Source organism: Peromyscus maniculatus, chromosome 3, assembly GCF_049852395.1.
Source record: "Peromyscus maniculatus bairdii isolate BWxNUB_F1_BW_parent chromosome 3, HU_Pman_BW_mat_3.1, whole genome shotgun sequence".
Lineage (NCBI taxonomy): Eukaryota > Metazoa > Chordata > Mammalia > Rodentia > Cricetidae > Peromyscus > Peromyscus maniculatus.
This window is the reverse complement of record NC_134854.1, coordinates 50,509,458-50,617,901: the sequence shown is the minus strand read 5'-3', so window position 1 is coordinate 50,617,901 and position 108,444 is coordinate 50,509,458. Positions and strand designations below refer to the sequence as shown.

At 42.6% G+C, this 108,444-nt stretch overlaps 5 protein-coding genes across 7 annotated transcripts; 4 read left to right on the top strand and 1 right to left on the bottom strand.

Moving 5' to 3' along the window:
- Positions 1-633: 633 nt before the first annotated feature.
- Positions 634-35,051, bottom strand: Dennd11 (DENN domain containing 11). The gene is made up of 9 exons (XM_006997091.4): positions 34,771-35,051; positions 22,468-22,567; positions 21,417-21,575; positions 15,256-15,409; positions 10,081-10,219; positions 8,776-8,907; positions 8,476-8,626; positions 7,654-7,722; positions 634-6,251 (listed from the first exon to the last, which is right to left on the bottom strand). The coding sequence occupies exons 1-9, from the start codon at positions 35,036-35,038 to the stop codon at positions 6,056-6,058; spliced, it is 1,368 nt and encodes a 455-aa protein (XP_006997153.3). The 5' UTR covers positions 35,039-35,051; the 3' UTR covers positions 634-6,055.
- Positions 35,052-42,392: 7,341 nt separating this feature from the next.
- Wee2 (WEE2 oocyte meiosis inhibiting kinase) lies at positions 42,393-74,702 on the top strand. Of its 3 annotated transcripts, none has more exons than XM_076566446.1 (13): positions 42,393-42,834; positions 44,643-45,003; positions 51,098-51,294; positions 53,552-53,603; positions 56,571-56,743; positions 58,386-58,504; positions 62,687-62,833; positions 63,670-63,777; positions 63,894-63,979; positions 64,822-64,992; positions 66,840-66,982; positions 68,904-69,009; positions 74,649-74,702. In XM_076566446.1, the coding sequence occupies exons 2-13, from the start codon at positions 44,680-44,682 to the stop codon at positions 74,664-74,666; spliced, it is 1,644 nt and encodes a 547-aa protein (XP_076422561.1). In that variant the 5' UTR covers positions 42,393-42,834; positions 44,643-44,679; the 3' UTR covers positions 74,667-74,702. The 3 variants fall into 3 exon arrangements, with proteins under 3 accessions (XP_076422561.1, XP_076422559.1, XP_076422560.1); XM_076566444.1 differs by lacking the exon at positions 74,649-74,702 and adding an exon at positions 69,258-69,603; XM_076566445.1 differs by lacking the exons at positions 42,393-42,834; positions 74,649-74,702 and adding exons at positions 42,921-43,037; positions 69,258-69,446.
- Positions 73,915-83,457, top strand: Ssbp1 (single stranded DNA binding protein 1). The gene is made up of 7 exons (XM_006997084.4): positions 73,915-73,982; positions 74,649-74,711; positions 77,516-77,576; positions 78,483-78,623; positions 78,839-78,926; positions 80,066-80,154; positions 83,314-83,457. The coding sequence occupies exons 2-7, from the start codon at positions 74,688-74,690 to the stop codon at positions 83,355-83,357; spliced, it is 447 nt and encodes a 148-aa protein (XP_006997146.1). The 5' UTR covers positions 73,915-73,982; positions 74,649-74,687; the 3' UTR covers positions 83,358-83,457.
- Positions 83,458-90,531: 7,074 nt separating this feature from the next.
- On the top strand, positions 90,532-95,745 carry Tas2r3 (taste 2 receptor member 3). The gene has a single exon (XM_006997085.4). It carries the CDS (start codon positions 94,069-94,071, stop codon positions 95,017-95,019), a length of 951 nt encoding a protein of 316 aa, XP_006997147.1. The 5' UTR covers positions 90,532-94,068; the 3' UTR covers positions 95,020-95,745.
- Positions 95,746-95,981: 236 nt separating this feature from the next.
- Positions 95,982-98,645, top strand: Tas2r4 (taste 2 receptor member 4). Its single transcript, XM_006997092.4, has one exon. The coding sequence runs from the start codon at positions 96,849-96,851 to the stop codon at positions 97,764-97,766; it is 918 nt and encodes a 305-aa protein (XP_006997154.1). The 5' UTR covers positions 95,982-96,848; the 3' UTR covers positions 97,767-98,645.
- Positions 98,646-108,444: the final 9,799 nt, after the last annotated feature.

Genomic DNA, 108,444 nt, shown 5'->3' with positions numbered 1-108,444 from the left:
ACTTGGGTTTCATTGTCTACTGCTTTGTTCTTTGGACATCCATAAAAGGCCCACATTTAACAACAGGTATGCAGATGCTCAGCTCTGCAGAGGGGATCATGGTGGGGGGCCGGGGGGGGGGGGTTCACCTCCAGGCCTTTATACAAGCAACTGTCACTTTAGAACTTTAAGGACAATTATAAAAACATTAGTTCTTATAAAGGGCACTATTAGATATGGCCACCCCACTTAGAAAATAGGACCCAAGCTTTGTAACCAGTGTTACAGTTCATTCTCCCAAAGAAAAAACTGAAATAAAAATTTTAGAGTATAAATAAACATGTGCATATGTATCACTATATAATGCCACATAAAATTCTGGTAAGAGATTTCTGAAACAAAATCACTTCTCTAGAGTCTAGAAGTTTCCTGTGGGTTTCAAGGGCACACAGTCCTGGTTCTTTGACTTCAGTTTCCACTACCTGGAGAGCGCTTATCCAACCGCGGTCTCTCAAAGACCTGGCCGCAGCTCCCCAGTGCCTGTCCTCGGCCTGTAGTAAGAGCCGCACTCAGCCCTTGGGCTCTGCTCACAGGCTGAGCCACCATCGACCCTCCTATCAGAAGCTACTTGGTAAAGGAGCACAGCACACAGGCTCATGTTAAAATGTGAACTTTAATTGTAAAAATTGGGGCTTCTTTGTAAATATAGTTATTATCAACCTCTGCACATAACTTGGTTCAGATATATACAGATATGATACACACAGGTGTCACTTGTACCACAGAAAGAATCAATTCAAGAAACATTTCCACTTAGCCTCAGGGTTAGGTCCAGCTTTCTTCAGGTCTGTAAATACCCAACTGGAGACAGAGAGAGGATACATCGCTCTGCAGTAGTACCCAGAGCAAAACTTACCAGTTATCCTTCGGACTTTGTCATATGAGGTAAAGACTTGAAACAAAAATAGATTAGGGTCTCTTATTGCTATAACTCTTAGGCTGGGGTTATTACTCAAAATAGGTTTTTACATTTAAGGCAACAGGGACACTTATGTTTTAAAAAGAAAAGAAAAAAAAAACAACTAGGAAAACAGATTTCCTTGGTTACAACTATTTCATTTTCAGGAAAGGATTATATTCCAGACTTACACAAAAATTTAGCCAGCAAGTTTTGGACAAATCAAGGAAGTTGTTTTTGTTTACCTCCATCCCAAGTCCCAGAAGCCACTCACGCTGGCAGTTCAGGGGCCCAGAATCCCCCATTTCTGATGGCTGATGTGGGCACAACAAACACAAAGTTCGTTTTCCTAACTTTTATATATCTTTGCTTAATTTACCCAGATACAATGTCAATTAAATATATTTTCTCTGTATGGGCTTTTCACTTTGAAATTCCATCTGTGTGGGCACAGTTTATAAAATTCTATCCCCATAAGTCCCAGCATTATTAGGAAGCAAAGTAAACTCACTGTTAGACTGGGCAGGCACCTGCTGCAAATGTAAAGAAACCTCTGCTGTAAACCTTTCAGAAACCAAGTCAACATGGTTCTAAGAGCCGGGGCCATGTTGAAATTCTAGACTAAGTTCTAAAAAGACGAAAGCAGAGTTTTTTTTCTCCCATCTTCATTTTTCTATAGCACCAGAAAATTCCTACTCCTTTTCTAAATTTACAACATCTCCCAACTTCCAGCCGCGACAATGAATTAAAGTGCCAGGCAGAAAGCCACTTCCCATTCCCACCCTCTCCCTTGACCAGGAGGGAGCAGTCACTGAAAGACGGCCTTTACTACCTCTGTCCTGAAGCGTCCCCCAAGGTTGGTGCCCATCTCATCCTTCCCAGGCCAACCAGTGCTGCTGAAAAAATACATCCGAGTCTGTGCTCGGGCTTCAATACACTGTCATGGACAGGGACACCTCTAAGGGCCTCAGCTGCTATCCGATTATAAAGCTGCCCATTCTTTCTTAGATTATAACTTTGCAATTCCTTTCCATTTCAACACTTTAGTACTCAATTCACCACTCAGTAACATTATAAAAATAAACTTCCGTTCCTCATAGGAAAAACATTACCTCAATTCACAGTATTTTCCCTACAACACTCAGTACTCCAGTAGCTCCTGGGAACAGAGGTATATTAGCAATCAAGTAGACTAGTCAAACCCATGACTTGGGTATAAAGGAGTCCTTAGCTCCTTCCCTGCCCCTACCCGAATCAGAAAAGGATTTTCATGAGAAGGGATGAGACTGGGCCTGCTGAGGTAAGCCCATGGGCCTTAAGGGTCCTCACCAATGGGTGGAACTATTAGCTGTGGGGGAGAGAGGAGAAGGCTGGACAGCTCTCAGAATCACAGCCTACTAGCCTGGAGGTCTAACGGGAAGGTAGCAGCCCCTGGAGAGCCTGGTGATCTTCCTACAGATGTTCTTGTTCGTTTTCAAACTCTTCTCACGGTAAGGCGAGTTCACCGTGAAACTCAGCATCACCCTATAGTTCTACTCATTCACACCCTGAATCCCTTCCTTACCACTGCAAGGACCATCACACTGGACCTGGAGAGGGCCCCTCAGTCCACTCCCTCTGTGCAGTTTAAGAGAAAGACAGTTCCTGAGTTCCTGCATCTCTAAGAGGATAGTGTTTGTCACCAGAAGGCTAATCGGCTACCACCCTTTAAAAGTCTCCTGAAAGTCCCTGTGGAAGGCCGAGTTCATTTTTACCTTCTCACTACACCGGTAGGCTTTCAGCACCTCTAGATAGAGCAAGTTCATCCCCCTTACTCCCAGAAGGAAGACAGCAATTAGCTATGACTTAATTTACCTTTATCTTCTAGCTAAAATATGTTCGATAATTACGTAAGTGAACTTTCCCATGAAGCATTGGCATTACTGTATCTGAGTGTCACTCTTACCTTTCCTGTGGTTTTCCTGTGCTTCCCAGCAAGGTAAGGTACAGTTTTAAGTTCCTATCCTAACTTCTGTCACAGCAATGAAAACAGCTTCTCTCCCATAGCCTGGGTGGGTGGGAGGTGTGGGAGGCAAATGCCTCCTGTCACATTGTACTCCTAACTGGCGGGACCATATGGGTCCCAGGTAGGACACTGACATTGGCCTGGATGCGTGCCCAGCACAGGGAAGGCTTCATGTTTAAAGCCAAAGCTAATACCAAGCAATGACTTGCCCTTCCTTTGAAGACCGGTAGGAGATAAGCTCTGCTATTTTTTTTTTTTTTTATTCCTTCTGGAGAAAGAGTCCTAAGTATTATCTACCATCTGCTAACAAAATTGAAAACATCCACTTTAAGAGGCCTTTGTTATGCTTAGTATCTTATATATATATATAAATGTCCACAAATCCAAAACCCCAGTTTCGGGCCCCCTGAGGATTGTTGTCATTTGGAGTGTCTTCTAACTTAAAAATGACTGAGTAGCCAGCAATGTAAGTCAGCAAGTGCTTCCGGGTTGGCACATGGTTCACAGCATGGTACAGATAGGGTTTAGTGCTCCCCAGAAGGGCTCTGCCAGCTTAGGCAGGGATCCGATGAGGGCCACCAGCAGAGTGGCAGGACCCACATCTGAGTTTTAACCCTGTTCCCTAGAGGCCAGTGGTAATAAAATATGCCTGACTCTGCTGACGGTCAGACCTAGGAAGTTGTTAAGGATGTGAACTAACTTCTTCCAAATGAAACCAGATGGTTTTTCAGAAAGTATTTCAAAAGAGTGAGAAAAAGCCAATCCTAGCTCCTAGCTTCTGCCGTCACTGTAGAGGGCTTCCTCTAGAGTCTACACACTCCTTCCCTTTAGAGGGGACTTGCAGCGCAGGAGGCAGGCTTGAATCTGCTCACTGCCACTGGGGGAGCAGTCTGGTATGAAGTCAGACTTCACAGGGACACAGGCAGGGCTTCCTTTCTAAAACATACCCCGAAGCTGATCAGTGGAGGCCAAGGCTGCAGAGGTGCTAACATACGTGCTGTTCGGCCACACGGAGGCCTGCGCCAGGCTCGGGCCCCAGGAGGATACTGGCAAAGTAGGAAAGGACTGAAGGAGAAGTTGAACCAGAAGTTCTGCTCTGGGGTCAGCTAACCCCACACCTAAGACATGACATCGTCTCTGGGTTGTATTCCCTCTGGGGCCACCCATACACTGGCCCTCTACATGGGTGGGCGGGGCACAAAGAGACCAGGAAAACAGCAGCTTAGTTAAAAAGGGCCCACAAGGCCCAACTTAACAAAAGCCAACCTTTCTCATCCTTGCTATCTTTACATCGGCACAGGAAACAGTGCTGGCAAGTGGAAGGCCCTGGGGAGGTTCTCAGAATGGGCTCTTCCTGTCTCTGGCTATCTATCTACCCCCAACTTGGAGCTCTTAGAGATCATTAGAAGAAGTGTTGTTTCATCAGCATCAGATAGACCCTGTTCAGTCAGCCCGGGGCAAGAGGAGAAGACAGCCATAAGGAAAAAGCAGGGAAAACTCCAGCCACTGAGCACAGCTGTGTTTTGTAAACATGTTACTGAAATGATGGCTAAACCCACATTGCAGAGGAAAAAAATCTATTAGCTAAACAGTTTATGTCAATGCCTAAACTTACTTATATATTTACAGAAAAGATGTTACCCTGACTCATCAGTGTGTATTTGCATCTGCACTCGCAAATCCCTTCACTCTTGAATTTTTTATCAGGGAACTACAGTGAAAATACTTGAGTTAAGCAGTGAGCCTCTAGAACCTAGAATTGAGATAAGAGACACAGCCCTTCCATCCGAAGTTCTCTCTGCTGTGGACGTCAGCCTGGCTGCTCTTGGGCTACAGACATGGATGTTTGATGGCTAGCTAGCTGTTCACATATAACGAGCATAGGAGGAGAAATCATTACTGAAAATACAAAATCTTTAAGGGACTAGCGTTGGAACTGGCTTTCTGAGTATAGTTAACAACTGCCCTCTCATCTAATGTCTCATCTAGTAACCTAGCAGTCACAAGTGACCCAGCCCCAAAGAACAAGGTGACTGACTGCAGGCTCCGTCCTAGACCAAAGGAAGTGGGCATGGTTGGTAGTCTGCGATTTCTTGGCAGGGGAGGCACTGTTATATTTTCCCTGTCAAATCTCTTAAGTCTATGGATTCAATTGCTCAGCCTAAGGAATGCTGTCTCTGCTAAAGCTAAGTTTGTGGGAGTTTCAAACTGGTTAAAGACCTATTCACACCACATCCCGACCTCTGAGCCAACCAGGTCGGACCCTGGCTACATTTCAGAATTCACTAGAAGTATCTGCTTCAGGACTGCAAACAGTCCCTCCAGAGAGCTCTCAGAGAAACATGAGATTTCTTCCCTTGCCTGTTTAAAGCTGTTATTCCAAGAAGATAGTCAGCCCACAAAAGAGACTCAAATGTGAAACGAACTTGCTTGTAAGCTCCAGGGCTAGCACCAACCTTCAGAATCCACCAACCCATCCATCCCAAGGGGTCTGAAATGCAGGGGGTGGCAGGGTTGATATATTGCTCAGACGTCATTCCCTTACTTTAGGAAGGATCTCAAGGATTCATTCTAGCTTTCTACTTACCCTGCCATTCTGTCAGAGACGCTGTTTTCCTTCTCTGTGGCCCCTACTCCAGTCAACCTAGAAGGTGCAGACTTGCCCTATGACACATAGGTCATCCTAACCTGACCCCTAGAACCTGGTGACCCTGAAAGGTCTTCTGATTAGTTTCTGGTTTTAGGCTAAGGCCACACTAGGGCACGTGCTTGTCTTACTCTTGTATGCAGCAAAGGACGAAGACGTACTGATTTTGTCAACTGTTCATCCCAGAGTTTGACTCACTCTGACTGGCAGAACTCCTAAGACGAAATCCAAAGCAGTAGTGGAAGACAGTAGACTCCCGTGTCCAACCAGAAGCTACAAAACCCAGGTGGCCTCCCCTCAGCCCAGGGCTGAGGGGGAGAAAGGAAATGGCAAACACTACATGTGTTGGAAAGTATCAATGGTCCTTTGTATCAACTTAAGCCTGAAGCTGCTGAGGGCCTGGGGTGCACTCCAGGCTCTTGTCACCCCACATGAGCGTCTCACCACCAGTCCTGTGGTACTCTGCTTAGGGACAACAGGGGTTGTCAATGACCAACATGACATCGATGCCATAGGCCTCCAGCAGGTCCATGAGAAAGCTCCTGTCTCCCTGGGGGTCCAGTCCCATGCCTCGGGCATGCTCGGCTGTGAGAGTTTTGTCTTGACTGGCGGACACCTCCAATAGAGTCTGAAAAATCCGGTTATTTTGCTCTAGGAAAAACCTGCATTTCCAAGACAGGAAAGGGAGAGAAGACAAGGCAAAAAGGTCAACCAGATAACCCAAACATGCAGAGCCCAAACTTTGTAAGCCTTCTGAACTAAGTGCACCAATTTTTAAAGGGGGTGAAAGTTAACCGGTTATTAGAGTGTGAATGATGTCAGCAAGGAAACCATAGGTGAGAATCGCCACTGGATGATAGAGAAATCTGTATGGATGATGGCTTGACTACTATTTTCCTGTTTTAAGCACAGCCTCCCAGAGAGGCTCCATAGACACCTTCTCTCCCTCTGCGTCATCATCAGGGGAAGAGTGAAGACACAGAACCTGAAGATGCAGTTCTGGACCAAGACTTCAAGCGAGAGACTGAAATGCACATTCTTCAAAGCCCTGACTGGACCTGCTGCCGTTGGTAGCCAGCAAGCCTGGCTGGAGAGCCCGGGGCTCTGCGCTGGCCTTGCAGCCCTAAGTCACGGATGCTGTACACAGAAAGGGAGAGCTCAGAGGAGCTGGCGCAGGAACAGGGCAGTTCTGAAGCCCGTGCTGTGGAAAGGGGAGAAAAGTGCCCTCACTGAGAATGACCCAGCTCCCAGCACTCGGGGGGCGGGGGGGGGGGGGGGTCCCCTCTCCTTGGAGCAAGAGGATATATTAAAACAGTATTTCAAAGTCACAGCTTTACAGCCATGCTGAATGAGTAAATGAGCTGTTTAGAAAGGCATTAATTTGGCCACACTATTCTGGGGTTCTGGGCCTTCCACAGACAACAAAATGACTTCTTTGTCACACCTTGACAAGACTGTGTCTGCCCATACACACAGTGTGTGTCCATTAGAAAGTGGACTCCAAAACAAGATAAACCTGTGTGAGGATGCCTCCATCAAAGCTAGGGCTTTCAGGAAGATCTGTTTCTACTTCAATTACAATTCTGCTCTAATTCTGAAACAGGACTTCCTGTGGTTGCTTGAATGCAATGGGTGTTGATAGGAGCCAGCCCTTTCCATGGCTACCGGATCTAGAGAAAAGAGATTACTCTCGATTCAAGGGTTGAATGTCCACACGATCTCATAATACTCGGCACAAGGAACTGGTCCTTTCAAGGAGTGAGAGGGTGGAGAAATGGACAGCTATGTGGTGACATTCTGGATGCAAATGTTCAACAAGATGCATGTTCAGGGTCCTCATTTTCTCTAGGACCTGCCCCCATCTCTTCAGCCACTCTGGGTTTACCCTTCTGGGTTTGCAGAACTAGGGCTACCTCTCAGCCTAGAGCACGGAGAGCCCCGAGAATAATAAAGGGCATCCTCAGTGGCAGTGGGTTGCATGGGAGGGAAGCAAGGTGTCTGTCCATGGAAGTCAGCACTGAAAGGATTCCCAGAGCCCCACGGCTGCTGCCCAGGCCAACTCACAGCACAAAGAGGTCTTCTTCACAAGGGTTGTAGTCTCCCTCAACTTCCTGGGAGTACAAGAGCATCTGCCTGTGAGAAGGGAGAACATGATCAGACTCTAGTGGCTCCTGCATCCAACTACATGACTGGCAGCAACCGAGCATCAACAACGCCCATCTCTCTCAGGAAGCCCCACCAGGCAGTCGGTGCCAGGCCAGAGACTGGGAAGAGAATGAGCAAAGCTTGGGCTCAAACCCAGGCAGGATCTGTGCAATAGTACCCCGCCTTAGTCAAGTGGCTGTCTTGCCTGACTGTGCGCTGAATGGGGATGATAGGCTAACTCTTTCTCTCCTAGGATAAACAAAGAATTCAGAGTTCCACCAGACAGTGTGCATACACCAGTTTCCTAATGGGTCCTGACTGCGTAGATGCTCAATAAATGGCTATTCCAAACATATATGGGCTGATCCAAACAAGGTCTTTTGGGGTGTTTCTGAAAGCTAGCGTTGTAACTGTTGCTTCACAGAGTTTCAGATTCTCGAGCCAATCAGAAACCACCCCTGTGTGTGCTACCCTGCAGTGAGGGCAGTATACGGGAATGTCGGACTCCTAATGCACAGAGCTCCCCTTGACTTCCAGCCCCTGCTCCCCACCCCCTGCTTTTAGGAACGCTCAAGGAAAGGGGTGGCAGAGTAGGCTTTTCCTAGATTTCACAGAGCCATCCTGCATAGGACGGTGCTGCTGACTGCCCTCCGAGTCTCTGGTCCTTAGAGCACAGCACTGGCCGGGGCTGCACTCACTGGCACACGCGGCGTGGATACGGAGGACCAGCCGCCTTCTCACCTCTGTTCATTGAGCCGGCGGTACTTCTCCCGGTCTGCGCTGTTGATCTTCAGCAGGGGCTGCAGGTGGTCATGGTGTGTCTTTACATTCTGGTTATCCACGTAGACATCGTACAGCTCCCGCTTCTCCTCAAATATCTTCTCCGTGGTGCCTGTGGAGCCCAGGATTAATGAGGTAACCCCAAGGGGCCACACAGACAGCCACCCCAACGCTACTACAGGACCAAGAGTCCAAGAGCCTATTTCTGAGAGGAGAGGGTTTGGACACAGGGAGAGGAGGAGGGGAGGGCCCCGTACTCACAGGCTACATAGGACACCTCGACTTCCAGGCTCTCAATGTCAGCCACGTTCACATAGAAGAAAGGCTTCGACTCGGGGATGGTGCCCCCAATGCCAGGCAGTGAGACGTTGGCCAGACAACAGCAACAGTACACTGCAGGGGGGGACAACAGAAGTGAGGAATTTTCCCTCCTGTTCCCTCTCCTCCATCCACCCAAGACCGAGCAGGTCAGTACCTCCCAACAGTGAGGCTGCTACATTTTGTTGTTCTTGCCAAACCCCACATTGAGGCCTGGTCCCCAGTGTAGCAGTCCTGAGAGATGCAGGATCTTTAAGATGGCATTCCATCTTACATAGTCTGGAGACACCGAGTCAGGTATCTCTAAAGCATGCTAAAATGTGAGTCTGCTCACTCCCCTATGCGCCTCTTTCATATGTGATCTCTGCCACCATGGGACCTTCAGAGGATGACCAGATGCCAGCATCCCCAAACATCTTATGAATTCCCAGCCTCAAGTGTTTTGCTAGGGCAATGGGCAGTTGTCTCAGGAGCTGGGGGAGGGCTTTGTTGACACTATCTATCCTGTAACCAGGTGGTCTTGGAAAATCTTTGAGGGACCCACTGCAGAACTTGATATCCTGAAGGTCTCACCAGCAATTTATCATCGAATAGATGTTTTCTGAATTTCTCTCACTGGCCTGAATTTGCATTAAGACTTTGGTTCTGCTGACCTTCCCCTTCCTCAATGCCGTGGCCTGCTGGAACCTCCCATCCTCTGGTCCTCCTCTCTCCATCATCTCCTTCACTCTCCTGCCCTTACACCACTATTTGCCAACCTCTTAGACCCGACACCTTCGTTCCCCACTCTCCAGGAGATGCCATCCATCCCAAGGTTACTAGATGGGCTTAACGTCACTCTCAAACCTTCTTCCCAAGCCCAACTATTCCCCACAGGTCCTGACCCAATCACACAAGTGCCTGCTGTACACCTCCCTGGAAATGTCTCAAGCAGTACACACCCAAGTTAACTCCCCACCACTCCTTGGCCCCCCATTTTGGTAGCCTCATCCTAAACTCTTTCTCAACTCTACTCCTGCATACTTCAGTCAAGCTGATGCAGTTTACCTCATCTCACCCCAAGATACAAAGGTGACACTCCATCCGTCTTCACTGCCTCCAGACTCCACATTCTAAAATACAAATCTAACCAGAAGCCTTGATCCCACCGATATGGCCCAAACCCCTCCTATCATGCTTAATGACCGAAGGACTAGAGCATACGAGCTGGGCATTTAGGCAGAGCCGCTCACTTGGGCTCCTAGTTACCTCGGTAGCAGACGACGCCCACAGGAGGGGGAGAAAATATCAGAATGCGCTTTCGGAGTAAGGCAAACTTCCAGAGAATGAGGATTTGTTCTCCAAAGAACTTAATAAACTGAGACATGCAGCCAGCCGGGTGTGTGATCTGGAAACACACAAGGGCAGGTGGATAGCTTGTTAGAGATTGTCACTGTGAAACAGCCTTCCGTGAAAACGCCAATGTACCATCAAGCATTACGAGATAGCTGCCTCCACACAAAACGGTACCTGGTGGCTGGTTTCTCTGATGCGTCAGCTCCCCTGACCGAATGAAGTTTGAATTTAAGAGCAGTGCAGAGGAAACGCTGGATTTTATTATTTAGAACTCAGCAGTCTGAAAGCTGGAGAGATGGCTCAGTGGCTCAGCACGCTCAATGTACAATCACGACAACAGGAGTTCAGATCACGCACTACGTAACGGGCATCCTACAAACACCCGCAACTCCAGAACCAAGGGATCCAAGCTCTCTTCTGGTCCCTCGCATGTGTGTGCCGGTACAGGGGTTTCAAAGGCCGGAGTTTTTAAAAAGTATTTACTTTTAGAAACTTCCCTTGAAGATACAGTATGCCTCAATGAGAACATTCAACACAAAAACATTGAGCACCGTACATAATAAAAGGATGAGCAAACACGGAAATTGCAGGGACCTGGGGGCTACTGTGCACAGCAAGGTATCTGCAGTAGTCACAGGCAGGGAGGGTCCAAGGGTCTCATGGCTACCTCTGGTATACGCCAACTGTAACCAACTTCCTTGGAATGCTAACTGCAGGGAGCCGCCCTCCTGCAGGGCTACCTTCTGGAAGGACTGTGCTAGGGGCCCAGAGCATAAGCTTGAGAAATTACACTCCTGCCTTTGCCATTTCCTAACACAGAAGCCTGGGAAAGTGAGCCTATGTTTCCAGTCTGCTTTCCTAGTCCCTAAAACAGGGAGACCAGACCATGGGTTACCTCACCTGGCTTAAGAACCACCCGAGACAAAACACGAATGACTAACTAGAGCTAGGAACACCATGGCATTGAGGACACCAGTGTCACTGGCAGAACAGGCTTCAAACCAAAGCCACTTAGATGCTTAGTTGTTGGCATAAGAGGGCTCATCTGCCATAAGGCAGGCAGGCTAGAGCAGTTCTGAAGATAGGCAGCTACCCAAAGAACACAGTGAGTTTAGCAAGCTGAGAGCTGTGGGGGTGACCTAAGTCCCTGCACTCTGTCTCCACTGGCTGTCCTCAATCTTCAGAGCCTTGACGGACTGCTTAGACCAGGGATCTTCCTTTCCAAAGCAGCCTACAACCTCTACCCTGACACCATTCACCGGCCCCCTGCTGCATGCGAGGCCATCCTCCACGGAGCATGACCGCTGTGACTCTTGGCCTGTTTCCTGTGCACTTCATTCGATCACCAGGGAGAGAGGGCCTAGTTGATCAAGGCTGGTCAGATCTCTGCCAAGTCAAATGGCAGCCAGGCAAGGGAGCCAGAGCACAGCCCCTCCTTCCGTCCCTTCCTTCTGCCACCTTTAGGTCCTTGCCATGCATGTGCCTGCACCGCACAGAGACCTGACCTGACGGGGTTGTGCAAGTGTGTCCTAGAGTAAGTTATTCTAAATTCTTATCTTGTTTGTTCATTTGTGGATGCACACGGCCATTAACTCAAGAACTATCCCCTGAGTAGTTACTTTGTGCCAAACTACTAAGTATTCTAGTTTCAATAATGAATAAAGACACCCAGGCCCCAACTGGGACAGTTAACTGGTGGCCAAGCAGGTCAGAAAGCAGCTAGAATACAGCCTGAGGTGACAGCCTGGTGGGGAAGGGCAGCAGCTGTTGGGGTCAGACGGGAAGGTGCTCGATTGCATTCTGGGAGATAGAGACGGCTTCCTGAAGGAAGTGACATCTAAGCTTCAATACAGCAAATGAATCAGGACACTGTTCTGGCAGAACAATGAGTGTATATAAAGGCTTGGAGATGAGGATCTGGAGAGATGGCTCAGTGGTAAAGAGCACTGACTGCTCTTCCAGAGGACCCGGGTTCAATTCCCAGCACCTACATGGCAGTTTACAACTGTCTGTAATTCCAGAATCCAACACCCTCACATAGACATACATGCAAGGCAAAAGACCAATGCACATAAAATAAAAATAAATGAAGTTATTTGCCGAGCAGTGGTGGTGCACACCTTTAATCCCAGCACTCAGGAGGCAGAGGCAGGCAGATCTCTTGTGAGTTCGAGGCCAGCCTGGTCTATAGAGCGAGTTCCAGGACAGGTACCCAAACTACACAGAGAAACCCTGTCTCATAAAACCAAAAAAAAAGGGCCTAGAGATGAGGGAATGCTGGTGCCTCAGGTCCCATACACACACAATTCTGTTGTATTCATATCTAAAGGGGAAATCCCAGCAGTGGGGCTGCTTAAACAAAAGGAACACTTACTTATTTTAATTGTTGACATGCTGTTTTCTGGAAAAGGAGACCCCCCCACCCACTTGTATCTTTAGCCTATATAAGTACCTTTCTTTCTATCACATCTGGGAGGGTCTGACAGGTCTGCTAATGAGTTGCCTTTAATGGGGCAAAAGCCTGTGGCGATTATCTTTTCTCTTCTTTTGTCCCTCTTTGCCCCTGGGGAGAGGAAGCCAGGAACATTCGGGTCAGATGTTGGCCACCTTCCCCTGGGTTTGGTGATAGCTGAGTAACATTCATGGGGCTTGACAGGGTTCAGTTCAATACACTCCCCCAATCCTTCTGATCAGCCTGTGCTTCTTACCAACTGTCTCTCAGCCACATAACAGGATCAGGAAATTCTCACGCTATGTCTCTGGGACTCCCGGGCCACCTAGTCTCTTGTTATGTTCTTCTAACGGGAAGCCACACCTTCAGGAGGAAGGGAGGGCTTCCTTCAATGCCTAGCTGCTGCTGCTAACACTTCTCCAGCAGCAGTGAGCACCTCTCTCACCAGCTTCCAGCCTCTCAGCTCTCAGCACAGCTGGGCTGTCCACTGAAGAAGTCCTGGCCTCAGAGGCACAGTGCTTCCCTCAAAGGTCCAAGCACAGGCTGCGACCCTCCTTCCTGCGCCCAGGGCTCTGATCCTGATGTCACTTTTCCTTGTGCCCCGGCCCTAAATATGGCAAGCAACATCGAAGGTGGCCCTGGTATCTACAGCCTTGTGCAACCCCCTCTTCCTTTTGGGGAACTTGCTTCCAACTAAGAGACTACAGCTACGTTGCAGGCCTTTCACTTCTGGGATTTGGTTACAAAGAATTCTGACTTAATTTTGCTAAGAGTCTCTTTTTGCTGATCTAGTTGAAGCAGACTGCCAAGCTGGAATGTCCCACATGGTGGAGAACTGAGGGAAAACTGAGGCCTTCAGTGTGGCATCCCTGAAGAAACCTGATCCTGTCAGCTCCCATATGAACTTAGGAAAATGGGTATTTGCCCAGTTGGGTCTTGTGCTGAGACTCCAACCCTGGCTGAAACCTTAACTGACGTCTCTCATAGCAGATCCTAAATCTGGGATTCAGCTAAGCCATGACTGGAGTCCTTATTCACAGAAACTGTGGGATCATATCCACGCACTACTTCAAGCTTTAAATCTTGGATGATTTGTTAGGCAGCAATAGCTGGCCAACACAGGGTAGAAACTATTGTCTGAGATTACTAATCTAAGGGGTCACTGTGTTCTCTGCTTGCTCCTTCAGCCTTCTGACTCCTACACTACTGAGTTCCCATCTTGAATTACTTTTAAATACCTAACATACTCTCTTGGTTTGCTCATAAAATCTTTATTACTACTTTTTTTTCCTTATGGCCAAATGACATAAAAACTCAATCTCATTTAAGTAACTGGCTCTTGGCCCATCAGCATGTCTGTGTTCTCTTGTCTACATCTCTGCAAAAGCAGTAAAGGAGGGTAGGGAGTGGACCCTGGCTTTGGCACAGTCCTGTGTTTAGATTTTCCTGGTCTCCTAGCTGTAAGGCCTAAAGCAACTCACTGAACCATTCATCGATAAGCCTCAATTGCTTTCAATAGAAAACAAGACAACAAAATAAAACAAAAAACCAAACAACCTTACTTTAAAAGAGTCTTGCAACAGGTATTGATAAATTAATAAATTAGCAGAATACCTAACTCATAGGATATGCTGAGAAACTAGAATCATGCTCCCCCTATCCCCAATCAACTGGTCTGGAATTAGCACCCCTTCTTTTCCACATGGCCTAATGCTTTAGTGACCAACACCGGTCCTGTAATTGTTTGAATGGAAATGGCCCCCCATAGGCTCATTGGAAGTGACACTATTAGGTGTGGCCTTGCAGGAATAGGTGGCCTTGTTGGATTAGTGTTAGAGGTGGCCTTTGAGGTTTAAGAAGCCCAAGTGTCTCTTTAAGGCAAGTGTCTGTCTCTTTAGGGCCAGTGTCTCCCTTCCTGCCACCATGCTTCCCACCATGACAATGGTCTAAACCTCTGAACTTAAGCCAGCCCCAATGGAATGCTTTCCTTTATAAGAATTACATGATCATAGTGTCTCTTCATACATTAGAAATCCTAACTAAGCCTTCTCCCATAAACCCAGGCATTATTTCTTTACAAGAGGAGTCCTAAGTTTCACTGAAGTATCTTGTGCCCAGTCACAGGAGGAGATGGAGAAGGAAGAGGAAGCAGAGATTCATATTCTTAGACCCTTTTATATCTTCTGAACACCTACTGCACGGCCAGATTTCTTGTTAATGTTAAACAAACATGCTAGTACCAGTGCAAAGGATGCTACAAAATTTCCAAATAAAATAATGTCAAAATAACATAGCTAAGAAATACTTTGTCTGTTCATCAGAGTCTTCATCATTAGTTTGGATGTTTGGCTTTATAGTAGCAGAAGCAACCAACACAATCAAGGGCATCCTCCATCCTAGGAGTCCACCACAAGTGAGTGGTCCAGCATATATGGCTTTCTATGATTATAGAAGGCTCTAGACGGCATATCATTTAAGGTAATTTGCCTTATGCTTAAATGAACCCAAATGCTTATATTTAACCCAATTCTATCAAAAGCAGAATTCTGCACAAGGCTGAGGCATAACTTCCTTACCATTTAAAAACTAATCTACAACAACTGTTCCCAGATATGTGAGAGAATGGCCAGCCTCACCTTCATCTCAGGGTACATGTAGCGGTGGATGGAAGGCAGCCAGTAGACGGGCGGTAAGCTGCCACCCCTTCCGGGGCCAGCATGGAGAACCCCTTTCTTGTCTTCATAGAATGCAGCCAGATGAGAGTAATGTCCCGGCATTTCCAGCTGGTGTCTGTGTAACACACGTGTACAGTGAGCAGCTCTGCCCAGCACAACTGCGCATCTCTTACCCAAAGAGCTAAAGTACTCAAGAGGTCTGCACCTGAAGGTTACCTTCAAGTCCCCATTAGTATGAGAGAAGATCTTTATGCAAAATTCAAACATGAGGCCTGAAACTCCTCGTCGGCATGAAATACATTCAAAAGAACAGGCTGTGCTGAGTGTCTATTTCGTGAGCAAGCTATACTGCTCTGGCCACATGTGCTTCTCATGCACTGTTTATTGTGGGAAGAGATAACCTGGACGACCACACACTCCCTGCCTACAGCTGCTCTGCTTTGTGTAGAATATGAGCATGCTTCTGTTTGGTACTGTTATTAGTATTCCAAAGAAAGGAAAAGTAATGACTGAAGGCCACTAGGGGCTCACACTTTCACATCAAGTAATAATCCAAATGAATCAGAAACACACACACACACAGAGACAGACACACACACACAGATGACAGACAGACAGACAGACAGACACACACACACACACACACACACACACTCCCTGCAGTCTCCTCGGTTACACCCTGTGCTCAGGCCAAAAGTCTTGTCAACCGTTCCCTGGATCAAGAAAATGAATGCCATTGAGGTCCTAGAGCATTTGGACAATGCAGAATCCTGCCTCCAAGTGAAGGCATCATGTTTAATGGAAATGTCAGAAGTTGACTTTTGTTCCCTCCCCAGAGCTATGCTGGAATCTCGGCCTTTACCTTGGTACCATTCCCTCAGGACCAGTATCGGCTCTATTTGGATGATCTTCACCAAGGCAATAGGTTAAAGCCAGGTATTTTGAGGGAACCCTGATTCGGTGTGACTTAAAAAGGGGAAATTCGCATACACTCGCAGGCTTGGGGTAGACATGTGAAGATGAAGGCAGACATTGAGGGGATGCAGATGCCAAGGAACCCAGAGACGGGCAGCAAAGCATGGAGCCAGGAGAGATGTGGGAAGAAACCCTGCTGACACGGACAACTTGGTTTCTGAGCCTTAGTCTCTGAACTATTCGACAGGAAGTTTCTTTCTTCTAAGGCACCCCATGACAGATCCTGTTAGACTGTCCCAGCAAATGAATAGAAGGATGAATAAAGAGCCCTCTCAACCCTGGTTTCTTTTCCAATGACCACAAAACAATTAAAGAGAAGCTTTGGGGAGAAAAAGGGACATCAATTATAGGTGAAACAATGCTGACTACAAACAGGCAAACCCTGCTCCTCCCATCCAGCGACCCCGCCAGGAGACTACTCCACGCTGTAACTCAAACTGCTCAGAATGACTAAGAGCACTCAGGGACAAAGTGAGGGCAAGGGACTTTGTGCACAAGTCTGTATGTATTAAAAGCAGTAACATCGCATCATCATAATACTTAAAAAAGATTACTGCTGGGCGTGGTGGTGCACACCTTTGATCCCAGCACTTGGGAGGCAGATCTCTGTGAGTTAAAGGCCAGTTTGGTCTACGGAGAGAGTTCCCAGATAGCTAGGGCTGTTAAACAGAGAAACCATGTCTCAAAAAAACCAAAAAGTGTATGTGTGTGTTTGTGTGTACATGCATGTATTACTAGCTGTGTGTGACAGTGTATACCTACACTCCAAGAACAGGCTAAGGCAGGAGAATCATAAATTCAAGGTCAGCCTGGATTACACAGTGGAGCCTTGCTTCCTCCCAAAGAAAAGTTTAGAAAATAATTACTGAAAGTAAGTACCTCTCTCTAATTTTAGGGGTCTGGGAAGCTTGGATTCAGGAGGCAGCCATATGTTAGCTGTGATCACCAAGCATAAGAGTGCTTACAGCAACTGCTGTCGATCTCAGAAATGCTCCTGGGCCGGACAGGAAATCCTTGGTGGCTAAGGTCTGGCGAGCTGTTCTGAGCAGGCAAAAGGGTCGTGGGTACTCTTCAGGGAAATGTGTCCAGTTTGATGAGTAGGTAAAGTTCAAATGTGTTTGAGTTAAGATCTGTTTTCCCTTAAAAGCCCATGGAGAATCTATATATTCTGTCTTAAAGAGGTAATTTATCCAAGGTAATTTAAACAATGCACCTTCATTTTCTTTTTGCTGATTTGCTACTCATTTGCTGGTCTTTCCACTCTGACTACAGTCAACGCTGCATTTGGACCAAGATTCTACAGAAAAAGTCGGTAGGTACTATGAGTCTTTTAGCCAGGAAGCTAGAGACAAGGCCATGGAAATGGCTCGGCAGGTAAAGTGTTTTTCTACTAAGCCTGATCCCATTCCCCGACACAGAGCGAAATGTGTAGATGTAAAAAGAAAACAGCTAATGTCAGGACTCTGTCCTTAACAGCCTAAGGTATCCCTGCCTACCAGGACAGAACAAGGCGGTAACAGACAATGTAGAACAGGAGACAGAAGCTCGGGCCTAAACAGAAATTCAGAGATGAACGCTATCCAACTGTCCTGTGGAAGCCTCAGAGTTTAAACACACTGGAGACTTTGTAATAGATCATCAAGCCACACCACCAAGAGAATGTAAAGGGTACTAGAGCAACAGAGTGCCAGAAGACAAGGTGGTTTTCAAAGATGGAGACGACAATGATGATGATGAGGTTCAGTAAGGGCAGGAAAATTAAAAACTACTGCATGGAACTGCGTCTCATGCCACCCGTGGAAACTGTGCAGGCAGGAGTCCTGCTCTCAACAGCGGGGCTAAGTGACTCAGTGTGTGCTGCTGCTGTGAAGCGCCTCCTGTGGGAACCAGATCAAGGATCCCCCTGTAGGAGCAGCCATGCTGGGTGGGATGCTCTTTAGGCCCACAGCCCCTGCACTGATCAGCCACATGAGGTTATGCAGATGCCCAGGACAGAGACGGTTGCTGTTCCCTACCATACTCTGCAGTAGTTCGTCCACTGTAAGGATCAGAGATGCTCTGTCAGCTATCACACTCTGCCACTCTGGTGGAGTTCTTACTGGTCTGAACCGGTCTGTCACTGGGCTTAGTCAATACAAAAAAAATCAGGCATTCTCATCTACGGCGGGTTCATGAGGAAAGTACCATCACCATTCTGAAGGTGTAGCAGACATGTCAAACTGTACACGGCAGTTGGTCCCAATGATTCCATTTCTAGGAAATTGCCCTAAAGAACTGTTCGTGAATGTGAATTTACCCAAAAGATGCTCTTGTCTATAGGTGCAAAAAATAAGAAACAGCCGGGCGGTGGTGGCGCACGCCTTTAATCCCAGCACTCATCGCGGGCAGAGCCAGGCGGATCTCTGTGAGTCCGAGGACAGTCTGGGCTACCAAGTGAGTTCCAGGAAAAGCGCAAAGCTATACAGAGAAATCCTGTCTCGAAAAACCAAAAAAAGATTTAAAAAAAAAAGGAAACGATCTTAAAGCCCAATGATAATGGAATGGTTAAATAAATCATGAGTTACCTATTATGACATGCTGTGAGGTTACCACGACAGTGTGTTCGATAATATAGGTAGAGGTCAGAGGTCAACCTTAGGAATGGTTTCTGAGGATTCTTGTTTTTTTTTTTTTTTTTTTTTGAGCCAAGGTCTCTCACTGGCCCAGGATTTTGCCCAGTAGGCTCGGATAGCTGGCTAGTGAGCCCTAGGGATCTTCCTCCCCACCTCCCCAGTGCTGGGATTATAAGCATGCACCATCACACCTGGCTTTTCTCTTCCGTGGGTTGTGGTGACTGAACTCAGATCTACAGCTGGAGAGATAGTGAAGGTAACAATTGTAGATAAAATACTAATACGTCAGCATGGGACATCAGAAGTCAGAATGAATTTAAATGCAGATTAGGAAGTAAAGAAATCAAGTCTAGTTAACTTACACAACAGTCACTGTCCCACCCAGACCTGACTCTTTTCTTTCCTCATGCCCTGTTATCAAAGTCTCATCTCTGTTCCAGCCTTTTTAATCAGCAAGGGAAAACGATACAGCTCTCGGTGTACCCATGTGAGAGCTCCTCTACTGTTACATGAAAGGGCAGAACGGGAATAGATAACTTGCTTTCTCTTGTATAAAGGAGAACAATACGGATATGTATTTGTATACATACATACATAAGTATCAATTTTAGAAGATACATGAGAAATTAATAGTGATTAATAGAGTTCTTGGATGGACAGGACAGTTGGGGAAAGTCTGAGTTCACGACACTGGTAGAGACTGCTTTCTTCTTCCTTTAGTACATAGAACCTCCAAAGTTTCGATGACATCACCCTTCTGGAACTACATGTCCCCAGACTTCCTACGGTTGGGTATGGCCAGTGGCCAACAACTAGCCCACGGAATGTGCAGAAGTGATGCTGTGTTCAAGTTGTGATCTTTGCATCAGTCTCTCTCCTTCCTGGTTGAAATGTCACAGATAACAGTGAGTCACTTTCCACTGTCACACTAGGAGATGGGTAAGACGGAAGGCCCTGCTCCAGTCGCCACCCACACAGGAGCCTTTCTTCCCATGTGGTCTGGGACAGCCAGGCTGCAAAGCTGGGGTTCTGACTCGTTTGAGCCGCTGTACGTTGGGGTCTCCTCTTTGTTAGAGGAACTTAGCTTCTATCTTAACTAAAGCCGAAGTTAGTACCCAAGAAAATGAGTTGCTACGGAATCAAGAACCATTGGCTTAGAAGCTGAAGAAGAAAGTGATTGAAAAATCACTGTTCAGGAAGAGAAATCTGGTCATCTATGTTAAAATTCACTACGTTAAAATCACGAGATTTAGATCTCGTGAGGCTGGGAAAGCCAACTCCTCTGTACCCAAAAGCAGTTAAGACTCTTGCTCACTCCAGAATATTCTTGGGCAGATGGGGGGAGCCAGACACTAAGGATAAAATGTAAGATACAGGGAGTACCATGAAAATGAAGGAAAGAAGGATGGACAAAGAACACGGACTAGCTTAAAGCCAATCAACTTAAACTATGACCCAGGGGAGCTGTAGAGGTGGCTCCGTGGTTCAGAGTAATGGCTGCACAATCATGAGGATCGCAGTTCACATCCCATTACCTGTATAAAAAGTCTGGCATCCTATACAACTGCAAATCAAAAGGCCAGCCTGGGCTACAAAGCACGATTCTAACTCAAAATGAATAAATGAATGAATGAATAAATAATGCATAGAATAAAATAGTTTATATATATGCCAAGTACACATACACTATGTGTGTGTATATGTGTGTACATATATATGTGTGTGTGTATAGTGTGTGTGTATATATATACACATACACACACTATACACACACTTATATATGTTTTAATTGTGACACATAAGGTCTTGCTATGTTGCTACTAATGTAAACTGAAAGCCTTTATTTCCTGGGCTAATGCACCACTGTGCCCACCTGTCAAGCATATTTTATCAAAGCACACAAATATACACAGCAGACAAGAGGCTAAAATTTTAATGGTGCTTCTAGGACTAGATATAAAATTCACCAGCATTGTTTGAAGTTCAACTAGGTTACCTGAATTATGATATATATATATATACATATATATATATATACACACATATATATATACACATATACATATATACATGTATATATATAGAGAGACTAATAATAATTAGTAACTAATAATTTTCTGCTTCTGTTACATATTCTCTTATTACCCCAAATAATAAGTGATTTGACCCAAAACAATTTTGAAATTCCACCTGCCTACCTGGGAAAAAAGGTAAGTTTAGCAGCTAAGTGTAAACAAAGATCACGTTCATGTCTGATTAAAATAAATTTGATTAAAGTTGATGAGAGTATTAATAAAAGCTGAAAGCAAATATCTTCCTCAGCTTTCATTATAGGATAAAGAATTATTTTGTAATACATTTGCTGAAAGAAAGGAGCCTTGGCTGAGGCTTGACCCAGAGCTGCAGATGCCACAGGAAGGACACCTGTACTCCTGGCCCACAGCCTCCAGGTCCAGGGACTCAGTGCAGAGGCACCAGCTCACAGATCCCGCCACTTCCCCCAACATACAAAAGCCATGTCTGGAAGCCACTTACCGAACCTGGTTCTCCAGAAAGTGCATATAGCGGTAGAGCAGGGTGTAGGATGGAGAGAGGATACCCACAGACTTCATCCGTGCGCCACGCTCCAGCTCGCTCTCCACAGGCATATTGGCAAAGCAGGCCAGGCCAAAGAAGGGCCCCTTCCGAAAATAGCTAAAACAGACCAAATATGCACTGTGGCTCCAGTTTAGGAAGAGGACATATCTTTGCTTTTTTTTCCTTTGCAATGCAATCTCGGCCCAAATAGCTCCAATAGTTCAGAGCTCCAACTAACCAAGTTCGGCTGTAAAAGAAGTCATCCAATCTCCCAGGGATTGCCCAGGCTCCAAGACTCCAGAACTGGCCATCCCAGAGTCAAGGGCGAGAGTTAGCATGTGGTCTCTACAGGCATGTCACTCAAATGCTCACAGCCACAGACCCTGGTATGCTCTCTGGCACAACTAACAGCTTCCATGGGAGAGCCAGAACCAAGGCGATGTCCAGGCTCCTTTGAAACTCAGTCTGTTTTCTCAGCAAAAATCCCGATTCTCTCAGTTCCTTGGCCTCTGACAGCATCAATGAGGTTGATTGACACTTTACTTCCTTCCCCTTCACACACTTGGATTAGCCCTGGTTTCATCCCAATGCAGAGATTAAAGCTACAAATTATCCTTAAAGCAATTTATCCATTGGCTTCTCACAAAATTTGCAATGTACCATTTATACAACACTAAAAACTAGCCTGCTTAAAGCTAGTATTCCCAGTTTATCATATAGATGTCTTAGGTTAACCCACACTAAACTGAAACTCGTCTCTTACACTAAAACCAAACCTCCATGAGGGTCACACAATTGCTCAGTGATAGCAGAACCTCGACTGTAGGAACTGTCAGCTTGCGAGGGTCAAGACCCATTGCAAACTGCAGAGCTGGAACCCTTTTTGCTATGAAATTGGATAAACACAGAATACGTACATACACTACCTGAAGACACCTCTTGATAACATGCTCTGGAGGACGTGGGAGAGGAGGGATCAAGTAGAGAAAATGGATTCAGAAGTACTCACATGAAATCAGACTGAACTTTATGGGACCCACTGGCCATAGACTTGAACTCAACACCTTCAAGGTCAATGTCTTGTGGTAAGCACCATTCTACCATGTTTCCTGTAGGAACAGAGGGGTCGGGTTAAAACAAACAAAAATCATTCCGAGAGAAGAGCACAGCACAACACACACTGCTCCTCAGGAAAAAAAAAAAAAAAAAAAAAAAATGTGCTGTTTGATCAGACTGATCCAGAACCAGTGAGGAGATAGATGCTCATGGGCTCATCTCATCCATCTCTTGATGAACTACACCAGAAGACCAGGACGGGGCAGTGGAGGGACCCTATCCCCTGCTTCAAATTCAGTGACCTTTGGGTGACTCCCTGTGGCGGTGCCATTTGGGTCACTCCCAAATCTTCTTCTCAAGGCTTCACTTCTCTAAGTACAGGGAGATTTATTTATTTATTTAACCTTATGCTCCCATTTCTTCATCCTATATTCTTCCCTTGATCTCTTGAGATTGTTTTTGATCTTACAATCTATAGCCACCAAAACAAAACAAAAACAGACAACAGCAACAAAACAAAAAACCTCATTCTCACTGACAACCTTGCGATGTTTGCTAATTCCTCAAAACTCCTCTCTTTCTCCTGATTTCTCTCACAGGATGCAATTCTGGATCTTTTCCTACTTCTCTGAGCAGTGTAGCATACCACCCCCCTTTTCATCTCTCCCCAGATGTGGTCTTCTTCAAGGATCAACGATCAGTTCTTCACTTCAGGAATTTTGGGACTCAGTCACTCATAACTAATTTCTGGGTTTCTACTAAGCTAGGGGTTGGAAACACGAAGAAGAATAAGACATCATCCCTGACCACAACAGGATGAGAGTCTACCGGTAACAAGGTGACAGAGAGTAAGACCAGCAGGTACAGCTCAATTGGATGACCACTGTGACAGAAGGTAGGTGACGTTTTAGAATCCAGCAACAGGCGTCCTCCAGATAGGGAATGAGAGCACTGAACGATTAGCCACATAAGCTACGGGCAGAGAGAACATCTTGGAATAATCTGTCCTGATTTGTGCATATTCAAATTTTTCCAAAGCCAAAGAATAAATAACTTGCAAGAGTTCATTTTTGAGCAAACTGCTTAGCACTCCATTCCTACTTTTCTAGGCTTTCAAAACTCCATCAACTACCTTAGCCACCACCCCTTTCAGATCATCGTTTGGGTCATCAGAGAACACCGAGGCTAGCTGCAAGTCACTGCAGACGGCACAGAGGCTCATCCCACACTCAAGAGCCCAAGGCACGTTCAAAGAATCTATTTTGGAGGAAAGAATTACAAATCTATCCAACTAATGAATTCACTGAAAACAAAAAAGCATGAACAGGGAATAAAAATTCTATAAAACAGAAAAGGCTAAATTGACATTCTGACAATTGGATTAAAGATAAGAAAACATGTTCACAGGGAGTTAAGTTTGAGAGTCAAGGTAAGTTTCCTAAGCATCAAGTCTCCCCACATTCCTGTTTTCTTCCCCTTATTATGCATGAACATCCATCTAAACTCCAGGGATCTAACGGAAGGTCTCGTGCAGCACATTAGCCTGCATCCCTAGGCTCCACCCCACTCTTTATGGGGTTCATCTAATTCTAAAAAAGTTTCTTTTTCTCAATCCGAAACTACTTATAACTTGAGGAAATTTAACTTACCTAAACTCTGTACTGAAGCCTAGCATTAAGTATAAATTATACAACACACCAAGTTTTCCCAAAGAGAGCATTCCTGCATAGGAAGCAAAGGAAGGTGAAGAGGCATTAAGAACATTACATGCACATCAGAGTACCTCCTGAGAGCCCTCCAAGTCCATCCTCTTATCCATCCTAACCATGGCCCTGAATCAGCTGGACCTTTTTCAATTTTTATAAAAGCAAACAGCTATGTCTTTTGCTCATTATTTGTTCGCCTACGGCGATAAGAATGTGTCCAATATATCACTTCAATCATTTGGGTGTAGCACTTTATCTACTGAACTACTGATGCCCATTTAGGTGAGTGCTCATTAAAAGCTATGACAATTAGCACTGCTCAAACAATTCTATGCTTGCCATCTGGTAAGTGCCTGGGCTGGCTTTGGAAGGCACTCACCTGAGTAGGCTGAACTGCACGGCTCAGGCTCAGACTTCCTTTCAATGCATATTTCAGGTGAAAGGTGAAGGTGAATATGAAGGAAGGGGTCACATCTGGAAGGCTGGTGTTGGGGCATCTGGCAGATTACCTGTACTGTTTGTTATCCTCACCTTCTGAGGTGGAAACAGCAGCCAGGCCTGCTGATGCTACAGACACTTTCCCCTGGACTGCCTTGAACTTCCTAAGTTAAGTGTGTTTTTTCATCCACAAAGAACATCAACTTCTCTCTCTTTAAAAAAAAAAAATTATTTATTTATTTTATGTATATGAGTGCTCTATCTGCATGTGCAACTTTACGCCAGAAGAGGGCACCAGATCTCATTATAGATGGTTGTGAGCCACCATGTGGTTGCTGGGAATAGAACTCAGGACCTCTGGAAGAGCAGCTGGTGCTCCTGACCGCTGTGCCATCTTTCCAAACCCGGATATCAACTTCTCTTACAGGACACCCAAATCACCAACACTGGGGGCAACTGGCCAAGCGTGGTGGCCCATGCCTTTAATCTTAGCACTTGGGAGGCAGAGGCAGGCAGAACTCTGAGTGTAAGGTTAAGTTCCAGGCCAGCAGGGCGACATCGTGAGACCCTGTCTCACAACAAAACTAGGAGCAGGGACAGGCTGACCTACGTCCCCATCCACTCCCAAGAGCCCCATCTGCCTCCTCCTTCCCAAGATCACCGTCCTCCCCCACATCCACCTACCCTCTGACACTGAGCTCCACGCAGACAGCAGTCTTACACAGACTGGCTAATTAGTCCCCATATTACATAAGATCTAACCCCTGCGGCAATCCTTTTATACATGATGCAGTCACTGATTCTGTCTGAATCTTGACTGACACGAGTCCCACATGTTCCTGTGGTTTCACTAAGGAACCTTCTGGAATCCCACAGCTATTGTGAACAGGGCTTCTCAAAGAAAAATAAAGTACAGTGTGAAACACTTTTATGGCCAGATCTTCTTAGGTTGAACGAAGACCACTGTGCATATGTTTTTAATTGTAGAACTTCACCGAGTCTTTAGTATGTCACTTTGCAATATGAAACTCAAAAAGATCGATAGTGTTTAATGTTTCCCCACATCACTGACAATACATCTGGGTTTGCTGTTGTCTGTTTGGGGGGATTTGGATACAGGGTCTCACACTCCAGCTAAACTGACCAGGAACCCACTGTGTAGCCCAATCCTCCTACCTCAGTCCAAGGACTAGAATTATAGGCATGAATCAATATATGCCTTGCAATAATTGCATTTTTATGGAGCATTTTTCAGAGACTAATTTTATTGAAAGTCCCTTTGATGTTTTTAGAGACGCCGGTATAACAGCAAACTGCCCCTCAATATCCATTCTTAAAACCTGCTATTTTTAGCTTAGTACAAGGACGCCCAGTGAAGACTTTCTCAGCCCTTCCTGCATGTAGGTGTGGGATACAGACAGAAGTGAGACACATCGCTTCCACAATGTGCCTGAGAGGGAAGGAACATGCTGCCCCTTTCTCTATCATGCTGCCTAGCATGCGATGTGGATGATGTCATGATATAAGGATCAACAAAGCTTAAACCAACATGAACCCGGGTCCCTGGGTGGCCCCTTAAATCCAAGCCGATATTTCAATCTTTGGCAAGCTATTACACACATGAAAAAGGAATGGATCCTATCTCGATTAGACCATAGCTATTAGATGCCTGGTATTCATGAGCAAGTCTGTGTTCAACTTAATACAGCTGACCTAGAGGATAATGTCCCCATTCCTCAGGGGTTCTCCAGGTCCTCTTCACTACAGCTCTGCGCCCGGCCAAACCTCACTGTACAGACGCTGGAAGAATCCAAGGAGGGAGGACATCCTGTCTGCTGTGCCCGATACTTTTAGAGGGAGGCAGGCCCTTCTGGATTAGGACATCAGAAGCAGGTGGGCAGATCACGGACAGGGCAGAGGCCTCAGAACACCACACAGGGCTGGGTTCATTTCTGCTGACACGCTCCTTGAAGGAAAGGGAACCAGGCACAGCTCCTGTTACTCTTATTCCAGCCTAGCACACCTTAGATGCCTGTCTCTCTGCCACTCTATGAGACTCTGAAAGGCTGGAGAGGAGAACTGTTGATTGATTTTTTTTTTCTACATCCCAACATAGCTCAGTGCCTAGGACAAGAGAGGAAGGGTAATGAAACCAAAACAAATGGAACAACACAGCTTTATTAGGAACAAGCATGTCTTTTAAACAGCTAATTGATGAATCTGTGCTAATTATCCTAGGAGTGGTAAAAACACTGGCTATACAGGAAAAGTGCCTCACTCTGAGGAAGTTCATTCTTAATTATTTAGGAGTGAGATTTAAACATCATGGCAATTTATTTTCACATAGTTCAGGGAGTATATTTAAACCCATATGAAATCAATGCCATTTACAATGCCTGCTCAACTTGGGCCAGTGCAGCTCTTAGGGAACAATTTGAACACAAAGTATTTCTTTGTATTACAGAGTCAATGCAATTCAATTAAAAAAAAAAAAAGAGATCCAGCTAGTCATTTAATAAATAATGACAAAATAATCCTAAAGTTGGGCAGGTGAGATGGCCCAGTGGGTAAAAGTGCTTGACCAGAACCTCTGAAACTATGAACGAAAGCCAACCTCAGTTCAGCTCTTTGTGTCAAATATTTTACTCCAGTGGTGAGAAGTAACTAATAACTCAGGGACTGGATGAAAGAGCTTTTCAAATTCTTCTTCACATGATTTCAACCATAAGACACACCAGAGAGTGCAGAAGACTCAAGCCGTGAAGAGATGATCAGCCTGTGTCTGGTGCGTGCTGGGAGTCACCCCTACCCACCAGTATTACAGCTTTCCGTCTGCGCTCAGGTAGCCCTTGTCCTAGTTCGCCACAATTCACCCGCTCAACCCTCCAACACCTGCCTCCTTAGGCAAACGAGGGGACTCCATCCTCATACTGGATTCACGGACTTCTTATCCACCTCGTATGCTGGAGAGACTGGAGACTCTCCTGCTCTTCCTACGAGGCTCTTGCTCCCCAACTCCCCTCTTTGTCTTTCACTGTGACTCTGATGTTTTTGAGGGTTGTGCCCACCTCTCACATGGATTTGCACTGCATGATATTTCCTAGCCGAAGTTTCTGGAACACATTATTTCATGTTATAGTGGAATTGACTATGTAAGGCTGAAGCCAATATGACAAAATGTCAACAGATGGAGACGCTATGTCAAGGATAAATAAGTTCTTTCCATTTTTTTTTCCCTGAGGTTTAACCGATCTGACTACAAATCAGGGCAACAAATGAAATGGTAGAAATTCACACACACACACACACACACACACACACACACACACACACACACACGTCTGTCTGTCCATCCGTCCATCCGTCCGTCCATCCATCCATCCATCCATCCATCCATCCATCCATCCATCCATCCATCTTTGACTTTGCAAAACCACAATTAAGAGAAGGGACCATACCTAATGTGGAACAGGGAACTATTATGATTTGAGGTCATCTTTCTATAAAAGCATTCTGAATTGGGGAACCAACTTCTATCTGGAATTTGTAGAAGTGTCAAGAAAAGTGATTTTGCCAAAATGGAAATCCTTAAGGGAAAATATTTAAGGCCAGAAAAACTTTACACGGAGTACTCCCTACCTATCCCAGGCTCAGAATTCACTGTGCTCTCAATTTCGCCAAACATCCTCACTCTATCGACAAAAACGTAGTTTGGCAGCATGGACGATCAACAAGACGTGACCTTATAAAAGAACGTCATCACAGGCCTTTCCCTTCTAACTCACTTTCCTTCCAGCTCTGCCTCCTCCCAGCTTTTGAACCACACCATGGGCTTATCACAGGGACCTACAGGTCCCGCCTAGCCTTTCCTATAAAGACAGCTTAGGGGGAGGATTTCACACGGTCACCGAAGGAACCAATGTGGTGGTCTGAACTGTGTACACTCAGCCAGTCTGGTCGTTCAGTAAATATTGGTGGAGCCTAACTTGGCAGCACAGTGCCCAGCGCTGAGCTCATGCAAAGGCAAACATGCTCCTTCCTATTCAAGGGAACCCGGACTAACAAATAATGGCTTAGCCACTTGTGTACCTCGGGGAAGCTAATGGGACTGTGGATGTACACATCGGTCTGAACTCTGCCATCCCATTGCTGCTAAGGTCAGCCTAGGGGCTCGAGGTGAGGGCCTCCCAAGCTGGTGTTTTAGAAACTCTTGAGGTAGACAAGACATAGGCAGTCCCAGATTAGGGATATGCAGCAACGGCAGAGCACTTACTTAGCTTCTGTGAAACCCTGGGTTCAATTCCAGGTTCCGTAGAAATAAACAAAGCTCATAAGATAGGTTGTCCCATCTATATAGGGCTGCCTCTATCTCTCAACGCTTCTGCTTAAATGTGAAATAACCTTACTCCCTGTGTCCTGGATGGCACAGTCCACATCCTCCTGAAACAGACTTGCAAGCTGAAAACCTCATCTCAAAATATTTAAAGTACAGAAAAATAACTATCTTGAACCCAATATCTTGTAAGTTAGAACTTAGGCTCTTCCCTCTATTGTGAAGTCAAGTACTTCCTCTTGAGGTTTCCTGTACTGGACAGTGAGTAAGTAGCATCTTCTTACAACTCCTTCAGGCCGAAGGGTGGGTAGAACTGTCTAGCATCCCCTGAGACTTGCACATTGGTTTTGATCTCACCCCTCAGCTCCTCCCCATCAGTACGTACTTCTGTGCTCTAGCTTCAGCCAGGAGGTAAAAGGGAATTCTATCTCAGAGATTCAGGAAAGAGCCAGATAGAGTGGCTCATATCTGTAATCCCAGCACTCAAGAGGCCAAGGGAGGAGTCTGAGGCCAACCTGGGCTATATGGTGAGTTCCAGGTCATCCTGCGTTAAGAGTGAGAGATCCTGCCTCAAAATAGCAAAAAGGAAAAAACAGTAATAAAGGCAAGAAGCAGGAACACTGTTGGTCCCAACAACACATTACTTGTATATAATCACTTTTTAACATGCCACTAAATCCTAGAGATAGAAGAAACCGCAAAGAGTGTTTGTTCGGCCCAGTTTCTGTGCAGCCCATATCAATTGTCTTTGGGTCTTACGTATTTTGATGTAATCTTACATTGCCCTAGATGAGAACACAACCAAAACAAGAGCCAGTGACAGAATGGAGAGTTCCGAATCGGGGAGAAGATAATCCTGGCAGTTTCGAGGCAGCCATATGTCAGCCTACGGCTGAATTCCAATGCACTAATTTTACACAGGAGAAAAAAACCTTCTAGTCACAGGCCACTCACACTCACTCTGGTGTACGTCACAGCTCTAAATGTCTATTTTTCTCTTGTGTGGACGGTTGGGGAGGATCAGAGGCATGCTCCTGGAACCCCACAGTAGAGGTCCTAAGACCCAGAAGGCACACAGTGAGTGGTAGACATTGTAGCCACCACCCTTACATTTTTCTCTGTAGATCTTCAAGACAAGAAACTAAATTCACAACAGATGGCCACAAACTTTCAGCCTGAAAACCACAAAGCAGGTGAATCACCAACAGCTCAGGAACGTGTCTGCCAATGTGGCATTAATCAATAACCACAACTATATTCTAATCAACCACTGACAGGTGATGGAAAACACAGAGAAAGGGCAGTGGCAGAGTTAACTCTCCTCTGACTTTCCGATCGACTCTGAGAATTGACTTCCCCTTTCCGACCCCGTGAGTGGGTCATTCTTAGGACTTACTGTCCATTTCCAGAACTTGCTTTCCACTGTCAAGCCCCTCCCATTTCTGCAAGGAGTCAGATGAGCTGGGCAGCACTCCAAGTTACGACTTACTTGGGCACCAGACCTATCCCTAATCTCACAATACCTTTCCACCTGCTCTGCTTGTATTTCCATGACTGGACAGGGAATCTGCAGTTTAAAATGAGAACTAGAGTGCGTGGGTTATTTTTTTTTTTAAATAGGTTGTTATATAGCCCAGAGTAGCCTTGAACTCTAAATTTTGGTCATGCAACACCATACCTGACTGTAGGTGTGACTGATTGCAAATATTCCCATTTGACAGATAGTTGGCGGCATTCAGACAGACCAAGAGGTGTTTGCATAATGTGGGCAGTAGCTGGAGGCTGAGAGAGAACAGGTGACTCATGTGTTATCAGGAAGGAACACCTTAAAAAGCTCACCAGGTGATACGCCCTGCAACCATCTCTCTTCCCTTCTGAACCACCCCAAGGCAAACACACACACAGCCCTGGAAAAGCCCCCAAAATAACAGCAGTGGAAAGTGAATCTCAGACAGAAACGGTCTAAAGTAGGCAGATTCACATGATACCAGCCAGGAACTGAGGGGTTAAGACTCCATCAGCCTCTACTACTCTGGGGCAGTGGTTCCTGCCACCAGCAGAGACATCCTGAGTATGAGATTACCTTTTTCCTTAACCAAGAAAAAAAAAAAAAAGGAAATGTTACTAGAAACCCAAAGAACAAATTTAAAATCAGGCCCTAAATCATAGACTTGAACATAACGAGAAAAGCAATATTCTGGCAGCCAACCTCTTCTACCCAGCATGCCAAGTTATCTGGGACTGGTTTCAATAGCAGCTTTGTAGCCCAGATGGCCAGCACTACCACCCTACGGCTAGTTCTCAGCTCCAGATAAAGACTCTGTGTATATATGAGCAAGCCTTACCTTGAACCTGAGCCCTTGCTCTCCGTGTCCTCTGTAGGCCAAACAACCGTAAGTTCCAAGCAATGAGCCAGGAACCCAGAAGAAATAACCACGTCTCTACTTTCCCCTCTGATTTTTTTTTTTTTCTGACAGAGGCCCAAAGAAGCATTCCAAAGCTTACGTTTAAAAGTGCGAACGAATTCCATTCATCAGAGGATGGCTGATCCCCATCCTAATAAAGCACTCAAGTTCTACCAGGGATCCACCCCTCCCTCATATGCCTTCTGCCTTGTGATGGTCAGTCCTTAACTGTCCACTTCCCTGGATTTCCGATCACCTTAGAAACACACCCCTGGGTGCGTCTGCCAGGGTGTTTCTGCGAAGGTCTGACTGAGGAGGGAAGACCCACTCTGAATGGGGGCAGCATCATTCCATGAGCAGGAGTCCTGGGCTGAAGGAAAAGGAAAAGGATGAGGAAGCAAGCTGGGTGCCAGCGTTCATCCTCCTTCGCTTCCTGTTCATGTGATATCATCCACCACCTCACACTAGCAGAACCATGTCTTTCCTGTCCTCATGGACTGGATCTCCTTAAAGCGCAAGCCAAACCCCTCCTTCCTTAAGAGGCTCTTGTCTGGAATTTTGCCACAGAAGCTACGAAAGTAACTAATTTACCCTCTTCCATCCACTGCCAGACAGACAAACCACTGCTAGGGACTCTCTCCTCCTGATCCTGTTCTCCACATACATCCACAAGGTATGCTCTTACACACTGACTTGTACATATGCCATAAGTAACCCATATTGGGTGAGAGGACACGTGAAATGTCCACTGCCTGTGCAGTGGTTGGAGTGGATTAGCTCCTAAAAATGCAAACTGAGGAGAGAGGCAGGAAAGACATGGACAAGTGATCAGACTGCGGACCAGAGTGAGATTTGGGTACAGCAGAAGTATCTACTTGACTACTTCTGGTAATGCAGGCTGAGGAACTTGCCTGGGTGGCCCAATATTAATTAGGAACATATGGCAGCTGGGACTCAGGAGAGTTGACAAGATCCTAGTTAAAACAAAGAGACACAATTCTAGGCACCGTGAATCCTGCAGCTTGCGGGACGAAGTGGGTTTCACTCACCTCTCCAAACTGTCCTTCCTCAACCTCCATACACATGGGCACAATGGTGCTCTTTCCTCTGCCCTGGTGCTGAGGTTTGTGACCCAGCCTATCTCAGCGGCCTTCATTCACTCCTCTGCTACTTCTAAGAGATATGCTATATGACTTTAGTTTACACAAGAACTACCAACCTATTTCATAGGATGAGAGGAGCCGTTTATAGGGCTGGACTAGATGAAAGGAAAAGAGATGGACAGGAAACAGTTGATTTCTTGCCACAACTAAACCAAGTTCTTAATGCTCACCCAGGTGCACACATCTTCCTCTCCCCAGATCCCTAGGGAAGTGATGAGGCAAAGTGAGGGACAAAGATTCAGGCAGCAGAGCATGCTAGAAAGATATCTGGTTAGGAGTCAAGTAGATCCTGGCAGTTAATTAAAAAAAAAATGTAACCATCCTTGGATCCTTGGTGCCTTTCCCCATGAACAAAGTTAAATAATCAGCAAATTACAGAGTAGTTAGAATTAAATCAAACAGGATTACAGTAAAATGCCTGCACGAATGTCACAGTATTAGTGACAGCTCTGTCCTTAGTCTTAAAACCATCTTCTCTCTCTCTCTCTGTCACACAGAGAGAGAGAGAGACAGACAGACAGATAGACAGACACCAGCTGTGAATGGAAACCCATGCAAGGTCTTTGGGGGCTTTTATGAATTGATCAATACTAATGACCAACTGATGGATACCAATAACTGATCAATGAATGACCAACAATCTATATTTTCAGCTCTACCTGTGATTATTGTGGGGTTTTCTTTTCCCCTCCTTTCCCTAGACTGTATCACCAGACAGCTAGCATTATGCAGTGAGGCCACCAATGTCTCCTTTCCAATTCTTACACTTAAGTGACTTTTAAACTTGCCTCTATTTACCTTTGCAGGAAGAGGTACACCACAGGAAATACGGTTAGCTAGAAAGAATTTTTTTTGTCTAACATTAAGGGTTTTGCTTTAAAAAAAAAGTATTTTTCCAACTATGTATGTATAGGAGTCCTAATTATGAGTCAAGCAATATGTGCGATGGACATTAAGAAAAAGGTACAGAGGGGGTTCGATACTATTTCAGGAAACTCTGGCTTCAACTCTGGCTTCCTTTGGTTCGAACGTGCTGGTTGTGATGTAAATATAATTCCACATGGCAGGTCAGAGTCAAAAAAGTTTGGAAGTCAATAGAATACGGCAACGGCAACGAAGCAGCAGACTGGAGTCAGAGTTCTCCTTCCAAGTCCTGCTATTAAGAACGGGGCTTTCGCCTTAAGGGACCATACGCCTGTTTGGGGCTCAGAATCCTTGACCACAGTTAAGCCATTCTGCCCAGAAGCCACCAGCTTCCATCACATCTGGATCCCTTTCACATAATCCTAATCTTCCTCCCATCCATACCTTCAGGGTAGGAAGACTAGTTTCTGGAAGTAGGAACTTCCAGAAAGAAAACCCTTCTTTCCCTCACAAACACGAACTCCTCACTCTAGCAACAACTCCAAGGAGAAAGCTAGGAGGACGCATCTGGGCGTTCCTCTTCTTCAAAGACGAAGCAGAGCAGCAGCTCCGGGATGTCGATGCCCCTGGCAGAGCCCACAGACGTGTGGTTCACTTGCACCCTCCACCCACCCCCCGGAACCGCCCACTGTTGCAACGCACACACCCCCGCAGTGGGTGGTTAGGGTAAAGACGGGGTGACATAACCAGTTAGTCCTCCTAGAAAGACAGCTTGCCAGAGAAGGCTTCTCCAACCCCATCCCCGAATGCTCCCACGTTAATTCCTCAAAATTAAGCCTTCGGAGAAAGTGAACTTGGCGGCTGGGAAAGTTACCTCGCTGGGAGCAACCACAAGCAAGGGCGGGCATAGAGCATAGGTTCTTTTTGGACCCGCGTGGGAGGCGACGTACGCGCGGGGTGGGGAGTGGGGGTGGGTTCCCTCCTTTCGGCATCTAAAAGAACCTTCCAGCCGAGCAGGAAAACAGAGAAAACAAAAGCCAACGTGCCCGCGGCCACACACCAATCCTCCCGCACTGAAGCGGAGCAAGCGAGAGAGCGGCGAAGAGGCACCGGAGCGGAGCTGAGAGCCGCGGCGGGACGGAGAGGGGGGCGGAACAAAGCCCCGGGGATCCCTCGGTTCTCGTCTGGGGACACAGTGCCCCCGTTGCCCCGGGACCCCCGAGCGGGGAGGGATGCAGGTGTGTGGGTGCGAGTGCGCACGCAACGGGTCCCTCCCCCGCGCCCTCCGAAACCTAGCGGGCGATGTGCCCGCCCCCAACCATCTCTCCATCCCTAAGCGTCTCTCACCCGAGCGGGGATCGAAGGTGACTACGAACACAGCCACCACCTGGTCCTCCTCCACGTCGCCCAGCTCCAGACGCCCGGGCTGCAGCAGCACTTCGCGGGGTGCTGGCTCGTCGGGTTCCCGCCTTCGGGGCGCATCCGCGGCCGCTCGGCCGCTCCCACCGCCGCCCCGGGCCCATCCTCCCGTCTGCAGCGCGGGGTCCTGCGGCACAGAGACCGCGGGGCCCTCGGCCCAGCGCAGCAGCGGCGCCGCGTCTCCCTGCTCCACCATGGCGAGGCGAGGCGGAGCCGAGGCGCGAGGGGCGGGGCGGGCTGCGGGCACTCCCCTCCGGGCCTGCCCGCCCCGCCGCTCTGCGCCGTGCCGCCACTCTCTTGGTGCCCGCCGAGCTTGGCCACACCTGCCCCTGCCCCTGCCCCTGTCCCGGCCGAGGCTCGGCGCCCGGAAGCTCGGGAAAGTGGCCGGCTCCTTCGGGGTCGGCGCCCCAGGGCCTGGTCTGGGCTTCAGCTCTGCATCTCTGTAGGCGGGTGCTCTTGACCCAGAGTGTGGGATGCAGGGCGCACATCCCTTAGTCTGTCCACCTGCGCGTGGGTTGAAGCGCCTTCCCACCTAGGATTCCACTGTGAATTTTTGTACGTCACCATTATTTTTAAGGACCAGGGCACATAAATTATATAATCCTGAGAGCTTGGTAAAAGCTGCCTCCAGGTCAGGAAGTGAAGCAGAGGAAGGGCTGACTTCCCAGGTGTTTCAAATATACACATGAATCAGGATTGAAAGGACTGGAGGGTGGCTGATTGGGTAGGTAATCGGAATTTATTTCCCTTTTTATATGCAATTTGAAGATATTAAGCTGGTGGATTATGGGGGTTGTTCTACATTTAAAAAGAGGAGGAAAAAGAAGTCAGAGGAGTGGGGGAAGTCAGCCCTTAAGCCTGTGGCTTTGGAAAGTAAGGATTGCCTAGGAACTCCCTTTGTATATTTACAAATAAATTTTTGAATGTCTCAACTCTTGGGGGCGGGTGGGGGGGAGTGTCAGGCTGGTGACTAGCTCAGAAGTATGCATAAGAAGCCATTAAACTCATGAGAAAAATAAGATGGCAAGAGACAATTATGTAGATACACAGTTCACCCCCAGGATTCAAGAAGGCCCAGTTTCTGACAAGGACTTGGTGAATTTCTGTGTTACCTGTTACCCCAGGGGCCTTGTGAGACTCATGGCCTCTCTGCTAGGGATGCAATGATAATATGCCTTAATCCTGTTCTCAAGAGAATCATCAATGACTGCCTCCAGCTGCTGCTAGTTCCAAATATGTGACTCTGCGATTTAACAATAAAACGTTTTACCAAAAAGAGGAGGGATTGCTGTCATCTTCATTCCTTAGTTCAACCTGACCTCCATCCCCTGAAGACATGTTAAGTGACTCTCTCACTCAATTAATGGAGTAATTACTGAAATGGGAGTCTGGAGATGTACAAACCAAGCCAGGGTTTTAATTCAAGGGAACTCCAGGCTGGGTTAGTCACAAACTCTCAAGGCCAGACACCAAAGCCCGGTACTTGAGAAGACTGAGCCACAGCCAAAGCTTCTGAGGTTGAGACAAGATTTTATTTTTAACTCAAACTGGAGGCTGGTAGATAATCCTTAACCTTTCCAAAGTCACCAGTTTTAGGGCAAATGGATTTTTTTCTTTCTTACTTGAAAAAGATCCTCTCCTGGTCTTTTATGGCAATGTGTGCCTTTCTGAGCACCCCTAATTTAATGCCCTAGGACTACATATATACCCATAAACAAACTTGTAATTTCTGTAGCATTCAGCTCTCTGTATATGCAGAAAAGTTTCCCAACTGACAGCCACGTTATGTCTTCAGCATATTCTAGTTTGCTAACCATGGAGCCCAGCAGTATATTCCTAGTGCTTTGCATACTGTTGCTCAACAGAATCTGTGAACTCAGGAAGTGAAAGCAGAGGCTGACACTCCCATGCCGCCGACCCTCTCGCCAGGCTTTTTCTAGTATCTTGCAAGTGGTAGGTGCTCAAAGATGTTAGTGATAGTGATGATGCTCTGTTTTCACATACACATTCACAATCTGAAAGATGCTTTTATACCTGACCACCAGGTTAGCCTCTGTATCTACTGAATTGTCGCACGACGATACTGAGTTTAGCTGTTAGAACAGTTTTGCTTGGGAACAAGTACTTGAGAAACGTTGGGAGAAAGGTCACTCATTTTCAGAGATACTTGGCTGAGGTAATGATATTTCAAAACATGTTCACCTAGAACACCATGTCTAAATGTTAAAATAAATCTTTTACTTTCTCAAATACTAAATATATCTACATTACATAAAGTACAGAATATTTTTAATCTACAGCCTCAATATAGATGGTAATCGTAAAGACTTAAATTGTCCCATCTCATCAATTCTAGAATCAGAACGCATTTGTGTTTAACCATGCTGTGGTGTCTGACAATTGTCACTGAGGTCTGGTTGTCACAGAAGAGATTTCTGGGTGCTTTGTCAGCCATGGGAAGGAACCACCAACCCGAGACTAAGCTGAGTGAAAGGCCCTGCTTGAAGTTCCTTGGGTAGTGCTGCTAGTGTGTCTTCAAACTGAAAGCTAGTTTAAACACCGGCTTGTAATCCAAATCCTTAGTTGAGATTTTTCTTCCCTCCCGCTAGTGACAAAGTTGAAACAGGAAGTTTTCTTATCTAGCCCTCTTTGCAGGCGGCTGCTTTTATTATTTTTGCAGCACGGAAGTGTAATGTAATGGCTTGTCTTAAATAGATATTTATTAGATGTTTTCTTTCTGTGTTTGCTTGTTGACAGTGTGCTCTGTGTTCCGTTTGTTTTCTTTCCCCCTTTCCGTCAGATCATGAACATTTTGGTATCCTATAAAGGAAAGCTCCATACATTATTTTTGTGGCTAGTGTTCTGTGAGAGTCGGATAATTTATATCACCATCTGTCATTGTTGGAGAGTACAGCTCTTCCCCTTCTGTTGTGTCTGAAGTTTTGACCGAATTTCACACTTGCTGTAAAGCTCTGCAACCTTCAGCCCTGCGCACAAACTGGGAGAGAAGCGAGAAAGAGAACTGTCTCTCAAACTCATACCCCAGCAGGAAAAGCAGCTCTCAGGCAATAAATAAGATGTGGGATGAGGGCAGACAGTCAGCCATCAGGCTGCCGGCGAGCCGACTGCTAGAGGTGGCTGACTGAGTTCAAGTGCATTCTTTTCTTTTAAAGGTCTTGATTGTTATTTGTTTGTGTTTTGTGATTGAATCTATTTTTTTTTCTTTCGAAATACATGCTAGAAATTTATGTTTCCTCTTTGGAACATGTCTGTCCATTTGATGTCTCAATCTTACCCAGTCTTGTTATGATCTGAGACTTAACATTTTCCCATTGAATAGCTAATATTTGTGTATACTTATGGAATTATTCCTTTAATCCCCATGAGTTGTAATTACCTGATAGTACAATGCTAAATTACTATATTTGCTGATTATACATTTCTAGCCATTGTCTATTTTACACTCCAACCACACCCATGGGAGGCCCTGGAAGGTCTCGGCATAAGAATATCATGATTCGATTTACTCTTTAGAGGGAGTCCATTAGCTGCTAGACACAGAGTAGAGAAGGTGAAGCAAGGGTAAATTCACTGGATCCGTATTATGAGGCTGAAGTCTTCAGGGATGGGAGGTGGCGGAGGAGGGGCAGACATGGGATTTCAGAGACACCGAGTAGTAGTTCTCACACAGTTCTTTCCTGAGATGTGAAAACAATGCAGAAGGAGGGTTTGAGACAGAGGCTTGGGACACATCAAGAGGAGCCTATTCAGTAGGCAGAGCAAGCTGTGATAAGATCAGTGAAAATGGAACCTCAAGAAAGAAGATTGTGAGGTCGTTATAAATCCCAGGGCTAGTTGGCTGTAGACAGCATCTCCAGCAAAGGCACTCCATGGAAGTGAATGCAGACCAGTTTTATGGGACGGAGCTCACTGAACTCCATATTTACAGTTCATATGGAGAGAACTCATTCCAGCACTTTATAGATCAGATTTTAAGATATGCGTATAATTATTTATTTGGTTACAGGTAATTGTAATATTATTTCAAACATTTTAATAAGTAGATAGTCACAGTAAAAGATCAATTTGTCTGGGAGACAGCTTAGCCAGTAAAGCGAATGCTTTCTAAGCATGGGAACCTGAGTTTGATTCCTAGGATGCACATTTAAAAACCCAGGCACAGTGTCACACTGCTGTAATCCTGGCATTGGATTGAAAACCTGCCTCTGCCCCCAGGACCAGTGAGAGACCCTGTCTCCAAAGCAAAAAAAGGAAAAAAGAAGAAGAAGAAGAAGAAGAAGAAGAAGAAGAAGAAGAAGAAGAAGAAGAAGAAGAAGAAGAAGAAGAAGGAAAAGAAAGTCAAATGATGCTTGGTAAATGACACTCTTATTTCACTCTGTAATCTACAGATACCCCCCCCACACACATACGTGTACCTGCACACACAAGAACAAACATACACATGAGCAAAACAATCACACTGCCTGAGAGATGTAGTGAGCAGCGGTTGCTGTCTCTAGCTCCTCACTTCCATCCTCTCCTTAGAGAAAACCACTTTGCACAGTTTCTGAGTTTTCAGAGCTTCTGGGGGCTGACCCTGTGAAGAGGTGTTAATTCTTCTTTATTGCCATCTTCAAACACTCGTAAAATGCTTTCTAATGCAGGTGTGGTGGTGCATGCCTGCAATCTCAGCATTCAAGAAAGGGGGCAAGAGAATCAAGAGTTCAAGGCCAGCCTCAGGTACCTAGAGGATGAAGGTCAGGCTGGCTGGTCTATATGAGATAATTTCTTGAAAAACAAAACCAGGGACTGGAGAGCTGGCTCAGAGGCTAAGAGCACTGGCTGCTCTTCCAGAGGACCTGGGTTCAATTGCCAACTACATGGGTGCTCACACTTATCTATAATGAGATCTGGTGCCCTCTTTTGGCCTGCAGGCATACACGCAAGCAGAACATTGTATACATAAGAGAGAGAGAGAGAGAGAGAGAGAGAGAGAGAGAGAGAGAGAGAGAGAGAGCGAGAGAGATAATCCAAACCAAAAGTGGAAGTGGGGAGGTGGGGAGGTGGGGAGGTTACAAAAATAAAACATCATTGTAGTGACTTTGCAACAGCACCAGACTGGGAAGCACAGAGAAGTGGCCTTGAGTATTTGATCAAGACTTCTACCACCTGTCCTTGGGTCATAAATGAGATATAAGTCGAACAACCACAAAACTTTTCCATACCTACTGACTTATTCCAAGTTAAAAAAAAAAAAAAAGCCTATCTGGATGCCTGTGTGCTAGTGCGTACAGGTATATGCAAAGATGTATATATCCATACAGAAAGTGAGCCAGGAAGTGTAGAGCTCTCATGGCTACGGTGCTAGCTGAGGTGTAGGTAACATTACTTGCTGTAATTTTAGGGGAATTGGAAATTCTCGCAGCTAACAGAAATGACCAGGTGAGTGATGACAAGGAATAATTTTTAAATATCTGCTCCTTAGAGTATGGGCAGGATATCAAGGCTATCTAAATTATTGTGCACCACTTTATAAATCTGTTCCTGTTCTAGGAACACTCACTCTGCCTCTACCTCAATTTTAATAATAGTGATTTTAATGAATAGCCTCTCATTCTAGCCAAGGGGGAAACTGGCAAGAGAAGAAATGCATTAGCATCTGCTTGATGCATTCACTAGTTACATTTCTATAGATTGCAAAATGATGGATTAGCCTAGAGATTTTTATTATTGGTGCCAAAGTATTCATGAAATCATTGAAACATGAAATCATTGATTTGCTTTTAAGTACCCTAGCACCCGCCCTCAAAAGATGTGAAGATACAAAAGTAACTAAGTTATAAAGCTGTTATAAAGTTTGGAGCTGGGTTGTAATATAGTTGCACTATACTGTCTTCCCTGATGTGGAGATGTCTGATCATTTTCATAAGAAAAATTCAGATGGGGTAGCGAGTTTGTGAGAGCATTTGTTGCTCTTCCAGAGGACCCAGGTTTGTTTCCCAGCTCCCATATGGTGGCTGACACCCATCTGTAACGCCAGTTCTAGGCATCTGATACCCTCTTCTGGGCACCAAACAGTTGAATGTGGTACATATACATACATGCAGGCAGAACACTCATACACACTAAATAAATCTAAAAGAAAGACATTTAAACGAAAGTATCAGTAGGAAGCCAGACATTCCAGTGCTTGCCAGTGGGCAGTCCCATCAAATACAGGATAATCTAACATCACAATTTGGGTTATCTTAGTAACAGGCTTAATTTAGTTTGAAATAATGTGCAGAATCTCACTTTGACCTGTTGAGATTTGTTTTTACCATTCTCTCTCCAGACCCAGGGACCATCAGCCTTTATGACCTTCCTTGGAGTGACAAGAGTCTCATCTTCTAATGCAGTGGTTCTCAACCTGCAGGTTGAGACCTCTTTGGGGGTTAAAGACCTTTTCACAGGGGTCACCTAAGACCACCCTGAATAGCAGATATTTACATTACGATTCATAACAGTAGCAAAATTACAGATATGAAGTGGCAACAAGGATAATGTCCTGGTTGGGGGTCACCACAACATGAGGAATTGTATTCAGGTTGAGGACACTGCTCTCATGTACCTCACCTTCCAGGCTATAATATTATACTCTCACTAAAGAAGAGTCTGTCCTAAAGAGGAATACAGGTTTCATGCCTTGCAACATCACTTCCAGCAAGCTGATCTTCCAGCTTCTGCTTTCCCTAAGGCCCTGGAACCAGAGTGGATCCTCCTTATCGCTTGGTAGTGTGTTTACAAGAGACAAACTCCCCCCAGGCAAGAGGCTTGGGGATTTGAATGCAACAGGACATACAAGGTTAGATTCGTTCCTACACATCCCACTTTGTGATCTTTGGTTTTCTCTGGGCAGCAATTTCTATTACAGTTTTTTAAAAAGGTGACTATTTTAGCCGGGCGGTGGTGGCGCACGCCTTTAATCCCAGCACTCGGGAGGCAGAGCCAGGCGGATCTCTGTGAGTTCGAGGCCAGCCTGGGCTACCAAGTGAGCTCCAGGAAAGGCGCAAAGCTACACAGAGAAACCCTGTCTCGAAAAACCAAAAAAAAAAAAAAAAAAAAAAAAAAAAAAAGGTGACTATTTTAAACAAAACTAACATATATTATTTCCCCAAATCCATCCAAAAACAATTGATTGAACATCTATTGTGAGTCAGGCATTAAGGGAAAGACTTCCTTTTGCTCCTACTGACACAGATAATGTGGGGCCCCTGTTAACAAATCATCCTGGTTATTATGGGATGTCTGGGATGGCTGCACTGAAGCAGAGCTGGAATTTTCCATAGTGTAGAGACTAAGAACGGAGAACAGAGTATAACATGACAATGGAAGTGATGAGGCCCCAGGCCAGAGGCAAGACTGGGTCATCAGAATCTGCAGCTGCTCGGTTCTCATTGGCTTTTCCACCCCAGAATATTATCTAATGGACAATTGGTGGGAAAGAGTGTGGCGCTAGATTCTGATAGAATCGCCATTGGCAACCCAAGATCTAAACACAGTTCCACCCCGGGCAAACAATATAGTTATAAATGGTTTATTATATTTGTAGTTGAGAAGTCTAACGGGGGGGGGGGGGGGGGGGAGGGAAGGCAGGGCACAGTGGTCACCAATGATCATCTGATCTACCTGGGAAACTCCCACCCAACCAGCTGCTATGCCCCGCCTCCAGGTCCAAGATACCCTTGGCGGGTTATGTCAGGCTCCGTTCTTTTGGGAGCAAAGCCAACAACTAGCTGCCCTGGAGAAGAAGCGGCAAGTGATGTGATGTGAAGATACACGGAGACTGTGGGAGAAGAACTGTATCACCTGACTCACTGGCTTGTAACCAAGAGCCTTCCCCCTGGGCTCAGAATTTCTGTTGATGGTAAATTCTTTCCTGGTAACCTGTGCCTTCCTTTCCCTTGGATGGCTTTTTATTGCCACTTACGGAAGGCTGAGCCTCTGACAAAGGTGGGCACTGAGTTTCCACGTGCTGAGAGGACTATTTCGCTGCCTGTTCAAGTACCTGGAATAGTGTGGGCGGGTGGGAGGGGGTGGGGAAGACCAAAGAAACATCATTAGTGGGCCACCTGCCAAATCACGGGCTCGTGGGGAAGCCTTCAGCTGAGGACTTGCTTTTGCATTGCCCGGCTTTCAGTTAGGTTGCCCTCTTGGTGAGTTGTTGGAGCTGGGGAAGGAGTGAGTGGGACAGGAGCAAGCTGGGAAGGGGCCAGTGAGAGAGACAGTGGAAGAGGAATGGGAAGCAGTTGTACAACCAAGCCTCCGGCCCCGGGAAGTACAATTTGCTTCAAACTCTTTAAGCTGCCTTGGTCCTCAGTCTCTTTGTCCGCTCTTGCTCTCTTCATGTCAGGCCCCTCCAGAGCCGCTTTAAAGGTACCAAGGGGCTCCTGGGCATCATTTTCCTTTTTACCTGACTGCCTTTCACACAGATGGCCCCTATAGTATCAGGGAGGCTTCGCTTTTTCTCTATCTCTTTCATTTCATAATATATGTGTACACCCAGTGTAGTGATTATAATAAACAAATTAACATGTGTCTCACCACTCTAACTGGAATTAGATTCCCAGAACTTGTTTACCTTATAACTAAATGCTGGCCTCCTTTGACCAACTTGTCCCTGATCCCTGGAGACCATTGCTCTACTCTCTGCTTCCAGGAGTTCACTTTATCAGTGAGATCACACAGCATTTGTTTTGCACTAATTCAATAGCACGGTGTTGTCTTCCAGGCTCACCCATGCTGTCAGAACGGCAGGATTGCTTTTGTTTGTAGCCAAACGGCATTCCTTTCGATCTGGGTGCCAGTTCAGAAACTCCATCCATCCACTGATGGCATGTGCCGTTTCCACACCCTAGCTGTTGTAGTGAACATGGATGTGAAAACCTCTTTGAGATGCTGGTTTCATTTCCTTTGGGGGTAATTGCACTGAAAAAAGACTATGGGATAATTTGATTATTTTTCCCCCAAAGAACAGGCTTCTGAGAAGGAAATTAAATAATTGAAAATATCTAAAAAAGGCATTCTATGAAATATGGCAAATTTCAGCTCAAATAATTGTATTTTAAAAATGATTACAATCCCCTTCCAGGCATTGCTGTTCTTTCTAAACCTTGTCAGCTCAAAAATCTACTCACTCTCCTGATAGCTTTAATTGCTCCCAGTTGGTGGGGAGGGATGATATTTGAATTAAGAAAGGTGTGTCTGGCAAAGGTACAAGGGGTGACCCCACTGAGGATATGAATATCAGGCAAGACATGCTAAAGCTTGTGCAAGGATCATCAGGATGTGTAAGCAATGCCTAATCTTAATGGCCTGCTGCTGTTAGTCGTGAGATGGGTGAGGTGTGAAGGCAGTAGAGACTGGTCCTTATGATGGCAGATGTGAAAGAGAAGGAAATAATTCCCTTCTGATAATGAACTTGCTCCCCAATTGGCTAATGGACATCTTTCCATAAATTAAAGGAAGCCAACCATCTTACTAGTATTTCACAGCAACTGCCCACTGGGAGACTCTGTGGGATATCAGGAGAGTTCTTACAGGGATTAGATGTAATTGCTTGGAGAGTTGCTGGAGATCTCTTTAATCAGAATGGAAATGAGGATATGCTGAGCGAGGCCTTACAAGCGTGGTACTTAAGGGAGAACCTTCGCAGTGTGTCTCTCAGCTGTTGGCAGGTAGAGGGAAGGGCAGGCTAAGGCTGTGGATTCTCGGTGTTTTCCCTCCTTCCTATCTGTAGACTCACAGTGTTCCCTTCTCAGAGACCTCCTTGCCTGCACTGTAAGGTCCTTCCCTGAGATGGCTGACAGAAGGGTGGACGAAGAAAGGCTGAATAAGAAATTAAACTTCTCCTTTGGTGAAGAAGATACTGAGAATGGAGGGCAAATGACAGCACACAGCACCGGCGAGGCCCAGAGCCAGAGGCCTGAGACCGATGAGGATGGGGACTTGCAGGATCCCAAGTCTCCTCCCAGAGAGGAACTTTATCCTCAGAACAGAAACATGGAAAGCCCAGGTCCTCTTCTTTGGAGTCCAGCTTCATTCCTCCCTAAATGTCCAGAGACGCCAGTACCATACAGCAGGAGCAGGGGGCCAGTGGCCGACAACCCCTCCACTCCCAAAGTGAGTAAAGCATGGAGAGAGGAGGGACCAGGTCTCTGAGATCTGTTCGTCTGTGGGGCTACTGATCAGAGAGGAGGGTTTGGTCATTTACATCCGTGCAATGAGCTTGCCTCGCAGACCAGATACATCTTCAGTTACCTGTTTCTTAGGGGAAATGGAGGTGAGTGTAAAGTTACCAGGAAACAGAATGAAATGTCTACCTGCTTTGTTTCTCTCAACCAGTAACTGTTTGGTATTGGCTACACAAACATCTTAGTTGAAAAGATCTTAGTTAAGGGATATTGGAACTGGAAGAGATGTAGAGGTCCACAGCCATCCTGTGTACTTTGCACATAAGAAAATCAGTTTCTAAGAGATGAACTGTCTTACCTCAACCTCTGTCAGAGACAAGACTGGATACTTCATTTTTGATTTAGTCTATTTTCCTTCCCATTATGCCAGTTGACTGTGTTTCTGGGTGATTGTTTATCAATATTTTTGAATACAGGAATGTTCATGTTCACCATTGGCACAGACTCATATCTGCTGCTGTTGCCCTTTCCAGCACAGAGTCCCCTCTGCTTTGGGCTTAGAGCAGGATTGGAACCTCTGTTATACTTGGGGATAGCAGAACATGTTTAAGAATTGAAAGTGGCAGCAATTAAGCAATGGTTGCTTCGAGTTCACATATTCTTTTATTTACACTCCGTCACACTGCTCGTTTATTAAAGCTGGGGCTTGGAGATGGTTACATCTAGTAGATTCTGATGACATGGTATGTGATTCCCTAGGCTGAATATTAGCTCGGCTCCCTGGCAGCTCAGCTTGAGGCACTTAAGATCATTATAACATGTGTGATCCTGCTTGCAGCACAGTCACTGTCAGCGGGTCTCTGTGGTGCCTGCTGAGGGCCAGAGTGTGTCTAACAGGAAACACTAGGCTCCCTGTTGAACTACAGACAATCAAATAGGTTCTGGTGTCCATCACAAGATGGTTCGGTGTTCCAGTACTGACCAGCTGATTATCTGTTTTCTTCTTCTTGAGGACCCACAATCTCTGTTTTCAAACAATTCACCAGGATGTGGGACGAGTGATATTTTGAGAGTTCTCTGTGAAGAATCACTCTCAGTGGGTAGATTAGGAGAGAAGGAAAAATGAAGGAAGCGAGTGAAGAGCAATGCTAGTTGATGTTGTCTCAACAGATGATGGAGGGTGGGCTTTGTGTAGGAATATGCAGACAAGACAGTGTGATGAGCATACATGTCTTTCATTCATTACATTATCCACAATGTGCTGCTCTGTGTTAGCAGACCCTCTGCCAGAAGATACCATTTACTTTCTGTAACAAGTGCCCCCCAATTAACAATCAACTGAAGCAGTAATAAACGTTCAGATAATGTGAAGAATGGCAGAGTATGAGGAGCAGAAATTGGGGATTTAAGTTCAAAACAGTAGGGGCAGTTTTCTAAAGGAAGTACTGTCTGAGAAAGACTTAGATAATGAACTGGAGTTAGCCAAGTAAAGAGGGGCAAAGAGACCCCCAAGCGAAGGACAAGACATCCACTGAGTAACAGAGGGGGAAGGAAAACTATTTGTTATTAGGTGGGACAGGAGTCTCTGTGTAAGAGAGACCCAGAGAATGAGGAGAGATGGGTAGGTGGAAGAGAGATGAACATTCTGTCCTAAAAGTGTTGAATAATTATCTTTGAGTAGGGGTATTTTTTAAAAGTCATGCTACATGTACAAAGTGGACTAGACCAGAGAAAAGTCTTGACACAGGGGATTATTCACAAGGATTCTGCTGAGAGCAGAAAAAGGCCAGAATTATGACAGGGGTGAACAGGACTTAAGCTGAGAGATGTTCAGGAACTAGCAATAAATTGATGGGGGTGTTGCATGGAAAAGAGAGATCTAAGATGATGGCGAGGCTTCTTGCTTGACTGAATAGGTAGAGCCTGGAATCAAGGTGGGAGACACTGAGAATATATGAGTTTAGGGGAATAAAACAAATATGTGGAATGCATAATTGCCTAAGTGGGGCATGGGAAAACAAGTGAAACCAGAGACCCCTGTTTGGCTATATATGGCATTTAGGAAACCAGTGAAGCCGTGAGTGGGGATCAGGTCACATGGTTTGAGTGCTGCTATGAGAAGAGAAGTATTACCGATCTTGGATCATGCCAAGATGAAGAACAGGTATAGAACAGAGCGTGAAAAGGTAGGTGGAAATACAACAGGGAAAATAACTACTTCCACTACAAGACATTTGAATCAGGATGAGAACAGATTAGGGTACCAACTAGTGATGTTTTGCTGAAGACACTTCTGCTGAAGCACAGGAAAGCAGGGTAGGCATGTTCTGCTTTTCCTACGAGGTGCAAGCAGAAATCATGGGATACTAGCTTCCTTCTCCATGAGGGATTTTTAGCAGAACCACTGGAGAATAGGAAAGCATCTTTAGACAGTAGCAAGATTGCTACAGCTAATTACATTAAACACTAGATGATGGTGATTCCACTGCAACATCGTAGATTCAAGACTCAGGCTTAGCTTGCCTCTGAATTAGCAACTTCCAAATACAGGAGGTTGCCTTCTCCCCTTCTTCAGAAGTCAAGTAGCTATCCTGCACATCTCCCTTAATCAACCATACAAAGCTGTCCCTAGACATTCATCTATACTCTGGAGTACACACACCCTTTCTATCTACTTTTCAATCTGCTCTACTTCCAGGCAAAGCTTTCTTTCATAATGGATATTAATATCTTTCCCTATATCACAAGAGATCACAAATCCTATTGGCCTTCATATTTCCAGACTAGAAATTCTAGTGTCATCTGCCATGGTATGAATTTTTCCATATTTTTAATCTGAAAATTTCATAGGCTCTTTTTATTTTCCTTAAAATATGGCAAAAGAATTATGTGCAGCTTTGCAGATTTGGACACTCTCCATTTCATATGTGAAAGATGCATTTTACTTGGCATTATAAAACAAACATTCCTCAGGAAAATGGTCCAGTATAATTCTGAGTTATTTCCAATATCACACTGGTAATGGAGACATAGCATTATGTACTATAGTATTCCTTATTTTGAAATTATAGTCCCTTTTCATGATAAACTCACCAGAAAACAAGGACATTTTTCAGTGTGGGTTTTGAATACAGTCGTAGGATAATTCACTCTGTGAACTCTAAGATACATGCAAGACCCTTATAAAAAAATCCTTGACCATGCCAATGGCCTATTTTCTTCACCTACAAAAATTATGCTAATATGTATGTTCCATAACATCTTTCATTTCTGCTTATGTCAATCATTTATTTATTTATTTATTTATTTATTTATTTATTTATTTATTTATTTATTTAGGTTTTTTCAAGACAGGGTTTCTCTGTATAGTTTTGGTGCCTGTCCTGGATCTTGCTCTGTAGACCAGGATGGCCTCAAACTCAGAGATCCACCTGGCTCTGCCTCCTGAGTGCTGGGGTTAAAGTCATGCGCCACCACCGCCCAGCCAATCATTTATTGAATATTTATTAAGTCTAACAGTCTTTGAAAGCTCACATAGCTAACAAATCAGATGATAGCTTGGCTTCTGACTTTACACTGAAAAGTCACAGAATCAAAGTGACAGAATTCTTTGTTAGCAGTCCCCAAGTGCAACAAGCATACTGTAGAGTTCCGTCTTGACCACATGTATACTATTGTGTGCTTGAAGAAATACAGCATGGATGGTTCTCTAGATCCCTACACATAGTTCTAATGACATCTGTTCTTTCAGTATCCTTTGTGTTTGAACTTGGCAAACTGGTTAAATTCTGGTTAGGTCTAGGTGCAGTTGGATTGGCAAGTCTTCCTCCTTCCATTTATTGGTAACTGGTTATAGCCACATCAAAGCCCTGAAATCTTTTTAGTGGTTTTTACTGTTATTATTTTTACATCCTGACTAGTTTCCCCTCCCTTCTCTCCTCCCAGTTCCTTCCCTGACTCTGCCCCTTCTCCCCACTCCACGCCTCCTCTGTTTCTATTCAGAAAAGGGCAGGCTTCCCATGGATATCAATAAAACATGGCATATCAAGTAGCAATAAGACTAGGCACTTCCCTTCATATTAAGGCTGGGCAAGGCAACCCAGTATGAGGAGTAGGGTCCCAAAAGCCAGCAAAAGAGTCAGAGACAGCCCCTGCTCCCACTGTTAGGAGTCCCACAAGAGGACTAAGCTACACAACTGTCACATATATGCAGAGTACCTAGGCCAGTCCCATGTATGTTCCCTGGTTGTCAGTTCAGTCTCTGTGAGCCACTATGAGCCTGGGTTAGTTGATTCTGTGGGGTTTTACCCCTCTGGCTCCTACAGTCCTTCCTTCCCTCTTCTGTAGGATTCCCAGAACTCTGCCTAATGTTAGGTTATGGGTCTCTACATCTGTTTCCATCAGCTGCTGGATGAAACCTCTCTGGTGACAACTGGGCTAGGCACCAATCTATGAGCATAGCAGAATAACATTAGGCATCATTACATTGACTTTTTTTTTCCTTTTTCTTTTTTTTTTCTAGTCATGTTTGGTTCTATTCTAGGTCTCTGGACTGTCCAGCTTCTGGGTCTTGGTGCACCAGACAGTGTCAGGGATGAAAGCCCTAAAATCTTAAGAAATTATATAGTATATATATATATATACTATATGTATGTATTCATATATTTAGAGTTGCTATTGTTTAATTACAATCCACTCAGCATGAGTATAAAATACTGTCTGGGGTATTTTTATCATCTGCTTGATATTTGGAGTGGTTATCTTCTATTTCCTGGTATATTTACTAATACTTAGAACTAATACACTTAAACTATTACCACTAAACTTCTCTAGAATACATACTCCGAGGGAAGAGAGACCCTGTGTTTTTAAACATCTACAACAGTGTCTGCCACTCATGAGTGCACACACATACATGGTCGTTTATATTAAGTTAGATGTCTATAAAATGCTGGTGGTTAGCATGCATCTAGTTAAAAACCTTTATAACTCTTCTGTTCTTTCATGTCTCCTTATAAGCTTTGGCCATGTGCAGTGTTAATGCTGCCATTCTTCCTGATGCCATTCTTGTAATAGATAAAGACCTATTCCTTTGTTTATTCATTTTTATAGTCATTTTTCCTTAATTTAAAATTTTAACATAGTTATATTATTTCCCTTTTCCCTTTCCTCCCCACACCCCCCATGCCACTCTCCCCTGTCCCCTTGCTTTCTCTCTTCAAATTCATGGCTTCTGGTTCCTTTTTCCTTACCCTAGACAAAGGCAACTAAAAGATGCTGAGTAGAAGAAGTGGTGTTCCCCAGGGAATACCAAGTGGGCAACCCTGAAATCATATACATACTAGTAACATTATAGGACTGAGCAGGTTGTGTTTATATATTTAGAAATGTGTAGACTATTATTTTTAATCTCTTTACTTCATTTCATGGAGTTCTAACCATTTTCTGTGGTGTTTTAAGTTAATTTAAGAACTCCATTTTCACTTAGAAAGTCTATGAGATATGTCTCTTACAAAGTTGTTAATTCAAAGACACGGATGAATTGATTAACAAACCATGTGTTCATTAAGGGCTACAATTTATCTCTGTACCCATCAGTATCTAATCCAGCATCTGCCACTAAGTAGGTACCAAACAAATACTGGATGAATAGGAGAGAGAGAGAGAGAGAGAGAGAGAGAGAGAGAGAGAGAGAGAGAGAGAGAGAGAGAGAGAGAGAGAATGTATGAGAGCAGAAGGATGGGGGCATCTATAGAATCATTTTTGTCCGCCTAAACGCAATATCCTCATCTGTGAAAGCTGAAGGTGGGACTTAGAATTGTTTTCACAATTAGGAGACCTGCTTAGAGGAAGGGGTGGAGTTTAAATAAAACACTTATTTCTGTGTTGATTCAGGAGATGAGACCAGAATTTCACATGCTTAAAATAAGAGCACCAGGTGCAATACAACTAGTTCTCACTGAACCACACAATCCTCCAGCAATAACATTCTTTGGTTCAAATACTAACTAACTAGCTGACAGGAAACTTTCTTTTACTTTTCAAAGCCCTATTCTGATTTGCCTTTTATCATCCTCACATAGAATTCACTGCCTCAGCCAGAGATGTCTTCGATAGGGAAGCTCTCTGCCCGAAGCACTAAACATCTGAGACTCACACCTGCTCCCTTCATGGATGAGAAGACCTCTTTGTCTCTGGTTAATATCAACCCATTCACTCCAGAGTCCTATAGAAAACTATTCCTTCAGTCAGAGGGCAAGAGGAAAACCAGAGGCGATCTGTAAGTGTCCAGTTCTCTTCATTTCTGAGAATTCCATTGGGCTGGTGCTAGAATAAGATTAGGAATAAGAACTCTACTTGAATGAAAGTGAAGTAGTGTGCATGTGTCCCTCATCCCTACATGTTAGTGCTGGTCACAGAAACCTGGGCGTCTTTCCATTCTGATGTGTACTTCAGGGAGCTTTTTGATAAAAGAGTCTGGCAGAGCAAGCAATAGATCTGACTTCCAGTAGAGAGCTGAATGTGCTAGGGACTGAATTTGATGGACTTGCTTTGGGTAATATGAGGCTAGCGGATGGGGAGACATTTATATTTCAAACTGTATATTGCTGCTTTGAATTTGGCCTGTGTTACCTGATGATACTAGAGATGAGAGTTACAGGGCAATTGTTTTAACTTCACTGTAGGTGATGGAAAACCGAAGAGGGTTAAAAGATAGTGCTGCTTCCAAAGGTGTTAATAAATGAAAAGTCAAAGTACCTTATTCCCTCAAATGCCACAGAATGGAAAAGTCACCTAAATAAGGATTATGCATGTTTCTTGGGGGCATTAGTTATTTTTGTTACATTTCTCTCTCTCTCTCTCTCTCTCTCTCTCTCTCTCTCTCTCTCTCTCTCTCTCTCTCTCTTTTCATTGTGTTCCTGTGTGCATGCATGTATGTGTGTTGTTGGAGGAAACATACATGTCCCAGCACATGACTGGAAGTCAGTGGACAGCTTAGGGAATCAGTCCTATTCTTCTACCATGTGGATCCTGGGGCTTGAACTCAGGTCACCAAGCTTGCTGGCAAGGGCCTTACCGTGCTGAGCCATCTCACTGCCCTTCCCCGTTTGCTAACTTGGGGATATTGCTTTACCAGTTTCCCTTGATACTTTGTTTTCTATAACGGAAACCGTTCTAAAATGGGGAAGCATTTGTGTCCATGCACACTGGCAACACAAGCAAACAGCTAACTGTCGGAGCTGTGTGGAACACCTAGTGCTCCCTTCCCCACTCAGTGAAGGCAGCAGGAAAAGAGAGAATTTAGATGAAAGTGGTGATGCCGTGGTGACATCTCTCAATGCTCATGAGAGGAAAGCCTTCTCTGGTATCTACTGTGTTGTCACTTTAAGTATCAGGGTGTAGTGTTAAGTTTAAGTCACACATGTTCATCAGTTGATTTCATGAACATAGTGTCATTTGCTTGCAATTTCTCTCCTGTATTTCTCTAAAAGAAACTGTCTGGTGTGTCCATTGGAATCTTGCCTATAGACCCAGAAAATGGCTTATGCAAAGAAGGATGTTTGCAAATGACTTCTTATTGCAAATTGAAGACCTCTTAGACAACATTATATTTCTGCTCTACTCAATGTCTGTGTACTGCATTGAAAGCTGGGCTCTGACAGGGGCAGTGTTGGAAAGAGAGCATAGTGTGGTTGTGAAGGAAAAATGCCTTGAGGTTAGACTTGGTTTAAAAGCCAAGTTATTCCACTTGCTAATTGTCGAACACGGAGTGGTTTAAGGTCTCAGTAAAATCCAAGTTCTTCCACTTCTAACTGTCAAACACAGAGTGGTTTAAGGTCTCAGTAAAAGCCAAGTTCTTCCACTTCTGTCAAACACAGGGTGGTTTAATGTCTCAGGTTTGGTTGGCTCCTTTGGGGAAAACAGCACCTACATTTAGTTCAGTGCTCTGCCTTGCTTCTGGGTCTTAGCACAGGGATTCTCAACCCGTGGGCGGCAACCCTTTGGGTTGAATAACCCTTTCACAGGGGTTGCATATCAGATATCCTGCATGTTTACATTATGATCCACAACAATAGCAAATTACAGTTATGAAGTAGCAATGAATATTATTTTCTGGTTGGTGGTCAACACAGCACGAGGAGCTGTATTAAAGGGTCCCAGCATTAGGAAGGTTGAGAACCACTGTCTCAGCACGTGGTAGTCTAATTACCTGAAGTGTCCACCCCTTTCCTCCTTCAGTTCCCATTCCTTCTTGCAATCTTAGCTTACATGTTCTCTTCAGGGAAAGCCTTTTGCCCTCCTGAGATACTCACATGACTGGTGCTCTTCATGGTCTCTCCCAATGCTGTTATCCTGTCTTAGGCTCGTGTATTAACTTTCTAGGTTATCTCTACTCAATGTAAAGTGAACCTAAAGTGAAGAGGGGAAGGAATTAATTTCCTTACAGCCACAGAACTTATCTTAATACCAGCCTCAGTGAGTGAGTCAGTGAGACATAATCTGTAATCATTCTTGCTCTAACCTTTTCCTTTTAGTGAGGAAACTGGAGAAGGGGGAAGCAAACCGGAACAGTGGCTGCCTGCTAAGGTGAGTGTGGTCTTTTGGTCCAGCGGTCACAACATCCTATTCATCCTATTCATCCTATTCATCATCTGTTTCTGCCTCTCTGTCTGCTTCCTACCCTTCTTGTTTTCTCTTTTTCTTCCTCCCTCCCCTCCTGCCCCTCATTCTTCCCCCTACTCCCTCTCAGTTCCCCCTCATGCTGCTTTTCCTAACCCCTCACTCTTTCCTCTACCCCTTAATCCCTTCCACCCCATTCTTCTCTACCCCATCCTTTTCTCTCCTTCTTCCTTCTTCCTCTCCCTTTCTCCTATTCTTTCTTTCATCCCCTTTCTTTCCCTTCCTCTCTCTGTCTCTCACACACACACACACACCACACACACACACACACACACACACACACACACACACACACACACACAATGGCTTTAGCAGTTTGTGTTGCAGCATAATTTACATCTGGATTATCAGTTATTTTAGCAAGCAGTAGCTGATACGTACATTGCTAAGTTATTAGATAATTCTTAAAAGTTTCTATTTCTGCTTTTAGTTTGGGGAAACCTTCTATACTGGACTAGAGATGGAATGAGAAAATTAAAAAATCAAAATCAAAAATGGAAATGGAAAAAGTGATATTGGTACAGAAATTTTTATGTAAAAATTTAGCTGTTAAATGTATCCTTATTTGTTCATTTTTATGATATCCCCCACATGGTAATATAACCTATCAAATTAATATTATAAACATTTGCCTCTGAAATGTTTCTCACATCTGGATTGCAATTGCTGAAAGCTGCAGAAGGCACTGAATGCCCAATAATAGGAGAATGGCTAGGTTAAATGTAAAGTCAGTAGGATATTAAATTGCTCTTAAGGTGTTTGCAAAATGTGGCAACATACCTCTTATGTATTCAGTGTGCAAAACTCGAAAATGTATACAATGGTTACACACATCACTCACTAATCACAGAGTCGGATGTTGCAGCGACAGCTGTTATTTCAATGCCTTTGAATGGCAGGAACCACACAGTTGTTCTCACTTCTAATTACCAAACTTTTCTTGAGCAAATCTTATTCTCATAAGTAAGTTAATTGTTTCCCCATTCTTTTCCTTTCTCTCTTTCTCTGTCTCCCTCTCTTCCTTGACATGGGGTTTCTCATAGCTCAGGCTAGCATGGAATTTTATGACCCTCCTGTCTCTGCCTCCTGAGTGCTAGGATTGCAGGTTTGGATATCACACTCCAATGGAGGTGGTATTTTTAAATGGCAGCACTTGGCTATTGTAACTGCCACAGAGAAGGCTGTGGGCATGGGCTTTGAATTTTCACATGTGAACATTCCCACTGTGCCCTCACTGCTTTTTCCTTTGAATTTTATTCCTTGTTTGTTTTATAAGCCACTAACTGGCTTCTGATTGAATGCCAAATATATTCATTAAATGGGGAAAATAGATCTATACATAAGTCCCTGGCCAGGAGAAACTAACATGTTTGAAGTATCAAAAGGATGCACACAAAAAATAAAGCAAAAAGATACCCATATCTGTATGAAGCTATACGTGAGCTTATGTGTGATGTGTAGATGTATGGAATATTTAAGGTCTGCAAGGGTAGTAAAAATAATCCTTGTTGAAAACAAAATGGTAGAACAAATATGTATAAAGGTAATTCTAGGCAAAGAAAAGAAGTAATTTATAATTTTCTGAAAGCAGGGTATGGGTCCTGTGTAAGAGCGTGGGTTGGGCAGTTGAGTGGCTGGCAGTGGTGTGGACACCGAGCTGGCCTGTTTGGTAGCTATAGGGTGAACAAAGTACTCAGTGTCAGTTGATAGGAGGGCTTTGGGTCTGTTGTCAGAATTTAACTTTCCCTTGGGAAACAACTAGGCTTTTAATTCTGCAGAACCATTTTGCAAAATTGTTCTTACTAGAGGAGTTGGGAAGAGAGCTGATGATGGAGGCAAATCCAGATATGGAGGAATCAGAGCTTAGGATTACCTAAGGGCAAAGGAAATTACAGATCTTGCTGATAAGGACTGATTGGAATTAGATGCAAAAATGATCAAATCATAGTCAAGATTTTTTTTTTAATTTGCTAAAGTTAGATGAGAAACATTCTTGCTAATTGGGGCATTAAAAAAGATGACGTTGGGGAGAGAAATCATGTTAAATTTAGATTCATGTGTAGTAGAGATTTTGATCATGATACTAGACTGTAAAATTTCCATGTGTTTACATTATACTAAGATAACTGTGATATGTTGATATATATTGTATCAACACATTATATACAAAATATATATACATAAACATATGTGCAATGACACATGTAATAAAACATTGTATATATATTATCACATAATATTAATGTACCCTGAGGAATCATTGTTATGATCTTCATCTTGGAGACAGAAAACTGAGGAGTTCAGTGATTTCCCTGGGTTGATTTACAAGTTGGAAAATGAGTGATATTAACAGCTGGCCACTAAGGGGAGGTAATGCTGAGCACATGTGATGGATTAATCCATTCGACAATGTTGTTTCCCAGACTAAGACTTCTATGAAAACAAACTGAAACAAGAAAATTTATTCAACTTGAGGTGGAAATTCAGCACCCAAGCCTTAATAAAGGTAGATAAAGGAGGTGTTGGTATTGTTTGTGCTTGCTCTGAACATGCTTTACATCCTTTAGCTGAGGACAGTAGTTCTGTGCTTCAGAAGCTGTGGGTCTCCCATCAGAACAGTCTGACCAGACGGAGGAAAGAACACTTAAAACAATGTGACCAGGGTCAGTACTGACTTGTATGCAGGGTTACAAAGGACACAGGCATGGCCAGCCATTGGCAAAACTCTTTGCTACCACGATTACCAACATAAAGAGAACCCATTGCATTTGCCTCACATTTTAAAAAGAAATTTAGGAAATGTAATATAGCTCTGTTTTATTGCTCATGGTATATAGGGAAACTTATTCCCTCTCTCTTTTTTAAATATTTTAGAGAAGTGTTCTACGAGAAACTAACATGGCTTCCCGCTATGAAAAAGAATTCTTGGAGGTAGAAAAAATTGGGGTTGGGGAATTTGGTACAGTCTACAAGTGCATTAAGAGGCTGGATGGATGTGTTTATGCAATAAAGCGCTCTACAAAACCATTCTCAGGAGTATCAAATGAGTGAGTACCTAAGAAAAGCACTGGACGAACAAACTTGGACTTGATACTGTATTGATTCTTAAAATAGTTTTAAAAAGAGCACCACCGATATTAATGAAAACACCCCATTTGCTTGATTTTAAATTTATCTCCACCATTGGATGGATGTCATTTTACATTCATAGCTTTACTGAATTGTCCAGAACACCAGTGGCACTTCCTGGAATAGAGCATGATAACTTTAGATCATGTTGTTGTTTGTAGTTATAGGAGCTCACCATTTAACTTTGGCTAGCCTAGAACCCACTAGGTAGACCAGGCTGGCCTTGAACTCAGAGATCTGCCTGCCTCCACTGGGATTAAAAGCATGCACTACCCCATGCATACCATTGTTATTTTAATTTCTTAGTTTTTCTGTCTACTGATCTTACTGCCATTCTAATGAATTGGATTTTGGAATGGTCTCCTGGTACCTATTTATGTTCATCTGAAATACTGTCAGACAGGAAATGCTATCAGTAGTTTATCTCTACTTTGAACTCTTCTACTTTACCTTTTGCAGCTATAATAAACACCAAGATGAAAAGCAATTTGTGGAGGAGGAAAAGGTTTATTTCATTTTATGCTTCTGGGTCACAATCCATCATGGAAAGAAGTCAGGGCAGAGACAGAACTATGAAGGCACACTGCTTACTGGCTTGCTCTCAGCCTGCTTTCTTCTACTTGTCTAAAGTTGGTACCTCCCACAGTGGGTTGGGCCCTCACACCAAATATCAAGCAAAACAACCTCTCACAGACATGGCTATAGGCCTATCTGATTTATACATTCCCTCTTCCCAGGTGGCTCCAACTTATATCCAGTTGACAGTAAAATTACCCAGTACATGTACTACTACTTCATTTGGTAGTGAAGTTTGATACTTTTTTTCAAAGAAAAACTATTAGGAATGTTGATATTTAACTCCCAGAACTAACTGTTCATCCTTTCCTATGATATAAGGAAAAACCTATTTTCAGATTGAGTAATGCTTTCGTGGGCTCCTTTCATCCACACTGACCATGCTGAGCCAGATACTACAGGCTTTTGTTTTTATATTGATGTCAGTCAAGGACAGAATAAGCTTTTCTTTTGCACTATGCATATGTCTCCCAAGGCTTTCCCCTATAATCCATCAGATTGGCTGAGTTTGATAATGGCACTAATGACTATCTAGTCTTCATGGAGGAGATAGTTCCATCAGAGTGTCTACAATCAAGTGTGTGATGGCCTTCTTATTATAATAGGCATAACACGATGCAATGTGTACTGTGATGCAATGAAATTAAGACCCAAAGCATTTCTGCTCTTGAGAGAGTGAGCACATGAGGTACCGCTCTATATGCCATGTTCAATGAATAAAGCACGAACTTTGGTACCAGGTTGACCAAAGTTCTGCTCTTAGGTCTGCCAGTTTCACCTTGGACCAGTCACTCACTCTTATCATGTTTTCCAATGTATCTTACCAAGAATCTAAAAAGACTGAGTAGATAAAATACTAAGCATACAGCAGGCCCTAGAAAAAATATTCTGTTATTTTTAATGCCTCCCATGATTCCCTTAAAAAATCTTTTAATCTATATTATCTCAATTAATTTTTCTAAATGCTTTTTTGTCCCTTGGGAGTTTGGATTTGCATGAAGTTTATGCTCATGCAGTGCTTGGCCATCACCCCCATGTGGTACGCTACTATTCTTCATGGGCAGAGGACGATCACGTGGTCATTCAGAATGAATACTGTAATGGTAAGTATGTAGATTAATACAGAGAAGGGGGATGAACTTTTTAACTTTAACTTTTTAAATCTTTGTAAATAAATCTACCTCCTCCCAGTTTAAGCCTTTACACACTGGAGTCACACTGAAGATGCTTGTGCTTGGAAGCAGAGATAAGAATAGTGTTGAAGAGGAGTGTGTGTGTGTGTGTGTGTGTGTGTGTGTGTGTGTGTGTGTGTGTATGTGTGTATGTGTGTATGTTTCACACAAAGCTAGTATAGCTCATATAAAAATGCTATTAATCCCTTCACAGTTTTATCTTATATTAAAAGAAAAAAGTTACCATACTAGTTTAAATAATTCTGTTACCATCTGCCAGGTACCTGGAATAGCATAAACTATATCATTTGGGGGAATGTTGGAATAAAGGTTCCTAGTTATAGTTGGTTTAGTAAAGGCTTTAACTATTTCACCTATTTTTCCATGGATCTCTGAGTTTACAGGTCTTTCGTATCTTTTGCTGCTTCAAACCTTTGATCTTAATTGTTCTCACCACAGTACAGGCAATGAGAAAAGTGCTGTGACCAAACTTGGTGCTTTCAGATGTATTTTTCACAAATTGAGTAAAATCTGCCCTAATTTTAGGGCCAGCAAGATATACTCTGACCATAGACCATTTGAAAATCCTCCTTACCCCAGCCAGGTTGAGTGTCTCTGTCTGTCTTCAGGTACTTTTAGTGCACACTTGAAGGCCCCAGGTATAGTTGTCCGGCCTGGCCTTGGAGTATAGTGATTGGTAACAAAACTTCAGTAGGAGGCAAATAAGTGAGTAGATAATATTGTGAAAGGCCAGGGAATGACACACACACATCTTGCTAAACAACAACTTGGCATTTCTCTTATTGTTTCCTTATAGAAATTTTTTTTTAGCCTTAACCTATGGTCTTTGCAGGCCTTGTCTTTTTTTCCCTCTTCTAAGCTCATTATCACCCCCTTTTGTTCTTAGTCTTTGGGGAGGTGCAGCCTTTCTCTATGCTTGATTAAGGCTTTTCTTAATCACCTTTTCTTCCCAATTCCCTTGTATTAAAACCTGAAGCTCCCTACTTTTTTCTCCTCCCCCCTTTCTAGAAGGAAAATTGGTTTGATTTCCATGATTTTTTTTGCTGTTAGCACAGATATGAAATAACAAAAATTAACTAATGCAGTAAAATGTTAATATGATGCAGAGTCAGTGAAAAAGTTCCCCAAACCTCAAAACTGGCAAGATGGGGAGGTTGCTTCAATCACAATCACCTTTTACTTCATTCCAGCATTTGCATGCCTTCTTTAAGGCTGACACTCTGCTAAACTCTAGGTAGAGTAATACCTGAGACCGAGATGGATAGAAAAGTCCTTCAAGATGCTTTGCTCCACTCATTCTGTCAGAAGAACTGCATAACTGACAATCTGGTGCAAAGCTGTCTGGTACAGACATGGGTAAAGAAGCAGAGAGGGAAATAGGACAGGGTACTGGAAGGGGCCTCGGTATTCAAGTTGAGAAGACTTGGTTTTACAGCCCAACTCTGATGCTTACTGCTTGTATAATTAATTACTGGAATGTCACTCAAAATTAGTGCATAAATGGATGGTAATAGTTATTACAGAAGTAATTTGAGAATTGACAACAGCACATGTGAAATATTACCAGAGACTCAATACCTGATGCATAATAAAAATTAGATCAGCTCCAGATTTCATAAGGGAGACAGTACTTGAATTAGAGCTTGCAGAAGAATTACTAGAGTTTAGGAAATCAGAGGGAAGGCATCCGGTTGTTGGAGCATCAGGCAGGCTAAAGGCAAAGAACTGAGAGTGGGTCTAACCTAACAGACAGTAGGAGACCCAACATGGGTGATCCTTGTGGTAAGAAATAATATCAGCAAGGTAAAAGATAGGGATAGTATATAGGACTTTAAAAACCAGGCAGTGGCCTTCAGGTTAGAAGTAGGTAGGTTACAGGTTACAGGGAGTTGTTTCATCATACTGACCCATTGCCTCCACAGGGTGATCATTCAGTGATGTAACTGATTTCGCAATTTGCAATTCTTACAGGTGGAGCCTTTCCAAGACCTCCTTCCTCCTCCTTCCTTGGCTCCACCCCCTACTTTTCCTTCCCTCTCATTTCATTCTTTTCATCCCAGGCCTCCCATTGCTCATCTCCTAACATCAAAGCAGTCAGACTGGGGCATGGACAGTTGTGATTTTAATTTAGGTGACACCATACATGATTTGGAGTCTTACACATATATATTAGATGACTATTAGTAGAGACCCACTGTCATAGAATTTTCCCTGTTGTCCATCTTAAGCCTGAACCAATCAGATGTCCTCTCCTTCTCCTTGATCCTTGTCAAGATGCCTTGAAAGTCACCTCTGGATGAGCCTAGCCAGCTAAAATGTCTCCAACAGATTCAACAGCCCCCAGGATTTCAACTGATTTGGAGTTTGATTATTTATCTCTCTGTAATGACAATATTTGTGCATTTGACATCTTCTGTCATTGAAATTCCATAAAGCCAACTCCTGATCCTACTTGTTAGAATACTATGACACATCAGGGTCAGGGTCAGCATGCACTGTGGAATGCCATACATGGTTGTATTTTTTCACTAAACAAGGAACAACTCTGTCAGTAGAAAATTACCAATATTACCGACAGCACTATAAAATGGTATTGTGAGGATATGCAAGTCTGAATAAAATATTCCATTGAATTTTTAACCTGCTTTTTACATCTTATTGTTAGAAGTTATTTGCTCTTTATTTTGTTTTGATATTTTTAGATCCTGTTGGCAGAGAGGAAAACAAGTACCTTTTAAAGGTGTTCTTTTTGCCAAGGGGTAAAGTGCTTTTGATTTATAATCACAAGGACAAGCTGCACATGGCAAAACATGTTTTCCATAGAGGCACATGAATAACAGCAGCTGAAGTAAACTCACTCCTATCCGCTACACCTGAAAGGAGCTTGAAAACACACTCCAAGAACAAGTCTGTGTTTTGAAGAAACTGAGGTCACAAGACTCTTGTTTTCTTGGAGTTTTCTCACAATTACTCAGAGTTCTCACATGACTCCATTCTTGAACCATGTTCTGACAGAGGTCCTTGACTTACTTGCTTTCTCTGTCGCCAGGGTAAACATCTAATTCAGAAAATTAGATTCCCATGTAGGAATGCCCAGGCTGGCTGCAGTCAGTAGAGTTCTCCTGGATGCAGGCCCCTCCTCCTTGTTTACATGTAATAACCTCACCTACAAATTCAATTTCACAGTAACTTCATTTTAAACAAAATTGAAAGTATTTGCTTTCCATACACAAATTCTTCTAAGATTCCTAGAGAAATAACCTTTTGCTATCTCTGTGTGTGTGTTGAAAAGGGGTGGGTTTTTCTTACTAAATGTACTTATTTTAGCATGACAAATTGGCCTTTAATGTTTACATGGGATGCATTTAAGTACAGATGTTCTTAACACTCTATTATTTTAGACCCTTCTGTTGCAAACTGGATGGTAGTTTTGGACCTGCTAATGGGAGCCAGGACTCTAATTCATTAAACAAAGTTTTCAGAAACTATCTAACACCTTAGGGTGAGTGTCCAAGTCCAGGTGTGGCATATGGACTCAGGACTTACATTTTGTTGATGACAAAGATAAATCAAGATAGTCTACACCCAATGTACAAATACTGGGGTTGAAACAGGATTCAGGCAAATAAAGAGCTTTTAAATTTTCTTTGAGTCACAACCATTAAGCTTCTAACTATGATCTATCATTAATGGAATAAGAGTCACAGTGAAATTACTAATGCTCTTTAAATACTAGTCTGACTTTGACATGGGATCGATTTAAACACCAACGGTAACTACCCAAGTTGGCTTGATTGTCTTATGGCTAATAATTAGGTAGAACTCTTAAAACGTTAGTTGTCACATACCTGAGGTAGGGAGTTACATATTATATCTCTGGCCATATGTTAAGAACCTAGAATCTTAATTTCTTCTTTCAAAGTCCTGAAATCCTAACATCTATGGCACCGTCCTGGGACTGATACTGTGTGCTTTGTGCTGACACGGAACTGAGATTTGTTCAAGTCTCTCATGATCATCTCCTATGCCTTCTCTGCCTGTGAGCCTCACATCTGTTTCTTTGTCGGCTTGTTCTCTACAATTCCTGCCCAGGTGGGAGCTTGCAGGCCGCGATATCTGAAAATGCTGCATCTGGCAATCACTTCCAGGAGCCCAAACTCAAAGACATCCTCCTCCAGGTCTCCTTGGGACTTAAGTACATCCACAACTTTGGCATGGTACACCTGGACATCAAACCCAGTTAGTATTTTTTTCTGTCTATATTCCTTCTGTAGTTTGTCTATTTTATCTACCATCGTGAAAATGTGCACCTGTGTACGTACCTTCACTCTCAAAGATAGTATTGTCTGGAAGAATTACTTTCTTCCATTCATTTCCCCTAGCAAACTCAAATATCTTTAACCATTTCCTCCTCGAGTTAGGGGACACAAGGGGAAAAGACACTTTCTCCTATAGAGCAAAAATATAAAACTAGATGTTTAATTCACCATATAGAAAACTGACAGTGTGTCAACTACATTCTGATTGTGTTTGTAACTAGTACTGTATTTTCTCTAAGTCAGCCCTGATCAGAGTGAACAGAATGAATGTGTTTATCACTTTCCAGTGTGAAACCTAAGGAGAAGTTATTATTTTATGGGTTTTATTTATTTTGAGATAGCACGTAACCATGCTCTTCAGAGGATGGGGACTATATGAGGTCAGTTCAACTTAGACAAGTGTTATCCATCCATCACTGGCTGTTCTGATCTGATGTAAGAGATTAATTACATAGAGCCACATATGTGCACCCAGGAGGCAGATGTAGGCTGATCCCTGTGTGTCCAAGACCAGCCTGACCTACATAATGAGTTGTAGGCTATCCAGAGCTATACAGTAAGACAGAGATAGGGAATCTGAGCGTGACACACACATACACACAGAGAAAGATTATATAGAAAAATTAAAATTCAAAGATTAGTAGTCATTCCACAACCACACCAAAGGAGAAAAGCTGCAAGGTCATGGCCATGAAAGGCTCTTTGTGCAGTGGGAGCTCAGAAATCGTTACTTATGTCTATTCTATTTTTTTTCAGGTAACATCTTCATTTGTCGTAAGATGCAGAGTGACTCTCCTGTAGGCCCAGAAGAGGCTGAGAGTGAGGCTGACTGGTTTCTCTCTGCCAACGTGATATATAAAATTGGTGAGTCTGTTTCTACCCCATCTGCATATTACTCTGTAATTAAGCTGATGACTACATTTACTCCATCTTCAAGAAAGCCATGTTCTTTAAAACAGCCTCTCTTTCCTTTTTAAAAGGTGACCTGGGCCATGTGACATCCATCAGGAAGCCCAAAGTGGAAGAAGGAGATATTCGCTTCTTGGCTAAGGAGATCTTGCAAGAGGTATAAGTTAAGGAAATGGGAGGGGAAATCATTTTTTTTTGTCATTTAAAAATTTTTTTGACACAGAATCTTGCTATGTTGTCCAATATGGCTGCCGCAAACTTGTGGCCTTCTGTCCTTAGTTTCCCAAGAAGCTGAGACTACAAATGTGCAATGAATTTTATAATTCATTCAACTGTTTGACTCTCAGATGAAGGCTCATGGTGCCCCAAATGAAGAGTATATATCTGTAATTCAAACTAATAAAGTCTCTTTTTCCATTCAGAATAGAAATCAAATACAGTAAAGAAATTCCCCCAAAGCATAGGAATGTTATCACCATCAACAATGAATCAATATTTACATAGTTCCTTCTAAAGGTCTCTCACTTTTTCTAGTATTTCTTAGAATTCTTAGCCTAGTGGGTTGCATAAGAGAAAGGAAACCCTCTCTTCATGGTCATGTTGTCTTTATCGTGTTATCTTCTTGATAACCCACCAGCTCTGATCACTAAAATGACTGTTAGTGGTTGCCCATCTTCTAGGATTCCTGTTGAGTCTGATCTAGCAAGACTATAACTTCCTTCAGGGGAAAAAGTCTTTTCTTATGATCAGCTAATTAAGCCTCAGTGAATCTGACAGAGCAAAATGATGCTGAGATTCTACCCTAGGCTTTCAGGGCTCAGCAATATTACTAAGGTTTGTTTATGTTCCCTTTAGCTTCTTAGGTATAAACCATCAACTACAGTAAATATAACTATGCCATGGCATTGAGAGCTTATGTATAATCAGACCTCTGCCCATCACATCTTAGACTCACTCTGCTTGGCAGACTAACTGGTCTTCCTGTCTTCCGTTTTGTAGAATTATCAATACCTTCCCAAAGCAGACATATTCGCCTTGGGGTTAACGATTGCAATGGCTGCAGGAGCAGAGTCATTACCCATTAATGGTGACATGTGGCATCATATCCGCAAGGGGAACTTTCCAGACGTTGTCCAGGAGCTCTCAGATGACTTTTATGGTCTACTCAAGGTGACACCTCTTATGAGATGAAATGAAGATGAAACATCTGTATTTTAAGTGTGATGACAAGTGTGGTGGTTGTGGAGCGGGGGGTAGGTAAATATGAATTTGGTTAGGGTCATGTGTGAACATGAAGGAGGAAGGAGGAAGTAGGAAGTTCAGATACGACAGGGCACATTGAAACTGTTTTTAAAGATTTATTTATTTATTATGTACACAGTGTTCTGTCTGCATGTCTGCTTGCAGGACAGAAGAGGGCACCAGATCTCATTATAGATGGTTGTGAGCAACCATGAGGTTTCTGGGAGTTGAATTCAGGTCCTCTGGAAGAGCAGCCAGTGCTCTTAACCACTGGGCCATCTCTCCAGCCCCAGATTGAAACTTCTTATGGAAACCTAACTTCTACAATACCCTCATGTGGACACTTTTTATTTGTTCCTAGCAACCTCCTCAAAATGGCAGGTGGCACATCTTTCTGCAGCAGAGGAAACTCAAACTCAGAGGGGCTCTTGTATTCAGTTAATATTTGGTAATTCTAAATTCCAGCCTCGTCTTTCCCCTCCACCATCAGGGTATGCACTGTTGTCAATGGCCAATGATGACAAAATTTTCTAAAAGAATCATTTCATGAATATCTTTAAAAGTATAAGCAACTTTTGGTAGTTGGCAATACCACCCATTTGAGGTATTGGGGAAAAGGTACAATGTCAATTGAAAAATTTGTGATATTTGTTTTTATAGATAAGTATGCATAAGGATAACAAAGGGGAGTATTAGATTGGAACACAGAGAGCTTCAAAAACAAAACACAACAAACAGCACCCAAAACAGACCTCAACAACCTTATCAAGAAGTTTAGAGTCTGCCCACCTCCTCAAAAAATTCATGGGTTAGAAAACAAGGTTGGTTAGGGTCCCTAACATTGCTTTAGAAATACCTACTTCCTTGAACATTAGAGTTCTATTTTTGACCTACAAATTTCAAATGTAGTTACTGATTCTTCCTTCTACTTCTATTTTTCTGTCCTGGAAAGAGGAAAACCTTTCCTTTGTTCCTTTGCTGATAGCCTAATCATTCATTCACTCATATATGTATATATACACATATATCTCATGTATAAATGAACCTTAGATTTAGTTCGTATTTACTAGGTGCTTAAACGCTAGCCCTGTGCTACGTATACCATATAATTTATGTTAATTGACTTAACCCTCACAACATGCCCAGAAAGAGATTAGCATTATCCTGGATTTCAGATAAAATGAACTTTGGTATAGTTATAGAGTAAATGGTGGTGCTTGCTCTGAACGTGGATCCCAAATAGGGAAAGTTCAGTGTATTTGTCATCCTGTGACACCATTAATTACATACATAGAGATGCTGATATATTAATCACAGGCTAATACCCACAATATGCAAGTCACCTTAGGCTACAGATCTCCTCTGCCTGGAGATAAGTATTTCAGAGTTATTAAGGGATAAAGGAGTACAATGCAGTGGAAAGTACTCTGAACTGAATTGGGTGAACTTGGAACTAAGTTGAGTGAATTGGGTTTTGGTCTTGGCCTTTCTTATAACTTGGACATAGCTCCAGTTTTTCCCTTTAAAATTAAAATGTTAGACTAGTAAATCAGCAAACCAGCTAGCTTTCAAACACGACAATTAAATCCAAGTCATAAGTACAGACAAATGATGTTACCAGACATGGGTGATCCTTCTGTTCAAGATGGAACAAAGCTTTCACTGAGGAAAAGCAGTTTCACAACACTCAGCAGATGTTGAACTGAAGTTGGCTTAAATGGGGAGATGCTGCCTCTATCTTCTGTTTTCTTCCATGGCCCTAAATCTATCTTTAGAACATGATCCACCCTGATCCAGAGCAGAGACCTTCAGCAGCAGCTCTGGCCAGAAGTCGAATTCTCCGGCCCTTTATGGAGAAAACAGAGGAACTCCAGAAGCAACTGAACTTGGAGAAGTCCAAGATAGCCACACTGGAAAGGTACAGTTGGTTGTTGGAGTCAAGAAAGGGTCTGTTTGAACAACTCACAGTGGTCTGACTGGACTGATGGGTGTCTATGGATTCAAGTCTATGCACATTCTACATCATCAGACTTAGCACACTGCCAGGCTTCTTGTAGGCAGAGCCTGTGTTTTATGGTGTGGGACTCTGCAGCTCTGTGACTAGGCAGCTTGAGAGAAGTCCAGGTAATGCAAAGGAAGCAAGAGGAAAGAATACAAAGAAACCCCAGTGATAAGGGAGTCCTTGGACTCTGAGGGACAGCAAGTATCAAAGTAGCTGCTTGCTGGTCACCTAATATAATCTTAGCCAAGTAGAAGTCTGTTTTAGGATCTTAGGTGAACAGAGAACTTCTTTAGAAAGCACTAAGCTGCAAGGACAGAAGGCAGACATCGAATCCTGATAATATATGTAGAGGATTATGTTTTTCTGAGCAAAGGAGGCAATCTCATTTCTGGTTGATGTAAACTCGTATTCATTTATTGATTTATTCCTTCAGCAAACAAACAGGAATTAGTTTGGTGTGGTTGGAAGAGGTCATGCAATGATGTTTAAGTAGAATTTTAAAGGAATTCTTAGTTGATTATTGCGTCATATGTGCACTATTGAAAATAAAAAGAAAATGAAATATGATCCTTGCTTGACATTTGCCTAGCAGTCCAACTTTGTTTAGCTGCAGCCCATCTTGGAAGGATTCACTTGAAAGCTTGAATGGTCACTAAACCCGTGTTTTGGTTCTGAGCTGCAGAGACTCTCAGCCTTTAGGCAGGTAATCAGTTATTCCCAATAAACCACTTCATAGTTTTTGCTCTTTTTGAGTTTCATTGTGTCAGGTAGTAAACTACAAAATACCCATATAAGTTGTTGAAAAAGATGCAAATCTCTGCGAAAGTGTGTATACATATTCTGTGAGCCTAAGCTGGAGGTACAAGTGACTGTCATAGTGAATGCAAATGATCATAGAGATCATAGAGATAGACAGGGCAGATGGCGTCTTGAAACTGTCTGAACAGTGGCTCTCAACCTTCCTAATGCTTGAGACCCTTTAAAACAGATCCCCATGTGGTGGTGACCCCCAACCATAGAATTATTTTCATTGCTACTTCATAACTAATTACGAATTCATAACTACTGTTATGAATTTTAATTAAATATCTGTGTTTTCTAATGGTCTTAGGTGACTCCTATGAAAGGGTCATTTGGCCCCCAAAGGGGTCATGACCCATGGTTGAGAACTGCTGGTCTAGACTAATTGGTGGTAAACTTTTTCTGTAAAGGATTAGCTATTAAATGGTTCATGCTTTGTATGATTTCTCCTGTAATGATTCAACCTGTCACTGATGAGTGAAAACAACCACTGAATATATATATTATATATATAATATATATAGTATGTATGTATATCTGATAAAAATGATTAACTGTGTTTCAATAAGATCTGTGGTTTATTGCTCTCACAGTTCTTATATTTTGACTAAAGAGTTGTTCACTTAGAATTTTAATGTTAAAGGTGATTTATGAACAATGCATGTATAAAACTTTTTAATGATAGTAAGAATCATTCGAACTGATTCTTCTATTCTGCATATAGCTCGGGCTTGACTTTGTAAAACTGAAATAAAAAGAGCGACTAGCTGTGAGTATAAATACTACCTCTAGCCAGGCGGTGGTGGCGCATGCCTTTAATCCCAGCACTCGGGAGGCAGAGCCAGGCGGGTCGCTGTGAGTTCGAGGCCAGCCTGGGCTACCAAGTGAGCTCCAGGAAAGGCGCAAAGCTACACAGAGAAACCCTGTCTCGAAAAACCAAAAATAAATAAATAAATAAATAAATAAATAAATAAATAAATAAATACTACCTCTAACTAGGGAAGAATTTACCCATGCCTGTCCCCTCTGATTGCAGGGAACTGATAAAAGCTCAGCAAATCCAGACCCCTCAAAGATACATCCACTATGGTGATCCTGGGACCTCTGGGAAGCATGAAGACTCAAGAAGCATAAGAGACATGGTAGGAGGAATGAGTGCAGCGTCCTCAAGATTCACCTGTGGGAAATTCTCCTTATAAGCACTCCCTTCTCACAAGCCAGCCTTCTGCCACACAGCCTTCAGAAAAATGTACAGGATACAAGAATGAACCAGCTTGAATGCACAAGGATTTCAAAAGCCATCCAATGTATAGCATCTATAGGCAAGGTTACAAAGCTTCTAGGGTTTCTTAGCAATGCTCTCACATCTTTCCTATTGTCATATTTCTAGTGCCATTTACTGAGGATTTCTGGTGAATAATGAGAAAACATGCCTCATCATTGAAAGAGGAACAGAAACACTATTTTGGCCCATGGACCAGGAAGGTGCCGTAACTTATTCTTCACTGCGGATCCAGGGAACTTTCTCTGTACATAGAAAGGAATAAAATACAGCTTTAAGTACCAGCTTACAAGAGAACGTTGCCTATATTTTAGCAGTGCCTCCTAAGTTGTATCTACTCCTACAACTGCCAGCCCCTTAGAGCAGGGAGTTTGCCTAATATGTTTTCTGGATGGAAGAAATCTCTCATCTGATTTTGTATTAGTAAATAAAAGGCTATTGTTATATGAAACAATTAGAAGTAAGACTATAATGTGGACATTCCTGAGCTGCTTATTAACTTCTGAAACAAAATCAGCAGAGGCAGAGGGCTTGGGGAAGTTTGATATACCTGCTCCCTATGTGTTCTAGACCTCTTGTGGTTGTTTTCCACATCCTAGTCTCTTGTGGCTGACTCCTATTGCTTTTGAGTTTTTGAACATCATCACCAGGTTCTCTTGATTTTTTTAAAAACCAGAATTTGTTTTTGTTTTCTGTGCTTTTAACATATTTTAATCCAAACGTTTCCCTCTTTGTTCACTTAGAGAAACAGAGCATTTGTAAATAAAGATTTTTATCTTGTCCAAAGACAAACATGGGTAAAGCATTCTTCTTTGTAATATGTACAAAGAATGTGAACTTTATTTTAGAATTTCTTACAAGTAAGAGAAAATGTAGGTCAGTAGTAACATGTCTTTGTGTCAACATGAACCCAACTGCATAGGTACAAAATCAATAATGGCTACAAAATATTGGCCATAAATATATTTTTTTGCAATCTCAATGAAGACAATCTGTTAAAAATTTAAAATTAAGAAAATATCCCTACTGACTGTAAAGCATTTCTAAAGTTGCTTTCAAAAAGACTTAAAACACATGCTACTTTAATTTGCTTATGAGGAAGGACTATAATCTTTTCACAGTCATTGGAAGGCTTTATGTAAAAAGATGATTAGACTTTCCAAAGGTTTTTGTTGTCATTGTTCATTTGTTTGCACCAACTTTCTGTTTCCAACACTTTCTGTTTATGGAAAAGTATTGTCATCCATGGTTGGAATGTCAAATACATAGAGAGAAAAAAAGGCAAGGCCAAAGATAACACAGTACTCTGAACTCCTGGGCATAGATACATACTTTCCTTCTTCAGTCGGTTTTGGAGGATTTGAAATCTGTAGTCTACTACCATGAGGAATTAAACTTGAGTAAAACTCTGGTGCATCATAGTCATCACATTCCACCAGGAAGAGTCTGTGTCCAAGGATGAATTACTTGATCAATCAATCTCAATCCCCCCTTCTCCTTTTCTCTCTCCTGTCTTGTTGTAGTCACTGTTCTATAGCTGTGAAGAGACAGCATGACCAAGGCAGCTCTTATTTTTTTAAGCATTCAATTAAAGGCTTGCTTATAGTGTTAGAGGATTAGTCCATTATCATCATTGTGGGAAGCAGATGGGCATGTCCCTTGAAGCAGTAGCTGAGAGCTTTACATCCTGATCTGTAGGCAGCAGACAGATACACTAGGCCTGGGGAGATTTTGCAACCTCAAAGCCCATCCCCAGTGACACACTTCTTCCAAGAAGACCACACCTATTCCAACAAAGCCATACCTCCAATCCTCCTAATCCTTCCCAAACAGTTCTCCTACCTGGGAACTAAACATTAAAATATGAGTCTATGGGGGACATTCTCATTCAAATCCCCCCATCCCTGTACTTCTCTCCCTCTCTATGGAAAGGGTTCTAGGTTCCCTTATAATGACACTGAAGCAAATTATAGATTCTTCAATCACTAACAAAACATTTTAGCCATTTCTTTTCAGTTTAGTTAATTTTTTAAGGTTCCTCAATATTTCAGTATATTTGAATTTGCCTGAACTCATATTTCCATTCATGTTTTTGTGTCCCGTCCTGAGACTTGAGCCTTTGTGAAGCTTATGCTTGTTTTAAGGTACACTGTAAACTGTAAACTGTATATTCATAACAGGTTCTTTGCATTTTAGGAGCTTATCACCAATGGAGATGAGGCACCTTCATGGTCATTTACATTATAATATGCAAAGGGGGAGAGGGGTGACTAGTTGAGTAAGAATTTTTAAAGTGTGTTTGGGGGGTGCACTTCAAATGTTGACACTGGCAGCTGACCAAGGTTGAAGTGCCTGTTGCATTGAGAAGGATCCATGAACAGGAGAAATGCTTCAATTACAATTCCTCCCTAACACTGTACAACTATACATATAATACTTTTTTTTTTTTGTTAAAAAGGGAAAAAAATAAATGGAGCTGCACTTGCAACTTTTTCCAGCCAAGCATCTAAAGAGAATGTGTCAATTCTGAGTGGAAAACAATGCTCAGCCAAGACTCCCCATTCAGGTGTCATTTATAAAATTTTAAGAGTTTTGCTCTAGGGTGCCCACAATTTGCAGGGAAAAGCCTATATTTTTCTTTAAACAACTTTCTCTACATCCTTCACATAGAACCAAGTGTGTGTAACCTGGAAAAAGAGTTAAGATTTATCCCACAGTTCAAATCAGGAACCATTGAAACAAAGCTTGCAAGATGGGTGGGGAATTTCACTCTGGAGGCAAAGGTGAATTTAGTTTTTCCTTTGCTTGTCCAAAAAGCAGAAGCAGGATTTTAAAGAGGAAGCCATTGGAACGCACCAAAGTAATGTAGTAGTAGGTGGGATGTGTCATTATCAATAGTAGTGCAAGTCTCCAAGACAGTACCTCATTTCAGGAAATCAACTTTGTCATGGTGTAAATACAGGGGGACAAACATCTATAAACATACCACTAGTGAGCCAGACTTCAGAGCAGGTTAAAATGTAACTTGAAAATCATGTTAAATAGGTCAGATTTTTTTTTTTTTTATTAAAATGGCAAGTGTTTTAGGGTTTCTACTACTGTGAAGAGACACCATAACCACAAGTCTTATAAAAGAAAAACATTTAATTGTGGTGGCTTACATTTTCAGTTTAGTCTGTTATTACCATGGTGTGATATGGTGGTGTATAGGCAGACATGGTGCTGGAGAAGTAGTCGAGCGTCCTACATCTCGACTTGCAAGCAACAGGAAGTGGTCTGAGACACTGGGTATATCTTGAGCATAGAACACCTCATAGTGACATACTTTCTCCAATAGTGCCTCCTAATAGTGCCTTTCTCTTTGGGGGCCATTTTCTTTCAAACCACCACAACAAGGATGTACCTGGGGAGGCAATGTGTGTGTTTGAATGATCTGGAGGTCCCTTCCTTCTCAAATTGGACAATGACAAAAAACTGGGCATAGAGTATGGAGCCCCATATCTAGGCTGCCTTGGGTTCTTTAACCTGTAGGACTCAATACATGTGTCTCCACTAGGGCCAGGATTAGGGTAAACAGTGCAGGATTTAAAGGAGTGGAAGAAATTCAGCAATGAAGATAAATGATGTCTCAATGCAGTATTTTGGAAATGTTAAAACTAAAAATTATACTATGAATACAATACCAAAGACAAAGATCAAATAAGCTTAAGTTAATTGAAATTATTTAAGACTGTTAGTGCTGGGTGTGGTGGCACACGCTTTTAATCACTGCACCAGGGAGAAAAGGCAAGGAGATTTCTGTGAGTTAGAGGACAACCTGGTCTGGTCTACATAGTGAGTTTCAGGCCAGTCAGGGCTACACAGTGAGACCCTGGCTTTTTTTTTTTTTTTTTAAGCCAGAGTTGTGGAATTGAAACACAAAATACAAAAAAGTACATTCTGAAAATAGAGATCAGTTTCTTTCTATTAAAGCTTATAAGTAGAAATCTTAATTACACTTTGCTTTCAAGTACAGCAATGTTGTGAGTTTTAATACTACTTTAAAATGTTTTGAAATTTCATCAACTTTTAATGTTTTAGAAAAAGAAAAACCACGAAATATAAGGGTCCATTTTTCCTTGTGCCTCAGGTACAGTTCTGGACTTGTATTTAATAAAAATGTTAATATTCTGCTCCTCCCGTATTTCTTGAATTGATTCTGACTTCACATATTAGCATATCTAGATCGCCTAGTTTTTGACAGACCTTCAAATTTACGATTTTTGCACCTTTGTCTTAATTTTCCAGTCTGTCTTATTACATTAGGAAACTTGGGTCGGTTTCAGCTTCTCTAGGGGTTGAACTATGTTTTATTTCACCTACCTTGCTCCCTCTCTCAGGCTGGAAACATCATCAAATAATTTCAGTTCAGTGCTAGGAATATAGTTCAGAGGCAGAGAGTTTGGTTGGCCCGTGCGAGGGCACTGCTCTGTCCAATAAACAGCAGGAAAGGGGAAAAAACCTGTTATTCTCACTTCTAATCTATTGTCTGCTAATATTTCTTTAAAATACAAGTTTTCTAATTTGTTCAGCTATTCTAAACCCCTGCGGGTAGCGACCATTCAGGGGGGAAAAAAAATGACGCCGGTGGCGTTGTTGATCCCCCCACTTCCGCCTGGCAAGAAGTTCCCGGCACTTCTAAGTTGCGGGATCGTGTTTCCCTTGATATCAGCCGGCAGCATTTCAATGGCGCACAGCAGAGTTCCTGTTTTCCCTCGCCTATCGCGAGCTTTGCGGGCTCTGTGCGCCGGAAGCGAGCCTCTAGGAGGGTTGCAGTCGGGTGCTGTGCGTCTGGTGAGGGAAGCGGGACGGTGGGAGCATAGTTGTGTCCCGAGTGCGCGCTCGCTCGTGCGGGATTGGGGGCAGGTGTGCGGTTCCTTGCAGGAGGCCGAGGATCCCCGCTGCTCCCCGAGTTGCTGCCGCGAGTGTCACTTTGGGGAAAGGCACCAGCTGACTCCCGTGGGCACGCTGGGGGGGTGGGGGAGGGCATACCCAGCGCCAACGGGAACAGACACTGATTTTCTTTTCTTTTTAAACTGTAACGACTTTTGTATATGACTAATAGCAGTATTTGTTGAGCCCTACTGTTTACTGGAGACATTTTTAGGGGTTTAGAATAACTTGAACAAATTAGAAAAATTCTCTAAGGGAACTTGTATTTTAAAGACATTTTAGCAGACAATGGATTGGAATTGAGAATAGCAGGGTTTCTTCTTTTTTTTTCTCCCCTGCTGGTTATTGGACAGAGAAGTTAATTGAGACCCCAAACCACAGCGTTTCTTTTGTCTTGTTCTGTTTTTGTTTTTAGAAGGAAAGAGGAAATACCCAAATGTGCAAAGATGTACTTGCAAATTGGGTGCACGTGAAATTGAATGCATTTAGAGATCTAGGATTAGTGGACATGTGTTCTTGATGTATACTGTAGCGTTTGATTTATCTTTTCTCTCTTTTTTTCTTCAGGAAAAGTTGAAAGGTTAGATTGTAAGCAAAACCGAAGTCATGTTTCGAAGACCTGTATTACAGGTAGTCATTTTTTCTACATTAGTGAGTGCTTGGGTGTGATTTTATCGTCTGTAGCTCTTGGGTTTCTTTTTGCTTTTGGATACATAAGCGAAAGACTCTTAAGCCTGCCCATCCTCTTATATGTGTTTATTTGATGGGGAAGATTCAGGATGGAATTTTTTTTTTTTTTTTTTGTGGTGCTCATAATGTTTACTGAATCAAAAAGGATTTAAAAATGTATTCACATATATAATATGAATCATTAATAAATGTTTCTTACTTGTGCTTAGATCAGTATATGTATTTAGTTTTTGTTTGTTTTTTTGAGATAGCATCTTATATACCTCAGGGTATCTTGGGACTCACTGTAAAGTTGAGGATGACCAAGAACTTGTGATTCTTCTGCCTCTGCTTCTCCAGGGCTGGTAATTCAGGCATGTACCACTATCACTGGCTTCTTTTGTTAGTTTTTCTGGTTCTTTTTCTGGCCTTCCATTCCCTCTCCTTCCCATTCCCACCTCTCACCAGCCACAAATACCATTCTGCAATGTAGGGTGTCCTCTGCTCTGGCCAGCCTTAATCAGGCCTCAATTACCATTTTTCCCACATTGTGGCATGTGGGTACCAAGACTGTAAAAAAAAAAAAATTTTTTTTTTCCCGTGACAGGGTTTCTCTGTGTAGTTTTGGTGCCTGTCCTGGATCTCGCTCTCTAGACCAGGCTGGCCTTGAACTCACAGAGATCTGCCTGGCTTTGCCAGAGTGCTAGGATTAAAGGCGTGTTCCCTCACTGCCTGGCAGATTGTAAATTCTAACGTAAAATCTCACTATGACCTCTTCCTTCTGTTAAGACTGATAAGTCAAATTCTTACAAAACCTGTTGTCATCTCCATCTTACTCTTAAGTTGGTCTAGCCTTAGGTCTCTACTTTAATCTACACATGCTTTTAGCCTTTTTAAGTGGAAAAGTTATAGTATTATCTTTGAAACCAAATATGAAGTACAAGTTTGTACTTTGAGAGTGTTGAAGTTAAATAATTCTTTCCCTATTTCTGCTTTTCTACGAGGTTGATTGGTGTGTATGTGTGCCTAAGATGAGACATATTGTTATGTAACACACAGTGAGCACTGGCTCTTTTGATCCCTCAGATTAGTATTTTTTGTGATCATGACATAGGAACTGATTAGCAGTTTGATCCCGTATTTGGCGAAACATCTTCTTCTTATATTTACCCTGAATAATAAATAGTGTTTTATAGCTAAGATCACTCCAGGAGTGGATGTTTAGTTGAGTGGTGTGGAGAGAGAAAGCCATTATTAAAAGACCAGGGAAGAAAACAGGTCCTCAACAGGAATTTTTTTAAAAGCTAGGTCTAGAAAGTGTAGTGTGGTGACTTGACAGTTCAGAGCCTCAGCCCTGTCTCTGCCCATATTTACGTGAAGAGACTGCATAATGAAGTTACGCACACAGCAGCTCTCAGAGGCCTGAGCAACAACCAGTTGAGATGACCCTTCTTACGTGGTAGGAATTACATGCCAGAGAACTGCCTTCGAGATGACCCTTCTTATGTGGTAGGAATTACATGCCAGAGAACTGCCTTTGAGATGACCCTTCTTACGTGGTAGGAATTAATGCCAGAGAACTGCCTTCACAGTGGCTCACGTACAGCGAGAACTGTAAAATGACGGCATCGCCCTCAGCCCACTGCCTGAAGCCTGAAGCCTGAAGCGGCTGGGAGTCCTGTTAACTGTCTATCTATCCAGCTGCCTCCTGCAGTGTCCTGAATAAATGTATTTTCTTTCTGTTGCTTATTCTAAGATGAGAATTCTTTGGCCTGCCAACCCCTTTCTCTCCTGGGTGGCAGATCCACTAGGGAAATGTTGCTCTTTTAGAATGTGTCTGGCTCTCTGAACTCTTGAGTGTAGTGTGTGTACTCTTTTCACCTTTATGGTAACTGTAGAACAGGATGTCTTTAAGGTAGCAGCAGAGGGCAAGGTGGAAAAACAACCTTGGTGTCAGACAGCCCTGAATTCTGTCATAAATTACCACTTAATTCCTAGTCTCCTGGACAAGTGGTACACTCTCTGAGCTTAATTGTCCTTGGTTGTAAGATAGGGATGGTTTGACATTGTGTTGGTAGTCTAGGATTAAATGGTAATAGGTAATTCTCTTAGCATATTAAATGATGTTATTGTTTGACTGTGAATATCCTTTTTCAGTAATAATTGTGACTTGATAGCCATACTTTTGAGCCATATTTTTTTGTACTGTTTTTCTTTTCTTTATTTGTTTTGTTTTGATTTTCTTTGTCATGCTGAAAGAATGAAATATTCCACTGGACCAAGCTTACTATAGAAGCAGCCTCAAGAGACCAGTGTCACCTTTGCTCATTTTTAAATGAAACACTCCAGGCCAGTCATTTGAGTTGTCCTTTTTCTTATGAATTTTGACCAACCAATCAGGGAGCAATTTTATTATAGACCTTGTAAGTTGTATCCTCAGTGCCTGTTTCAGTGCCAGAAAGATGTACAACAGATGCAAGGGATGTATTGTTACCATATAAACAATTTGTCATCGTCTGCATTTGACACTGATTGTATTCTAAATATCCTAATAGTTCTTTGATAATTGCTTTTTATGTTTATTTAATTGATTTATGACTCCATCCATTAGAAAACACTGATTTCTTTCCATTCTCCTTTGCTATCCTTTCCTGGAACTTGTAGGAGCTCCTGATGAAGTGGTGAATTAGTATGAGTAGGTCTTCTGTTGGCATTTGTCTTTCCTAAAGAATTTGAAGCTGTGTTATATGTTTGTTCTCCTGTAGGTATTTCATCAGTTCGTAAGACATGAGTCTGAGGTGGCCAGCAGTTTGGTTCTTGAACGATGTGAGTAACAGATTTCTAAGTTGGCAGTGTTATTTATAATACTCTGCTAATGCTCTCCAAGTACGGTGGAACTGTGGGCTGTGTTAACTGTGCTACCCATCATACCTTTGGTTCCCGCTTTGCCCTTGTGCCTGTTTGTGAGGACCTAGTATTAAGAGAGCGTATAGTCCAGATATCGCCCCTCCCGCTGCCACTGTCCCACTCAGTCCTTCACGGCTGTGTTATGCAGGGTGCGAAGGATACTTTTCGCAGAAATATTCTCTTTGTACTAGAGATTTTCTGAAATCTCAGCCTTGTTCTTTTAGCTCCAGATGAAGAGATAAAATTTGTTTTGTGGGGCTGCTTTCTGTTTGCTCTCTCCTTGTCAACCCGCTCTCCCCTCCCAGCCTTCCTTTGTCTTTCTTTTTAACTTGTGGGTCTTCTTTCTGTGAGGTTTTCATATGCAGAGATGGAGGCTGAAGCGGTATCTGTGATTGTTCATTCTCTGCACATTGCTGTCAATCTCAGGTGTGGGAACCCTGTGTGCCTATGGCTGCTCTCATGAACAGACCAGGGGACACAGCAATAGATACTTAATTCTTAGAGCTCTGCAGGCTAGAAGGCCAAGGCCAGACTGTCAGCATGGTTGGGTTGCCAGTCAGGCCCCACTTGCTGGATTGAGCATAGTTGCCCTCACTCTTGTTTTTATATTGCTGTGGTGGGGTGGTGGCTGTTCTGGTCTATTCCCTTTTAGGGACACTAATTCCATCATGGAGGTTTTACCTTCATAGCATCATCTAAACCTAATTACCTACACCAGGCTCACCTCCAGAGACCGTCACACTGGAAGTTCGAGTGTTGAGGCCGCATAAACATACAGTCATCAGTAGGTTCTCAGCCCCATTGCCTTTCCACTTTGTATTTCAGCTATGAACCGCGTTCAGTTACTTGGGCGAGTAGGGCAGGACCCTGTCATGAGACAGGTGGAAGGGAAAAACCCAGTCACGATATTTTCTCTGGCAACAAATGAGATGTGGCGATCCGGGGACAGTGAAGTATACCAAATGGGTGAGTATAAAAGGCTGTAGTTTTTATTTTATCAGCAGTGAGGAGACATTATTACTGATCATCTAACGTTAGAAATGTTACTTTTAGATAAAGTCAGTCTTTGTTAGTTCTGTTCTTTCTTTTAGAAATTGTAAGCTTGTTTTCTCAAGACATGTTCTGTGTCCTTGGCATGTGTGTTACCCGCTGGCATCTGTAACTCATACCTGCTGGTTTAGGTGACGTCAGTCAAAAGACAACATGGCACAGAATATCCGTGTTTCGACCAGGCCTCAGAGATGTGGCGTATCAGTATGTGAAAAAAGGGTAAGTTAAAGAAAGGATCTTTGGGATTGAATCGCTGAAAGATTTGATAGCAAGTGTTATTTTATCTGCCTTTTCCCTAACTGAGTACTGACATTAATATGTATTTATTCCTTAATGTCATGTTCCTGGAAAGTCTCTGTGGTGTTAGCCTGCTGACATGTTAGGGCAAACAGTATCTGTACATCAGTAGAAGTCAATGAGGCAGGATGTGGCAATACCACCGATGCTGCTGCAGCATGTATTTTTGCAAAGCATCTACAGCACATGTCTTTAGGCGATCCTGTGCCACTGTGACCAGGGATCATGGAGGTCACATCTGGCTTTGCAGCAACCACATGATGTCTTTAGAGAACCTGGGATATTTGCTGTCTGATGTACTGCGTTATTATTATAGTATTTACAGTAGTTATTTTATACTTGATAATTTTCTCTAGACTTAGTCATTCCAAGCATTTGGAATGCTTGGGTTGATTATGTATTAGAAGTGTCTTTTCTGAATGCATAGGATGACAAAAGAATATCTTTATGGGTGTAATTCTTATGTTTAGAAATCTACTTATTTGTGGATCTAAAATATTTCATGTGAAATAATTTCAGCAGTGACTAGAATTTCACTTTCATTTCAGTAATTACACACCATTTCTTGGTGTGTTTTTGAATATGTGAAGATACCCATAAACACACAGGATGTTTGAAGGAAAATGCCAACAGTCAGTATCATTTATGGTGTGTGAGTGTGTGTGAGAGAGAGGCAGACAGAGAGAGACAGAGAAAGACTGACTAGGAATTGAACTCAGGGCCTTGTATATGCTAGGTAACTGCTGTATCACAGAGTCCCATCAGTTTTAAATTTGATACAGGATCTCACTGAGTTGTCCAGGCAGACCTAAAACTTCCAATCCTCTGGTTTTAGATTCCTGTATATTGGATTATAGGAAGGTACTGCCATGCCTGGCTAACATTGTCCTTCTTAACTCAGTTGTGCATTGTGTTTTAGTACTCTTAGTTTTGAAATTGGAGACATGACAGCAAAAGTGCCATTGTTTGATCTGCAGCCTGGACTTGTTTGTTCCCCGTGTCCTGACCTCTGAGGCAGAATTAGAGTCTTCAGACTAAAGATTGCATTTTCTCTACATCAGGGCTCGCATATATGTGGAAGGGAAAGTGGACTATGGTGAATACATGGATAAGAATAATGTGAGGCGGCAAGCAACAACAATCATAGCTGGTGAGAAGCTTGTAGTAGATAGCATTTCCTGTTTGTCTTCATTGAAAAGCTCGGCATGCTGTAAGCAGCTCTGGCTGGGGCTGCTATAAGGACCTGTGCTGTCAAGATTGCAGGCAACTCGCCAGAAGAGTTTATAATTTTCATTTTACTGTTTGCTAAGACTGTCTGCATTTATTTATTATTCTCAAAATCTCACTCTATATTCACTTGTTTAGTTCAGAAGGAACTTAGAGTATAAAATCGAGGTGCTCACGTCAGTACGTGCTATTAAGCCATGGAAGAATTTAATCTTTGTGTCTTTTAAAAACACTTGGCCAGCTGTGCAGCGGTGGCGTACACCTTTAATCCCAGCACTCGGGAGGCAGAGCCAGGCGGATCTCTTGAGTTCGAGGCCAGCCTGATCTACAGAGTGAGATCCAGGACAGGCACCAAAACTACACAGAGAAACCCTGTCTCGAAAAACCGAAAAATAGCCAGGCGGTGGTGTCGCATGCCTTTAATCCCAGCACTCGGGAGGCAGAGCCAGGCGGATCTCTGTGAGTTCGAGGCCAGCCTAGTCTACAGAGCGAGTTCCAGGAAAGGAGCAAAGCTACACAGAGAAACCCTGTCTTGAAAAACAAAAAACAAAACAAAACAAAAAAGAAAAGAAAAACTGAAATAAAAAATAAATAAATAAAACACTTGGCCTATACAAGAATAGGCATGTGCCAAGGCAGTTGCAGAAATGTGATGTTAGGAATTTATGATTTATACAAAACTTTGAAACTTAAGGTGCAGCAACTTCCATTTGAAATTTAAAAGCTTTTGTTGTCTTTAAACAAAATACAAAACAGCATGAACTGCATTGGCATAAAGCTTGAGACTGAGTTCAAAGTTCTGAAACAATAACTGGTTATATATCCATAAATTAACATGAAAAATGTTTTTTTGTATAAAATTATATGTAGATTAATGAAATCTAGATACTTTACCAATTTGACACTGCCTATTTAATAAAAAAAAGATCTTCTTTAGTACTTGCTTGACAAATTTTAAGTGTTAAAATGAAAATTATACTGTTATTAAAAATACATCTCTTAAGGAGACAGATTTTTATTCTTGAATAAGTTGCTAAAATTATGAGGTAAGCCTCAGTTTAGTTCTTTTGTTTTTATTGATATAAACACCAAGAAACCTGTTTTTATAGATAGGAGTGAAAAAAATCTTACTATGATTTTTTAGTGTTTATGAACTACTGAAATATGCTATAATTAGTGATATCATTAAAGACTGCTCTGTTGTATGACCTATGTGAGTAGAGAGAAGAGCAGGCGAGGCAATCTTGGTGTCCCGTCAGTTATTACTAATGGCCACACGGCTGCTTTTCCTCTTCAAGGGTCAGTTGGAAGGGTTATTGTCTATTTTATTCATAAATTTTAACTGGTATCCCTGAAAGAAATGGTGCTTTTTCAAAAACAACAATTGTAATACTCTTATTTCATCCAATGTTGAAATTATTGTAGCATTTTTAAAGACAGTTGTCACTGTATTCAACTTTCGTTCCAGTACTCCAGCTTTCTCATAAGCTAAACACTTTTTTTTTCAAATTTTTCTCTTTCCCTTGTTCCAGTGTTTATGTCTTAACCACTGTTCATATTGGTAAATTATAAGTTGTTTTAGGCAATAATCATATATTTTCTTTCTTTTCTTTTTTTTTGGTTTTTCGAGACAGGGTTTCTCTGTAGCTTTGCGCCTTTTCTGGAACTCACTTGGTAGCCCAGGCTGGCCTCGAACTCAGAGATCCGCCTGCCTCTGCCTCCTGAGTGCTGGGATTAAAGGCGTGCCCCACCACCGCCGGCCGTATATTTTCTAATAGTAATCTTTTTTAGAAAATATATTGACTTTGAAAACCAATGTAGATATTTTTCAAACTCCATTTGTGTTCCACTATAAGCCAGATTTATGGATAAACTTTATATTATTTGAATGACTGAGTTGCTACAGACTAAGCTGGGTAGAGACAGTTCACATTGTTCACAGTTTCGCTTTTTCTTGTCATGGTTGTTACTGGTCTGCTCAGGTAGCTATATATTTATGACTCACGGTGAAGCTGAATAGCTCTCAGTGATGCTTGAAGAAAGTACTGTTTTGATTTTTTTTCTGGTTACATTTAACTTCTTTTTGTTTATTGTATATTAACATAATCTAAAAAGCAAGTCCCGTTTCTCATGTTGTGAACACTAGCAAATATAGGGATCAATCTAAAAATTTCAAAAATATGTTTACATCCTAAATTATCCTTTTGTTGTTTGTTTGCTTTGTTTTAATTGTTTGTTTTTCAGTCTTATCAACTCCTTCCATTCATTTTGATACTGTTTTTTCACCTAGGGGTCATACTTGAACTTTAAAACAAAACCAAAACACACCAGCAGATGGCAGTCTTGGCTTTTGATAGTGATTTCCATTTTAATTCCTTCAAGTTACCATCCTCTACAGTCATGAAGTGATTGTTACGAATAACTATCTTTAGATAATTGTATACTAAATGTTTAAAGGATCCAGAATGTTTGGAGTAATCCAAGAAATGCTACTTCACCTCTTTTTCTTTGGTTGTTTTTAGCCAGTTTTCTTTGGAATAATCAGAGCAGTGTCCAATTTTGTTGGTTTTTGCATAAAAATGCTTTACTTTGTATAATACTTAAAACCTTTCCTAAAAGTCAGTACATGAAATTCATTCTTAGAATTTAAAATAAATTTATTTTCTTAAAGGCAAGTAAACTTGCAGTTGCTAAGTGGCCACGAGCCCACGCTTGTGCTGTGCTGCATGTCTGTAGCATGTAGCACGTGGAATATCTTCATTGCCCTCTTGTTTGTTGGTGTGCTTTCTAGTCTGAGTTGAATCTGTAGATGTTCACCTCATTTACAGAAAGTTATTGTTGGGGAGACCTTAGTGGTCTCATTCTATAATGAAGTCTTAATTGTTGGGCAAACACTTTTCAGCCTGTTGTATTATTTATTTATCTTATAACATTTTTGTATACCTCTCATGGACACAACAAAAGTTACTTAATATTTTGAAATTTAGTAATACCACTAAAGGATGTCTGTGTTGGAGGGGAATTATCATATCAAATGAAGATAGCATTCTGAAATAACATTTACACTTTGGTTTCTTTCCAGATAACATTATATTTCTGAGTGACCAGATAAGAGAAAAGGCATAGAACGGATGATACTTCTTTGATCATTGTTTGGTACAGTCTCCTTTCCAAATCATGTATAGTCTATAGTTTAAAGATAAAGATTAAAAAATTTTATATAAAATGAGTGGCAGTATTTTTCCTGACTGACATGTCTTCTTTTGTGTGTGTGAACTAACCCTCTATTTCTGGTCGGTTGTGGCACTTACCAAGTGCATATTTTTCTAGGAGTGCTTTCTCTATACAAGTGTACAAAGTAACAAACTCTCGGGCTCCACCCTGTGTGCTGTGGTCAAGGCATACGTTTGTTTGGAAGGTCTTCTTTTCTGCTTCACACTTGCACTGGGGTATTTCAGCCACAGGTTACTTTTTAGCCTTTTATGTCAGGAATCTGTCCCATAGATGTAAACACTGGTGTTCTTAACTTTGCTCTGTAGACTTGATGGTAAGTACTGACTTTGCTCTGTGTACCTGCACCCATACAAGTATACTAGTGTTGACACAGAAGAGCCATTCAGTGATGCTGGCAGATAAGTGATCCTGAATTAATTAAAGGAGGCCGAAGTTACTATCTCAACCAAACTGCTTCGGAGTAACCCACCTTCATACCTTGTTTGTTGGTAGTTTCACGGTAGTGTTATGAGACCTTTTATCAGCCCTAAGGCCCAGAATGAAGTGTAAGTAGAGTGGACACAGTCCTCCAGTTCCTCCAGTTCCTTTAGTCTCTTTATTTCCACACCCTTCTCTGCTAACCTTCCCAAAGTTTATTCCAGTGGAGATGGAGGTTGTTTTCATGGTACTGGGGATCAAACCTACAGTCTCAAGTTAGACAGGCCCTCTCCCATGAGCTACACCCACTTCGAGGATCCCTTTAATACCTTTGATTTTGCCTCCTTAGAGAGTCTGTATATGTACAGTTAATTTTATTGTAAGTTTACTAGTGATTTGCACATAAAGATTATGTAAACTTAGGATTTTATATCTTTTTTATTTGTACCACTCATCCATAGTCAGCCTGCAGCTTTCCAGAGGTTGGCTATTGCTCAGACTTGCTTTGTTCAAGTGTGGGAAGTTCCTCACTCTGTCTGTTCCATGCTACTCCCAGCTTGGTCCCCAGCTCAGCCTGAGAGTTGGTGCCAGCTGTAGCTTAGATTATATTAGATGTAAGAAGTTCAGAATTCACATGCTGTGTTATGGGCTCTTGGCTTTCTGAAATGTTTCTGTACTGATAGTGCAGTTTGTTTGAAGGAAGGAGGAGTTCCTTAGCTTTACCCTGTAGAAGATTGCTGTCCTTCCTATCTGCCTATTTTTTTCTGCCACTGGGATCACTGGTCAACATACTAGATCTTTTTGTGTTCACTCGTTGAATCTGGTGGCACAGTCCTCTGTTTTGAGCAACTGCTATGTCTTTCCTCAGCAAAGCAGATTTTATCATTCTTAAACATTGTGAGGGTTTATGTGTATTTCTGAGTGAAATTTAAACAAGGTGAAAGTGGAAAAAAAATCTCATCATGTATAAGAGCTAACCCAAAGCTGAAGCTGTTCCTGAGTCTGGGTTGCAGAAGTAGAGTAGTGCATCCTGCAGGATCATCTCCATGAGCTGGAGACTGCCTGCCCTCCCTGTCTGAAAGGCCGTCAGGTAGAGGCAGCGGCAGTTTCACTCAGGCTGACTCTTCTGCCTTCCTAGTGATTGTGGCCAATCCCAAGCCAGTCAGAGTTGCTGGAACCTAATGCCACATGGCCTCAACTGCAGAGAAACTACATTGCTCCCACTGGACCATGCAGCCCCATCTGCTGAGAACACCACTGCTCCCAGGCTGGACCAGGCACAGAAGACCTGTGGGATCTAGCAGTGTATGCTGTAGAGACTTGTAATTCAAGTTTCTCTTCTTGATGTGATTGTATCGGGGCATAAATTTACAGGGATTTTATTCCTTGTTAAATGGAAAGATGAAAGGTAGGAGAAAAACTGTCGAACAGCATTTGTGGTAGTATCCCATTTTTGGAAAACAGTTATTTTTCAAAATAAGGAGAATATATGTTTTTTAAAAGGCTGGAAGGAGAAGCAGCAAATGCTGTGGTTGTCTATAGGGTATTGTGTGTAGTTCCTTTATACTTCCCATGCATGCTTTTAATAACATGAGTGTATTTTAAAATGGGGGGGGGGTGTGTTGGCACAAGTCTTTTCCAAACCTCAGAAAGTTAATAGCCAGTGCTGCTTCATGTACTGGGAGTGATGAGGAAAACTTCCCATGCATACCCCCAGGCATCTCTCTCCTTCAGCATAATACCCCCAGCCATCCATCTCCCCTTCAGCATAATACTCCTGGCCATCTATCTCCCCTTCAGCATAATACCCCCAGCCATCCATCTCCCCTTCAGCATCTTATGCTTGTGCTCTGTCTTCATTCACCTGTAACAGCATGCACATGGCTCTGAAGGCTGCACTTTAAAGACTGGCCAGTATGAGACCCACTGTTTACTTGTGATGATTAACTCACCTCAAACTCCAAACACATTTTTTTCCTGAGTCTGTTAAGGGAGATTGGTTATGTTGCCAATCAGGTTATAGGCTAAGCTTAGTATTAAGTAAGAAGATTGTCAAGAAGTTTCCCCGTGTTCCCCAAAGAGATCGTTTTTAGAATTAGTTTCTCCTCTACTCAGATGATCCCTTTGTCCCTGTCTAGCTCAGGCTAGCACATTGTGCTGTGCTGGTTGTTCGTGGGCATGGAAATGAGAGCGGGATCATTTTTCGTATTTTCTTTGGATTTGCATTCTATGCTGTGAAGACTGGAGGGAGTAACAGCAAGACAAATGATAGCAAAGGAACAGTGATCCCTCAGGTCAGTAAGTTACAGGGGAACCTCGGAAACAGTGACAAAGGTCATAGTAGTGACCGATACTTCTTAACCCATTGCCTGAGTCAAGTACTGTGCTAAACACATTTTATCATTGTCTCATGTAACTGTCTTCCAAGAAAAAAGTGACAGTATCATTTTACAGATGAAATTCAGAAACACAGAAAAGTTAAAAAAAGTCAAAGCCACACAGTGGGAGTTTGAGCTTAGGTATGTGAACTATGCATTTAGCTTTTTGCTCACTGCTCACCTTCCACTGGCTTTATGTAGCTTCAGTCTCCCACTGCTAAACTGGAGTGTCCCGAACAGTGTGCTTCCCATATACTAGGAATAAATGGAGGTGTCAGTTAGGGAGAGACTTAGGCGTGAAGGAAATACCTCCACTCTATACTCTCTCTCGGTGATCCTATAGAAAAACAAGTCACCCTTCCTCCACAGACTTCTCCTGACAGTTACGCTTTCCTTATATCAGGCAGCTGTCTCCTTACAGGTTAAGAGTAGCGTCAGGGTGTCCACTGGTTTCACTGTCCATTAAAATTACAAGGAATGCTCAGGAAGTTTTCAGGCTCACTTTGTAGAAAACTGTGGCACCAATAGAATTGAAGTTTGGTCTCTTATCTCAGTTTTCCTCTTTGCCACCTCATAGCTCCACATATTATGACAGTGGCTGACTTCTATGGCTGGCAGTATCATGCAGCCACACTATTGAAGCATCTTTTTGATTTTTAAAAATTTTCCAATCATTTGCTTTCTGCCATGTTTTGGAACTCAGGGTCTTATTTTGCTGTACAAGTGTCTATGTCAACTTTCTCTGCCTTATGAGTTGTTTTAAAAGGAAAAAAAAAAAGGGAGGTCTTTAGTAATAAATGCCAGAGGCAAGGCTGTGCAGTGAAACAGTTCAGATCACTTACCAGCTGAATGTAAGTTAGTTAATTTCCTCTGCCTTCAGTGGTTTTGTTTTTCTTGAGTAAATGGGTGGGTGATTGTACCTATCTTATAGGCCTGCTGTGAAGAGCACCGTAAATATTATAATAGTTGTGACTTACAATTGTAAACGGAAAAAAAATGTTGAGAACATCTTGGCTACTGTTGTAGCTATTTGAAATAAGGCATGTTATCCATCTACTGTACTCTTTTAGGAAATCTCATGTGGGATTTGTGAGTTTATGAACTGTATGGTAGTTTATTATACTTGACTTTTTTGTTACTAACTTCTATGAATAACTGACCACTTATTATACATTGGTGGTATAATTTGGGTGTTTTTAACCTTTTATTGCTACCTACAATTAAATTGGATATTTTAAGCTTCAGGTAGTTGGGTACTTGCTGTATGTGATGCTGCAGTGGATACCTAGATACAGGGATAAATTGAACAAGACCCCTATGTTGAAGGAACTCATAATTTAGGACAATGAGGGAGGGCCAGCAAGGAAGAAAAGCAGAAGATCGTGCAGCTAATTGTGATTTGATGTGGCAGTATCCCAGGAGAGAGTAGCAGCTAAGCCATTCTACCAGTGGAAACAGCATGGCTAGACATCCAGAAACTTAAAAGCTTTTGAACAGTGGGAAGTTAGAGAAGAAAAGTAGGTTTGGGCTAGACTTTAGAGGGCTTTGAAACCCTGCAGAGAACCTTGGCTCTGTGGAGCCTCTGAAGGCTTGAAAACAAGAGCAAGTTAAAGATAGGTAGAAAGAGCACAACAAAGATGGAGTGAGGGGCGAGAGAAGGAACAACTTAGAAGCAGCCAAGAAGCACCAGCAACCAGCAGTCTGCCTGTTGACATACCATACTTGACTTGAGGGGCATTTTTTAAAAAAAAAAAAATTTATTAATTTTTTTCATTTATTTTACAGACCAACCAGTTTCCCATCCATCCCCCGACACACACACACCAACTCCTCCTCTCTGTTCAGAAAGGGGCAGGCCTCCCATGGGTGTCAACAAAGCATGGCATATCAAGTTGAGGTAGGACTAAGCTCCTCCCCTTGTATTTAGGCTGGGTGAGGCAATCCAGTATGGGGAATAGGTTCCCAAAAGCCAGCTCAAGTATTAGGGACAGGCCCTGATCCCACTGCTAGGAGTCCCATAAATAGACCATGTCACACAACTGTCACACATATGTAGAGGGCCTAGGTTGGTCCCATGTAGACTCCCTAGCTGTTGGTCCAAAGTCTGTCAGCTCCTGTGAGCCCAGGTTGTTTCTGTGAGTTCCCTTGTGATGACCTTGACCCTCCTGGCTCTGTACACTCCTTCCTCCCTCTCTTCAACAGGATTTCTGGAGCTCAGCCCAGTGCTTGCCTGTGGATCTTTGCATCCACTTCCATCAGTCACTGGATGAAGGCTCTCTGATAACAATTAGAGTAGTCACCAATCTGATTAAAGATGGCCAGTTCAAGCTCCCTCTCCACTATTGCTAGGAGTCTTAGTTGGGGTCGTCCTTGTGGATTCCTGGGAGTTTCCCTGGTACCAGGTTTCTCCCTAATCCCTAAATGGCCTCCTCTATCAAGACATCTCTTTCATTACTCCCCCTCAGTCCTTCCCCCAGCCTGCCCAGTCCAATCCTCATGCCCCCCCACCCCCCACTTCCCTACCTCCAACCACCCTTACCCCCTGCACTCCCAGTTTACCTACGTGATCTCTTCTATTTCCCCTTCCCAGGGAAATCTATGAATCCCTCTTTGGGCTTGAGGGGCATTTGTAATTCAGATAGATTCAACACATATTGTGCTCTAGTTTCAGCCAGATCCTGTGTTTGCTATAGCTTAGACATTTAAGAAAAGATCCAGGTGGTGGCACATGCCTTTAATCTCAGCACTTGGGAGGCAGAGGCAGGTAAATCTCTTATGAATTCAAGGCCAGAGCAAATTCTAGGATAGCTACACAGAGAAACCCTGTTTTGAAAAACAAAACAAAGAGGGAGGGAGGGAGGGGGGGAGGGAGGGAGGGAAGGAGGGAGAGAGGGAGAGAGGGAGAGAGAGAGAGAGAGAGAGAGAGAGAGAGAGAGAGAGAGAGAGAGAGAGAGAGAGAGAGAGAAGAGGGAGAGAGAGAAGAGGGAGTTGTACATGCATGTAATTCCAGTATCAGGAGGCAGAGGCAGAAGGCTCCTGGGGTCTTGCTGGCTAATTGATGAGCTCCAGGTTCAGTGAGATACCTTATCTTAAAAAAGAAGGTGGAGCCGGGCGGTGGTGGCGCACACCTTTAATCCCAGCACTTGGGAGGCAGAGGCAGGCCTGGGCTACCAAGTGAGTTCCAGGAAAGGCACAAAGCTACACAGAGAAACCCTGTCTTGAACCCCCCCCCCCCAAAAAAAAAGAAGGTGGAGAACAATAGAGGAAGAAACCAATATAGACTTCTGGCCTCCCCATGTGTACATGAGGGCATGTGTACCCTAGCATGCACACATGAAAAGGTAAAAACAACAACAACAACAAAAGCAACATATAGCTCCTGTCTGGCATCTAGTACTAACACAGTAAGTAGCTGTAAGAGAAAAAGCAGTCAGGTTATTTGGAGCTTCCTCTTGTCAGATGTGTGGTAGACAGTGACACCTTGTTTCTGGATAGGGAACAGACTTGAGAGGGTGAACATCTGCTGGAAAGTCTACAGTTAGGCAAGGCAATGAACATAGGACATAGAAATTAACCCTGGAAGGACAGCTCCCTTTCTGGGTCCATATGGCTCTGAGAATGTAAGGCTACCTAGAATGTAAAGCATAAACATGATTAGTATACTACTCATTAGTTCTGTATTCACAGAACTGGTATTTGTTTGGAGTAACAATATGCACAACTCAAATACTGCATCCTTGTTTTTGTGGATATGGATTGCCAAAAGGCTATGTGCAGAAGTCATTTGGTGGAGCTTTTAGGAAAGTTCTTAGATGAACTGTTGGAAATGTGTCCTTTGTCTTTCTCTAGACTGTCATCCCTTGACCTTTTCTTTCTTTTCTGTAATGGGAACATGTTGGCTGAATCTCTAAGTACCATCCAGAGCATGAAGTGGTCTTCAGGGGAGAAGATGGAGGAAGCCAAGACTATGATGACATAAAATCACCAGAGCATACCTGGACAGCCTACCTCTGAATTCTTTGGGAAATGCAAATAAACCTCTTGTGTTTGTGTGAAGTTAAATATATGCCTTAAAAATTCACAAATATCGCCGGGCGGTGGTGGCGCACGCCTTTAATCCCAGCACTCGGGAGGCAGAGGCAGGTGGATCTCTGTGAGTTCGAGGCCAGCCTGGGCTACCAAGTGAGTTTCAGGAAAGGCGCAAAGCTACACAGAGAAACCCTGTCTCGAAAAACAAAAAAAAAACAAAAACAAAAACAAAAAAAAAAAATTCACAAATATCTACCTTCTCATATAAATGGTCAAATCTTTTTTTTTTTTTATATTACACTACAAATTGAAGTAAGAAAGACATCACTGATCTCACAATCTTTGCCATTTTAACTCAGATCATTGTAAATTTGGGGAGGGAGTTGGGACATGAAAAATACACAAAACCTTAGCAGTCAGACTAAACAAGCCTTTTTTTATTGTTGCTTTTGTTTTTATCAAGCTATATTTTTCTTATAGTTCCTCTTGAGGAACCTCAGTAGCCTTCCCAAAGGGAGCAGGCCATTAAGAATAAACTGGGTGGCAGTGGCACACTTCTTTAATCCCAGCACTTGGGAGGCAGAGGCAGGTGGGTCTCTGAGTTCAAGGCCAGCCTGGTCTACAGAGCGAGCTCCAGGATAGTCAAGACTACACAGAGAAACCCTATCTCTAGAATACAGAACAAAACAAAAGTATTGTCTTTATATTCCCTTGCAGATGGCAGATTAGAGAATTGAGTTGGGAGGATTTCCTAAGTGCAGAATAGTTTGTTTTACGTTGGTAGGTTTACTAGTCTGCTGTGGCAGCCAGAACAAAATACAGACTGGTAGTGGGAAGAGCAGACATTTCCTTTTAGCTCCGGGGCCAGAGTGAGTCATTCTGGAGAAGAATCTCCCTGGCCTGTAAGTGGCTGATGTCTTGCTGTGTTCATGTGGCCTTTATTTTGTGGGCTTGCAGTAGCAGAGTCCTACCTTTTTGGTCTTGTGCAAACTTAGTTTCCTCCCTAAAAACCTCATCTCCGAGTACTTTTCTAAGTGGTATGTTACAAGGAGGGTAAGAACTACATGGATTTTGGGGAGCAGGGACCTCATGCAGCCCATAGCATTGGGCTTGCAGAAAGAAACCAACTCAGTTTAACATTTTAAAAATAGGGACCAAAACATAGGCAACTACGGTGATATTTTTATTTGTGCTGAAATGTGATTTTATTTGTTAATAAATAAAGTTGCCTGGGGGTCAGAGCTAATAGCAAGCCATTTAGCAGAAGTCAGGCAGTGGTAGCACATGTACTTAATCCCAATCACATGACAGACAAAATCTCTGTATGTTCAAGGACACAGCCAGCATGGAGACACACCTTTAATCTCAATACCAACCATAGAGACCTGGAGGTCTGTATAGACAGGCAGTGATGAGAAAGTCATGTGGTTGGGTTTAGAACCAATGAGAAGGCAGAACAGAAAGTCAATAAAAAATGCAGACACACAGGAAGTAGGTCTCTTTTCTCAGGGGGAGGAAGGCAGCATCTGGTAAGCTAAGGGTTATTCACTTTTTAACTCTGTATCTGGCTCTGTGTTTCTTACTTAAGACCATTCAGAATTACATCTGCAGGCAACCACAGGACAAAGGGTTCTTTAATGGTGCAACAATCTTGACATTGTGGTTTATACAGAAATATCATGTACCAAAGGTGTGTTTAAACAGTAAAATTTCCTTTCAAATGGAAAGACGAGCACTGTTAATGACATACTTGAACTAAGAGTCTAGCAAGTACTGTTAGAAGAGTGTTAAGATCATAGTGATTCACAAATGCTGAGATTACTTTGAAAATAAATATAGATAAGAGTTACAGGAAATTAAGCAATACCAAAATGTCAAGTTCTAAACAACATCAAAGATCATTTTGAAAAGATGCCATATATGAATGTCAGAATACAAAGTCTTCAATGAATGGTCTCTGAAGAGCTTTATAAAACCCTGTTGAAATGCATTAAAAAACACTAGTTCGTCATGTTTATTGGAAACAACGCCATTGTGACAGTTGGAAAGAAATTTAAATCAATTTTTAGAAATCCTTTGGGGACATATGACAAGCTGATTTTGAAGACGCTTTGGCAAGCAAGTGACCAAGCATAACTGCCTCTTGGAGAATGAACTAGGGAATGTTCTCTACTAGTTAAAGTTTTGTTCATGTGAGTGTGTGTCTATGGTTACTGTGAGAAAGTGTACTGCTGATGTGGCTACAAAGCAAAGTAATGACAATAGAGTCCAGAAGTCGATCATGCTTATGTGGATACAACCAATGAAAGTGTGGCATGGGTTATTCAACACAAGATGCCAGGAACATTTGTTACTCATTTGGGGGTGGGAGAAAAATTGAATATGCTTTATGCAAAACTAAATTTTGGCTATTAAGACCTAGTTGCAAAATTCAAAACTTGACAATGTTTTCATGAGTTGAGGTTAAGGCATTTTTAATAAATTAGCTGATTTTAAGACCAGTGACACTGAATTTTATGCTCTTAAACCTCCTTCCAGTGTGAGAGAATTCTGGCATTTCCCTGTTTCTGTCTGTCCTCCTTGTAGAGAAGCAAGGCCTCTTACATTTCAGGTAGTTCTGTGCTTCACTTAGGTACCATTCACCTTTCTCTTCTGGGTGGTTCCCAACAACACTTTCTGTTGTTCTTTTTTGTTAATGTGATAAAATACCCTGATAAAAATATCAAGGGAGAAAAGTTTATTTGGGCATATAGTTCCAAAGGAAGCAGCAGGCACATCATATTGTGTGGGAAGCAGAGAACAGTTAAAATGGGGCCAGGACAAAATCCCAAAGCCAACCTTCGTGACAGTAACTTACTTCCTCTTGCTAGGTTCCACCTGCTAAGCTTTCCATAACCTTCCCTGTGTTGATAGATTGTGTACCCTAATAAATTTGCCTGAAAATCAGAGAACAGAAAAAGCCAGTAGATTAAACATAGAAGCCAGGCAGTGGTGGGACACACCTTTAATCCCAGCACTTGGGAAGCAGAGATCCATTTGGATCTCTGAGTTCAAAGCCGCCCTGGACTACATGAGAGTGACTCAGTCTAGGAGAGAAACAGCCAGGCAGTGGTGGCACACACCTTTAGTCCCAGTACTTGGGAGGCACATACCTTTAATCCCAGCACTAGGAAAGTTGAGACAGGAAATGATATGGGTGGGTGGAGAAAGGTATATAAGGCGTGAGGAGACAGGAACTAAAGTCTTTCAGCTGAAGAAAGCTTTTCAGGCTGAGGAGTCCTAGTGGTAAGAGGTGGCTTGTTCCTTTGTCTCTCTGATCTTTCAGTATTTACCTCAATTTCTGGCTCTGGGTTTTTTTTATTAAGACCATTTAGGAATTCGTGTTACACTTCCTAAACAATGCCACCAGCTGGGGACCTTGTTTTCAAACACATGGACCAATCAGAGATGCTTTGCATTCAAATCATAATGCCCACTCCCTCTGAAATTGAGTCTCAGTCCTGCATAATCTTTGTGGCCCAGATGCCTTCCTTGACCATATGACACTGGGCATTATTTGCATTTTAACAAAGAGCTGCTTTGTGAGGATCATAGAAGTGACAATATGTGTCATCTGTGAAGAGGACAACCAGGACAGATTCACAAAGCTGTCAGACTAAATCACGCAGAAGAGACAGATGCAGTGAAATAGGAGGAGGCGGAGCTCAGAAAAACCTTGAAATTGACAAGGAGATGAGATACACGAACGGAACCAGGATCAGGTCGGCCTAAATTCTGCTATGTTGGGACTCACTGAAGGAGTGTTCCTGGTTCTTATTGTTACAGAGTTTGTTCTTGGAAATCTGGTGAATGGCTTCATTGGGTTGGTTAATGGCAGCCACTGGTTCAAGAGCAAGAAAATCTCTTTGTCTGACTTCATCATCACCAGCTTGGCCCTCTTCAGGATCATTCTGCTGTGGATCATCTTTATTGATGGCCTTATAATAGCATTCTCTTATCACAGCCATGACTCAGGGATAAAGATGCAAGTTATTGATGTTTTGTGGACCTTTACCAACCACTTCAGTATTTGGCTTGTCTCCTGTCTTGGTGTTTTCTACTGCCTGAAAATAGCCAGTTTCTCCCACCCCACATTCCTCTGGTTCAAATGGAGAGCCTCCAGGGTGGTTGTTGGGATGCTGTGGGGTGCACTGCTCTTATCCTGTGTCTGTACCATGTCTCTGATGAATGAATTTAAGATTTATTCTGTCCTCGGTGGAAGCAGAGGCACATCAAATATGACTGAATACTTCAGACTGAAGACAAATGAATATAATCTGATGCATGTTCTTGGGAATCTGTGGAAGATTCCTCCGTTAATTGTTTCCCTGGCTGCCTACTTCCTGCTCCTTCTTTCTCTGGGGAAGCACACAAAGCAGATGCAGCAATACAGTACTGGCTCCAGAGATTGGAGTACCGAGGCCCACAAAAGAGCTATCAGAATCATCTTCTCCTTCCTCTTCCTCTTCCTCTTGTACTTTCTTTGTTTTCTAATTTTGTCATTCAGTCGTTTCCTACCATCAACTAAGACTGTCAGGATGATTGGTGTGGTAATTGCCATGTCGTACCTTGTTGGGGACTCTTTTATTCTCATTATGTGTAACAACAAGCTAAAGCAGACGTTTGTGGCCATGCTCCCATGTGAGTGTGGTCACCTGAAGCCTGGCTCTAAGGGATCCTTTGCTTCATAGAATACCAGAGGGCATAGCATGGAGCCTGGGGGTTCCTCAGCCTGGTGTAGCACTATGAAGCCTTCTGAGTCTGCCATTCATCAGTCTATACCATCAGTAGGAGAGATGTTACCTGCTTTGCCCCAGATTCTACCTGGCTTAGAGGTGAAAGCCATGCTTCTGAGTGCCTCTCCCCATAGGATCATTTGGACAGGTGCAACAGTCTTTGGGAAATGCCAGTGTAAGAACACTCACTATGTAGATATGGAGATGTATTTTAATAACCATTAGCTTAAGCATAGCCAGTCTGTGTATTAGTTTTACCTTAAATTTTATGTGGATATAAATAAAGCACTGCTGTGGCTGTGACACAAAGACCAAAAGCTTTTGCTTTTCCATAGATGTGGGCTTGAATTCTGGTTCTGTCAACTTTCCATTTGTGTCTGTGGATGAATTGTTTTTGTGCTTTTCCCTTTACCCTAAAATATGGATGATAACATCATCCACAGAGTAGTAAAAATTCATGAGACAATGTGTGCCAACATTTTAGCACAATGTGTTATATAAAGTGCTGGGTTAATTGAAGGCTGTCATTATGTCAAACAATAAATTATGCACCAACACCAGTCTTTTTAAGATGGCACTTCCCACAAATCTTTGTGTGATACTGTAAATAACAGCATGAAAATCCAGACTCTTGGATTCCAGGTTCCAGTCCATTCTTGTGTTTCATTGACATTTTATTAAAGGTAGTTCCAAATATATATATATATGTTTTTTTGACTGTGTAAAAGACTAAGCATTTTTGTCCCTCCTCTCCCTCCTCCTCCTCTTCTCCTCTCCCCTTCCTTGTTCTTTCCAGGATGCTTATGTGCTTTTAAAATTTATAGAATATATATATATATATATATATATATATATATATATATATGTGTGTGTACTTTGATGTTTAATTTTATTTAAAGAGAAGAATAGACATTTATTTAATGTCATTAATTCAATGAGAATATTTTTCTGTGTCATGAAAAATTCTTTAACTTGGTGAATATAGTTAGTTAGGACACATGACATTCCTGAATGTGGACTTCTAATGTGACTAAACAATTACCCTGGATTTTACATCACAGTACTTTGATACCTAAGGGGACGTATTGTAACTACATAGATCTAAGCATAGGTCAGGTTTATAAAGGAAACATGAAAGGGTAGATATTTTTTTCTAGGTGAACCCCAGAACAGATTATGGCACAAATTACCTCTCTCTACTGTGCCCCGCTCAACGTGTCTTATAAAAAGTGTGTCTCAAGGAGGGGATTGTTCCTTGAACTTACTGCATTAGATTCGGTAAATCCCCTAGGTGAAGGAGTGGCCGTGGCATGGTCAGCACGCAGTTGGAGAAAACGGCTTCAGTTTCAACATGTGGAGGACACACAGACTGGTTCACATAGGCCATGGAGGGGAGGGAGGGGGAAGAAGGAGCGATGAGAGATGGATCCCACAGCACTCTGGTTTCTATGGAGTAAAGCTGCAGGGAAACGGAAATAGTCTTGGGCTCGAGCAATCTGGTTTGGGTTTGAAGTTCTGCTCTTCGAGGAACAGATTCCAGAGTCACTGAAGCGTTTATAATTGGGCATTTCTAAGAAAATAAGAATAGGAGTGAAGAAATAGTAATTTAATCCTTGAAAGATTTGCATCCCAGTAAAAGCAGCTGCCTCTTAGACCAGAAAGGGCTCATTTGCCACAGTGGAAAATAAAAAGGAGACCTCCCTCCAGGCTGAATACTGTGCCTACTTACGTATTTCAGTTTGTTTTCATCAGCACCACGCACACTGAATCTTCAGTGAGTGAAGATGCTTTGGAAACTGTATTTATTTGTGTTTGCTACCTCGGTCATTTTGCATTTTGTAGGAATCGTTGCCAATCTTCTTATTATAGTGGTCATTTATAAGGCTTGGGTCAAAAGCCACCGAGTCTCCTCTCCGGACAGTCTCTTGTTCAGCCTGGCCGTCACTAGATCCCTAACTCTGGTGTTGTTTCTAGTGAACTCTGTCTACAGTGCTGCAAACGCCGTAAGGTCAGTCTACTTTTCCACGTTTTTCCTGTTGTGTTGGAAGTTTCTGGACTCCAACAGTCTCTGGTTAGTGACCTTGCTGAACTGTTTGTATTGTGTGAAGATTACTAATTTCCAGCACCCAGTGTTTCGTCTGTTGAAACGGGCAATCTCTGCAAAGACCTCCCGCCTGCTGCTGGCCTGTCTTCTGATTTCTGCCTTCACCACCCTCCTGTATCTTGTGCTCACACAGATATCACGCTTTCCCGAACACATAACTGGAAGAAACGAGACGTTATTTGACCTCAAGGAGGGCATATTGACATTAGCAGCTTCTTTGGTCTTGAGCTCACTATTACAGTTTGTGTTCAATGTGACTTTTGCTTCCTTGTTAATACATTCCTTGCGAAGACATGTACAGAAGATGAAGAGAAACACTACAAGCTTTTGGAATCCCCAGGTGGAGGCTCACATGGGTGCCATGAGGCTGATGATCTGTTTCCTCCTGCTCTACATTCCGTATTCCTTTGCTGCTCTGCTCTATCCTTTCTCCTATGGAAGGAAGAGTCTGAGAACCCAGGCTGTTTGCATAATTATTACTGCTGCTTACCCTCCAGGACATTCTCTCCTCCTCATCATCACACATCATAAACTTAAAGCTAAAGCAAAGAAGATTTTCTGTTTCTACAAGCAGTGGAATTTCATTTGTGAAGCTTGACAGCATGACTTCACAGTTTGGTTACAAGTGTTAGAAATTTCATGGTGATCTAAGGACTTGATTTTGTGATTCTGTATCTGACATCTTGACCCTGGTCCTGAGTGCTTGTATTTTAGTCAATATTGTATTTTTTTTGGCTAATATTGTAAAGTAAAGCACATTCCTTAAGGAATTGTATGAGGCATTTGTGTATTTTGCATGGCCATTACATTCCTAGATAGTGGAAATTATCACACTGTTCCACTAGCTGCTGAAGTATAAGGGGATGTCCCTGAATGAAGGCCACATTGTGATGTACATGGTTAACACAAATTAGAGAATTTAGCCAAGGATCCCTGAACAAGGTACCACTAGTAGCTAAGCTGTCACTGAGAACAGATTGGCTTAAAGGGTAACAAGGTAGTACATAAAGAAAAGAGGGAGGGGGGTTCAGAGAAAAAGAGAAAAGTGGAAAGATAGGTGTGCATTTGTGGGGCATGACAGATAAAGGATCCTGATGCTTGTTGAGCTGTTACTATCAAGAAACCCTGGTACTGAGTTTCTAGGCTTGATCTAGAAATGGTCAGAGTTGATATAATGACTGATAGTAAACAATTCAATTAAAACGGTTGAAACTCAAAGAATCTATTTTATTATCTAGAGACATAGGCCTAGGGCAAAAGCAAGTTCTATTCAGATAGTGAGAGAACACCACCTGAGTGGAAATTTAGAGAGCACAGCACCTACACCTTTGCTCCAGAGTTCAGTGGAAGGCCAAGGGCATTGAGCTGGTGGTGGAGTACTGGACTGGGCGGCTTATCTCAATGGTTTCTACATTGCACAGTTGTCCAGGAGAATACTGTTTTGGGGAATCTGATGATGGGTGTTGACAAGTTATGAAGTGGGAATTGAGCATTTGTTATTGACAATTGTATAGTTAAAATAAATTGCTTATGTAATATTTATATATCTCAAAATGAATAAACTTTTGAAATGTACAAATCACCTGACTTTTCCTGTTCTACCCACCACCATCTTTACTGAAAGAGTTAGTAAATAGTACCCAACCAGTATTAAAGTTATAAAACCTGGAGCTATTAGTCATGTTATAAAGTTAACAGATAAAAGAGAGGCTGATAAGTGAAATCTGGGCCGTAAGAACTCTAAATGAGTGGCAGAGCCCTTCATTAGTCCTTTAATACCCTTTTATCCTCTTTTCATAGTAATTGAATTATGAGCTGTCCAGAATTTATAATTTCCTCTTATAAGTTGGTGCCATATTGCCAATAGAGTGTGAGAGGTACTGTATGTAATTTCTAAGTGTACCTCTGGACCAGTCATTTTCTTCCTTCCCATTTCCCTTTTCTTGTTTGTTTTTGTTTTCCCTGTGGGCCAGACTGTTTACCTATTCTGAACTATACATCTGAGAACACTTGGGGATGGTGGAGTTACTATCTATCCTCGAATTGGTGGCATGGTTCATGACATAGGAGTGTTGTTACATCGTCTCTGAACTGTTTGTGCCTTAATTCCAGAACGGATCATGAGAAGAAAACATCTCCATTGTTTGTTTTTATTAAAACAGGAGCTGTTTTATTCTGTCACTTTAATGAAGTAACTTACCGTTTAGCATACTTTGATACAATAACATATATCTTCATCTTTATGATGAAATAGTATATAATTACTTACAATATTATAATCAAAACACATATAATGTTATTTGTTAAGTAAACCAAAAAGCACAAGTATGTGTTATAACCATTTAAAAATATGTACATCTGAAGAACAATCTAAAAAGAAGCATATAAACAGACATATACATGCATGCAGCAATTATTTTTATGTTGAAAGTTGATTTTTTTCTTTTACTGCTAGGCATAGAACCCAAAGCCTTGGTCATGCCAGGGAAGTTCTGTACCATTAAACTACATCCACAGCCTATGGTGGAAGTTTTGAGTAATATTTTTGTATTTTGCAAACTTTCTATGATGACCATAAGTTTTCAAATATATGTAATATTTATAGTATATATCTTATCCAACCAGTGATCCACCTTTTAATGAACAGATAGGGGATTCTTATATGAATATCCAGTTTCTCCTTACTCAGAAAGAAAAGTGATTGGTATTTCTCTTGTTTCGTCTGATTATTGTTTTTAATGGAATACACAAACCCTCAAATGTTTAATTTCATACAATTTATAGTGAAAACACTTCTAGACTAAGTAGGTTTGATTGCAATTACTATAGAAATGGTTTTTCAGAGACCATAGGGACCTTCAGAGAGCACTGACTTTATCATTGATAAATATTTTTATTTCATTGAGAATTTCATACAGTATAATTTGATCATGTTTACTACCAATTCCCTTAACTCCTCCTAGATACACCCCCATGTCTCTAACCCACAGCTTCTTTTCTATAAAATTAATAACACATTAAATCCAGTTTGTGCTGTTCATATACTTCTGGATATGGAGCATCTACTGGAATGTAGTGGAACTACCAGGAGTCACACCATTAAAGAAAGCCAACTTCCCCTTCTCCAGAGACTATCAACTATCCAGACCTCCTCAAGGGGCAGGACTCCCGGATCCCCTTCCAACTCCATACTCAAAAGTTGGTTGGCTTGATCTTGTGTAGATCTTGTGCAGGCAACAATAGTTGCTATGAATTCATGAGTGTCGTGGTCCTGTCGTGCTTAGAAGACACTGTTTTGATATGATCCTGCATGACCTGTGGCTCTTACAATCTTTCTACCCCCTTTTCTGCAATGGTCTCTGAGCCTTGGCAATGGGGTATGCTATAGATGTCCCATTTGTGGCTGGGTACTCTCTGAACTTTGACTAGTTATTAGTGTTTGTGTTAACCACTACCTACTGCACAGAGAAACTTCTCTGGTGTGGTCTGAGAGCTGCACTGTTCTACAGATAGAAAGAGATTTGGGAGGCAGTTTGATACAATGTCTATTTAGCAAAATAATAGGAATAGGTTTATTCCTGGAGCCCCTGCCTCAACCATGGGTACTTAGTCAATTCTGCAGTATTTAGGGATGTGTTTCCCACAGTGGAGTGGGCCTTACATCCTATGAGGAAGAGGTTGATTACATCCATAACATCCTTGTCATTATTGCATTTATGGCATTATTGCATTCCACAGCTGGGTAAGACTGTTCATGACCCCCCCCCCCACACACACACACACAACCCAGCAGCCTTCATAGCACCTTCCAATACTAAGAGAGTGTCTTGTTAGGGTTTCTGGTCCTATGAAGAGATAATATGACCATGGCAACTCTTATAAAGGAAACCATTTAATTGGGACAGGCTTACAGTTCAGAAGTTTAGTCCATTATCTTCATGGTAGGAAATGTGGTGGCATGAAGGCAGACATGATGCTAGAGAAAGAGTTGAGAGTTCCACATCTGGATTTATAGGCATCAGAAATACAGTGAGCTACTGGGCTTGGCTTGAGCATCTGAGACCTCAAAGTCCACCCCTAGTGTCCTCCAACAAGGCCACTCCTCCTAATAGAGCCACTGCCTATGAGTCTATGTGGGGCCATTTTCTTTCTAACCACCACAGAGAGCTATCTGTCAGAAAGGAAGATTCCGAGTGAGTACAACATTGACTTCTCCATGTCCAATGACTAATATGTGTGGTGTCTTCAGCATAGAGTCTTACCATCAAGTTCCAGTGGTCAGCCAAAAGCAATGGTAATAGTTTGTATTGTGCATGGGCCTGTGGAACACCTCTGTCCAACAAGTTGAGGGGAGATGTCTCACACTGGGCACTGAGCTTTTTATTTGCCAGTGTATGGGTCCCGGGATGAGCATACTCTCTACATATTAAGTTGTTCTGATGGTGTTCTGCTGATTTGCCTCGTGATTAGCCTCTGTCATCTTCGGTTTCCTCCCCACTTGCGCTGGATGTGCTGTCTTTGTACTGACTCTTTTTGCTGCTTGGAAAAAGTCTTGAGAATTTGTTAAGCACTTGTCCAAAGTTCTTTCATTGCTACAGGTTTGGAGTTTTTCTGATTTCAACATACTCTCTATTTAATATCTGCCGTTAACTGGAGTTGGACAGTTGTCTTAGTGGCTAAGAGCACTTTCTGCTTTTGCAGAGTGCTCAAGTTTGGTTCCCAGCACCCAGGTCAGGTAGCTCATGAGCACCTGCGACTCCGGTTCCGAGGGATCCAAGGCTACCTTCTGGCTACCACAGACACTGCACTCTGAGCACAAACCCAGTCCCAAACACCTACATGTACACATAACTTTTTTTTTTTTTAAAAAGAAACTAATCAGAGGTTTAAAAAAATGTCTTGTTTTGTCTTTTAAAAGACATGATGTACAGACTCTTGTCTTAGCTTCTTTTCACGTTGCTGTGATAAAGTAATCTGACAAAAGCAAATTGAGGAAAAGGGAGTCTATTTTAGCTTGAAGTTAAAGGTGCAGTCCATCATAGTGAGGAAGTCATGGCAGGAGGAGCTTGAAGCAGCTGGGTCACATCACATCCACAGAAAAGTTAAAAACAAAGCAAAACAGAGCAATGAATGCATACATACTGCTGTTCATCCAACTCATTTCCTCTACTTATTTAGTGTAGGATTCCTGTAAGGGCCCGCCGTGGGCAGAAAAAATCAGGGTATTTCCTAAGGCAGGCTCACAGTTTCATCTCCCAGGAGATTCTACATTATGTCAAGTAGAAATTCACACTCATCACAACTCTCTAGTACAGATATTAATGTTCTACATCTCCTTCTACCATCCACCTTTAAAAGGAAAACAAGTTTCTTTCTATCATTTAAGCTTGGGTTTTCTCATTAATAAATCATTTTGAAGTTTTATTTTTTCCTAATAGAAAGGACCATTTGGGAAGAAACATTAATATTTTAAATCATGAATTACAGGTAACTTTTTGATGTTATTAAATTTGTCCTTAGATAATTTCACAAATATACACAAGGCATATTGAGCCCTTCCACCTCTAACCCTCTCCCATCTCCCTCCCACTCCTGTCAACCCCCCTCTCCCCCACAATCTCCCCCACAATGCTCATGTCTATTTATTCTGTTTTGTTACCCAGTGACTACACTTAGGGCCATCTGTGCAACCACGGGTTCGGAGCTATGCATTAGAGCCTTGGTGGGCTCAGCAATAGATAGATATACAGCCAAAGACCATGGTTACCCTCTCCCGGAATCTATGAATGGTCGGTAGGTCAGCTACAAAGGTTAGTACCTCAGGAGTCCCTTCTCTTTCCATGACTGATTGACAAGGCCAGTCTTGTGTGATGCCTAGTGCAAGTGAACACAAACGTTGTGAGTTAATGAATACAATACTGAGTCTAGAGAGGACATTTCTCAGCCCTTCATCTTATCTTCTGGCACTTACATACTTCTTCTCCCAAGAGAAAAACCCATGTACAGTTTTATCCCATAAGAAGAAAAGTGTGAGAAGAAACTGCGTGAGAATTTGCCTAACATGCATATCAGCAGGGGTGTGATCTGTGTTAATGAGTATAAGGAAAGATGAGAAGAAACAGAGATGATCGAGAGAATAAACAGCAACCCTTCCTCAAATGTATCGCACTAAAGGTACGAGGTCAATATTTCCTCAGAACAGCTTGAGTGTTCTCTGACTTGTGGCTGTGTGGATGTATCACAGACTGAGAGACCAGCTCCCAATCTGCTTCAGGACAGCAGAAGAAGACCTTAAAGTACCAAAGGTTTAGGCAAAATTCTTATCTGAGGGCTAGACCTTTTGTATCTAAGGGGAAAAATAAAGAAACACAGACGTGTTTTGATGGTAACTTTCTCTTTACTTCATCTTGAAAAATTCTCTCTGAAAAAAATCTCTCCACAGCTTCCACATTATCTCTTCATCCCTTCTCATTCTCTACTCAGCAGCTTCTCTAGTTCACTTTCACTGCCTCCACATCTCTCTACACCTTTGCTCTGCTCTCTCTCTGCTCCGCTGCTGCCCTGCTCTCCTCTGCTTCTCCTCCTCAGCCCCTCTCTCTACACCACTCCTGCCTCTCACAGCCAAAATCTGGACAATTGTAAGTTACATTTTCAGGGACCTACCTATCCTTATAACACAAGATAAGTCACATAGTTTCTCTTACACTAGTAAAGTCACATGGACCCATGCATGTAGCTCTAAGTTGGTGAGGGGTCCCAGACATTCAACAATGGGCAGAACCTTGAACCTGTAGCATCAACTGTGACTGGGACTACGTGCAAAACGTCAGTTATTGAGAAAGTTATGTCTAAAGTCTTCAAGATCTGACCTTGACTAAGCAAAACAACACCTGGAAAAATGACCTCATGTATTTGTCTCTAGGGGCAACCAGCCTGCTTTGAATCTGCTCTGAGGTCTAACGTTAGCTGTCAGTGTAAAAGGCTGTCTTTATGACTGAGAGTCCTATGTCAGTCTGAGTAATGTAAAATGTCCCAGTATTATTTCTATACATTAAAATTATATAGCTTAAACAAAAATCATCTTCCTGAACATCCACAGCTATGTATGTGCCCAGTAAGTGTAAAACACACCCCTGAAGGGCTGTGGAAAGAACCCCATAGCTGTTCTTATGAGGGAGGCATGGCAGGGGCACCTGAGAAAGTTATGGACAGAAAACAACCAGTCATCTATAGTCAATAACCTCATGGCTTTGCCAAGTGGGGGCCCCCAACAGGGATTCATGTGTCTCGTGGGTTGACTTGTCAAACACTAGTTGTCACCTGATGTATACTCCCGCGGCCCTTGGCATGGATGCATGAATCTTGGAATCGGAAGTGGCTATAGGTGTTCTATGAGTCAATAGGAAGGGCTTAAAAGCATTGGGCAAAAGACTGAGGGTGTGTACAGACTGTTTATAAATCAAATATCTAAACAGAGGTATATTCTGGATGTGTTTGACAACATTTCCAACTTGCTTTTACAGAAAAATTGAGACATTTTTTGTTGATAAAATGACTGTGATTACTTTTATTCTACTCCACATAGATTGAAGACCTCAACATAAAAACAGATATGCTGAACCTGATAGAAGAGAAAGAGGAGACTAGCCTTAAACTCATTGGCACAGGAGAAACCAGTTAACACAGGCCCTAAGATAAACAATTAATAAATAGGGCCTCATGAAACTGAAAAGTTTCTGTGTGGCAAAAGGCACTTCATTAGGACAAAGAGGCAGCCTACAGAATGGGAAAAGTGTTTTTTTTTTAACCAATACAGATCTAAACAGAATTCTCAAAAGGAAAAAAATCAAATGGCTAAGAAACAAAGAAGGGTTCATTATCCTTAGTCTCAGGGAAATGCAAATCAAAACTATTTTGAGATTTCATCTTACAACCATCAGAATGGCTAAGATCAATAAAACAAATGGCAGCTCATGCTGGTGAGGGTGTGGAGTAAGGGGAACACTCATCCATTGCTGGTGGGAGTGCAAACTTGTACAGCCACTGTAGAAATCAGTGTGGTAGTTCCTTAGGGAGATGACAATTGATTTACGTCAAGATCCAGCCGTAACAGTGTGATCATGGTCTACTCTTGGTGCATGAGCTGGCTTTCTGGATCCCATTACCTATGGTGGGACACCTTGCTCACCCTTGATGCAGTGGAGAGAGGCTTGGTCCTGCCTCAACTGAATATACCAGGCTTAGCTGTCCCTCCATGGGAGAACTTACCCTGTTGGAGGAGGGGATGAGGGATGGGTTGGAGAGAGGGGAAGGCAGGGGAGGGAGAGGGAGGAGGGATAAGAAGGGGCTCTGTGGTTGGTATATAAAATGGAAAAAAAATTTAAGAAAGGATCCAGTCATAAGACTCTTGGGCATATACCCAAAGGTTGCTTCATACTAACACAAAGATAATTGCTCAAACAACATTGCTGTTCTATTCATAATAACTAGAAATTGGTAACAATCTGGATATCCCTCATATCTGACACTGTTTAGGTGACTAAGAACCAGAGACCAGATAGCCCAGGGACCTAGTATAAAACAATGTAGCAATAAAATGACTCTTTTTTTTTGGTTTTTTGAGACATGGTTTCTCTGTGTAGCTTTGCACTTTTTCCTGGAACTCACTTGGTAGCCCAGGCTGGCCCCAAACTTACAGAGATCCACCTGGCTCTGCCTCCCTAGTGCTGGGATTAAAGGCGTACACTACCACCGCCCAGCCTAAAATGACTCTTTTTTTTTTTTTTTTTTTTTTTTTTTTTTTTTTTTTTTTTTTGGTTTTTCGAGACAGGGTTTCTCTGTGTAGCTTTGCGCCTTTCCTGGAGCTCACTCGGTAGCCCAGGCTGGCCTCGAACTCACAGAGATCCGCCTGCCTCTGCCTCCCGAGTGCTGGGATTAAAGGCGTGCGCCACCACTGCCCGGCCTAAAATGACTCTTAATGACATTCTAATAGATCAGTGCCTTGTTCAACCATCATCAGAGAAGCTTCTTCTTTGGCAGATGGGAACAAATACAGAGACCCACAGCCAGAAATTAGGCAGAGACTGAGAAACCTTGGAACACTCAGCCTTAAATGGTATGTCTCCATAAAATCCCTCCCCTCAGGACTCAGGGAACCTCTAGGAAGAAGAGGTTGAAAGAATGTAAGAGCCAGAGGTGATGGAGGACACCAAGAAAATAAGGCCCTCTAAATCAACATGATCAAAGCTCATATGAATTCACAAAGACTGAGGCAGCAGGCATAGGTCCTGTACAGGTCTGCACCAAGTGGGGTCCTAGAGCTGAAAGGGGAAGTGGACACATGCCCCTATCCCTAACCAAGAAGCAATCTTCAAGTGATAACCACTTGCAAATGAAAATGTAGTTTTCTCCAAGGGAGTCTCACTGGGGAAACAAACTACTCTTAAGGGTAGGTTGCATGCACAGCAGTCGATGTCCAACAGAAAATGAACTAACAGCATCTTTGGAGGTTCCTTGTCTCATGCTATTGTGTTAGGGCTCTTCCTTTTTTTAAAAAAATTTAAATGTCATAAGGAGACCTAGAGGATTAGAGGATGGTTATGATAATAATACATTATATACATGAATAAAATTCTCAAAGACTGAATAAAAACATTATATGGAATATAGTGCCATAGGGAAACCTAATATATTGTATCCTAATTAAAAGAGATGTCCCTTAGAAAGTTTTTATATCATTATTTTATTTTATATATAATAAAATACATATATACAATAAGAATATAAAATATATAAAATAAAACACACACACATTTTCTCTTTTTATCTTACAGGTCCTTTGCATATATGTTCTGGCTTCCAGTTTAGTGTTTTTATGGGATTCCTGAGTGTGTGAAAATATAGATCTCTGTTTCTTGTGCCTTCTCTTGGGCTCTTTCCTTTCTATTTGTTTGTCTTGTCCAATTGTGATGTGTTTGTTTATGTTATATTATGTTCCAATAGATGCCTGTTTGTTTTCTAAGGAGAAGAAGAAAGTAGTGAACATAGCAAAACCCTCAGGCAAATAATCTGCAAAAAGAGTTTTACACCATTTAAAAAGATCAAGATCATATGTCATGATCAAGATGGTTTCATCCCAGGGATGGTAGCGTGGGTCTGGATGGAAGGCGAAGTGAGGAGGAGCAAAGAGGAGTAGGTGAGTCATAACCAGGGTATCTTATGTGAGAAAAAATTATTTTCAACAACAGAAAAAAAAAGATTCTAAACCTCACTTTTAACTTAAAGAAAGGTTAAAGCAATTTACTTTTAATTAAATATATCTATAGCAACTTAATTACAAATCTTAAGGTTTTTGCAACCCAATTTTTGATAATAAGAATATTAATAAAATTAAAGTATGACACAATGACTCTTTGGATTTCCTTGGTGTCTGTTGTTGTGTCTCCCTCTTTGTTTCTGATTTTGTTAATTTGGATATTCTCTCTCTGTCTTTTAGTTTGGATAAGGGTTTGTCTATCTTGTTGATTTTCTAAAAGAACCAATTCTTTATTTAATTTATTCTTTATATTGTCCCCTGGAATGCTAGGATTAAAGGCATGTGTACCACCATTTTCTGGTCTCCATATCTAGTGGCTGTTCTGTTCTCTGACCCCAGGTAAGTTTATTAGGGTGCACAATATTTTGGGGAACACAATATCACCACAACCTTGTGCATAACTGTGAAGTTTTAAAGTTATGACCTATTTACAAAGGCCTTTAGTCTAATTTGAACTTGCTTTGAGGTAAAAGTGAGCTAAATCTATGTAGTTTGTGTTAGACTGAAGAGAGATTATTATTTTCTGTATTAGCATGAGCAAAAGGAACAAAGCAGGCTTTAAGTGTCTACAGTGTTGTGGGACAATGGATCTGGCTATGAAGCTTATCCTAGAATATTTTCCTTGTATCAAAATTATACAGCTAAATGAAAAGTCGTCTTCCTGACCACCTACAGATATATGTGCCCATAAGATTGAGATGTAATCATGAGATTACATAATCATATTACGTGAAGATGCATGTTAATGGGGAGATAGCTGTAATTGAATAAGAAGTTTACATTAGGAAACAGCCAATTCATTCAAAAGGCAGTAAGTCCAATACACCTTACATGATGACTTTGTCCTCTACCAGAATCTTTGGTTCTGATAGGTTGACCTTTTGAACACTAGTTGTCCCCTGCTGTATACTCCTATGGCCTTTTTGCACCAGCAGCTCTCAATAGACCCCAACATAAATCC

Coding starts and splice junctions, on each gene's coding strand:
- Dennd11 (XM_006997091.4), bottom strand. CDS start 35,038: ATGGTGGAGCAGGGAGACGCGGCGCCGCTGCTGCGCTGGGCCGAGGGC. Junction 15,410..21,416: donor TTTCTGGAGAACCAGGTTCG/GTAAGTGGCTTC, acceptor TGTGTTACACAG/ACACCAGCTGGAAATGCCGG. Junction 6,252..7,653: donor GAAGAAGACCTCTTTGTGCT/GTGAGTTGGCCT, acceptor TTGGAAATGCAG/GTTTTTCCTAGAGCAAAATA.
- Wee2 (XM_076566444.1), top strand. CDS start 44,680: ATGGCTGACAGAAGGGTGGACGAAGAAAGGCTGAATAAGAAATTAAAC. Junction 45,004..51,097: donor ACAACCCCTCCACTCCCAAA/GTGAGTAAAGCA, acceptor ATCCTCACATAG/AATTCACTGCCTCAGCCAGA. Junction 64,993..66,839: donor ACTTTTATGGTCTACTCAAG/GTGACACCTCTT, acceptor ATCTATCTTTAG/AACATGATCCACCCTGATCC.
- Ssbp1 (XM_006997084.4), top strand. CDS start 74,688: ATGTTTCGAAGACCTGTATTACAG. Junction 74,712..77,515: donor TTCGAAGACCTGTATTACAG/GTAGTCATTTTT, acceptor GTTCTCCTGTAG/GTATTTCATCAGTTCGTAAG. Junction 77,577..78,482: donor CAGTTTGGTTCTTGAACGAT/GTGAGTAACAGA, acceptor TTTGTATTTCAG/CTATGAACCGCGTTCAGTTA.
- Tas2r3 (XM_006997085.4), top strand. CDS start 94,069: ATGTTGGGACTCACTGAAGGAGTGTTCCTGGTTCTTATTGTTACAGAG.
- Tas2r4 (XM_006997092.4), top strand. CDS start 96,849: ATGCTTTGGAAACTGTATTTATTTGTGTTTGCTACCTCGGTCATTTTG.